This window comes from Falco cherrug, chromosome 3 (genome assembly GCF_023634085.1).
Source record: "Falco cherrug isolate bFalChe1 chromosome 3, bFalChe1.pri, whole genome shotgun sequence".
Taxonomy (NCBI): domain Eukaryota; kingdom Metazoa; phylum Chordata; class Aves; order Falconiformes; family Falconidae; genus Falco; species Falco cherrug.
Genome location: NC_073699.1, coordinates 58,052,588 through 58,196,766, shown reverse-complemented (window position 1 = coordinate 58,196,766; position 144,179 = coordinate 58,052,588). Strand labels below are relative to the sequence as shown.

The following is a 144,179-nucleotide window of genomic DNA, read 5'->3' as shown; positions in this document are numbered from 1 at the left end:
AAAGGCAAGAAAAACACTTTTTAGATGAATGAAAGACTAAACAGAGGTCTCGGTCTCACAAGGAGGTACCACCACACTGTGCATGTGACAGATAATTTCCTTGGATCACCAATAGATGTATTTATAATCTTCTGTCTTTCACCCATGTAAATTAATATTCTACAAGAGAAGACAAAAATTTTCCGTGATGCTTTCTGACAATGGTTCTTTGATCAATAATTTATATCTCAGAAGTAGAGAAATAAATTATGAAAGGCAAAAAACAACAACAACAAAATCACCTTTTGAAGATTCAATATTCCAAAGGCCTTTACTACACTAAAGCCAGCAACCTGCAAAATGCCACTAAAGGTCTTGCTAGTCCACAGGGCAGAATAAAAAGACTTTAGCACTGCCTGTGAGTCTAGGTTTATTTCTGGTGTTCAGAGGAGCAATCCTTAAGCAGATTGAATACACAATGTTTCACAGAATGCCGCCAAACTACAATAATTTATACTGGACAAATAATGGCTACAATATCTTCATGTTCCAGGTTGCTTTAGAGACAGCTGTAACCCAGTGTGAACAGCAAGAACTGGTTTTGTACCCAAATGTGACAGAATTGTGAGTACACCTTTAGAAACAGTGGGACTGCCACATGCCTGTGTCCAGAAACTAAAATCCATCTGTAGTTCTGAGGTATTGCTAATGGCATAGCTAAAGTTATTCATAGTTTAGATTTACCAGAAATAGTTGGAACAAATTAATAATGAATTAGAACATTTCTTATCATTGCAGGAGTGAGAGGGAATAAATAGAATCATCCATATTTTCTTATTACAAAACAGTGTGCAGCCTATTACCAAACACTAATTTGGTGTTGCTTGTGCTGGAAAACTGTTGAAGGGTCCCTGGCTCCTGACAGTGCAGCTTAATTCAGTCTGACGGGAGCAAGGCTGTGCAGAAGCAGGCCAGGGCGGGCAGGTGAGGACCATCCCAACAGGGGTGAATCCCAGCCTGCCAGGGCCGGGTGCCGCTCAATAATTCCAATTAACCATGCTAAAGGCAACAGAGACGGGTCACGCAGAGCCCAGTAAATATCAATCAGAACCGCATATTGTGATGAGAGAATAACGAAGTCTGCCTCATTAAGGAAAAGAGAAAAGACATTTGGTTGGGCAAAGGAGCCTGTTCTCAGTGGCTTATGCACCCTGCAGTGCAGTGTCTGCCTTGTGGGGCTGCAGTCCATGATGGCCACAGCCAAAATGGTCCTGAGTGTCAAGCCCTTCACATGGCTTAGCTCCCCGTTTTGTGCATAGTGAGCAATGGGGAGAGTCCCTGCATCCCTTTGCAGCGCAGCAGGGCCCCTGCTCGGCCAGATGCCTACTTCCAGAAAGAAAAAGGGTGTGGAGTGAGACCCGGGAGTTGGGTTTGCTGGCTTCTGTGCTGGGAGTTGACTGGATAGCAGACAGTAGGGCCATGAGCCAGACACCAGGGCCAGGAGCCAGCACATGCTTTTGGGCTGCTTTCGTAACTGGGTTCACAGAAAGCACTGGGACATTTGCACAGCAGTTGTCCCCAGAGAGGCCGTGGGCTGGATTTCTCCACCAGCAGCCCACACTGACAGCCACTTCTCTGGCTGTGTGAGGCCAGGGGCTATTTTAGCACACCATTGCCTTCAACTGCCAGCTTCTGGGCTTCCCGGGCTCTGAAACTGTAATCAAAAAGCATGAAATGAAGATCTAACTGCAGACATGAGCAACTGGGTGATGTTTAAGAGCCAAAGCCTGTAATTATAAGGCAGCATTACAGTTTTTAAACATTTTTTTAATTCATTTAACTTCAATAAAATACTTGGGACTACTTAGCCTAAAGGGAAATGGAGATTCTTAGTTTTTTATATTTAAAGATTGCACAAAGAATTTCTTGTGTGTGACCTTATGGTTTGATCCATCTCTATCCTCTAATAAAATGTATTTCTGTAACAGCTGAGGCAATTAATCTCTTAAACAGAATTGGATTACAATCTCCATTACGTGAAAATCTTTACAGTCAGGCTTCCTGTCTTTCTAAAACATCCCAGGCTATCGAGCCATTCTTTGCCCTGCTTTATGCAAAGGTCAGACTGGATGTTCGTAATGGCCTCTTGTAATGTCAAAAAATTGGTCTCTGACCCTTGTAATACCACAGGAAAGACTCTCACTGATTTCAGACAGAACTGCACTAGATTTATTGACCTTTCTCATTACGAATGATGATTGTCTGCAGAAACTCCTATGTGATTTCATAATTTCAGGTATGTGTCTGTTGAGCTCATTATGTAAATACTGCTGCCTTTGGTCCTTTTTGAATTTCATAGGAGTTTACAGAGCTCCACACAACCAGAAGTTTCTAGGGCATTGCAAGACTGAACCTTCTCTTTTGACCCCCAAATCTGTACTGAATCTGCAGAGGTAACTGGATTTGTCAACAGTAACAACAAAATAATACGCTATGATACCCTATAGATAGGTTTAAAATCCTGAAACTGTAATACGATATTTTCCACTGTAGTGAAATTCTTTTTCCTGGGGCTTTCTTGCTACCAAGTGCAAGTATATTGACTTTGCATGTGGGTTTTCAGAAAAAAGTAGTTAACTGCATATAATTTGGAGTGATTCTCTGGCATACTGTACTCTACAGCAAAAACAGTTTTCTTCTAAGTCTCAGCAACACTTGAGATTGTTCTAAAATATGTATTGGTTTTGTTTCAACTATCTGAAATTAATGTTTTAACATTGGATAAAGAACTTTAATTAGCTTCTCTGATTTAAAATCTGAGGGTGACCAGAATTTGCTCTGAAACAGAACAGACAAGAAGTATGAGCAAGAAATTACAGAAATAACATGATCTTATTATCTAATGTTAACAATTAAAGGTGGTTTGGGTTTTGGATTTTGGTTTTGTTTTGATTTTTTTTTTTTTTTTAATAAGGACTCTCCAGGGAAATACCTTTATCTGTTTCGCTTACCTCTCTGGGAAAAGAAAAATATTATAATCACATTCGAAAGAGAGCCATTGTCAAGAGCATTATTTATTCAAGAGTCTCTTCTATGGAAAGTAAATAACTCTGTTTTGAGTATATCTCCTGACCTTGTCTCCTCAGATCAGTTCTACCAGTTCTGTTCTGAGCCAGGGGTTGCTTCTGACATACTGTTCATTTCTATATCTGATCCTCTGTTTCTTTCCTCCTATTCTCAGTGTAGAATATTTTTATGTAATTACCCCAGAGCCTGAATTACAAGGTAAATAGTGGAATATGCGTATAAATTTCTACTTATGAAAGGGGCAAATATTTGTTTAGTACTAAGATGATTATGCTAAAAACTCCATTTCATAGTTTTAGGAAAAAAAATTACATTTTTTCCAGATAAAAGATGAGCTGCATGTGGTCTGATTATGATATGCCCATACTTATTATGGGTTCTTCATATTTATAAAACAAGATACAATTATGTAATAGCTTTCATGCAAACACATTACTATTAATCTCACAATGCTCTTATCACACATATATTTATTAATGTATTACATTTATTCTACCCAGTACAGTATGAAATACAGCAAATTAAGTGACTCTTGGGAGCACACACCTAAAAAACAGAATAGCTCTAAAATGGGGTCTAAAAACCTGACCTCATTGGTGTCAAAGTCAAAGATCCTAATGACTTTAGTGAGGTCAGACAATCACTTTTGGTAACGTGACTCCAATTTTTTGCCAGTGGTGGAGGCTTACTGCTCAGGAGTAAGACCTTCCATGCCTCCAAACACTCAGTACCTTTAATCTATGAAATATCTTCTGATGAATTCTGTCATGGATTCAGGGGAGTCTAGTATTTAGTCTCTATGAAAGAGTGATTTTAGTTGAAGAAAATTGTGTCCCACCCCCAAACTAGTAGTCATTGGGTGATGGTCTCTCCCAGTGCGTGTAGAAATCAGCATCACTTAAATGGCAAAGAAAACTACGCTCCCAAAAAAGAAAATGTACAGAGAATGACATGAAACACTAGTGAATTCCTGTAGTTGTTGTTAGTTTGAAGATGATTAATGACCTTGAACTAAACTAAAGATAATTAAAACCACATTACTCATCCTCAGAGAACAAGGTAATCAAAGGATACTTTGCAAATGAGCAAAAGCTGTCTTTCAAAAGATATCTTTCCCCATCTTCCAGTATTGATTAGTGAACAATACTGCTAGTGATTACACTCAATATAGAATCATAGAATCATGGAATTGTTCAAGCTGGAAAAGATCTTTAAGATTGTCAAGTTCAACCATTTATGTTGGTGTCCTTCCTTAATATTGCTGGGGGGAAGAAAAGGCAGTAGGGAGAGCTGAATCATGACTTTTCCTCTTATTTTTTCTTAATGAAAAATAGTGTGCACTGCCATTCTGAAACACAGCATCAGGTAATGCCAACACAAAAGATGACAGAAATATGGCAAACGTTTCCAAGCATTGATCCACAGACTAAAAGCATAAACGTGCTATTAGGATATGAAGAGAACTGTAATGTCCAGTGATTTCTCCTGTTTTCAAAGTCAGCATTTGGTTTAAGTAGTGAAACCTATAGTAAATACTTTCTCAGGATCATCCCTCCCCATTTCTGTAGATACCACAGGATGGCAGACAAACCACCCCAGAATGCATGATTCATGGTTATAAAATTTAGGAATGGTTAACTGGAAACAGTGCTGCAAAACATCAGATCCTTGTGGTATTCTGTGCTGTGCTACATTAGTCCTAAGCCTAAATGCGCCTGCCATGAAAGGCAGGCTCATCTTAAAGAAGGAAATACCTTCTCTGCTCCAGTTAGGTGATATAAAACTGAAAGGTCACAGAGATATTAAACTCAATTTTTTTTGAACTAGTAAGAAATGCAGAAAAGGTGGGGGGGGGTGTCGGTTTCTCTTTTCAGATGTTTTTGTGGAAGGAGAAAAGTTGGGAATGGCTCTTCAATTCCATGGAGATCTGTGAGAAAAGCACTTACAGTTGCTTTTACTCACAGCTACTGCCTTACTTTTGCCAAGCGCTGCATACCTGCAACTCCTAGTGAGCTACTACCTGTGAACTATGGCCTGGAGTCCTGTGTAGAAATGTAGTAAGTTTTAAATATGTAAACCCAAAGAATGGCAGTGTTGAACATTTGCCTTCCTCAGGACTGGACTGTTAATGGGCACCTGTGTAGTACCAGGTGTAGGAACTGTTTCTTTCACATTATCTTACACCTTCAGATTGTCTTCTAAGTGAAATGTTAAGGCAGAGGTAAAACCAAAATCTTCGGGGGGTAAAAGCTCTGCACTGCTCTCTCAAGGGGACCAGCAGAAGCTGTGCCTCTGGTGAAGCTCCTAAACATTTGTGCAAAGCACCTGAATGTATATTATAAGGAAATCCTTGGCTGTGAGTGATGCAGTATTACACAAAGGACAGCAAAGTTCATATACATGTATTCTGTGAGTGAAGCAGTATTGCACAGAGAACAGCAAAGTTCATATACATGTATTTTCAAAGAAGCCCTGTGACGCACTCTTTAATAACCCAGCCCCAGATTCCCTCTCTTTCTGTCACATTTTCATCGCTCAGTTTTGCTTTGGCAAAAACTACAGCAGCACAAGATGCATCCATCCATCCTGTCCTGTCCCAACCTGTCCTGTCCACCCCCAGCCAGCCATAACCTGCTAAATGTCACAGATGCATCATATACCACAGAGGTATCACAAAACACCAAGGAGGGGTTTATCTGTGAGAGAAAAACCCAGTTTCACTCCCACCATAGTGTCACCATGGTGTCGGTGTGGAAGATTGTTGCAGCCTCCTGTGTCAGTGATTTTCTCATTTCGCTGGCTGTTAGATCTGTTACAGATTAGGTTGACAGCAACGATATTAGAAGACCTGAACTGGGAATATCCACCACTCATTTGAGCTCTCACACCCCCCCTGCCTAAGACCTGTTGCCGCCACGTGAGTGCTGTGGGCACAGAGCATGCTCGCCCCAGCAGACACCAGGGCTCTGGCTGACTTAGCCAAGGGCTTGACATTTCACTGTGTTTGGGAGGCAGCGTCATACGCACTGCTGACCCTGTAAGACAGAAAGTGGTGGCCCTCCTGGAGGGCACCCAAGTGACAACAGGAAGGGAGGATTTGTGCAGGAGTAGGCGTATGCCCAGGCCAGTCTTTATTTAAGTAGACTGAGAAGAAGCAGCCCCAAGGACGTAGCAGCCCTGGCTTTTGCGAACAACAGTGCTTAGGAGTCCCCCCCATAACCAGCCCTGCACACGGGGAGGCCGACACACTGTGGGAGTAGTGGCCAGGCGCTCCCCTACGGCAGCCATTTCGCAGAGGAAGTGCAAAGCCACCGTGCCACCGCATTACAGCTGGCACAGGGGGATGCCACCCCGCGTCTGCTCCATAGACACGCTCTTAGAATAAAAGCATTTTGCCTCCTGCAAGCCGTGGGGAGGTCAATCCATCGCTTTTGGGCAGGTGTGAGCCCTCACCCTGAGTATCTCCTTTCAGGCACATTAAGGGGCCTGAGTCATGCTGAGGAGCGCTTGGAAGAAGCAGACAGGTCTCCAAGGTGAGTGGGGGCAGGCATGAGTGCTGGTCGTGCTGGCTCTGCCCACCAGCCGCACAGAAAATCGCCTTCTGGTTTGGGTACGCGATGTTCTAAGTAAGCTCCATGGCTGGCCATGGTGAGAAAAACATTTTCTTGTTTTCTCCCGGTGCATTATGAAAACCCACTAAAAGGAGCTTTTCACACCACAAAACCTTTTAAAAGGATTCTGTCAACACAAAAGAACCATTGACAGCAGTTTCCTTTAAAAGTACTTGAGTCTTCAAACTCTGGAAGACACTTCTTAATTTTTTAATTTTTATTTTTTTTTAAATTTTCCAGACTTGATCTACTCTCAGGCTTCAGACAAATGTTTTTTGTAATTGCATGAGTAAGAAATTGTATTGTGAAATTAATTCCAATAATAGTTTTTAAAACAATTTGTAAACATATTCTTCACAAAATGGATACTCAAATACATGGATCTTTGCCTCAGTAATAATATAAAACTGCTGTAGGGAAAGTTTAGCAGAGATACTGAGAGGAGTACGAGGCCCATTAGCATGTGGTGCCCATGGCCCAGGTCACATCACCAAGCAGTCAATACTCTCTGCTGTAATTTCTTCTTGTTCTTTACCCTTCATCCATGTGTATCAGCATCCTGGCACTTGATGATAGGATTCACAAAGCTGATTTTTCTAACACAAATTTTCCTCTGCTTTTGATGATATTAAGAGGCAAGTTGCCCCACAGAGAGCAACGTGCCCATCTTTCATACTTCAAGTACAGTGCTACCATTGCTATCTCTGGGAAGACATATGGATCGGCCACCACTTTCACCCCTTTCATCTCTCGGCAATTAGAGAAGTCATTTTTCTTAAAAAGGGGTGGACACTCAGAGTTCTGTCTCCTGAAACTTCTCCCTTGGCTCTCATTCTGATCATCTCATTACCATAAAACTTGTATAAATGCTTCCTATAAAGCAATTTCAGCATAGGAATTTGCAAGTCAAAACAGCCAATTAGTTTACATATTACCAGTCTTCTGTAATTTGGTGATTACTTACAGCTCTGGCCACTGCAGCATGCAGTTGAAGAAAAATCTAGAAGATCTTAGCACTGTTACTGCTGAGAAGGAATCATGTGCTACAGTCAGTTTTTGTACTGAGAGAAAGTAGTATTACAGTAGGAAGAGCCCACTGTTTTGGAATAATACCAACCAGCAGGTTATTTTGTGTTTAAAAAGGTTTTCATTTGATCATTCAATAGGAAGCATCAAAGATGTTAATGGCTAAAAATTAATCACCCTGCACCAAAATACCCTGCTTCCAGAAATAATCATGCAAGTGATAAAACCATGGGTCAGCTGTTGCTTTGCAAAGAGTTTTTAATCTCTAACAAGAGGGCACTCCACAGCTTGCATCAATTGTTTGGCAAGCAGAGAGTAGCCAACCTGGTTGGACAACTAGTAAAAATGAAATTTCAGATGTTCAGAACCAATTCAGCCTGTAAAGACTTCAGAGCTCAGGTTGACAGCCAAGCCTGACGCCTGTCAGTAACAGTTACTTGGCAATGTTACGCTGTAACGGATTCCAAAAGGGCTTTAATGTTTTGAGCTTATATCATGAACTCAGAGGCAATCGCTGGAGAATATCCTTTCATAAGACGTAGTTATAAAAAACGCCAAATGCATAACACAAAATTCAGCCCTGGTAGTTTTGAGGGTTTTGGGGGGATTAAAAAAATGTGTCCAAAGAATAAGCAAAACCACCTCATCTCCATGCAATACTGATAAACTACACATCATCTGCAACATACTAACCTTGGAAGACTGTAAAGGATCCATATGGAACATTCCGCATCTGAGGAACATTATCTCTGAATCATGTGGAAAAGTCTAAAATAAGGACAAGAATAAGCTGGCTTCTTTAATGACTAGAAAAAGAAACAAAAGGAAAACACCCACCTTCCAGGCCTCAACCTGTGCAGTGACCTGGAAAAGAAACCCTATTGGTACCAGCAATCACGCTTTCCTGTGTTATCTTCCTTGGGGGTTGATTACACTGTCCTAAATGTGGGTGAGTGCTTGAGGGCCACAATTCTTTACACTGTAGTTATTCCTCAGAAATCCAAACATAATTAGAAAAGCAGAAATATACAGTGGTAGCCAGCATACAATATTGCATACAGTAACAACAGTTCAGAATTGCCAGTCGGGGTGTGTGTGTGTGTGTGTGTGTGTGTGTGTAAAAAACCAAGGCTATCAGCAGGCCAGCTGTGGAGTTTATGATTTTCAAGGCACCTTTTAAAAAAAGTAGCAGGAAAGTAGTTCAGAAATCAGAAAAGCACTGCACTATCACATCTGTTTCTCCCAAATAGGCAATTTTGTAGTTGTTTCCAATGCAAAAAACGCACATATTCTTCAAGTGCCGTTCACCAGAATTCATTATTTTCTAAACTATTTCTAAGATAAAACTTTAGTTTTATCTTGCACACATGATTTAATTCATGGATGCTTGAAAAGTAAATTTTTGAAACCAGCAAAAGCCTTTAAGCATTCTAAATAGGTGTTGAGTTTGTTATATTCACTTTTCTAACTTACATTGCTCTAAAACAAATGAAGGACAGCAAGTGTTCTTCCAGTATAAGGTTATTACACTAACAAAGAGTTTCTCAGTGTTCCACTCACATTTTTATTCATATTATGATCAAATCACAATGTACTGGCTAGTACAGGCAGTGTGTTATGCCAGGCACTGTGTGCACCTGTTTGAAACAGATCTCATCCAAAGGTTTCACAATCTGAACAGAGAGGACACGCATGAAGGAGAAACTGTAGGCACAAGAGTGATTGCTTTCCCTGTGATTATACAGGAAAATTAATCTAAAAGTGGGAGATAAACTCCACATCTCCAAATCTGCTGTTCTTCCTCTTCCATCACCCTACTTTGCAGTACACAATTGTTTTTTTCTCTTCTACTTTTATGGTTTGGGAATTTAACAAGGCTTGGTCTCAATGAAAAATTCCATCTAGAGATCACAGGGAATGTTTTTGGTTAAATGCAAGTCCAATGGCTGTGGCCAAATTTCTGCCTGCCAGCTAACCTGCAATATTACTGTGGTGTTAACTACTTCGTTTGAGGTGTTCACACTTGAAACAGAGGTCAAATTGCATGGATTTTTTTTCCCCTTCAACTTTGATAAACAAGCATTCCTGCTGTTTGCATTCCCACAGAGATTTCACATTCAGCACTATAATTTCCAATTCCTCAGCCTGTTGAGCACTGTTGATGTTTTATTTCATAGCAGACAGATGAGCATGAAGTGATGTTTTTTACCTATGAGCTTGTAAATCCTCTCAGAGGCCTTCAGGAGGAAACGATATCAAGCTATTTAAGAAAAGAACAGTAAAATTCATGTGAAAATTGTGTCTATCCTTATTTTTATAACTGCAGTGGAGGACATGTACTTATCCGTATTTCACTTTATATGCTAATTGCACACACTTTTTTATTATGAGGTCTGGAAAAAAATACCTTTCTGTAACAATATGTTGAACCTTCATCTTAATCACATAACTTTAGTTGGAAGCTGTTCTCAGGAAAGATTGGTTAATATTTATAAAGTGCTTTAAAGATGAAAGAACTGCATACTTATACATTTTATTGCATTCACAGCACTATTATAAGCTTAAACCTGAAGTGAACATTTCTTCTGTTGATTTGGAATCCAAACTGAGAAACTTTTTAGCAGTAGAGGTTTTACTTCATCTGAAAACTTCAACCCTGAAGTGATGAAATCACCCTGAATGCCACATGGAGAGAATGCCATTCAGTAAGCAGTGATTTTCTAGTTGGAAAGACCAAGAAAGTAATTTGTGGCCTTTTACATCTTTAATGCAGGACAGAGTTTAGTCATTTTGGACAGAGATAGATTAGATGTGTCTGGGTAAGTAACCTGAGGGCAATTCATTAATTAGGGATAACATGCAGCTGCATATGGTTAAAATTAGGAAGGAAACACATTTGCAGATGCATGAATGACAGCATCAACAATTCCTTCTTAATACTTGTGTTTATGCTGTCATAAAAGCTTGATATTCTGCAAATTGATCATTTATTTTTGGAGATTCTAGAGTTACCTGTGTAAAGTACAGGTGGATGAAGTCCACACAACTGAAATCCTGTTCCAAATTGCTTTTATCTAGCTCCTCATGGTTCATGCAGTGTATGGTGTTTTGGTCAAGACAAAAAGTATGGTTAATTGACATATGAAAGTAGATTTGGGAGCTGAATGGCCTTTCTCATGGGTAGCTGTACCCAGAGCACAGGTGGTAGGCAATAAGCAAAATAAAAGATCAGACTCAGTAGGGAGAGTGATCAGGAAATGAAATAACTTTTATGAAGCTGTAAATATCTGGTGCTGTCTCTTAATTTGCAGATTTCTGATGAATAAGAATGCTTACAGAAATCCACCAAAATAATGAATGTCACTATACCAGTGACCGTTTCCCTGTTCTCCTGAGAAAATAATTGTTTAGAGACTATAGATTGAGGCAGTTTATAATCAGCTGTCCTTAAACATGATGGAAAAGGGGGAAGGGTTGACAGTACAGTACATTCTCATTTATTAGATTTTTCTCTATACACTGTCCTTCAAAGATCAGGCATATAATTCCCATTTGCACTTAATTTCATTACTGGCAGAAGATACTGAGAGAGGGGAAGAGAAAACAACTAAGCAAGCAGAACTGCAAAATTCTCCATTTAACACAAGAACTGAGCACATCAACATTTTCCTCCACATGCTTTACAAATGAAGAGATCCCAGTTCTCACATTTAGACCACCTGGAATCTGCTTTGAAGTTTTAAAATATTACAAAGAAAAAACTTTAGTATGCTAAATTTTCTACCCATATTTCACGCCTTGAAAGTTTAGCCAAGGTGTACAAACTAAAAAGAATATAGCAAAGTCCTTAGACATCAGATGCAGCAAGTGAAGTAGTTTCCTTTGTAGGCAGAGAAAATAATGTAGCTTTGTGTTATTGGACTATTCTTCCCTGAAGTGATGAGGAGTATCTCTGGTTGAGACGCTTCTTCAATTGTCCACCAGATCAGCTTTCAATTCCCATTTTTCCTCAACCAAAAATGTTTGCAGTGAAGACAGATGATGAAATTTGGAAAGGCAAATAGTGAGATTGATGGTAACACTGAGAAGGAGCCACAACTGAAAGGGTGGGTGTTTTAAAGGTCAGTCTTAGGTGTGTTGCCAGAGTTGGAGTTTACACAACAGACTAATTTGCTATGTCTAGTGAATGGTTAGCGCTATTAATTTGCGTATCAGAAATCAGTCAGATGTAATACAGGCTTAGACTGTCAGAGCTCCAGGTGATTCCTGTGTTTGGGAACAGGTTTCTTTAATGGAATCCAGGACTTATTTTGACTGTGTTTAATTTAACATTGTAAGTCAACTTTCATTCAGGACTATACATCATATTTTAGGAGCCTGATGTCAAAGAAAAGGCACATATGAATAGAGTCTCAGAAGTACCCATCTCCCACTCGGGTATCAGAAGTACCGAGATTTTCATGCACTTGGAATAGAGTGCTGGGTGTATTTGAAAATCTGGACTAAAGTACTGCAAGGGTGAGTTTTTAAGGTCTTGAAAATCATTATTGTTTTGCAGGTGCTGAATCCTTTTGGTAATCTGTCTTTTAGTAAATTGTTGAAAAATGGTATGTTCAATGGCATACAGAAGAAATGGTATGTCAGAAAAGAGAAATCATAACACATGATTAGAGAAATAATTTAACATGGGCATGCACTAAAAGCCTCTGTGACTCTCCTAAGCATTTCAATTGCCAGGTTAGCATTCCTTTTTTTTAGTGTTTTATCTTAATTGCACAATAAAAGCCTGTAAAACATCACAGCAATGTCAGTTAATATTGGAATGGAAGATACATGTAAAAAAGATGTAAAGAATCATAAAACAGAAATGCCTAAAAGGACATCAGACACTATTAACAAATGAATTCTGTATGTGTCTAATGAGAAAGGGCACAAGAGAATTACTTATCTAAGTTGTGCACATACTTATGAGAAAACAGATTCTTATGAACTTTAAGATAGAAACCCAAGAACAAAATCCTTCAGCTACCATAGTTACTTTGGCACAGTTTGGATGGACCTCAGGTTAACAATTTTGAACATGCCAGAGTGATAAATGGAATCCTTGGCAGAATGTAAAACTGTGATAGCTTAAAAGAGGAATTCCTTGAGGAAATCTGAGAGGCAGAACAGATGTTCTACTTTTCAGAGAAAATGTGTTCAGCAAACCTGTGTATCCACTGTTGTTTAATTGAAGAATCATCCATCCTCCATTTCCACAAGATGAAGGAGACACTTGCTTACTGATGGAAGAGTTAACAGTTACTCCTTATTTTTCAATAAATATTTCATTGTGCAACTACAAAGAGTGACAAATGAAACCTCCAAACACAAGCTAATAGGTCCAAAGCTTAATGTTTTTTTGCAGTGCAAAGGACACATGACAGTTCTTTCCCACATTTGGTTAAAATGATTAAGCATTACCATTCCCGGAAAAAAAAAATCTTATTCTGGTAAATTACTTTTGCGACATCTAGAAAAAAAATAACTTCTTTGCAGACATATAATAGTTTCTAAAGACAAGATGTTTATTTTCAAGTAAATGTAAACAACAAGCTTAGAGTTTAGACAATTCCTAGTTCATTTCAACTAACAAAGCCAGACATGAGAGCAAAACATAGTAATTGTCAGCTGATAGTATACCATGTCTCACCTTGATTTGCAACTCTGGAAATTTAAGAAGCAAGTTTGGAGAAAGGCTCTCTTGTCACCCAGGGGGCTGTATCCCCACAGTCACAAGCAGATTTCTCCAGCCCTCACTTTATATGGGTGCGAAGGACTGAGATTCATACCACCAGTGGGCAGGAGGAACTGGCTCCGCTCTTGGCAGTTCTGATCCACATTTTTAAATATTTTTTGTTTCACACCAAAGGGGAGAATGCATTTGTTTAGTTTCACTTCTTAGTCTCATTTAGCCAAATCTTGAAACCAAATAAGTTATGAGTTGACTAAACTTCACTTTGTTTGGCCAAGGAACAGATAAGACTCTGGGTTTGGTCTGAAGATGTTCAGGAACATAAAACTTGTCTCCATTATGGCTTGTCCCAGAGATCCTGGAAAAACCTTGAAAGAAATGTGACATAACCTAAAAATTATCCAGACAATAGAGAGAAATCAGATAGGTTTCATTCCTTACTGCCTGAAGAGGTCCTCATTTGACATTAGTTTCAACGGTTTTTCATACAAGAACAGGGAGGAGAGAACATCTGAGTAGCACACAGACAATTTTGAGACGAAGGTGAGTGTCATGCTGAGCCACTTGCAAGTGCTGCTCTGGTGTTTTGCATGCTACTGAAATGTCACTGATCTCAGACCTAATATGGATATAAAGATATTTTACCAGCATGTCATTTTTCAGCTTTCCATATGTTGTGACACATAGAAAGCTTTAGAACAAGTGTGCCTCATGTTTTTCAAAGTTGGATTGACTCATTGATAACTCTGCACTGAAGGGACCACATTTCCTCTCCATGGGAGTCCCTGCCTCAAAAAACACATGTAAAAAACCGGTACGAGTCATCGCATGCATGCCAAAGGATACTTTCAAACTGATTATTCTCAAGAGCCTTATGGTCAGTCCCCCATACCCACCAGATTTTAATGCCAGAAGTGTGACTAGCTGAGAAGGATGGAGAGGTGGGAAAACTTAAAAATTCAAGCAATGCTGTGGCCCTGAGGCACCGCCAGTCCTGCCTGTCCCTTTCCACCCCCCAGGTCTCCCCCACCCTGCCCACAGCCCAGGATCCATGCCAGTCCCCCAGGGCCATCAGCCCACAGTGCTATCGGCCCCTGCCTCAGCAATGCCACAGCAGGGCCTGTCGCCAGCTCCCAACAACCCTGCCCTGCCCTGCCCGGCTGTCGGCCCTGCCAAGCTGGGCCCCTCTGCAGGCCCATGTCTTGGCCTGCCCCCAGCCCCAGGGAGGTGCTCAGGCCCGGGGCTGGGGCTGCCCCTGTGCCCCCTGTGCCCCGCTCCTGGCTGGGGTGGTGGGATGGCCCCAGCTGCCAGGCCTTGCCTTGACAGACCCCTCAGCAAGCTCCCACGGTCCCTGGGAGCCCCTGGCCCCTGCAGCACCCTGACGGGAAAGGAGATAAACTGTACAGATCCAGGCAGAAGAGTTGGGATTTCCAACAGGCACAAATCCCATTGGATTTTCCAGCAGTTTTCCCTGAGGAAAGCTGCAATACACCCCCAAGGTGAATGCTCTGTAGTGGTCCCTGTGCTGCCACTTCAGCAGCGTGCGCCACAGCCTCAGCCAGAAACCCTCCAAGCCCAGTCCTGCTCCTCCCACCCTTCCAGTTCCTCCCAAGCAAGTTAATTTTGAGCTTTTTCTGCTATCTGCAATCCTTCTTGAAAATTCTGTTTGATTAAAACAAACACACAGGGACCCTGAGGCTACAGCAGGAATGAGAAAGCAGCTGTGGAGATCAGGGAGCTTCTCTGATTGCTATGGGTGCCGCTGCAAGGGCTGAAGCCTGCCCTGGCTGATGAGCCCTTCACAGTGCTGGTGCCCCTGGGGCTGGTGGCCCTGGGGCAGTATCTGTGTGTCCGTGAGGTGACTGCAGACCCTTGTTCTGGACTTTCTGACTTCACCGTGAAGGAAGGCTGCGTTCACAGGTGGAGCACAAGGCACGCTGTGAACTGCTGTTCGGGGAAACAAGAGTGCTGTTGGCCAGTTGAAAGAAGGTCAACGAGGCATCATGTTGATGATGTTAGCAAAGGTTAGCTATGTTGGATATGTGGAGGACTTTCTGACTGGAAAGACAATGAGTCTTATGACCAAGGGGCAGAGAAATGCTGAGGGACATCCTTCACTCAAGGCCTTTACAAATAATTTGACAAACATCTTTGCTGGTGGCCTTGATATACTTGGTGCCTTTCAGCAAAGAATTAGATTAGATGATTTATTGAGGTCCTTAACACATTAGATTTCTATGATCTCTATTTCTACCACTGCTCAGAGCAAGGTATTTTTGCACTATAGAGCTATCAACAGTATCTTACCCATATTTCTTACACAGTATCTAACCACAGGTATATTCTGCAGCGTGAGCCCCCAGTGTCATTCTGAAAAAAGAGAAATAAAACCTTATTTTTCTTCTGCCACTCCTAGAAGAAAGATGGTCTTTGATACTTTTGCATTAAAACAAAGTTGTGAAAAGCAGAAAATTTTGGCGGTGCTTACCTGCAGAAAAAGAAAAACAAAATAAAATCCAGCATGAGAGTTTGACTTATTCTTCCATTTAAAAGAAAAATAAAAGGAAGAAGAAATCATCTCTTCTGAAAGTGGTAATCCCAGTGGCATTGTAATAGATGAAAAATATCTTATTCACGTTCTCTATGCAAATAAACTTTATCCACTTTTAGATAATGACATTTGGGTAGAGAAGAATAGATTTCCTGTGGGAATGCTTTTATGTCACATGGTATTCAGTTCCTGAAAACAGCAATTGATCTGTCGGGTCAAATCTACTTAAACCTTGTTTAATATTACCAGAAATTAGTCCCTCAATAGTCTCTTTTTCAGACAAAATATCAATAATTAGCTGGCTTCTTTTCCATACACACGTAATACATACAATATTGCTGTTACTTTGCAGAATTTGTATTTATAATTTTTCCCATTTTTGGATTCACAGTTTTGTTAGTGTTAATAGACCTAAGCCCATAAAATTAATTTTCACCAAGATTGGTACGATCTATGTGGTTCCAGACCTTCAGTTTTACCAGCATTTATGCTCTGTTAGTTATGGGTCTTTTGTGGGAAAACTGCTGTGCAGAGGTTTCCCTGTGCTCATGTGATAGCTGTTCATTGTATGTTTGAAAGGAGCTATCAGGTGTGTTTGTAGTTGAAGTGTTTGAGGAATCATCAACAGAAAATGGCAGATGTTAAAATCTAAGCTCTCCCCTACTCTAAGGCAAAGTTTTGGTGAGAGGAATTCATTGCAGAAACACCAATAGCACTAACAGCACTCTGCTGAGATGGAAGTTTGATACCTTGCTCTGATTTTCTAGGAGCACTCTGTGTGGACATTGGAGGAGTTGCACAAGACCTTACAGAAGCTATAACTTTCTGTGTTTTCTTATGAAAACTGTTCTGCTTAGAATACTCGTATGAAAATGCATACAGCCCCACACTTGAGGTCTCTGCAATGCAGGACACTCAGACTGAAGTCCCTGGGAATACAGGACCTAAGAGTTGCAGTGAGCAGAGCTGGTGATGTAAGAGCCATAAAAACTGCTGTATTGTCTCAGACCAGTGGTCCGTCAAACATGCTTGCCTACCTCTAATAGCAGTTGCTTAGGAAAGAATACAAGAACAGGACATGCCTATATTGATACTTTCTCCTCATGCACTTACAGTTTCTGGGTGCCTGTGGCTTAAGAAAATATTGAGATATTAAGTGTATCCTCATTCCGAAGTTCTGTCCTTGTTTGACTTTTCCCTATGAATGTGTCTAATTGCATTTTGAACTGTTTTATACTTTTGACTTGCATTAGATATGTGAAACAAGTTTCACAGCTTAATTGGGAGTTGTCCCTAATCAAGTCTTTATTCTGGATTGGACTTTTAGATTCCCCCGAGCCCTCCATCTCATTTCAAAGGCATCTTTAGTGTGACTAGAATTTCAAAGTTCAACACCTTTCATACACCAGAACTTCTACCTACTCCATCCCTTTGCTGGAATGCTCTGGTATACAGGGCAATACAAAATTGCCCTCCGGTTGACAACTAAATTATTCATTTGCATATTATTAGCATTATTGACTTGTCCCTCAAATATGACCGGAGTCTATGGTGCAGCACAAGTTGGTGCCAAACTCCCTGCAGGGGCCTGAAGACAAACATGCTCAGAACTTAATGCCAAGCAGGTTTTTTTGATACTGAGGCAGATGGGAAATAACAGAGCAGATAATGTCCAAGCCTTCCACACTGATCTTGGCTAAACTCCCTTTACCAGGCAAGAGGAGGAGATAAGCTAATTGTTTGATCAGGCTTAGTATTCTCAGTTAATACTGTGCTAGCAATACCTGTTTATGAGCAAAATTCTGTCAATATTATAGCTTATAATAGTTACACATAAATATTTACAAAATATTAATTTACACAATTACTGCTGTGAAAAAAAGACAACTACTATTATTTCACTTAAATGCTATGCAATATTCACCTCTGATATTTATTTTACATGTATATAGCTGTGTAGCATAGAAACCAAGTGGCTTGATATAGATTAGTGGAGACTGTAGCCGTACAGAAAATTGAAGCAAAATATCCTTAATCCAAGAAACATGTCTATATTATGTATTTGTGACCTAATGTAGCAGCATAGCTGCAAACCCACTTTCTTGCCTAGAATGAAGCTGGGCTTGCACTGGGATGATCACCTGCAGTATGAATACCTTAACTGCATTGGTTACAATAGCATTTTTCATAAAGCACTGTGTTTCTCTGGTCACTTTGCTGATCTTATGACCAAAGTACAAAATCCGTCACCTTTGACAAGCAGGCATAGATTTTGTATTTAAGTCATAAGCAACATTTTCTAGTGGAGTCAAGACTAAACGCTTTTGATATTCAGTGACTTTTTTATTTAAACATCATTTTTGCAAATGCAATATGGGTTTAAGCATATTTTTTTTGTCTGTTCTTAGAGCTTATAGAGAAGGCTAAGCAAGGGACAATTTCACTGTTACAGAGACTATTTCACTTCACAAAGAAAACTGTATACTGAAAAATTATACCTATTCTACACAGACAGAGTCAGGAAGAAGAAGGAAAGAAAGTATTTTAGACTATCAGTGCTTGCCATTTTGATGTTCTTCCTCTGTTCAGTTCTGGACTAGCCAGCAATAGGTAGGAATGGTGAAGAGCTACATCTCAGTTTTCACATCAGAGCAATATATTGTGCCCACTCTATGCTGACAAGTCTGCCACCCTGGAGCACATACAGGCGTCTCTAAGACACAAGAATTCCCTTCTTGCAGTCTATAAGGGCCCTTTAGAAGGCCCAGAGCTGATATGGGTCTGTCCACTGTTGTATAGGTAAGGATGAAGGCTGAACTAACCTTTCAGATGTATTAGGCCATCCATTTCAATGTTAGTGCTGGCTAGGAAGAAGACCATGGCCAAGAGGCACGTGGAATGAAACTAAAGAAAAGCCCTCAGGCCATAGCTCTTCCTCTGCTGCAGCCCCTAGCACAAGGAACATTTTAGAAGATACAAGTTTTGATTTGTACAGGTCTTATGTCAGCCCTTCCCAGCTGTTTCAGCAACAAAGAGAGGCAAATGCAGCAGAGATTTAAAATAACTAAAGAGCCCAGTACAGGCTCAGATCTGCCTGTCTGGGAAGCAGCCTCACTGAAAGGGACCTGAGGGTCCTGGTGGACAGCAAGCTCAACATGAGTCAGCAGAGCACTGCTGCAGCACCAAAGGCAAATCAGACCCTAGGCTGCATCCACAGGAGTACTACTAGCAGAGACAGAGACATGACCATCCCACTCAGCACGGATCAGGCCACAACTGGGGTATTGTGTCCAATTCCAGTCCCCACAGTTCCAGGAAGACACGGACAGATTGGGGAGACTCCAAAGGAGGGCCAGAAAGATGATCAAAGGGTCCCATGAGGAAAGACTGAAGGAGTTAGTGAAGGAGTTAGGTCTTTTCTCCCTGGAAAAGGGAAGGCTCAGGGGTAACTTCATCACAGTATTCCAGTACTTAAAGGCAGCTACAAAGAGAACAGAGGCTCATTCTTCATGGAGCCACATGAAGAAGACAAGGGTTAATTGATACAAGTTGCACTGGGAGAGGTTTCATCTTAATGTAAGAAAGAATTTTTTTACAGTGAGAACAATCAATCACTGGAACAACCTCCTCAGGGATATGGTAGAGTCCCCATCACTGGAGGTTTTCAAGATGAGATTGGACAGGGTGCTGGATAATCTCATCGAGGCTCCCTTTCCCATGAAAGGTTGAGCCAGATGACCTTTCCAGGTCTCTTCCAACCTGGGCTCTTCTATGGTACTGTGATTCTATGATTTAAGTCAGGGCAGGCTTACCCTGCATGTACGGCCACAGCCAGCTCCAGTTAGAAGGACCAGCCCATGTTTGTGCTATTTCCCCAGTCTCGTTCCAAGAAGAGATCTTGCCAGAGATGCACAGGCTTCCACATGTGTAGTATCCATGCAGTTGCAGAAGAGCTGCTCTCTTTTGAGGCAGCATGTGCAGAGCTGTTACAGCTGTATACTGCTGTACTGAGTATTAATTGTTTCCGTTTCCAAGGAAGGGGGCAAAATTTAGCTCTGAAAGACAAATGAGATCTGGTTCATAAAGCTTGCTGGGAAAACAATGTTCGAATAGAGAAATCACTTTCACTTCATTGACACATTTGCAAAATAGCATAATTTTCTCAGTAATTTCATTCAACAAATGGGAAAGAAAAGGGAGAGAAGTTGTGAAAATTTTGCAAAATGCCCTTTTGTCACTTTTAGAAACGTTCTAAGGTTTGGGTTTTTTTCTTTTTCTTTTTTGATTCCCAAAAGCACTGTTAATTTAGTTTTACATTTTATTATAAAATATAAAATGTCCACATCTCAAAATGAAACCTCCAGGTCAGCCTGACACTAATCCTTTATGAAATACCCTTCTGTATAGAACTTGTAAAGTTACTGGTGCTGTAGCTAATGAGGATGAGTAGCCAGTCCTTTGCCAAATGGAATTTCAATCTTCTTCAAGGCTCTATTAATAAACTGTGGCTTCGTGGGGTCTGGAAGGTCATGTTTATTTTTTTTTTTCATTGCACACTTGCAAGAATCAGATTTGCTCATCATGGATAATAGCAGCTTGGGGACAAATTATTACTATATGGTCTCATTACCAGGCTGCCTGGCCTGACACAGCTTTCTACTGAAGGGTTTCTATAGTCAACTTTTGTTAAAAATCTTCTAGGAGTTACCTTTCGGTGCTGCTATTGTTCCCAACTCACCTAGCATGGTCAGTCATTATTTCTGTGCTCTCTCCTAGGGTTTTTAAGTATGGTATGGTGATAAGTTTAGAACTGCATCCATCCTTTTGTTACTATTACCACATCTTCCATTACCCTATCATGATCCATAAGTGATTTTTCCAAAAGATCCAAAAGAGATTTTTCTCATTCATCTGCTCAGTCTTGTCTCGTAGCTGATAGTCTCTTTGAGGCAAATACTGTCATTTTCTATGTGTATCTGAATGGTACCTAACACAGTGAAATGCCAGGCCAGCTGAGAAATGCTGTTACATGATTGTGTAATACTTGTCATTATCATCAGAGACAGATACCTATTACTAATCATAAAACCATCTAGAAAATCTTTGTCTTTCTGCTTCCCTCTGGTGTTCTTATTTTCCTTTTTCTTGCTTTTCTTTATGTTTTTTTAATCCTCTTTATTTTTTTTTCCCCTCTAAACAGGTACCTTTAAATAACAGGCTCCCTCAGTGTATTTATCTGGTACGAGTGCTGAGTAGCGCCCATTCCACAGACAGTTGTAAATGAGACTTAGGTGACTAGCTGAATGATGTCCATCTTCATGATGTCACAGAAAAAGTACTGTCATGAAGTTAAATATGAATGCACTCTCATTTGCTGTGCTTTGCCTTGTTTCCCATACTCTGTAGCATACTGCATCAATGCTCCATGCCAGAGAGAGGCAGCTGCAAGCAGGCAGACAGACAGTTAGCAAGGCCATCACCTCACCTAAGAAACGTTTGACTCCAAGCAAGCTGCAGCAGATTTTATAGGTCCTCCCTACCTGGAAGGCTGGCAATGTCCCATACCTACACTGCCTGCATAGCCACAAAGGTCCTTTCTGCACCAGTTCAGCCTGTCTGCCCTGGTTCAAAAAGCTCCTTTAGACAGATGGACAACTTCTACTTCCCTTATGCCCTGGCACTGGGAGGCAGTGGAAGTCTGGTAACTCTCCTTCCCAGCCTTCGCAGAAGAAAGACTGCTCTGCAGGCTCTGTGATTTTTGCTTTTTGACCACAAGATGTCTCCTGCAAACCACGGAAACAGCAAAAGGCTGTCAAGGAGCCTGGGGAGGTGGACACACACACAACATGCAGGCCCGGTACTTAGGCTCAACCTCCCTAGTATGAAAGTCAGCTGAGGTTCATCCCACTTGCTCCAGTAATTCGAAAAAGAAGTCTGGAGCACGGAGAGGATTTTTAAAATTTTATTTTAGCCCTCATACTAGTTGCCTGTAAAAGTTTACAAATGTTATGAAAATTTCAGTCCCCATGTGGTAGTGGTAAAAAGAGAGCTTATCACACCAAGCAGCCTCCAGAAAGCTGCCTGAGAGGAGCTTCCCAATGCATGTCCCATCTCCCACCTGAAAGAATAGTCTCCCAGCAAGCAACAGACAGCTTTGAAAAAAAGAAGGAAAATCTGCTTAAACTTCTCCTTGGAGGGACAGACTCTGAAACAACCTGTAACAATCTGTAAGCCTTCACAGAGATGAATGAAACAATCTGTGAACATTCAGAGACAGTTTATAAATACCCTACGTGCAGTAAGAGACAAAGACTGACAGACTGCTGAGAAACGGCTGTGAAATACAACAATGTGCACAGAAATAAGAAGTTCCTTGAACGGCAACATTTCCATGATACAAGCTTCAAAAATGGACTCAAGTTGGTTTGTGCAAACATAGCAAGCATTAGGCTTTGCTTTTCGCAGTTATTTTTAAGCTTTCCAACACGAGTTATTGTCTCGGTCCACAGAGGAGCGGCTGTGTGCGCAGCCTGCATTCATTGTTTCCTTTCATACCCAATGAGGCCCTCAGTATGCAGCCAATGTTTTAGTTAATGCATTTCTTCACCCATACTCTAATGCCACATTAAAAAGCAGACTTGCCTTTGGACTACTCTGTTTCTAGTATATGTTCTCCCTTTAGGAATGTAATTGGCCGTAACTTGTAATGTAACTGGATTGTCCACTTTGAAGTTAGAGCTAGTCAGGATGCTTGAGAAGATTTGTTTCTAAACCTTTCCATTAAAAATTAATGGGACACCTCCCACCCCCACCCCCACCCCCATCCCCTGCCAGTATTTAGAAATTCAGCACATTTATTTTAAAAAACCCAAACATTTTATCTATTGATTTTTTCAGCTTGAAGTTTAGCAGATTTTTAAAAGAAACTGAGCAAATCTTTAGGGATCTTCTGACAAAACATATATTTTTGTCCTTATCAATTATCTTTTGCTGAAAGAATCTCATATTGAAAAGAGTTCTTAAAATTGTATCGGTTATATTAAATGATACATTCTTTTAAGTGTGTCATTCAATTGATTTTTATAATTTGTAGTTGCAGCTTGTAAGGCACAGAGGCATTAAAAAAAAATTAAGTAACATTAATTGCATCATTCAGATTGACAGGAGAGCTCCTGTGACTTAAATTGCAGAGATGGAGGCATGGAGGAAACTCTCCTCTTGTGATTACCGATACTGTACCAGATTAACAGACCTGCACAGATTCCTGAGTCAGGCAGGCAGCAAGCTCTGTGGGGAAGGAGCCTTAAGGAATAAGCAAATGTTGGGAACAGTGGCCTGCAGCGTAATTCCCGAAGGCTGTGCCTAAAAATAGAGCCACTACAGACAGACAGAGGGTTATATTGTTCACCCTCCCTCACAAGTCCTGTAGTCTAGTATTAGAGCAGCTATCCCAGCAGTAGGCTTCGTCTTACTCCATGTTTAAAGGTGCCAAAGGGCTCCCTCTCTTTTATGTCTGATATTTAGCTCTACAGGACAAGCACATGTGATACATGTAATGCTGTATTCAAAGGCAGAAGTGCCTGTTGCAGTGCAGACGAAACTTCACCTTGGTGTTTCCCAAGTTACATTCCTTTTCATTAAAGGGTATGCTCTCCTCAACAGCCTTTTCTCTCATGAGCAGCTCCACTGAGGTCGGTGAGACTGCATTACAGGCTGTTGGATTCACCAATATAAGTCATTGCCCAAAAAAGGCAAGCGAAAAGTCCTACTGACTTTCCAATAAAGGTGTTTTATTTAAAGAAACGTAAATAATACCAGGGGCTGTTCTGAAGTATAATACGTAAACTGATTTGTGGTCTTCATGTGAAATTCAACAAATACCTCCAAAGTCTACTTTATTAGAGTGTGAAAGAATCGCTCTAAGTCATTTTCTAAATTTCTGTTATTGACATATTGATTCAACAATTTTGAAGGGCCACTAGCATTTTCTATAAATACAAAACCAAGTTAGCCATGAAATTTGTTACAGAAGTGCATAGGCTACTGCATTCCTCTATGCAATGTGCATTATGTGATTTTTTATTTATGTATGATACAAGTTATCCATCGGGAACCATTGTTACGAGGAGATTTAACTCAGAATACTTAGAAAGATGGGTGAGTGTGTTTTAATTTCATGTGGAAAATGTATAAATAAATTGGTAATTACTACTGTCTGAGTTCTATGACGGTAAATACAGGACTTAATGAGAACTTGAGTGGTAGTCACTGTCTTCGATAAAATTGGTAGCTAGGCCTTGAGCTGAAGTATTCCAATTTTCTGAAACCTCCCCACAGTGATGCCTCAATTCTTCAGTTTTCTTAGAGCCCATTCAATTAATCATATGTGTGTGTGTAAATACATATATATGTGTGTGCATTTCCTGTATGGGACCCTGAGAACACTGGTTAGATTTGCAGAAACACTTTTTATACAGGCGTGTTTGTTTTTCCTGCTGATCTTAGCCAGCGTATCTGACATCTGACTAAATTTTCTGAACACTTAATTTTTATTTAGTCACAAACTCTGTTCACTCAGAATCAGCTCTAGCTTTAAACCCATCAAAATTGGCTTTGTCCAACCTAATCTCTTCTCTCCTTCCCCAAAAATACAATAGCTGAACTCTTTATTGGGAGGTCCCTACCTCCCTTGTCAGAGCCAATATTGAAAGAAGCAAACACTAACCAAAATAATCTTAAACTAGTCTAACAGTTCTCCTTACCTTAGCATCTACACTTGCCAGGATCAGCAAGAAACCAAACTCTTTTGTACCTAAGTAGCAAGAAATTAAGCCCTGCTATACTTAACCTCAAATTAAGTATAGAACTAAACATAAATCATTCCTTTGCTTGAAATCAGCTGCTGCACTTAACCTGAAGTAACTTAAACTGTCTTCAGTGTCCTAAACCATACACTTAACCATCATCCAGAAACTCCTAATGGACTCTGGATGAGACACAAATTATTTGCCAGCATGGATCATATTTTTCATGTACAACTAGCAGAATTCAGCAGTAAACTGAACCCTTCCATTCCTGTTTTCCTGAACCCAAACCTAATCGGACACCCTTGATATCAAACTAATGGCATTGTATCTCAAAAACTAACTGCATTGTATCTCAAAAACTAACTGTATTGTATCTCAGACTAGAGCAAGCTACCTAGCTTTTGTTACCCTGCACTCAAATTCAGCCTACCCTTGCTTCATTCCTCACCAAAGTCCTACAGGTCTTAGAAGATCCTGAATTTTCCTGAATTCCTCAGATCCCTGTAAACCAAACTCTAACATTAACTCTAACGCAACCACAGTGTTTACGTATGTCCTACCAATCCCCTCCAACACTAGCCCAGACAGTGAGCTATATTCCTCTACCAGGGTCAGTCCACAGCTTAACCCCATGCATCTCTTGGATCCAGCAGTCATGTGACTCTTCAGCCCTCGCCAAACTCTAACCATAGCTTTAATCAGAGCTGAGAGTTTAATCTGCAGTTGTGGTTAGCATCTCCACCCCCTACTACCTTTTTGGATTAGCCCTTTCCACTTGAACCTCTCCTGTAGCTGCAACTCCAGTCTTCACTCTAAGGACCCACATCCTGTCCCGTCCTGTTACCCTGATGTGTCACTACCAGCTGTAGCCCCCATTCTAGCTTTAATGTTCTTGTAGGAATGCACAGTAAACACAGATTTTCATGCTTTCTTTTTCAAAACCCAGATCTTTACCCCAGTCACAACACTAGGCTCAGAACTGACCTTTCTCAGTTCACACACACACCCCACCCCCCCACCCCCCCACGCCCCCACCCCCAGCTATTTTCCCTTTTCTGTGACAGCAAGGGATGAAGAAATTCACCAGGATCCTGCAGCATATACGTGAAGGACTGGGGTTACTGTGGGAAAGGGCAGTGTTTAGATGTAAAGAGTGGGTGATATTGTGCTCATGATGCAGCCAGGATTATGATTAGAGCTAAAATTCACCAGCCATGACGAGACCAATGAGTCACATTTATTCCTAGTCCCTAGAAAGGTTCATGGCACTAAGAGCTTCTGCTAGGCCGGATGAGTGAGGCATGCAAGATTTGGGAAGGCTGCAGCTAGCAGAGAATGGTTAATATTCAAGTCAGGGTTTCCGAAGAAATGAACAGAGAAGGAGTTTTGCTGATTGTAGAGTTTTGCAAAGCCTAATGCCAGAGGCACCCAATTATCTTAACTGGATGTTGTGGTTTAACCCTCCCCAGCAGCTCAGCCCCACACAGCCACTCACTCACTCACCGCCCCCCTGTGGGATGGGGGAGAGAATCAGAGGGGTAAAAGTGAGAAAACTCGTGGGTTGAGATAAAGACAGCTTAATAGGCAAAGCAAAAGCTGTACATGCAAGCAAAGCAAAATGAGCTTTCTCTTCACCACTTCCCATCCGCAGGCAGGTGTTCGGCCATCTCCAGGAGAGCAGGGCTCCACCACATGTAATGGTTACTTGGGAAGACAAACGCCACAACTCTAAACGTCTCCCCATTCCTTCCTCTTCCCCCAGCTCTATATGCTGAGCATGATGTCATATGGTATGGAACATCCTTTTGGTCTGTTGGGGTCAGCTGTCCCGGCTGTGTCCCCTCCCAGCTCCTTGTGTCCCCCCAGGCTGCTCACTGGTGGGGTGGGGTGAGAGGCAGAAAAGGCCCTGGCGCTGTGTAAGCTGCTCAGCAGTAACTAAAACACCCCTGAATTACCAACACTGTTTTAAGCACAAATCCAAACCCCATACCAGCTACTATGAAGATTAACTCTATCCCAGCCAAAACCAATGCACTGAAGCACAAGTGGGGATCCATGGGTAATGTTCAAGCTGGAAGGAGAAATAAGATATTTGGTAGGATTCTGGTCACTTGTAAATGAAGATCTAGGTTTCTTTGTGGATTTTCCAAGGCCAGAAGACTTGTGAAGAAGAGTACCCATGGCCACAGTGAGTTTGTTTAAGATGAGTTGATGAGAAATGGAGGCCACTGCTTTGTAGCCATTCTAGGGCTGGAATTATGGGTTCTGGGTGGAAAGGACAGAAAATTTTTGCTTCCTGCATTTCACAAGGCCAGTACATCTTAAAGTCAACTTCTCTTTAAAGGTAGGGTTGGAAATTGGATTATATTTGGAGTATGGGATGAGGAGCTGTTGCCAGGGATGTGGAGTTGTATCTGGTAGAGGTGCTCAGGATTATAAAGCAAGGGATCAATACTAGGAGTTGAAAATGGCTTTTTATTATTTATTAGCCATGTGGGAACTGTGTTAGGTAGTTTGATCTGCTTGTAGATCCTTTGCTTTCAGCAATGGGTTTTTTAAATGAGACTGGACATGCTCCTTTCCCCAAGAGAGACTGGGAAATCAGCTGAAATCATGCAGAAACATGAGACATGGCTACAGTGGCAAATTCTGGGTACGTCAGCTTGAAAGAAATTCAGATTACAGAGGACTAGATAACATGCCAGGATTTCAGCAGGGAGGTAACCTCTGTGGCAGGCACCCAGGGAAATAGGCAGGCTGGTTCAAGAGCAAAGCACTGCAGTGTGGGATCATAGCTGAAGTGCTTGGAGTGATATAATTAACTTGAAAGAGGGATGCAGCTGCATAAACTTCACATCCATGCTAGCTCTAGAAAAGGAGCAAGCTCCCATGATTGAAGTGTGATAAAAGGAGCCCTTCAGAGTTTGGTGGCATGAAGCAATCAATGCATGTTGAGGTCCAAGTAGTAGCTTTTCTGTATATGAGGGTGCTTGTAATTCTTTTTTGTCCATCCACCTGTGCATACTTGCATGCCCTGTGGAAAGACACAACAAAATTATAATGTTGACAGTCATGAGAGTACTTGACCCGTTTCTTTCCCTTTATGACAGCCCACAGAGTCCAAAGCCGTCCGGGCCATGTAAGCCACGTCAGCTGGAGATCTGCAACCATAGCTGCTCCTCCTGGGTCAGCCAGCAGGGTGCCAGGCTTACCACTGTTCTGCCAGAAGTACATAAAGTCCAGCATACAGGATGAGTGCAAATATCCAACAGAGATATAAAAATGAGGCTTATATCCTCATCTGGGTTCAAGCACCATATTACTGACTGCAGAAACATATACTGTCTGAGAATGGCAAAGAGCCCTTTAAAGCACAGAGCAAAAGCACAACACACAAGCGAGTAGAAATACAAATGTGAAACACTGTTGATTGCTGTGGAATTTCAGAAAGCACAGAAGCCCTGTCCCAGGTAAGGCAATGTTAGTATCGGACCAGGACCCCTTAAACCTGACTTTCAGACCAGCATCTTGAATTCTGTTACCCCACCCAGAGGTGTTGATAGGTTGTATTTCACCTCTCAGTGAGACATGCTGGCAGTGCAAGAACATGTTCAGACATAAAAATGCAAATTAACTCACCTCATTACATTCTACATAGGGAATCAAATGCTGTATAACAATTTTTTTTCTTTTTTTTTAATTAACCATTTGCAGAGAGCAAGACAAATTCTTCCAGCTTTGTAATTGACATCAGAGCAGACTCTGCGTTAATTCTTTGCTCCAAGAAAAGAACAGCAGTGCTGTGGCCCACAAAAAAACTGCTGCTGCTCACATGGGAGTTTATTGCATTTGAATACTTAGTGTACTACAATTATGTAAAATCTTTTAGTATCATTTCATTAAAATTTACTAATGGAAAGTGATATTTTCCCAAATGTCTTGTTACTCTTGGGGCATTTTTATCCTTTTATCAGTGAGTGTGTCTGCTTATGGAAGACATGAGAAATTATTTTTTTTTAATCCATATTTCTTTCACTGTGTCTCAGTCAGAAAGTCCTTGTGTTCACACTAACAGTGAAAAAAAAAGTTTGAGGCTTTTTTGCAGAAAGAGTAATTTCCTGTAAACAATTTTTCTTTTTTTTTTAAGTAAGGGAAATACTGTATGAGACCCTCTGTGTGACCCCATGTACTGCAGAGTGGGAGTTGGACATGCCAATATACTTGTTTCACCAGGTGAAGTTCTTGCTTCCCCTGCCACCACTCCTCAGAAACCAGAGTATAAATGCATTCATGAATTTAAATGCACTTCCTTTAAATAAGGTGTCCACATGAGTCACAGAAAAAAACTGACATCTCGAGATATACAAGTGTTCAAAGCTAAATTTTTAACGTGAAGCCTAACATACTCCGTTCACAAGCATACTTGCCTGCAAGAACATGCCCTATTTCCATTAGTGCATACAGGGAGACCGACATCTGTGTTCATGGATTTGCACACACACCGAATGAATGTAAATTATTTTTCAGGTCCATGCTGGAAACTCAATGAATTACTGTCCTTAGACTTAGCTGTAAGTGTACCATTTCTATGCATACAGCCATACCAACTCTATTTCTCTTGAAAAATATATTATGATAGGGATCCCCACAAAAAACAAGGGCAGGAAGGTCTCCCAGGGTGCCTTTGAAAATCTTCCCCACAGAAGTTTGTCTTCAAAGGCTGTCCGAGTTCAGACATTCCAAAGTTGCAGTTTGTTTTTTTGAAGTTCTCCAGGAAGCTTTGTTGCTGTGTGGCCTCAGGACGCTTCTGCTATTTGTTTTCATTTGACTTGTTCAGAAAAAATAAACCAGGTGGTACCAGGAAACCGAAATAATCTACTTACCAGCCTCCACAAGAGGGTGCAGTTGCATTTTGTTAAATCCAGAGCCAACCACAACTAATAAACGTTTGCAACAGCTGCCTAGCTGCCTACAGAAATGACTAACAAAACAATTATAGAAAAAAAACAACCCTCATCAAGAGTGGTAAAAGACGAGAAAAATTATATTGAAACACACTGAATCTATTAATAAACAACACTGTTTGTCAGGTGATGTTGACTAAAAACCCTAATACCCTTAAAATATCTGTCAAACCTCAGCGGGATCCATTTGTAATTTGTTTTCTTTGACCTAGTGAAAAACCACAAGTGCTTCAAGGGGAAGCCCTCAGCTATGAAATCTACTCTTCCATTTTAATTTGACTTCCCAGACATTCCCAGAGATATCATGCAGCAAGTAGAGCATTTTCTGATTTTATCAGCATAAATCTACAATGGCCCTGGGCCCTTCAATAGCTCACCCTGCATTCCCTGCGGTGTGATGAAGCTCAGAGTTGTTAGTGGCTATTTTGCACATCAGATTGGCAAGGGTTGTCTATATTACTGTAGGTTTTATTACATAAACACCTACCAGGCCCACCACGGGGACTAGCATCCCATTATGAAAACTTTACACACAAAGAACAACAACAAAAAAAGATACGTGCCTGCAAGAACCAGGTGAAAGATCATAAAACTTAGCTGACCAAATGATCAATGTGCCAACAGGTGTGATGCCAACAGTAGTATTCAAACACCTGTCAAACAAACAGTCATATTCAAACAAACCTCATTTGATTTGTTGCTCTGCTCTTCTTGATTGTTGGTCCCTTAAACCTGTGCCACCCAATGCTGGGCAATCCCCATCTCTTGGTGCCTTCTGATCAATATGGGACACTTTGATCTGGCACAAGTGACTGGGCTGAAGCGTGGGTGAAATCTGAGAGGTGGTGATAGTCAGAGCAGTTGATACTGGCTGGTCTGTTGGTCACTTTTTCTCATAAACTTGGTGCATCACTCCTTTATTATACTCAGAAAAACATGTAATTAATTTGGGCAATGGGAAATAACAGGCTCTGTCTTCTACCCACTACTGTCAAGATGAAGCTTGCCCAGATACAAAAGAAGCCAGGACAAAGTTTGTCACATTTAGAGCAGAAGCTGTCCTGAAAAACAGACATTGAGATGACCATCAGTTCTAGAAAGTCAGTGACTCACAGCCACTTTTACAAGGCTATAAAATGGCCTGACAGGTTATCTTAACTACCCATAGCCTAAAAATTCAGTAAGAGTACCACATCCTGTATGTTTCTCAAAAAAACTTCGCTGTTGTTAAAAAGAGGTTTGTGCCCATTTTTTTTAGAAACCAAATTTAGCAGTAAATTTCTAAGTATTAAGTAACAAATTTTGCGGCCTGTTTCTAAAGCTGTAAGTATGCTTCTAAACACAAACTTTTTTGTGGTGGACGGAGATTTTTTTTTTTAAAAAAGCAGTGCTCAGTTTTTTAAAAATGCCCAATTCTAGCAAATCAGTTGTGAAACCTCAGATGTGATTTTTCACCTCAAAGACCCAAGCCTTCCAGCACAGCTCTTTCACATTTTTTAAACAGAGTTTTCAAGTGTCCCTGTGAAACAGCATTATTTCAAATATGTTGAAACACATTAAGTCATGCCACATGGATTTCATTACACTATGTTTGGTGTCTGTGAAATATACTTACCTTCATATAAAATTCTTATTGCTAGGTTGGAGTGGTCATAAGGTTCTCTAGGGAGGACATTTTCAAATGTGCTTGGTTTTGGCTTGACTGCTTCCCTCTATTGCTGCTCCAGAATTTTCTGTTCATAGTTTTTAATAGAAAAGTTGTTTCTGTAATATTGACTTCTTTCCACAGGAAAAAGCTGGTTATGCCAAAACAATGTAATCCCTTTTGGGAAAATAAAAAAGAATCCGAAATGTTTTGAACTGTCCAAGCGAATCTAAATGTTTTTCTTCAGGATGGTTTGTCATTACTCATCATGAGTTTGTCATGGTTTAGGTCCCTCATTTCCCCCATCATCTGGTGTTCCTGAATGGATTGCATTTTCCATCGAGAACAATAGAGTTCCTTCTAGTTGTGTTATGATGATGCATCAAAGATGTCCCAAGCCCACATTTTAAAACAAAAATATTTTTTAACTTTCCATGGTTTTTTTTCCCTCCCCAATTAGAAAACAAAAGCAAAAATATGGGACAGCGTAGAACACACAGTCTGACTTTCAATAGGCTCTATTTTGAAGGAACGAGGAGTAGGATAACTAAATTCTTGTGCTTTGGAAAATCCCACTTTAACCAAAAGTGAAAGGAAAAACAAGCAGAAGGAAGCACCATGTCACCATGTCAGCCATACTAATGCAATCGTTAACGCCATGTATTTTAGCTACATTTGTCTGCATATTATTAACTAGCATTGCCTCATTATTATGAGAATAATAAATTTATCTTTTTAACCCATCATTACAATTTATTAAATTAATCAATAATAATGAATATTTTTTCTGAAAATAGCTCACAATTTGGAGAAATGTGTATTGGTAAATACTCTCCTTTCTTAAAAATATTTTTTTTTACATCATCCTTTTTATAGCTTCTAGTTCTGAATTCATGGCATGTACTTAGTTCTCCTGAACCTTTATATCAGCCCTTTTTTCCCTTCTGAAGAAGATGAACGGAAAGCTTCTGAGCAGCCATGATGTTTCATCACCGACTTCAGCACTCATGGAGGGGGCTCCGATTGGTTTCTGTTATGCTCCTTTCCCCCAAGAGCCAGATTCTCAAGAAGCATGGTGATAAAACAACAGGACAAATCCGGAGCCTGCAGAAGAAAAAGAGGAACAACTTGGAAGTAGTCTTCCTTATTTATTCGTTCCTGTACTTTTTTTCTTTTTAAGCAAGTGTTGGAGAAGGGAAAAGCTGCTACCATTTTCCCACAATAGTTGTTGCATGGTGGGAGGTCCATTCCAGCTCTGTGTGCCTATCTAATCGCAAAGAAATGCTGGCTTAGCCTTTTAAGCCTTGGAACGAAACAACTCCATCTTCCTGGGTGAGTAGGACTTGTGGGAAGATATGCAGACAGGTTTTGGAGAATTCACCTTAGATCTGCTAAGCCCCTACATGCGAAGTGAGACTCTGCAGAGGCTCACTTAGCATCAGGTCAGATGTGGATGTATTATTAACACATGCTGCAAAATGCATATATCTCTGACACCTGCATGGGAGACTTGCTAAAATTCAAAGGACTGTGTCCAGTTTGGAAGTGGAGGTGCTTCTCTACAACTCAGCTGGCAAAGTTGCTTCCTCCTAGCATGAGAAAGCAGCAGATTTTCACATTCCAAGTGTCAGAGCACTGAGGCAGGCAATTGCCAAGAACAATCTTAGCCTAAGAAGTTGAAGTTGGGTGGTTATAGACAACTGCTTTTAATGGACCCACACTTATCCCATCTCTTAATGTGTTTTTCAGATTTTAAAAATCAGGTTTTCCACAAGTGCCCTTGAGTAGTTGTTACCTCGGCTACCTCATTCATGACTCTCATTCACCCAGACACAGATTGTCAGGGAAGAATGGAAGAGACTGCAGTTGCTTCAGGGCAGCAAAGCAGATAGCAATAAGGAAACCAAAGGGTGTTCATCGGGAGTGCGGTGGGAACTGAGAGAGATGCGCGAAGAGCCAGGTAACAGTTAAACACCAGGGAAACAGAGCAATCTAGTCTTTCCTATTCCCCATCACCACTGCTCTCTTCTCATCTATTAATGCAATTACACCGGGGTTTCCTACTTTCTGAAATTTCAGAAAATTTAGACTGTTCTGGCTGCAGCTGAGGTGGGATAAGAAGTCACTGGCCTCCTCCCTGTGGTGTTACCTCTTTACTCATGCCAGTGAGCATAACTGTATGTATGTCACTCCCTAGCAAAGCTGCATCAACATACTCTTGGTTTTTAGAAAACTATTAGGAGACTTGAATTGACTAAGATCACATTGGCAGAACTACAAAAAATAGGAAAAAAACTACAATTGTAGTTATGCCAGCAGACCTGAGGGGACTGTAAGCTCCAGCTGAAGGAATGGTCATGAGAAAATAGAAGATGGGAAAGAAACAACAGGGACACAGAGCATGCTGAGAAGAAAACCACACATTCGACAGCTGTCTAGTTTTCTGAGATCTCTAAATGGTGCACAACAGTTATGTCCACCTGTAACAGTGAACACCGTGACAGTGAACAGCCCCATCCTGACTGAAGCTCTCCTCTAAGGATTTGTCCGGCATCCCAGACTGAGGGGATGATTTTGTTCCCGGAATTATTCCCAAAGTAATAAACTTCATCACATTCACCTCTAAATGAAGAAAGCAGGCTTTCTGGTGCCCAGGGTTGTGACAGACAATTATCCTCAAAACATTAGGGCAAGAATAACAACAACCTGGCATGGAAAACTGAAGATCTGTTAAGCACTAAATGCATAATAAAGGGCATTGATACAGGCCTGAGGAATTTGTCCATCTTTAGTCAGAGTGGGAGCCCAGAGGAAAGGACCATACAGAGTCTCAAGAATGGCTGAGCATAAGAACAAACTACTGGCTGATGATGATGAAGAGAATAAGATAGGGGAATACAACAGGGACAACTACAATGGGGTGGACAGAGGCTGATTAGGAAAGGCTGGTCCCACAGGGCCACATTAAGACTCTGTATATAGTTGCTATGCCTTTGTAAAAAAGAAGTTGACTAACTCTGTTTCACTTGGCTTCATTTTATGAAGTCATGCATAAAAGCGCCACAACAGCATGTGTGTTCCATAGCTAAAATTCAGGGTGCCTTGGAAGAGAAGACTGATGCAGAATCACCTAGCAGCACTCCCTAAATGCTGTATTAACTTGGATTTTGCAGCTAATAACCTTATGAAGTGTTTCTTCCATAGTAATGTCTTAGGCAGTCAGCACAAGAATAACAGAATAAGTATAACCGATAACAAGTATGTGCAGGTCTCCCAAAGTCAGCAGAAACTGCTCCTTCATACTGTCTACCAAATGAGGTCAGAAGTCTCTTACAGGCTATTAACGACTAGCAGTGATGTCAAAACCAAAGTCAGTTCAGGTCAATGTTACCACACATACTTCTTTTTCTCCTACTGTTTGTCATTTTCCTTTCTGAATAAGAGTACATGACCCGCTTTGTGAGGAGGAAAGCAGATGTTCCAGATCTCTCAGAAGAGCACAGTGCCCAAGTAATTGCATTAAATTTTTCTGGACATGTATGATTTCATGAGTTTTGGATTTTTCAAACATGAAATTTAAATGACAAAAGAATGAATGTGTCTGTGCAGCTTCTAAATTAAATCATGCAAGAACCAAAGATACAGGATGTGTAGCTGCTGCCAAAGAAGGGTTGAGTGTTAAGTGTTCATCATAGGTGGCACTGCCCTTGAAACAAAAGCAGCAGTTATTTTAAGTAACCATAAGCAATACTCATGCGCAATTCAAAGGAGATCTGATAAAAAGAGATAAAGATTAGAGTACAGCAATACGGCTTTCATTATACAATGTAATCCAGCATGTCTGATATAACTAGATGTGACACGAATAGCAACAGGTTTGGAAGTATAAGGTTTTTCAAGTCTAGCATGCTTTCAAAAATAACTTTAAATAATCTCAAAACCAGTGTTTGAATCAATGTTTTTCAAAAAGAACCCTCCACATACTTGCTAAAAGTATAATATGCATAAGTAGGTAGTCATGTTACACAAGATCAAACAGAAATATTACTTGAGAAAGAATGGAATATTTAATCTTGCAAATAGATGTGCACACCGAACACAAAGATCCCGGGCATTTGGAGATGCAGAACTATTTTGAGGCAAAATGGGGCATCTGTGACAAAAAATTTTGAAGTTTAACATAAACCTTAAATGGAATACTTGCTTCAGAATAGGAAATGATGACAGATACATCACCCAGTGACTTAGCACTCCATTTCCTTACTGAACTACTATATTCATATGTAATTTGCATTATATTCAAGGAATATGCTTCACTTTAAAAAATCAATTATTTCATTAATAGCTTCACTTGAAGAAATTAACATGACAAAACAAAAACTACCCACTTATTCGACTAATACTTAGAATATTCAGATTCAGAAGAACTACCCATGCTTTGCTAAACCTATTCTTAAAAACAGTGATGCAAGTGCTTAAAAGAAAGGGTGTGACTAATACTAATCAATTCCAAGAAGAACTGCTTTTTGTAATAGGATCACACAGTACAACGAGCAATGGGAACTCGGTCCATGAATTTTAGGAGATGCTGCTATAAAATACCAGTTTTCCACACTTTCAAAGAGTAAGCGATAGCTATTTCTCAGAAGGAATGAATTTAGGTCCAGAAGAACTTTTTCTATCTTTTAAAAGAAAAAATTGTTTCAGGAGACCATGAACCACTACAATATTTTTCTATTTATTCCGATTTATTGGAAAACAATTCCACCAAGTGTTTTCATTAAGGTCTCAATGTTTCCAAATTACTATAAAATATGCCATAGATTAACCTTTGGCATGTATCTTCAGAACACCAATCTGCCCATCTCCCTCAAAATAGCAGGATACAAGTCCTGCATTCCCAATTGTGAATCACTGAACCCACATCAATACCTGAAATATTGCCTTCCTCCATCTCTATTCCTCTGTTCCTCCTTTTTTTCTTTCTGCTCTTACATCTGTATTCCCCCTTATAATCCTAAAAATACTTCCTCTGGCATAGTATGTACTTGATCCTACCAATCATTAATTCGAACAGAAAAAACAAATGTTAAGGATTGTTTAAACATAAATGGTCACCTTCTTTAGAAATTAACTCAACTATATGAGAATTCTGAAAGATACCCTACATTTAGGAAGGCATTTTTTGTGTACCATTTGCACAGATATTTAGGACTATGCTAATGCCAACTAAAAAAGGAGGAGTTGGTGAATGCTGAGCCTGTCTGAAGGGCTATTTGGGAAACTGTATCCAGCAAACAGCCGCAATGAACCCCTACAGCAGTAAGCATCTCGCACCATGTTCCAGCCATACTACAGTATGTGAGGGTAGCTCCTCTCTTTCCTGGACAAAATAAAAATATTAATTTAAACCAATAGAGCAGAAGGGGTGGGAAATTCCTAAAAGCAGGCACCGGCTTTGGCTGACTCACAGCTGAGCTGGTGTCAGTTCCAGCTGATGCCTCCTGAACAAATACCAAGCAGTGTCAGTCCACCTGCACGGCTCAGAGCGCTCACAGCACTGCAACAGATTTGCGCACCCACTCAGTGACAGCAGTGCAGCAGCATAAGGGAATTTTAACTAAGTAAAATGTGGCAACAGGTTGCAGGCTGGCTCGCAGGCAGAAGGTGGCAATGATGCCCCAGGTCCCCTCCATTAATTGCAGGATTAAATGGACTGAACCACCAGCAGTTTGATGGTTTTAAGTCACCTGCTCAACATTTCCTTATAAAAATGAGGAACACTCAGACTATCAGTGACAAGTGCAAGACAATTTAAGCAGCAGTCAATTTTTCCACTGCAATGAAAGCATGTCTAGCCTCCAAGACTCCCGACTCAAACCCTTAATCTATTCTTTCATGCCCATATGGCGTGGTTCTGAGCTTGATGTCAGTTATGGGACTGGTCATCTCATCTTCTCCCCAACTGTTCTGCTATTTTAATCACACTGTGCCTGAAATTATGTGCACTGGTCCCTCCACGATCAACCGAAGTTGATTACTGGTGTAGCCCCAGTACTCTGTGGCAGCTGATAACACATATACACACTTAAGACAGCAAGTGGAGGCCACAGTTAATGGCTCTGTCTTTCAGAAGCCCACAAAATTATTCCTTATATTCATCCTAAGGAGAAAAAGCAATGGGAGAGGTGTGATGAACTGAGAAACCCAACAAACCTTTCTGTGCCATGTGGGCACAGCCAGGTGCTGGGAGAAAGGACAGCTATGTAATCCCATCCATCAGTCCCTGGCCTAAAACTCTTTAAGTCAAATTGCAGTGACAGCTAGCAAGAGCCAATATGCCTTAAAAGCATATAGCTTTTCACCAAAAAAATAGCCAAAAGCTACAAAGTTTTAGCCCAATGCTGAAAAAATTCTTAAAAAAAACCTAGTAACTTTGAAGCATAATGAAGAAGATTACATACTTGGGGCTTATTCCATTTTCCAGTTACCATTGTGCTGTAACTACCCAACACTGTTTGCCTGTGTATAAAAACCCCGCAACTGATACAGGTCAAACCTTGGTCTCACTCAAGACTACTGTAAGCCCAGCCGGTGCCTTGAAGCCACAACAGACCCAGTGCTCCGACCAGCCTGCTAGACCTCCTCCTCAGTCGAATAATTCATGCTCCAGGTCAATTTGTAAAACTCACTGTTGGCTTCAATATTAAAAATCAGTTCTGTATAATGCTATTTAGGCTCCTGACTGAACAGGAACATGTTAAACTCCACTGCTCTAACAGGATTACACGTGTACAATTTATGGTAAGGAGTCTCCAAATCCAAAACACTTTTTAACTTTTTTGTACTTTGTTAACTGCTTCGTGTATTTACGGTCCCGTAAAAGCAAATGCTTTATCTTAAATTAAAAGATACAGATGGCTTTACTCCACAGCATTGCCTGGAAGATAAACTGGACATCCTGTTCAATTTTTTTTAAAGATTAAAAATATATTGTATTATTATCATTAGTGAACAATGGTTTCATATTCAGCCTTTGAACCAAATAAAGAGGCAAGAGATGTGAACACTATTCCAGTGTCAAATTTGACTATTAGAGAACTGAAAACAATAAAGTTAATGCTGAATGAGAACTGCCAGTTTGCCCATGTAAACCTTAGTAACATTGCTTCTTTAGGGCAATTTGCAGTCTGCAGTTCTGAAGGCTAGATGCATTTGAACGACCTTTCTCCGTAAAGCCCACCTTGACACAAATCCAACGCTCTCTTCCTTAAAATGTGGAACGCTGACTTCTGGAATTGCGACGAGTGGGAAAGCCTTAACACAGAATACCACGGACTTACTGGTGCGTTATTTTACAGGCTTGTCCTTTGTCTGCCGAGTGTTAGGGCGACAGGTCTGCGCGGTGGAGCAGGACGGGGCTGCCCCGAGCCGCCCGCCCGCCGCCGCGGCCCCTGCACTTCAGCAGGGTTTTGACCCAAAGGCATTAAGCTCACCCGGCCTAAGCCCTGGCCCACCTGGAGATGCCTGGTTGACGAGTTTTAAAGTTATTTCTGTCCGCCTTTCCCTCACCACGCCGCAGGGCTCCCGCTGCCGAAATCTCTCAGGTTCAGCTTTCCCCTGCCGAGAGGCTTACCGAGGCCTCCCGCCCGACACGGCGGGCGGCGGAGGGCAACCACGCGGCTCGGCCGCCCCCCCCATGTTTAGCCCGATAAGGGTCCCGCGACCCAGCCCCGCGTCCAGCCCGGGGAGACGGGGACGGGGGCAGGCCACGGCCCACGCCTCGCCCTCGGAGCCGCGGGGCATTGCAGCTCAAGCCCCGGCTCCCTCCCCGCCGCCCCCGCACCACGGGCCCGCCGGGGAAGCAGCTGCTCCGGGCGCATCCACCATGTTGACTCCGTGCGCGGTGGAGCGGAGGAGAGGGCCGCCTCTGGCTCGGCTCCGCAGGGGCCGCCCGGCTCCCCCCCCACGGCCTCCGACTTGGGCACGGAGTGGCTGCCCCGGCCGGCAGGCGCGGCGAGCCTGGCCCGGGGCGCATGGGGCGGCCGCGGGGGGAAGCGCGGGCGGAGGAGGGGCCGCGGTGCCCGCCGGAGAGCCCGGCCGTAGGGGCGGGGAGTCTCCTCCTCCTCCTCCTCCTCCTCCTCCTCCTCCCGCAGCGAGGCTCCGGCTCCCCGCACGCACCGGAGCGCCGGCTCCCTCCTCCTGCTCCTCGTCCCTCCTCCCTTCCCCTCCTCCCCCCCTTCCCTCCCCGGGTCGCCGCGGCTCCGGGAGGAGCGGGGGGGGGCCCGCTTCCTTCCACCCCCCCTCCTTCTCCCACCCGCCACGCCGAGGAGAGGCAGGTGAGGCCCCGGCCGCGTCCCCGCTCCCCCGCCCCGCGGGAGAGGCGGCCGCGATGGCGGCGGCGCCCGCCGAGGCGCTAGGCCCCGGCCGCCCGCCCCCGGCCTCTCCCCGCCGGGCGGCCCCGCCGCCGCGCCCCGGGTGGGGGGGGGCGTCCCTCATCCCCGGCCCCTTCCTCTGCAGAAAGTTGCTCAGCAACTTTTTTCCGGGCCCGCGCCCCCGCCCGCGGGGCCGAGAGGTCGGGCGGGCGGGAGCCGCGGCGTTCCGCGCTGCCCGGGGCCGGGCTGGCCGCGGGGGGCGGGCGGAGGGGAACGAAGTTTGGGGGGGGAGGGCAGCGCCGCGCGTCCCCGCCGCCGCGGCCCCTTCCCGACCGGCTGCCGTGGTCGCGGGGCGCTACGGGGCGGGTGCTCCCCGGCGGGGGCGTGCGGCACCCGGCGTAACCCGGTCCCGGCTCGGCTCCCGGGCGCGGGCGGCCGAGTATCCGCACGGCCGGCCGGGGCTCCAGGATGCAGAAGGGCAGAATCCAGGAAACAGATTTGCGAGTTTTCTGTAGCTTGGCCTGAGTGGAATTATTTTATTTTATATTATTTTTTTTCCCCTTCATTGTTCTGGTTTGTTTCCTTGCATTGAGCTGGAACGCAACTGCTTTAAATTTCCGAGTCAGTAATTTCAGTGTTCAGTCATATCACTTTTCTAAGCCTCCTTGACTTCCTCACGCTTGGGGAGCGTGCGGGACACATGCAGGCCCCTGTGCCAGCCGAGGCTGTCCCTGACTTTCCGCGCTGCGTGGACCCGCAGGCAGGCTTGCTGTGCGTAAAGCTGTGTGCACATCCCTCGGGCCGAGGGCTAGCGTGGCATCTTCCCCGTTGTACCACAGTGCAAACGCACGGGTTTGTTGCATTCATTTCGGAATGGTCCGTTACAGATGTCCATATGTGGGCACGGTCTGCTTTGTGCCAGGAAAACCGGGATAGAAATATTTCTCAACCTCATGTTGTTAAGAAGGTGTATTGAGACGTACCTGCTGGATTCAACACTAAGCAGAGGCTGGTCATTAATCAAAAAATAGATGTTTGGATTTATTTAAACTGGCAGAATGTTCCAAAACTGGTTTAAAACTCAGAGTGTGTTGCCAAGCAAAGTGTATTGTCTTTTTCTTAATAATTCTTAAACAGCTGAATGAAACTTCAGGCAAATTTTTCAAGCAAAATCGGCATTCGGTGAGGGAAGCAAGATACAAAAGTTTACATTAGAGCCTTTTCCTTTCAGTTTTGGAAAGTAAGCCCTTGAAGAGAGATTTCTAATAAAATTTGTCTATTATGCGTGCAGTATCTCTGTCCGTAGGTAGTACAGTTTTGCCATAACTCAATGTTTCTGCAGGCTTCATAGGTGTAAAGAGCTGTTCCTTTCCAAACAGCAAAACCTTGTACTTCCACTCGTGTTTCTCCTGTGTCAGTCAATTTAGCTATAGGAGGTTCTTGCTGAACATGGAGCAGAGACTATGGGTGTGTTTTGCACAGCTAGGGTGTCAGAATTAGTTTTGGAATGAGGTAGTGTCCATTATCGAGCGGAAGGAGAGCAGCACTGGTGCTATGCTGAATTTCAAAGAAAAAGATCCAACGACACCAGGCATGTGAAAAGGTGACAGTAGTTGGTAGCAGTGATTGATGGTAATTATTCCACAGGTTTCTTTAGCTTTATTTCCTCAGGAGGTACAGCTGAAATGCAACTGCAGTATCTGTGCCATCAGTCCCTCATTAGGCTCTTCTGGCTGTTAGATGCTTTCAAACAAATTTGGCAGCAGAGGTCTCCCAGGTAAGCAATTTCTACCAAATTTGTGAAAATAAGGAAGCCAGGTAGAAGAGAGCCCTTAACCAGTACACCAGAGAATTCACATCAACGCTTTTCTCAAGCTGGAAATGGATGCAGGAAATGAGGCCTCCCTGATATTGCTGCGTGCAGCACTACTGGTCTAGTTTTCAATAACTTTTTAATATTTGGACCCCTCTTTGAAATCTGAAGAACTTAATTTGGAATGAGAGTAGTGAGCCCAAGGTAGCTTTAATCTGTATTTTGTATTATAAAGAGAAAATTTCAAGGGGGATATTTATTGCCTAACAACAGTTCTTTGGCTGTGAAATGAATGAAATTGGAAGTACGTTTAAGTTGCAATGTTATTTGAAATTGCTAGAAAAAGACATCATAAATCTTTGCTGTGCTGCATACTGTGTAACAGAACTATTGAAAACCTGCAGTTCACGATTTAGGGGTTTTATCAGTATTCATGTAGCAGAGCAGAGAACTGTGGTTCTGCACTCGAGGAATACTCTTTGTTTTGAGCTTTGAATACTTTCTGCAGCTCCTGAAGAATGAAATCAGCACTCTCTTTGCTCCAATAAATGGTGACCGTCATGTGAGAGTGATGTGAAAGTCTGTGGTGTGGCACATGCCAGTTTATGTGGTCAAAGTTTACTTTATTAACTGCTTGGTTTTATGTTTCTATATGCACTATCTGTGGACAGAGCTGTCTATTTGCAATAGATAATTCCTTGTGTTCAAACCATTAGTTAAAAGAAATATGTTCTTTCATCTGTATTCCCTACTTGGATCCAACTGTTTTGCCTCGTATTTTGATCGCAGTTCGAGTAAGCTGCCTTGATGTTAATTTAAAAATTGGTGTCAGAATTAACACAAAGACTACTTGAGGAAAGCATCCTTATTCTGCTGCGTCACATCAAGCAGCCTTTTTCAGATAGGACGCCTTCTGTGCATACGTGCACAGTCTGTGGTTTCTGTGAAGCCCTTGTGAAAGATTTCAGGCTTTTAGTACTGGAAGTCCTCTGCTAGTTGGTGTAACAGATTGATTAGTGAGGGAGAAATGTAGTTTTCTCAAACTACTGTAACAGAATGGTTTAGGTTTTGTCCTGGAGGAACTACCTCCAAATACAAGTAAATAGCTTGTTCTTGGTACGTACTTTGTTTTTCTTCTCCTTAAGAATGCCAGTAGGATGCTGTTTTATAGTGATGGATTTTATGATGTGGCAACCACTGAACTTTAATATTTTTTTTTTTAATACAAACTGCTTTAGGGTTGCCATATGGTAACTTCTTTCAGTCACTACAGTCCCCAGCTGCATTCAAAACCCAGTGACTTAGAGCAGTAGGGTTCCAGATTGTGTTATTAATTGCCAGGTTTTGAAGGCAAACCTGGACAAATTCCCATACGTATGCTGAATTTAGTAGGGGAGAAGTCATGCTGAAAAGATGCTGTCAACTAACTGTAGGACAAGTTTAATTTTTAAGAGGTCATTCTTACTGCCTTTTCCCACCTATGGGCGTTTATCCTTAACAGTACCAATGCAACAAAGCAGAAACTGGCACCAAAGCAAGTTATTGAAATGAGCGGGACTGCACCCTTAGGTAGAGTTAACGTGCACAGCTGATGGCAGGATCAGAGATCTAGATGATAGCAACATTAATGCTAGAACTTAAGTAAGTAAACGTTATTACTTATGCGTGAGTTTTGTTCCCTTTAGATTTAAACACATATTCTTTAAAAATGTAAAGGATAACTGGAAATAGTTTGGGTAGGCACCTGCATAGGGCACCAGGTTTCACACTGTGTCCCAAGTCAGATCAAAGTTGTGCTCAGCTGAAATGAGCCCTGGAGCTGATGGTCTCCTGTGAGGATTACTAGCCCTGGTTTGTGTCCAAAGTCCACAGCCCAGCAGGATTCTGCTGTAGGGATCGTTGGTAAACGACTCCAAGGCTGCGTTGACTGTTGTGGCTGAGATTAGGGTTTTGTTTCGATTTTTCTTGACTGTAGTGTTAGGTAATGTTGCAGGGTATGGTTGGAGAGTGCCGAGGAAGTAATGACCACTGAAACCTCAGACTGGCATCATCTGTAGTTCAGCTTCTTGAGTACTCGAAGATGGAGCATAGGAAATTAGATAACTTTTTTTGCTAACCTGGTTGTATTTTACCTTTGTATTTTTGGAAGGCAAACACGATTACAAATGTTATATGAGACATTCTAGTAAGTATCTATATTGATTGCGTCCATATCTTCAACGTTTACGTAAATTCTGAATTCTGATAGCACTACTGAACTTCAAATAATTCGTCTTTCAAATTTGTACTTCAGGGGGATGGAAAACTTCTGTGGCTTATGATACATGTTTCTGTGGGTTTTTTCACACCAGAAGTCTGGGAAAAATAAATGATTCTTCAGAAGTGTTTAGCTGCCCCTTCAGTTCAGATTTTAGGATCAGGTAGACCAGGTTTACAAAAGTGAATAACTTCATTTACTTCCATTGACAGTGAAGCTGAGTCAACCCACCCACGTAAGTAAATCTTTGTACATCAGCGCCTTTAACTTTGTCTCGGGGAAACTTTCAGGAGTGTTGATCAGACATTTAAAGACATATTGGAAGACTTTGGTTCAGTGGGGTTAATTTCCTTTGCTTGCACATGGCCAAAGCACCTTCTGATCCTGCAAAACTGAGACAGTAGTAGTGTTTTATTGATTGTGTGAATGATGGAGCATAACTGCAGTCAGGTATGCTTAGCAGGACTGATGGCCCCGTTACAAAAGAGGGGTTGGAGTGGAGTACTGTGTTCATGTTCAGTCCTGTTCCAATGTTTATCCATAGTTCAAGTAAACTTCTTGATGGTGCGCATGAAGTTCAGCTTCAGGATGACAAAATACAGTATCTGGGCTAAAGGTTTTGAAATTTTCTACCATACTTAATGCCCTCACAATTGTAAGAAAAGGCAGTGCTTGTGTGAGGTATTTAAAGAGTAATTGGAGGGTACTATGACTCTCTTCTGTATTGCAATTGTATAGCATTGTAACTGTTTTGGCAGTCATCCAGGAAAAGATGACTTAAAACTAATAGTGAACAACCTGGTTTTAATAAGTTATTTTTAGCATGGTTAGATAAAAAAAAAATAATATTTATGCTTAAAATATGACAAAGGAAACCCAGGTGTGAGTTATGTGTATCTGCTTGCTTTTCAAGAACATTTTATGAGGGACCAAAATTGTGACTGACACTTGTAACCACATAAGAATCAAAAAAAAACCACAAACCACCTCCAAAGTCCTCCTATATACCTTGCTTTTCCTGTTTCTGGTTGGTTTTTAACAGCTTAGCTTATTCAATGTAAATACTCCTATTTTGCCAGCAACAGTACCCCAAAGTCCAGAAGCTAAAAGACACTGCACAGGATAGAATGGCCACAGGCTTTCCTGGTTCTTAGGCTCCCTTCCTGAGCATCCAGGACTGCCGAGCATGTCAGACGGTGGAGATCAGTGGTGAACCTCTGGTCTGACTCAGAGGTATTTGTGGTAGATGGGCTTCCTGACTGATGTGTAACGGGCTGGCCTGTCCATAGACTTAACTTAATGAACATGTGCCTCAAAGATGAGCAACACTGTTAAGGCTTTGGTCAAAGCATGCACCACTGAAAAATGAGTATATTATTAATGTCTAGAAAATATTCTCATTTTCAAAATATACATTTATCTGAAACCAGCATTCATTTGGCAAACTGTGGGAAAGAGAACATTAACAAAGAGCTGCAGTTGAGGAGGAAATTTGAACATAAATACGAAAGTTTTGTATTTCATTTTAATGTATTTATAGCAAATAAGTTAGTAGTACATCTTCCGAGTTAGTTTTTCAGTTCTCTTGTATCGCCTTTCTTTGCCTTGGTTCTGATGCTGTTTTTCTGAATGTCTGCAGTTTGACATGAAAATCTTACCTTACTGATTTCCAAACCAAGGTTTTCAGAAGCATATTAACAGACAAAATTTGTAATGTTTCAGTCAAAAGTTTAACAAGGTTAGTCAGTGAGAAACAGAATTAACATGCAGGCCTGAAATTTGTGTAAAATAGTGGTCTCCAAACATCTTAAAAATCTGCACCAAAACTAATACCCAACTTCACATTTTGAAAATCTGTAAAGACATAGCATTTATATTTATGTGAGGGCTAAGCAAGGGTGAGATGAAATAGGAGGAAAGCTTATGGTAATAAAAGTGAGTATTTTGTGCCCCCTTTCCGATAACTTCTTGAGCTGAAAACAGTATGTGCCAGCAGAATATTTTACTTCTGGTGTTTTTGTTGATACACGGTATTCGTGACTAGCTTCAATTCCAGTAGTTCAGCTGAAGTACTCCACACTTTCTTAAAGGTATGAACTTAATATTGGTGCTATGATGAAGCTGCAAATGTATGGAGTAGTGTATCTTATGCACTTGTACGTAATTTCTCTTAATAGAAAATCTTGCAATACTTAGTGACAGGTGAACCTGAAAATACAGGAATTTTTTTCTTTTTCCCAATACAAATTTATGCAATGTTTAGATAAGATCTGTATGGCAAAGACAATTCTCTACTTTGCATGATGACCAGCCCAAGTGAGTTGTGTATCATTCTTGTGAGAAGGCTGTCCTGTACTGCATGGAGATGGAAGACTTGTGGTTTTCAGGTTTGTTTGGTTTTTATCCTGAATTGTAACAGTGCTTCTCCTTGATGCACGTGTTCATTAAGTAAAGCCTACTGAAAGAACAGCTGTCATGAATCAGACCAGAAGCCCATCTAGGTAACTATCTCCCTTTTTTATTTCCTCCCCTGCCCCGTTCAGGAGAAATTCTTAACATCTCAGGTAAAAGTTTTTTGGAAGTTCCATTAAAGGGAAAATTTCAGAATGGATTCTTTCAACAACAGGTGGCAGTTCTGATTTTGCCTGTTCTAAATAAACAGCATGCAGGTTTCCTTCCAGCAGTAATATCTTAAAATGTAAGTGTGCTCTCTTTTTTCTGAGGTTTCTGAGGCATGTGATAATTGGGAATTTTGCCAAAGTATGTTCTTTGGTTTTGTTTTTTTGGGTACATCCTGCCCCCTGTCCTCCCCCCCCAAGTTCTAGGTAGAAGATACATTAATAGAATGGTGAAGTCCCGAAAGCAAAGAGAGGGAGGGATTTGTTTAACTGATACCAATGTTAATTATTTGTTTAAATGATTATTAAAGGTTGTAATAGCTCCTCCATACCTAACTGAAAAACATGCATCGGATAGAGAAAAAAAGAGTGTACAAATCTCACTGTGGACATCCATGTTTATTGCTGTTTTCATAGTAAAGTTAAATACTCCGTTCAGGAACACTTACATCATAGAGCAAAATACTGTTCCTTTTGAAAATGATTACCCATGAAGGAAAAATAAGGGAAAACCAGGATAATTCATGAGCTGTCAACTAGTCAGTTGGGGAAATTTTCCTGAGTCAAATTCCTTTTCCCAGCAGTCCTACTTTTCAAACCTGAAACGTATTTGATTAATATTCTGTAGGGGGTGAATAAAAAAAAAAGTTATGTTTTGGGACATCCTTGTGTTGTTTTTTTTAGTTCTGTGGTCTTCAAATGAGTGAGCAAAATGCAAGTACAAAATTCTCAACTTCAGAAGACAAAACACATTAAATGCTAACTTGTATGTGGCTTTAGAGGCTAAGATGCAATATATGGACACTTTTTTTTTTACTTTCAAGTACAGTTCTGTACTGTCTTTTAAGTACATTTATATACTTAATTCATAAGTCATAGTGGTTGAGGTTATTTAAAGTGATAAGCTTTCAAAATAGCTTGCTGAATAATTATATATATTATGTAATTGCTAAAGATACCAGTCTTTTGCATCCTAGGAAATATTTCTTAGCTTGTATGCTGTAGAAATCTGTAGGACTGATTGATTCAGGCTATTATGATGTATGTAAAATGAGACAAGTGATAGTTTATAGATTAAAAAAATATATCCCTGGAAATGTTTGATTTGTTTATACAAAGTAAGTGTATTTAAATATTCTGGAATTAATTTGCATTGGTTGTTAAATGTAGGGCTCCTTTGATTACTTCCCCCCGCTTCAGCTTAGGTCTACCATACCTTCAGAATACTATTTAAATTTGGTGTATACATGGTGAAATCATAGCTAAGTTAATACAAAGTGACTTACGTTAACAAACATGCCACCTTGATTTTATATGGTTATTTAAAATTCTTTTTACTTAGTTTTACACTTGTGCTTCTTCGTTCTTTTCCCAAAGAAAGGTTGAGTCGTACTGGTCAGTAAAATATATTGACTGTAGCTATAAATTAGGTTTACACTAATCTTAGCTTTTTGCCAGGGGCATATATTTTCTGCATGTGTATTTAATGTAAGGATAGAGTGTCTTAATAATTATTTTAACCTATATATGTAACTATTTAAGCAATGAAAGCCCAAGTTATATGCCAGACTTTTTTTTTTTTTTCTTTCTAATTTATGTTCGGTGGCATTCGAATTGAAATTCTGATCAAAATTCATATAAATATCCACCGTTACATTTTAAAGTACACGTTAATAATATGTTGCCTTTTAGATAAGGATACAGAAGGCAATAATTCTAAATGCAAAACACATTTTGTTTGAAATCTGTTGGATTTATTTAAGAAAGGGAATGTTAGCTTTAATTTGTTAATTAATTTTGGTCACCAAAACCTCTAAGGTGTTAGAATGGATAGATCTCATACTTGTAAATTTTTGTTTTCTTTGAAAATATGAACAAAAATCTCTCCTCTGTCTTTTAACCTTATCTTCTCTAAATGTTTCTTGGATTCTAGTGAATTAATATCTAAATGATATTAATTGGCGCAGGGGATCCTCTACACTTGTACAGCTTATGTTACCTCAGCTATGTAGGTGTTCAAATTCTGATTCCAGGTGGTTATGTATGAGCTATGCTGGTTTGGTGATTCGAATTTGTTTAAAAGTTTGGTGGCTAACAACATGATTTAAAAATTATTTAAACTTAATACAGGTTATCCTAACAGTAAATTTGGGTCTGAATATAAATTGATGTTACAATTTTAAAAAAATACTTCTTTATTTAAATATTAAAAACATGCCATCAGAAGGGTAACTTTCCATTATAAACATGGCATGTGGTCAGTCAGCATGTGACTTAATTTGGCTGTGCAGGTATATGCTATTTTATTTTTGCTGTTATATGAATACTTAGAAGTAAACATTGTTTACTACATTATATGTCCTATAGTGTAGCCAGGTAACTAGGTAACTTAAGTGATGGAATCAAACCATGTTCGGGCCAACAGAGTGACCTGCTTAAACTTTTGAGCAGGTGGACTGATCACAGTGTAAGACGCTCTTGAGGAAACCCTGGCAGCACTGATGGAGAATTGAGAAGTTCGTAAGCGTTATTGCTGCATGATTTCTACAGCTTGGAAACCGTGCCATTAAACTGTTGCTTCTCTTTAAAGTATTTCCTAGACCTGAAGGATTGTTACTTTTCCCACCTCAGTTACTCTGAAACTGAAAAGGTGAGGCACATGCATTAGATAGTAACAGTTTTACAGTCAGAATGTTTGAATGAGATTATAGTCTCTTTTTAAAAACATTGCCGTGTAAAACAACTTTTCCTGTGCTTTAAACTGAAATGGAGATTAATTTTTTTCCATTTTTAAAAATTGTTTATTTCATCAAATCAATTATATCTGTATATATTTATAAATTTTTCTAAGCTAATTAGGAAGTGGAAAATCTGAACCTATTTTTATTCACAAATATTTTAGCATTGCTGTTCTAGGACGTGATCCTTTTTCACACTGAAGCCAAGTGCAAAATTCCCCTTGACTTCAGGGAGAACTGGATTAGCTTTACACAAAAGGACCAAATTGTCCTCTGGAATAAGTGGAGGCAGCTCTATTCAAGTAGACTTCATTAGAGTATAAAATGAAGACAAAGAAGTGTTGCCTGCCTTTACAGGCAATGAAATTGGATCTGTTAGCTCAAAACAGCTAGGTTAATTTAACAGTTGAATCAAAGACTTTTTCTTTTTTCCAATTAGATAATACACTTAAACTAATTCACTGCATTGAGCAGTGAATAAGATGCTACTTATTTTTGACTACAGATCTTTTACAGAAGCTACAATCAGTTTATGAACTCTGTCTATATGACAAGAATTACCACGAGAAAACTCAAAACGCTTTATAAGCTGTTAACGAATGTTCAAGCAGTTTATCCTTAAATAGCTGAAAGAGGTGTGCGTACTGTTTAAATGTAATAGGCTTTATATGACAAGTTGTGTGGTGTTTGGGGGACTTTGTATTTTCAGCACAGTCTGGCAGTCTGAGTGGCTTTCTGTATTCTTGCTGAGATGGGAAGAGGGTAATTCATTTACACCAAAAGTCAGACTAGATGTTATCCCGTGTGTTTGCCGGTGGTATTTGGAGTAATCCTGCTAACTTCCACAGTAGACAGTAGTGCCTTTGGCATCTTTTTTCTTATGCTTTACACAACAGTATTTGTATTGTGTACACAAACAATGAAGAAATAGTATTTGAAAAATGAACTCAAATATAGTGATTACTTATATAATACTCTGATATATTTCTTGTAAAATTTATCATTTGTCACTCTTGCATATCAAGTTTTTCTTTCAGTGCTTCTGGTATCTGTGGGGATCATGAATCAGTTCAGCAGTCTGTGATGATTTTGACCTAAGCACTGTATGGCTTTCTTTTCTCTTTGAAGTTTCACAAAGGGAAGGGGGGCTAGAACATTGTAATCTCCTTAGAATAATTTGTGGACAAGTCCTTAAATGCTGCTTCGCATTTCTTTATTAACACTTCACATGAAATAAAATCTGCTCCCTGGGAAGAATGCAGATCCACTGAGCTCTCAGCCGTTTAGCATACATAGCTCTGCAGAAAAAACTTCCGCAAATAACTGCTGCTGCAATATTTAGCTGGTGTTAAGGGGTTAAGTAGTAAACTGAAATTCTCTGAAGCACTTGAGGCACTATAATTTACAAAATAAGACACGAGAACTGTTTTAAGATTAGTCATAGTTAGGAAGCTTATTGAACCACCGGCATCTTCCCGGAAACATCCTGTGTTTTTGTCGTCATCAGCTAGCTTCATCTATTCAGGATTTTAACTGCTCTTTGGTTTTTAGGAACTCTTGCTGCAACTTCTTTGTGACTAAGGCCATTGTCAATCAGTCCTGTCCTGCCCATGCCAGCCAACTGTCCCCTTAATGCAGCAATTCACTTGGATGAATAGTGCTCATACTTTAAGGAGACAATAGCCTACCAGAGAGAGTGCCAAGCTGATTTAACTTAGCACAAGTGTGAAAGAGTTTTTAAACGGATGCTGTCAACTAGCATTGACCCGGGGCTTCAGCTGCCTGAAAATTGTTATAACCTGATTGGGAGTACATCCAGATTTGTTTAAATTATTTTAGTTAATCAGTTGGCTGCAGAGAGCATTAGTACCCCAGAAACTTGTCAGGCAATCATCCTTGGTATGTCAGAACGGCAGCAGACGTGTCCTGGCCAAATGTACAACACTGCTTTTAAAATGGACTCTTTTTTTCTTTTTCTTTTCCTTTTTTTTTTTTTTTTTTTTTTGTCAGTATGCTGCTAAATTGACGAAAGGATACAGGATTCATGTTGTAATCTGCTCTTCCAGTTCAGTTTAATGCCACAGCATGTGTTTGAAATACTTAGTCGGATGTGTAATACAGTGTAAACCCACAACTGTAACGTGCCATTACCGTAAGACTTACAGAGCTGAGCTACCATTTAGCCAAACCAGCCACTAGATTATCCACTACCTGGAAATGTTTAGAACTGGACAGAGTTTGGGAAAACTGCATTGCTGCTTTGCTGGCCAGAAATTCTTTTTGCATTTTTAGTTTTAGTGGAGGTTGAAAAGACACTTACCTTACAGGTACTCCATCACTTGGATGCAGAGCATTTGGTGCTGTGCATTCTTTCTTCCCCGATAAGTGTAAGCGTGGGCCTTTTCTTAAGCATAGTTTGGGGTCTGATATGTCTTCACTGCACTTACAAAGGGAAGAGAGAAGGTGAAAAAAGTTAAGGAAAAAAACATGTGGAGAAGATGCTCCCTAAATTCCTGATGTCTCTGTTTCAGGGAGGCCAGGAAATGTGAGAAAAGGAGCTACTTCTGCCGAGAGCCTGACAAAATTTGGGAATTATACTAGATGTGTAGAAAGGATACTGTTAACAAAATTCTCATTTTAAAGGAGGGAAAAATTCTGGTGGTTGGATGCAATGCCTGGTGAACTGGTGTTTTCCCAACAGTAAGTAGTGAGTATATTTGGGGGCGGGGAGGAGGGTGTTTTCTTGCTTCTCTGAGATCATTAGGCCCTTACAGCTGCAACAACATCGCTACTAGTTTAGATACATTTGTGGAGAGAAAAAAGCAGCATTGTTACTTCAGTGCCTGGCTAGAATAAGTAGTTTGTTAAGCAGTGCCATGAGATTGTTAGTTGTTTTAAGGACACTCCAATTAGTAGATGTGCAGCTATTAATGAGTAAGTGTATTGTATAGATCAGAAAAAAACGCTCAGATTGGAAAGGATGAGGAGCAGGAGCTGGAATAACTTCCAAATATTAAAGACTAGAAATTGATTTGGAGCTGTCAGCATAGCATGGATTTATGAAGGGGAAGTCATGCTTAATCACCTTCTGTGACTGGCTGGGGGGTGAGAGCAGAGCAATGAATATTGTTTATTTTGACTTTAGTAAGGTTTTCTGCACGGTCTCCCATAGCATCCTCAGACAAACTGATGAAGTACATGCCAGGTGAGTGAACAGTGAGAGTGACTGGAAACTGGCTGAACTGCTGGGCTCAAAGGTCATCAGCAGTGGCACAAAGTCCAGCCAGAGGCCAGTTACTAGTGGTGTAGCGTGGGGCTCCGTACCAGGGCCAGTCCTGTATTACACCTCCATTGCTGACCGAGGTGGTCACACAGAGGTGCAGCCTCGGCGAGTTTGCAGAGGATACGAAACTGTGAGGAGTGGCTGACAAACTAGAGGGTTGTGCTGCCTTCCAGAGGGACCAGGGACCTTGGCAGACCAGAGGAATTTGTTGATGGGAACCTCATGAAGTTCAGTAAAGGGAAATATCAAGTCCTGCTCCTGGGGAGGAACTACCCCAGGCTGCAGTATATGGTAGGGTCCAACCAACTGGAAAGCAACTTTGCAGAAAAGGACCTGGGGTTCCTGATGGAAAAGGTGTACGTGAGCCAGCGATGTGCGCTTGCAGGAAAGGCAGCCAGAGGTGTCCTGGATGCATCAGGAAAACAGTTACTGGCAGCTTAAGGAGGTGATCCTTCCCCCCTGCTCAGCACTGGTGAGGCCACACCTGGCATGCTGCGTCTGCTTCTGGGTGCCCCAGTACAAGGGACACATGGACATACATGGTCCGACAAAGGGCCACTAAGGTGACTAGGGGTCTGGAGCAACTCTCCTGTGAGGAAAGCCTGAGAGAGCTGGGGCTGCTCAGGGAGATCTTAGGTATTTAAATACCTGCTGGGGTGGATGAAAAAGGACACAGCCAGGCTCCTCTCAGTAGTGTCCGCTGACAGGACAAGAGACAATGGGCACAAATTGTAGTACAGGAAATTCCATTTAAACTTAAGGATAAAATGTGAGATTTTTTATTGTAAGAGTGAACACTGGAACAGGTGGTCCAGAAATGTTGTGTAGCCTCTGTCCTTGGCGAACTGGACACAGCCCTGAGCAACATGCCATTGTTTAAATGGCTTTGAGCAGGGCGGGGTGGAGTAGGCATCCTTCAGAAGTCCCTTCCAACTTCAGCTATTCTGTGATTTTCATGAAAGAATTTAATAGGGCCACAACAGTAAGTGTAGTAGTTGAAACGAAACAGAACACAAGTGTTGAAAAGCAGAATATTTTTGTTTGTTTTGACAGCCAAATGTTTTTCTGTTTCTACAAGCTTTCTTATGACCACTTGGGGAGGGGGGAGATAACTCTGCAACTGCATTGTTCTCTTGGGTTTCTTAGCTTTCTGCTGTTATTATCAAGTCTGTTTATGGCTATATTGTCTTCTGTATCTTCTCCCCACTCCCATGGCAGCAGTGGTGAGGATACCGTTAACTTCTCTGCTGCATGGAAGACTAGCAGCAACAGAGGCTTTTAAGTCAAGGAAATGTTTTCATCTGGTATTTGGAAAGGTATTTTTTTCAGTGTCTATGATAGGGTAATTTTTTTTTCTTCTTAATGCTGTAAAAATTTAGGATATGAATGCTAGGCTTGCTCCAACGTCTCTTTACCAGTGGTGATAAGAGGTGGGCTTTTTGGTTTTGTCCCTGCATTTGACTAAACATACTGAATTGATGAATCCATGCTGCTGTTCTGTTGGTGTTAGAACTACAAACTTACGTTAGATTAATAAAAAATGTAGAGGTGAAAAAGGAGCTGAAACAGTTGTATATGGATTTAAACACACTATTATGAATAACTTTAACATTCTACCAATAGAAATATGGTCACCATGAAACCTAGCATTTGAGCTTGCCTCACAGAAAGGCACCTCATCAGTTAAGTAAGATGGGACTCATTTTCAATTCTTCGTCTTTGGACTTGCAAGTGAAAAATAAGATGAAAGCACTATGCTGAAGAAAACTTGGGTGAACTTGGACTTGAAATTTAGAGGGCACTTAGAAACCCTGTGAAACAAAAGTGCAACTTCACAAAACTGTTGAGAATTAAAATACTTGTGCATGTTGAAAGTTGGCTTGGTTTAGTCTTTGTCTCAAGTTGCCTGCTTGTTAGTTGTAATTTTGCAGAGGTTCTCAGTTCCAGTCTTATACCAATATGTTAGAAGTTATACTTCCCTTTGAACACTGCCTCATTTGCAAATGAATAACTATGTTTTCACAAGCTCATTTGTGTTTTGTGGTAATTAGGACAGCTATTAAATTATTGAATGGCTACTGCTGCACAGGAGCTTATCTTTCTGGAACTGTCATTTACAGACTGGAAAGGTAAGAGAGTTCTTCTGATACAACTAAATGTTTGTAGTATTTCTGTTATGGTAAATCTTTATCATGTACTGATCTTCCCAAAGATCCTGCTTAAACCTTCTAAGGAAAAAAACCAACCCGCTTGCATGTCTTTAGAGAGGCTTGCTTTTGCAAGTAGTCGAGCTTTCCAAATGGCAAGCAAGCAAGGTTCATTGTACCATAGACAGTTAGCAACAAATTCAAGATCTAGCTAAGGTGTAAGTTCATTTATGTATGACCTACATACATTTGTGACACTGATTTTATTTAAAAAAAAAAAAAAGGGCTCCAGGAAGAGATCTGGGGAACTGCAGATCACTAAGCCTGACATTTGTTCTAAGGAAATCAGTCAAAATAATAATGAAGATAACATGGATAAACATGATGTATTGAGGAAGAGTTAAGAGCCTGCTGTGAAGGGATGTCATGTTTTGCAAACTCACTGGAGGTTTCTTGAAGACAAGCACATGAATAAGCAAGATCTGACAGAAATAGTTTACTTGGATGTCTGACAGGCATTTGACAAGGGCCCCCACCAAAGAATTTTGAAGAATCTAAGCAGCCATAGGATAGGGGAGAGGATTTTCTGTGATTAACTTAATGACTAAAATAAAAGAAAGGGACAATTGGAGGAAACAGAGTGGAGAGGGGTTCCATTTAACAGTTCTCCAGGGTTATGGTAGTGGAGAACGTTCAAGTTCATAAAGGATAAAGAAGAAACTTGAGCTCACAGACTACTGACGGGTAGCAGATGCAAAGGCAGACCTTAGTGCTGCACAAGGATTTGACATTGCTCAGCAACCGGACTTCAAAATGGCAGATGAAATTTCGCATAAATTGCTTCATGTGGTGTATTTGGAGGTGGGGAGAAGCAAGCTTGCCTTATATAAAAAGATGAGCTCAAAGCTGATTATTGCCACTAGAAATGGTTAGGAGAGAAAGGGAGAATAATGATTATACTGTTTAAAAAAGTAATTTTTTAAAAAATTGAATTATCTTGTGTAGTTCTGCCCTGCTTACCCCTACCCCTGCCACCATCTCAAAAAGAACATAGTTCAAGTTTTTAGGAAGAGCAAATCTGAAATATGAAACAGTCTCTGTAAGAGGAGCAGTAAGAATTCAGTAGGAAAGGTGATCAAAATGTGGTGTGACAGAATTCTGTAAAGTGTTCAGCAGCCAATGGGACATAAATAGAGTGTTTATTCACTGTCTTTAGTGTGCACACACTAAGAGGTATCTAATGAAACTAGCAGCTGATGAATTGAAAACAGTCAAAAGGAGGTCGTTCTCGACAGAACGTGTAATTAAGCTATAGGATTTCTTGCCTCAGGAATTTAAAGAGGCTAAACATTATATTAGTGCAGAGAGAAACTGCCGTTTTGTGGAAGAATCATCAAATGCAAATACCTGTTCTTGTCCAGGAAATCCTGCTGCTGCAAACTGTTGGGGGCTCAGGGGGTATTCTGGGGAAGTATTACTATATATTTGTTTTCTTCTTACATGCGTCGCTCTGTATCTGTTACTGGCTGCTGTTACTGAGAGGGTATTTGAATGAACATGGACCTTTGGGTCTAGCTCAGTTCAGCCTTTCCCTTGTTGTAAAGCCTACCTCCCCTGGGTTTTTTGTGTTACTCTTTTTCTAGAATCCTTTCCAGCAGTAACATTCAAACTTTGGCCCAAAATGGGGTGTTAACCTATTTAGAAGGTGTCTTAGGGCTACTGATTACATACTTTTCTCTTTGTGTGACCTTGTATGTGCTACCAAAATATAAAAATCTCCATGAAACAAGGATCATATTCAGAGCAGGGGTAGGACTGCAGGTACATGTGAGTCGAGTCAATAGCTTAATTTCATACAACTTCATCTTCTTACTGCTGCATAGTACTTTTTTGGTCATGTAATGGATGCACTTCCAATTGCATCTCTCTCGTATGCTCTGCATGCAATAGAGGCCCTTTAGGGAAAGACATATTTTAAAAGGCGTTTGAGTGGGCATTGTTTGAACAAATGCATGGTCTGGGCTGTCTGTAGGCTGGTTGTTTCTGCTGTCCCTTCAGACTCCTTTGCGGTGATTTTTGTATTGCCCTTTCCTCCTCCAGATATGCTAAGCCCCTGTATCTCTGTTGTATGTGCCAAGCTTATCAATAAAAATATACTTCTTTGTGTCTGTAATGACTATTGAAATAATCAAGGGACCTCTCTACTCATAAATGGAGAAGTAATGCTAAGAGGACGTTGTGCTGAACAAAAATAATGCATTTGAGAAGATTCACACTATTTGAAACAAGAGGCTGCTATTTAATACAGCTGCCCTGTTCCTTTTGTTAAGGTGGCAGCTGCACAAATCACAGAAGGTTCAACCTTAATAGACTAGTTTGATTTAGTAGTATACTTGACTGTGTCACTAGTTTTTGAATCCTAAGTCCCTGCTTTCTGTAGAAACATTCTTAACATTTAGGCAATTAGTAGACTTAGTAATGTTTTCATCCAGTTATGCATCAGGTTATGAAGATACACGCTTCTGGATAGCTTTCTGTGGGTGGGTGCATTATTTTAAAATACTCCTTTCATATTCAGCTGGTGTTAAGATTTATACAAAGATGTCAGATGCGTTGGGTTTTATTTGAAAGGTGTGCTTATTTTTCCACTAGCAGACCCCTAACTGTTGCACAAGGGGAAAGTAGTGACTGCTAGTGTTTACTTACAACTTAAGCTAATTCCACATGCTAATTTAGGGCAATGCTGCTTCTCACCTTGTTGAAAGAAAACTTTTCTAGCCTGATTTTTTGATTCAGTGATACACGATGATTAGCATGCTGTGCAGCATACAGTTGAGCATTATCTATCAGGAGACAGGTTGGTGAATACCAGGGTTGGCTGCCTATATGTGAGCTAGTTTTGTAGGCTCGCTTTATAGTCAGTGGAGAGAAATAAACACTTTCACTGCATGATTCATCTCACCCCCATATGGATGTCTAAATTTGGAAGATGAATTCCACCTGAAGTCCATTACTGAATATAAATTTCATTAGTTTAAACTAGACAATTATTTGAAAGAGCACTAGCTTGACTGGCACAGCAATTGAGTAGAAGTCTTTTGTTTTCTTCCATAAATTAGGTTTCAGAGATTTAAAGTCAGCACTCTGTAGCCGATTTCACATGTTGTGGTGTTTAAAGCAGGTTTTTGTGGCAGAAACTTAACAAGTAGGGTATATTCACACTGCCTAATTTCTAAGCATCTAGCTCTGCAAAGCTATCTGATTAGTCTTGTTGCCAACTGGTTTGATTTTTGGGGTGGGGGAATGATGACAGGCACTAGCATAGTGGGAAGAGCAGGGCATATAACACAGTTATTTTTTTTCTGCTCTAAACTTTCTGTTAGATGTCAGGGATTGAAAGAAAAATAAATATTCCCGTGTCCTTAAAATCATTGTTCCTCTAGAGGAGTGTGTTGTCCCTCCATTGGTTGTACAGGAAGCCTGTGTAAGGTGAGCCAGCCTTCAAATTTTCAGGACCAAAAGATAGGCAGTGCAGATACCTTCCTTAATTTTTGTTTGTTTTTGTCTGGAGCAGATACTTGGAATGGCTGGTATCCTTTTTAGGTACTTTTCATGCTGTGCTATGCTTGGTCACTCTGCCATGCTTGAAAACTCCTAATCTTCCCCCCTTCTTTTTTTCTGTTTGTGTTGATTCCTGTCAGTGGCAGTCTCCTGCTGTTTTCTCTTTCTTTACTTTTGGGAACTCTTGCTTTTTATGTCATAATTTGAGGCAACTTTATCCTCTTGATCACAGTGATCAAGTCCTGCCATCAGACTCTATCCTTACCGCTGAATCAAAACTAAGAAATGACTACAATCCCATTGCTATTGGACTACTACTATTTTTCTATCCTATTGGTTATACTTATATTCAGTTATATATCAAAGGCTGATGGAGCTCTGTCAAATACGTTGGGTTTGTATGTTTTTACATGAAAGTGAGTATTATTTTATTTCCTACATCAGCCTGAATATTCTGGAAAAGTAGTTTGGGATTAGAACAAAACTTATAACAACATTTCAGGTTATGTATTTCATAGCAACGTGCATCCTTCAAACAGTTTCCTCCACCAGATACAAACATGGAGGGAGGAGGAGTTCCCCACTAGGAGCTTAGGGGAAATGACTGGTTAGAAACTGGGAACTGAAGTGGGGTTCCCAGCTGGGAGAACTGGGTGCTGTACAGATATTGTGTGGACTCCTTATTTGTACTGACAAGAATGTAGAACAGTTCTTAGCTCTCTAACAGAAATAGCAAAAGTCAGAAGTCACAGCCATGACATGCTTCAGGAAGATACAAGGACAGATGAAGCACATTGGCAGCCCTTAACAGTAGCAGAGTGTTTGTCAAATAGAAGTTGCTTGGTACTCCTAGAACGAAGCACCTTCCCTACAAGAGGAGACATAAAAACCCCAGCAGTCTACCAGCTGGGAATGGCTGCATAGTTCTCCCCATCCCTAATGTGGCAGTTTAAGGCTGGGTGTTGTATGAGCAGAAATGCAAACCTGTCCGTTTGTGTGATGAGGAGCAATTGCTGAGCTCGCCACTTGACTTTGCTTGGGGACAATATCCCTTCTTCAGGTTGAATTACATCCAGTGTTTGGTAGAAGTATGAAGTGCTACCTACTTCTTCCCTATAGACTGTTCCAGGGAAGTGACTCCCTTCTCGTTTTTCCTTTCTTCTTACTGTATATTTGGGGTTTTAGTGCTGTATTATGCAGATCTTACTTGTCCTTAGACCCGTTGCCAGTGAACTATGCCACTCCTCCAGTGGCTGAAGGTACAGGTGTTTACTTCTAATTCTGCTCAGCCTCAGGGTTATCACTCTTAGTATTATAGTTTTGAATAGCAGTGGGTTCTGGCAGGGAGCAGTGCACAAATTGCTGCAAACAGCAGAACCTGTTTTTCAGCAGATGCATTTTGTGTTTAGTCTAGAAGAGAGTGCTTAAAAATTTGCAAAACTGATTCTTAAAGCTGATTTGTGGGATGATAGTATTGCATTGCTTCCTGCTTGAAAGATGACATTTAGAAGCACAAAGTTTATAAAACTGGTGAGGATTTTAGGAATTTTTGGAGTACGGAAGATTTGAGGCTTATCAAAGAAATCCCATTTCTGCTGGATAGGGAGCACCTTTAACCTTCTCTTAGACACAGCTTCCTATTTAAGCTTGTGAGAAGTGAGGAATACAAGTTTTTTACGTATTGTAAACCATTAGTTTGGATCAGTAAAAGAAGAACCAGAACACTGAATTGAATAAGATGATAACATGAAAGTACATAAAATACCTCTTGTCTACCCTCCAGGAGAGACATGGAACAGGGCTTCCTTCCCTTTCTGTTGTTTTATGGGAACATGGTAAAATAAAATAATTGTAAATGTTTATTTTTTAATTTTTATTTAATAAATACTTGGTTTTGTTGAAATTTGCAGTTTGAGCTTGTTGAATCTGCAGCAAGGTACATATTTCGTTCTTTTAAGCATGCTGCTTATTTTTGAAGAGGAAAAGTTCTATCATTACAGTGTTTCTATCAGGCAGCATTAATTCTTTTTGAATATTGTTGTTTTGTTGGTTCCTTCATTATTACTTGTAACTTAAGTCCTTCTGACCAGTGACCAAAATTTAAATACCTCGTGGAAGTTACTGGGGAGTAAGTTGTTTGACATGCATGCTTCTGCTGAATCCCTAGTATCTTCCTCCCACCCTTCAATTTAACATTTAATTAAAATGGAAATTGTTCTTCCTTCTGGCAATAGTTTTGGAGTCAAAAGAGTATTGCTAAAAGCTCTGCTTACTGGTTAAGAACAAGAAAATTTGCTGCTAAACTAGTAGTTACTTAGCCTGAAGAGAATCTTTAAATATACATTGTATACTCCTGAAAACGAGGTACCAGAATGACTGGGAACACAAAATGGCCAATGCATTTTACTTACCTGTTTTGAAGAGTGTTATCTGAACGTGTCAGTAAAAACTGAAAGATGTCTTCGTGCTGTGGTATACCCTATTGTAGGTTAACAGTATTTACCTACATTAAATGTATCAAAACTATTTTCTATTGCTCTTTTCTTTTTCTTTGATTCCTAATACTGTTTCTTCTTTTAAACAGAGCTCATAGCACTCCAGTTGTTGCTCTAGCATCTCTTCACTCTCCTTTCCGCGCTCTTCTCTCTCTCATCTATTCCTGTTTTACTTTGTATCTTGTCCAGCAGCTAACTTACCAAGTTACCAGCTGTGTTCATGTCGTGGTTTAACCCTGTTAACTTTGCACATCTTTGAAGAGTGGTGAGCGATAATGCGTTTTCCATGCTGCTGACTAGTTCATCTGTGTTCACGCTTGGATTGTGTTGCCTGCTTGGTAGAGAGTAATCTGAGCTGTAAAATGCTAAATTAGAGGGAAGGCCCATTGCCTAATATGGAAGTACTTAAAAGACAAACAGAAAGTGGTGTTCTTTAACACGTCCTTAGAAGATGTCTGAAGACTTCAACATTTTATTGAGCTGTATTTTGATAAACCTCCCCATCACAAGAAATGCTGAGACGGTTCATTCCCCTTTGTTTCAAATAAAAAACCCTCAGGAAGAGTTTGTCTTTGATATCTTTTTCAGAGATGCTTTTATGAACTGTGTTTAAACCCCTTTCAACAGTTTTAATTAGTAGAGGAAAAATCGGAAGATGAGTCTAAAGGAAAGCCAGCAAAGAATGGGAAGTGAATGCTATGTGGTTTTCCGTTACGTGCCATCATTGCAGGCTTGGTACACCTCATACGTGTCACTCGAATTGTAAGTCTAGAGCTGGAAAGAGTTAAGTATTTTGATTCCTTAGGCAAATGAAACAACATGAACATGAGGGAAAGTAACACTTTGGTTTGGAAAGCAAAGAATTAAGATTATTTTTTTTTGAGGGAGAGGGGGAGCAGGAGCCAGTTTTCCCTCCCAAGACAAGAAGAATATGAGTGCTTTCCTTCTGCAGTGTGCTTGCTGAGGTGCAGCAGAAATGTCTTTCTCCTGCAGAAGCGGGTGAGCTCGGAAGGTAGAGCTGCTGCATGGCTGAGCTCCATGCACGCTGCAAAACAGTGCCAGGTGCTCACAGGGTAGATGGTGAACAGGGCAGTGGAGTATTGGAGATAATTGTAAGAAGCCCTGGATAGGGTAATGGTGAGACTTCTACTGTGTCATGTTGTCCCCATTTTCAGATGAGTGGTAATTACTTTTTTTTTCCCCAAATTTGGTCTCACGGCTCCATGATTAATCTGGACTAGCTGAGAGTCATGCCTGTTTAGTACAGCAAGATTATTATTGTACTTCTAGAAAGATAGATGTGGGACGTATTTTCAGTATGTGGAAATGTCTGTTCTAGAGCAGTACTAAAAAAGACCTGAGAATCATAAGGAACAGTGGCTGCTGCCAAAATAAACTAATATTAGAGTCTCAAATGGGCCCATGTGAATATCATGAAATACAGCAAGGCTAAGTGCAAGGTCCTGCACCTGGGTCAGGGCAATTCCCAGTATCAATTACAGACTGGAGGAGGAACAAATTGAGGGCAGCCCTGTGGAGATGGACATGGGAGCACTTGTGGGTGAAAGGCTGGACATGAGCCGGCGGCGTGTGCTGGCAGCCCAGGCAGCCAAACGTACCCTGGGCTGCACCAGAAGAAGCGTGGCCAGCGGGTCGAGGGAGGCGGTTCGGCCCCTCTGCCCCGCTCTGGTGAGACCCCACCGCAGCGCTGTTCCAGCTCTGGGGCCTCGGCACTGGAAGGGACAGGGACCTGCTGGGGCGGGTCCGGAGGAGGGACACAAACATGGTCAGAGGGCTGGAACACCTCTCCTGTGAAGACAGGCTGAGAGAGTTGGGGTTGTTCAGCCTTGAAGACGAGAAGGCTCTGGGGAGACCTTACAGCAGCCTTCTGTACCCAAAGGGGGCCTGCAGAAAGCTGGAAAAGGACTTTTTACGAGGGCCTGTAATGATAGGACAAGGGGTAATGGCTTTAAACTGAAAGAGGGTAGGTTTAGATTAGATGTAAGGAAGAAATTCTTTACTTATGAGGGTGCTGAAACACTGGAAGATGTTTCCCAGAGAGGGGTGGTAGATCCCCCATATCTGGAAACATTCAAGGCCGGGCTGGATGGGGCTTTGAGCAACCTCGTCTGGTTGAAGAAGCCCGTGTCCATGGAGGCTGGAACTAGATGACCTTTGAAGATCCCTTCTAACCCAGACTGTTCTATAATTCTGTGAACAAAGGATTAAGTAATAGCCCTTACCTGGAATACCACGTGTCCCTGGTGATCACTGTTAATGGGGAGGCACTGAAAAAGCTGAGGGACCTTGGGGAAAATGAGATAGCTGAGTGACTGGAAACCCAGTTGCTAGACTGGAGTGTTGTGGGACTGCATCAGCCTTGCCAAGGGCAAGGTTGAAGAGAGCCATGATCTACTTGCCTACGCAAGGAACAGAAACGGTGTGGTGGTAGGGCTCCAAGGCAAAGATGTAACAAGACTGTTGGCTGGATGCTGGCATTAAATTCAGATGGGACCCAAGCCATGTACTTTAATGGTTACTGTGTGTAAATTTAGAACTCATCCAGTGTGGCTGAGCTTTCCATAACAGGTCACTTTGAATGAATTGGAGCATCTGTGTACATTAAAAGCCATAACAAGAGAAATTAATTTAGGGCAGCCCTATGGTCTCTATTGTGCAAGATGCCTGAGAAGCTAGTTAAGGTAATTTCTCCTGGTCTTCTTGACTATGAATGCCATTATATCTGTCAATATAGAAAGCAGTAGAACAGCAGTAATGATAGCTAATAGGGTAATAATTCTTGTTTCATTAACATGTCATCCAGCTCTTCCCTTTTAATAAGGGTGTTATTTAGCAGGTGTTATCTTACATTTTTTTGTTTAATTTCTAATTTCTTTACAATTAATGGTACTTATCACTTGTTTTTTATGTATAAAGGAAAACATAAGTTGTTGAATCATGAAGAACTATGTACATGTGTGGTTGTAATTATTTATGCATTCTTTTACTTTTTGTTTTAGTCAAAAGATTGATACTTTCCAGCTGGCTTCTTGAAATTCCTGTTGTTCAGCAAAGAGCTAATTGCTGAAGGAGATCTGGGTATATGGCCCTTGAATAAATGAGAAGCAACATTTTGCTAGTAATTGGATTTAAATACTTCAATTACCGATTTTTCTTAACATGCTAATTATGACAATTATATTTGCATAAAATAACATTGAGAATAAAGGGGAACTTACTTTTAACTTAGGGTGACATTTGGCAAACGGTAGATGGGAAAATTAATCTCTACAAAGCAGGTTATGTGCACATGTAAAGTAACAGTGTGTCAAACACACAAATTATATCTAAGTTCCATGAGATTCCTTAGCAAAAAGTGTTTCTGTGCTGTAATTTGGGTGGTTCTAACAATCATTTGTTGAACCTTTTTTGATTAATCTTTTGAGTTCCTGTGACTGTTCCTTTCCTTTGTATTTCATAGCTGACTAAATTAGTTGCAAATGGATTCTTGCTAATACTGAATTTCTCTGTCATTTTAAAATATAATTTTAAATTGTATGCCCAGCTGAGAAGAAAAATCACAGAATTGGATAGAATCATAGTATAGTTCGGGTTGGAAGGGACCTTAAAGATCATCTAGTTCCAACCCCCCTGCCATGGGCAGGGACACCTTCCACTAGACCAGGTTGCTCAAAGCCCCATCCAGCCTGGCCTTGAACACTTCCAGGGATGGGGCATCCACAGCTTCTTTGGGCAACCTGTCCCAGGGTCTCGCCACCCTCATAGTAAAGAATTTCTTCCTTACATCTAATCTAAACCTACCCTCTTTCAGTTTAAAGCCATTACCCCTTGTCCTATTGCTACAGGCCCTTTAAAAATCCTTTTCCAGCTTTCTGCAGGCCCGCTTTGGGTACAGAAGGCTGCCGTAAGGTCTCCCCAGAGCCTTCTCGTCTTCAAGGCTGAACAACCCCAACTCTCTCAGCCTGTCTTCACGTTTGGCTTTCTGGGCTGCAAGTGCACATTGCCAGCTCACGTTGAGTTTCTTGTCCACCAACATACTGTAGATTCATACAAATTTCAGAATCTGAATTTCTAGGAGCTTGAAAATGTTGTAGTCCATTTTTCATGTGTAAGAAAGTGCTTAAATTTTTATAGAATTTTTCAGAACAAAAATGCTGCAAATTGTTTTTCTACCATGTAAGTTTTAATTCACTTTTTCTGTAACACAGATTTCCCTTGGGAAGGGAGTTTGCCTACTTCCTGCTGCAAGACCCAGAAGCCAGAATGTTAATTTACTTTAGTAAACATAATTATAAGTTGTTTTTAAATAACTTTTGGAGGCATCTCTTTTGTAAATAATACTTAAATAGAATGGTTGAAAATGGCATGTATAATAATGTTCTATGGTACCAGGCATACTTTTTGCTGTTTTCCAAATAGGATTCAATGAAAACAAAATCTTTCTATTTTTAAATTTGTTCCTGAATTATGTCTGAAACAGGCTAGATAGCTTTGACAAGGTATGACATGCATCTTATTGTATTCTGGAACAACCTTTTGTCCAGACCTTGCATATATCAGATTTGTAATTTTTAAGATAATTGTAATTATTTACAGATTAATCAAAATAGCTGTTGCACTGAAGAAAACCAGAATTGTCCTTTTCTGCTTGCATTTATTTGTTAACTCTTTTTTAATTAATAAATTATTAATTTCGATGTTCAAGACAATGGAGCAGCAGTAATGCTGTCTAGAAAATATATTAGTTGTTTGTGGTATCATCTGTTGTCAGAGAAAATGTCTGTTAAAGGCTTGAAATTGTATAGCTAGACATAACTGAATTTTAAAAATGGTCTCATGTATATGTGTTATATATTTCAGTAGATAAAATTGCTTTTGCAATTCTGATATTTTATTTAATCTTCCTTTTGTAATCTTGACTACTGGAATAAAGAAAATGAATCCATCAGGGTTGTGTATCCATCAGGGTTGTGTATCCATCAGGGTTGTGTATCCATCAGGGTTGTGTATCCATCAGGGTTGTGTATCCATCAGGGTTGTGTTTTTTGCATCATCTGCCTTCGCTTTGTCGGCAGCTTTGTTGTTGGATGTACAAAAACATGGATTATTTTTCAGTTTTTCTGGATGTGAACAATATGCTGACTTCACTGCAAATTCAGAATAGATCCTGAAAACAAACTTTCTTAGGCTAGAATTTCTATGGTTTGGTAATGGTATTTTCTATGGTATGGTAAAAAAACTGGTAGGTTTTTTTACAATTAAGTTTAAACATATAAATTTGACATATTTCTTGCACTCTGCTCTGAAGTGAGAAGCAGCTCCCTTCGGCTGTCAGTCAGGTACACACACCCCCCACCCCACCCTACCCCTGCTAGGCTCTGTGCCTACTGCAGGTGGGTTTGGGGTGTTGGGTGTTTTTTTGTTTGTTTGTTTGTTTTTTCCACCCAGCATCTTTCTTTTGTGCTTTCTTTTGCTTTGCACACAGGGTAGGCAGCTTACAGCTGAAGTAGAGATTGCTCATGTGAGCAACTGGAAGACAAGGAGGTTGTTGATGGGAGTATGCTTTTTCAGGTGTTTGAGCAGCTTTGATGAGGAAGCCTTTCTCGGGTGCATCAGAGTGAAAGTCAGGCCACTACATTCACACTTGGAAGATCTCAGTCCAGGTTTTGGCTGTAACACTTGCCTCCTGTGGGTTTTCAAAAGCCTTGTCTAGAACAGAAAGCTATGATGTATCATTATAGCAGTCTATTTTTATTTCCTTGGCTATGATTATTCTGACTTAAACCAGGCAGCATAAAACGATTCAAGTAAAAGTGTACTTACATTAAAAGGCAAATCCTCTGCAGATGTTGCATCAACATAACTACATTTGTTTTAATTCATAAACTAGGTCACACCTGTAGGACTTTTATCATGTAGCTGAGTCCTTAGTCGCCGTCTGACTGTGGACTTTCTGAGCTACAGACTGGTGGAGGTTGTAGCAGTTTATGCTTATCCTGCTCCTCTCAGCTTCTAAGGCATCCCCTGCTGGTTACTCATTCTACAGAGAGACAACAGTCTTCGTTGTCAAGAGTCCATGCCCAGGCTCATGGTGAAGGAAGAGCTCCTGGTTAGAGGCAGAGGCCACTACTGAAGACAGAATACTGAACTAGATCATCTTTGATTAGGGGAGTCTTTAAAATTACAGCAGGCTTGCTTTCTTCCACCTCTAGTTTCTTTCCTGACTGTTTACTAATCTGATTGGAAAAGCCACCTTCTCTTGCTATGCTTGTGTACAACATCTGGTCAAAGGAAATCTATCTCAGATAGTGTAGGTGAAACTGGTTATAAATAAACACAATTTTACGAGTGTGTATTTTGCAGAGCCAGCCACGTGTCATCCATGATGTGATCATTGTCTCCAAAATGCTCCGCAGCCTTTGCCTGCCTTAAAAATGAAGGACTGTCCATATAGATTCAGCTGTCCAAATACAGAGAGGGAGGAGATCCTACATGTTTGGTCCAGATAAAAGGAAGATGGGAACATGAGCAAAAAACTGAGAGTGCCCACATCTCTCCTGACTTTGCCTGACTGATAGTCTTTAATTCTACTTCTTTTGTTAGAACTTGTTGCAGTAGTTAATTTTTCCTTCAATTTGGTAAGCTGGCATCTAATGGGACCTTGCAGTTGGATGGTAGGGCTTGGTGTGGATTGATGTGAGGGTTGTACTGTCTGCTGTGGCAGCTCCATCTGTGCTTCTTCAGGAGAGAAGCCTTTGTATGGGACAAGTCAAACTGGAGGACTGGAAATGCTCAGTCTCCTTCATAGATATGGTGTCCAAAGTCTGATACATCTGAGTAAGTCTCCCACATCTAAGCCATTTAAATCTCAAAGAATCATACTTCTATGCTTCCATTAAAAAAAAAGTCAAGAAAATAATGTAAAGACGTGAAGGATTGAAGGACCCTATTCTTTTTTATGCCATTCCTGCTTATCCTAATTTTCCAGGTGGTGTTTCGAGATCTGGTATTCCTTCAGAGCACAGTTGTAGTGGTCTTGTCAGCCAGATAGAAGGATCAGTCTGTCAATCTAATGCAGATTTAAAATTGTGATTCCTGTAAAAACCATGAACTAGAGCAGAAATGTGTAATATTTGTCCATCTAGAAAAGCAATTTTGTACTCATTGTTTTTTCTGTCTTTGTGTAGAGTCCTCTGTTTGCTGTGCTGGGTTTCCTAGCTGTAGATTTATTAGCAAACAATATGGGGTTTGTTCTGCTTCTATGAAATCAAAAGCATTACCACAGCAGCCCCCGAAGTTTTTCTTAGATATGTTTTTATAGTCATGATAAAAGCAGGATTTGATCTGTAGAAACATTAGGATCAAAATTTTCAGATTGCATTAGTCGGTGATAAAAAGGATGTTTCTTACTTTTAAATACATTTTTAGTGTGTGGGCAACCTAAAGTCTAATAATACTGTTTTATAGTTACTTTTCTGGGTAGAACTGCACAAAGATGCATGGTAAACACTGAAATTCTAGTAACCTAAATCCTTGCTTCAGTGTCTGTTCTTCTTACGCTTATTCCTTTATCTTCACTTTTTGCTCTTTATTAGATTGTTAATTACAGGGTCATGTTAGTTGCACTTTAAATGCATAATGACACAGACTCTCTAAGGTGTTGTTACATTGATGTTATTGCTAATTATAAAACAGAATACAGTAGTACATCGTTCTTTGAAATACCATGGGTTGTTTGTGGTATTGCAGTTTATGACAGCTCATAAGAGATAAGCTATCACATGGTAAAAACTGCATAATTTTTGAAAATTGTGTATACTCTGCAAAGAACACGGGACAATTCTTTATTTTCCTTTACAAACATGGCAGGTTGCTTTGTAGACAAGAAAGCCCACCCACGTTTTCATGCCAAAGCAGTGACCTGTTAAAGATGGACTGAATTAGTTGGATGTTTCAGTATTGGCCAAACTGTACAAGTATTGTCCAAGCTAACAGCCAAAGAGGTTGTTAGCCTCTTTTCCGGTTATCTTATTTTCTTTCAGTCCATGTCACTTAAGAAAAGAGTTTTTGACACCACCAGCTGAAAACAGCTGTTTGGTGGATGCTCTTCGTTGTTTGCCTTGTGTACAAAAACCCAGTATAGGTTACATGTCTCCAGTGACATGCAGAGTCAGCTCTGCACTTGTGTGAGCCATGGTCAGCTGTCAGCTAATGGGTCCATTAGCAAACTTCCCACAGAATGTTCTGTCTTCGTCATTGCATGACATTTTAATAACTTTAAATCTTGACTTTAGTTGAAAGTTAAGATGACCTTTCTGTTAGATATTTCTTTCACATTTGAGAAGTGAAGGTTTCTTTTTTTGACAGAAACAATTATTTATATTTTTTTTGCTAACTCAGAAGTGAAGCTAGAGTAGCAGTGGAAATCTTTCAAATTTGTTAAAAAGCTTTTTATTAGCAATTTGGGAACCTCAAATGAAATTCTTTTTTATGTTATGTAGCATGGAGAGTTGTTTATTAGTTGGGGGGTTTTGTTTGTTTTATTGGTTTTGGGCAGGAGGATATTTGCAGTCTTGTTTTATCCTTCTGGAAAGAGATTTGACTTGCTTGTTTTTCTAACTTGACTCTTTCTTCATAGTGAAAAATTATTTATGTGCTCTTTTGGCTGTATGAACAGTTCCAGGAATGGAAAAAAGAAATGTTGCAACCTGCCCTTCCCCTTAGTGATTTTTCTTTTGCCCTACCTCTTACATTTAGTTCTTGTATGGTTCTAGTACCTGTTTTAGTCTAGAGGTTAAAAAGAGAACAGCTCCCTAGAGGTCTTTCCCTTTGCAGCACATCAGAATGGCTACAGGTGGCTGTTGTTCCTGGCCTTACATCATGATGAAGTCTCCAAAAGGCATCTGGGGAAGTGCTGCATCCTAACAGAAGTGCAGGATTAGAACAGTACCTCAAGTTGGCCCCAAGAGGAAACTCCTGAATTATCTTGGGTTTTTTTCTAATGAACAGGTTTTGTTACCAAATCCATTATGGCAAATCAAACGAATATGAGGCTCTTGCAGCTTTTGGTCTTCAGGGTTTCAGAGGCTAACATCTAGCCCTTAAAATATTGATGCCAATGGGTAGAGTATGTTGAGAAAATTAATACAGTGTTTGGAGGCATTTGCAGACTGCTTTGCTCTGAGGCAGCCAGCTGTAACCAATTGTCTGTATCCACCTGAGTTAAAATCACCTCTTTTCAAAGAAAGCTCTAGCATCTTCCTTCGCACCCATAGGAGACCTTTCTTCAAGCACTCCCCGGAGCCTGTGTCCCAAGGAACCAGTGAGTAGGTAACTTCTGTAACTATCAACTGGAAAGAACAAAGACACATTGGATGAACAAGTGGTTCCCTTGTGATACCCATGTGTCTGGGCTGGATGGACAAGGCTGCAGACACCCCGAGGGAAACATTTATCCTAGAATGTCATGGCTTTTGAGGAGAAACTCATTTTTCTTGGGCTGGTAGGTCATCCTTCTGAAAGGAAAGCAGAAAAAAAACGCACCACAAAGACTTTACTGGCCACACTTCTTAAAAAACTTCCGTTGAACAAAGCTTTCCTTGTGATCTAGCGCTCTGCTATAAAATGGAGTTGGGAAGATAAGAGGGCAGCATTGACTTTCTTGGAGCTCTCTTATTTGGCAGAGGAGTTATTAAGGGTCCTCTGTCACTGGGGCATTTGTAGAGCATTGAATGACAATGAACTTTTTGCCCTTTGTATGACTTCTCCAAAAAACCCAAGTCAAATTAGATGTCACTAAAATCTCATTTGATGACTGCTTCCTGGAGTACTCTCATTCTTGTATTGATTTTTTGGGGCATTTTGCTAACCTTCAGCTGTCCTTACAGTAATCGTTTTAGCTTCTGCTGCTTCTTGAAAACATTCTAACATGGGATTATTTTCATCTATCTTGCTTTTAGACCATACCTTGCTGAACGTGGTTTCCTGATAAACCTGCAGCAAGGCTGACTCCCCCACCAACCCCCTCCAACAAACGTGTGGGCATGCTAATCAAAACCAACAGGAGATTACTTGTTTCAAAGAGAGAACAAGCTGCTGGAGTTACTTAAATTGTTTTCTTCAGACACCAGTCTGGTCTAAAATAATGATTTAACTAATGGGAAATCAGTGGCTTGTGAATAACATACTTTGGGCCAGCATTTCTTTAAATAGATGGACTTCTACAGAGCAAACAGGAGCTTCTCATCTGTATCTATTTCTACAAAGAGTTCAGTGCTTCCGAAAGAGAGCCATGAATTTTATGACAGAAGTGTATTCCGTAATCTTTTGTTGCTGGTCAGACAAAGGGTGATAAAAAATAGTTGTAAATTTGTTTCAGTTACATAGATTTTTGATAACAAATGCAGTACTAGAATAAGCAAATCCAACATTGCATACCAGGGATGTTTAAGGACTTTTTTTCTTTCTCCACTAATTTATTACAAGACTAAACAATAAGTTGTTGGTTTTTCCACTATAGGGTAGGCAGTCATTTTTCCTTTCCTTACTACTCCCTCTTGGTTTATGTCATCTTCCCTCCTCTAGTTCCTCCTCATAAATACATTACACAGTATTTTATAGTAATTTCCACCTACGCTTTTTATTTTAGAAGCTAAGGAGTTTGCTTCCTTAATTTTGTTTTGTGGGTAGGCAGTTATAAAAGTAGAGCTTTTGAATTTTTGTCTGCTTATTTCTAAATGTCTTTCTTTTTGAAGTGCTGATTGACTCTCTCTTAATCTCTTAATCTCTGAAAGAAGATTACTTTAACAGTGAAGTGGCTAGGGAGGGGAGAAGCAAGGGAGAGGAGATGCTGACTATTTCTGTAGAATGAATTCAGGTCTTCAATAAGGGCTTTTCTTTGCCACACTCAAGGTCCCAAAGGTACCTTCTTGCTGTACCCACAGCTTAAGTGGGTGAGCATGTATGGGTGATAACTGTTATAATTGCAGTACAGGGTAGCCTTGTCACTGTCCAGGATGAAGAATATTTGTGATTAATGCTTAATTGTACAAGTGTCCATACATTTCCCTTCTAATCTACTTTATTAACATAAGTAATGTGCTGGACTTTTGAATCGTGTGTGATGCTTAACTTTCAGCCAAAGGCAAGGAGTCAGTGCTGTTAGCAAAGATACTTTTGCAGAGATGATGATGGACTTTTATTCAATGCTAGCAGAAAACTTTGATTGCATTTCTTTAAAGACGATCAAAGAAATAGGCCTCAGAGCCAGGCAAGAATTCACAGTAGGCAGCCACATGGCCAAAACAAAGTGGTTCAAATTACAGTGTCTATTTGCAGTGATAGAGAAATGAAAATTATGTGGTTGGGTATTTGATTGACTTGTATCATGAATTAATAACTGGCTTTCTACTGTAGAATGTAAGGTGCTTTTTGTAAGGTATTTAGACACATTACATTCTGCATGTATTTGAGTCTTGCTCTGTTAATATTTGTACACAATTCATAAATTGGCAATAGTAGTATCAGAAGTAAAAAAAAAGGATGTGCTTTTATGATGATTCATTATTCTGTGTAAAACTCGGGTGACATTTGTAAAAATGCAGTTATTTGATTTTGTTGCTACTTGTTTCTGCACCAGTAGTTGTGTTACATTATAGCATTAGAGCCTGAACTGACAGGATGAGTATTCTTAATCTTTATGAGCATTAAATTTCATATGGTGTTTCACCAGATATGGACCTTCTTCTATCCAAGAACTCTGATTAATGGTTCTTGAGGAAATTGCGGTATCTTTAGTATTGTAATGGTTAGTTATACAGAGGGTATCGGTTTCTCTCAGTGTTAAGGCAATATTTGTTTAGTAAGAGTTACTTTGTTCCATATTTCTGCGTCTAATAGTTAACAAGAAAAGAGAGAATTGAAAAGGGAGAAAATGGTTAGACAAACAATGGGAAACGCTGTGTTTCCCTAATTGCTAGTTAGAGTCCATGAAACTGTTGTGGGAGTTACCAAGAGACTTTTATTTATTCCTCCGGGCTGCTGCTGAGTTGTTTTTTTAAAAAAATGATTTGTTAAGAGAATGCAGAGCAGTTGATTTCCTGCTTTTGTGGAGGTTTATACTTTTGAAGTTAAAGTAGATTTTTAGCTCCCGCCCCCATAATACAGGAGTTTTTATGCCAGGCTGGTGCTGCTTCTAATAGAGACTCCTCTTTTCTTCCTGATTTGTTTCCCAGCTGGGGTAAGCCAGAGGATGCCTCTTATCAGTTGTCACTACCTAATAAAAGGCAGGTGGGGACTTCTTAAGACATAGTCATTTTAATTGTTGGTGACATGGCTCCTCTGGTTGCCTCTGTCAGCAGGTAATTGGTGTCGCCCTCGATGAACAGCTCTGGCACAGGCTGCCTGTAGTGGTGGCAATCGTGGGCCATCAGACCTATAAATTGTCACCTGTCTGGGTGCAGTTCAGTTTCTAAACCATTACAGTTGTTGTAATTACTTTTCTAAATTCTTTTCGAATTCTAGCTAGAGTCTAGAGCTTAACCCTATCCTCTGGCTTTGAATATCCCAGGTTTGTTTGTGAGTCGTATTTGGGGGGCGGGCAATGGATGAAAACTCTACATCTTTAAAGATACTAGTTATAATACCACCAGACAGGCAGGACCTTATTGCACAGGTGCATAAAAAAGAAAGCAGGAATGCCTCACTCATTTCCTTCATATAATTGCTTTACATTTGCTTTATATAATTTACTCTGATTTGTCACATCTGTTTCCCCTTCCACCCTGCTATAGAAGTCTTCAGTGTCTTTCTCATCTGTTGCCTGATTCTCTCTCTCTCTTTTTTTTTTTTTTTTTTACTATTTACAGTCCACCAAGGAACTGGGCTGAAGAATAATCAAATATGCTGTTAATATGTGATGTTGCACGGGGAAGTAACTAGGTCTTCTCTGGTCTGGGAATGGCTTAGATTCTTTTTCATCAGAGTTTATAGTCTGCATGTGGTAGCAATTTCTGGGGGTTGTTTTGGTTTTTTTAAACAGTAGTAAATCAGCATTTTGGGGAACTTTTTGGGAATATTCTCTGTTAACTTTCAAAAGACACAACATGGAGGTGAATCTCTTTTTTTTTTTCCTTTCATTCTCACAGAAGCAACTATGGGGTGCATTAAAAGCAAAGAAGATAAAGGTCCATCCATGAAATACAGAACTGATAATACTCCAGAACCTGTTATTTCCCATGTCAGCCATTATGGATCAGACTCCAGCCAAGCAACACAGTCACCGTCAATAAAGGGATCAGCAGTTAATTTTAATAGTCATTCCATGACTCCTTTTGGAGGGCCCTCAGGAATGACACCCTTTGGAGGAGCATCATCTTCATTTTCAGCTGTGCCAAGTCCATATCCTAGTACTTTAACAGGTGAGTGTTACATAAACTGATGCTGCTATTATTATTAATAAAAATATTATTATTAACTATTAAAGGCTGGCAGTCATATTAAAAAATACTATGACCTCTTGCCACACAGAAATAAATTGCAAATCTAAAATTAATTGTCTTTTAGGGATTTCTGATTTTCAGTATCTTTACAGCCCATATTCACCAGTGACTGAGGCTTGGCTGTTTTGGCTTTTGTTTTTTGGGAGGCACAGTTAGGATCATAGCACAGAGAACTTTAAGACATTAAAGGCAGTAATGGGAATAGTTGAAAAACTTGTGTTAGAGGTTCTAAACTGTTGGAGGTGTGAGACAACAAATGGATGCACATGGGATAATAGCTTTAAACTTTTGGAGAGGTGCAAAATGAAAAACACTTCAAATTCAGGAAGTATTTTAAACTGATTTTTAAACTCACTTCATTAGCTTTAACTTACTTACATTAATGCAATATCAAATGTGTTCATTTATAAAGCTAAGCCGGATATGCAGTATATTCTGTGCACTTTACTGTATGAACAATATGTGCGAAACAAAAGAGAAGAATTCTCATTGTTGATAGTCATATTAAAACCAAAGTTGAAAATGTAATAATAGAATTTACAAGGCACGGAGACCTTCTTGGCTGAGATACGAAGTCTCTGATGATACAGCATTTTAAAGCAATATACACATTTGATGTTACAAACACACCTTTATACGAAAATCTTAAAAACTTTACAAAAATACTGATTTTGTGCACGTGGCTAATTTCAGTAGTTTTACTGGATATTTTTGAGAGGAAGCTGTGATTCTTTTTTTTTTTTTTGAGAGAGAGAGGAAGGAATTTATTCTAGAAGCTTTCCACAGACACTGCACAAAACACAGTAAATATTTCTTCATTAGTCTATTCCTAGTTTTCCCACAAACTTCTAATGTTAGCAAAATCACAGTGATTAAATGTTTGCTTGGTTACAGTGGCATTTAAAATCCTTTAAACACAAGAAATTTGAGATCCATGAAAACCCACTGTGACCTTGACATCAAGCAATTCAGGAGACCAAATATGAATTATCAGGTAATGTAGTCCCTTTTTGGGAATTAATTAAAAAACAAATAATTAAAATGAGCATCTCTCCAGTCTCAAAATCTTTGAGTCAGCTCAGAATCCCTGTTTTGGATGAGCATATGCAGAAATGAAGTAAGGGCAGCATTTCTTTTTATTCTTTAGCTCCACTGAGGACAGTTTTTATAATGTTTCATCTTCTCCAAGAACTCTGTGTATTTCTTCTTACTAGATCTGGTTCTTTGTTCACGTGGGAATCTCCAGCAGTTGCGTGCAGGCACTCCTGGACATTACCAGACATCAGGGATGTAGCCCCCTGCCAGGTACCACAGATCCTTTGCTGCAGAGACCAGAAGGGATGTTCCTTTGCCTGTCCCTGCTCCTGCTGGTAGTTAATGATGTTATATCTTGGACCAGAGTTAGCAGAAGAGATTTCTCATGACAAGATAGGCTAATACCTCATCAGTGTGAGTTCAGTTATCAGCAGGCAGGCTGAATTTGGGTGAATGTTCCTATCATTTTGCAATCAGGTAAAATGATGCTGCATATATAATTATTCCTCCTCATTTTTGTGCAGTCAGCCCATCCACAAACAAACACACTTTATAAATAAATAAATAGAATTGCACTAGCAATTGTCTGGTATATTCAGTACCGATTTTCAGATCCATCATAATTGGGTGGTTTTGTGAATGAGTAAGATGACAAACTTCATCTGGCTGTAAGCTCTTTGTATTTGTGATGAATAAAACACTGGATTGCATTCTGTGGCCCTTTGTTTAGCAAGAGAGGAGAGTAGATGAGTTTGTCAAACAGGACGTAAGTGTCAGTAGTACTTATCCAGTCCATCAGTGATGTCTGACAAGAGGATGATATGGTTGTCATCATGGCCCGTAGTGAGGTGGCTGAAAAGAGTCGAGCCATGTTTTATTCCTCTAGAGCAGAAAAGGAGAAGAAATCTGAGTTAGTCACGCTGCTCCTGTATTACACATTCCCAGTCATCAGATACTTTGAATTCATAGAATTCATATTACTGAAAATCCAAACAGAAAAATGGACCACTGTTCTTGCCTTCCATGAAGCTGTGTAAGCAATAATTCTCTATAATCCTCATGCTGAACAAGAAAGTATTCTCTCCAAAACCAGTCTTAGAGGATGGGAATACTGACCTAACAAAAGGATAAACTTCAAGGGAAATGTTTTGACCACAAATAGCTTGAACAGCTAAACTAAATCACCTTGCAGTGACTCACAAAGAAAACAGCTGGAAGAGACTTCAAAAACTATTTGAGCAGTGTCTGTTTAGAATATTCTGTGCTGATGCTGTTCTCCATATTTTATTATTCTTTGCTGTGAAGTAAGTAACACTTGGGAGTCAGAAGAGTTGAAGTGTTGGAATCAAAACTTTCCAAGAATTATATGTTAGCTTTTTCAATTCTTTCTTTAAAAATATTTAAGAGTACACAAATACTGATGATTACCGATAATTCTTTCATTGCATGGTTTACATTTGAATCCATTACTTTGACTAGTGCTACATTGTCTAGAGGTGTTCTCTCTCTCTGGTTCCCACGTTAGTATCTTCCTAGATGTATATCTTGGTGCAAAGTTCTTGGAGTCTCCCAGTTTCTTTATATGCAGTTAAAAACTTTTGTGATATTGTGACTTGAAAGTATTGATTTTCTTCATGTGCCGAAGAACTCTCTGGGGATGGTTTATTTCCGTAACATGTGTTTCCTGTTTGTGCAAATATGGTATGTATACCCACAGTTTTCTTGCTCCATGTAGTAGATAGTAATGCAGGCAAAAATTGGTAGAACTATCTTGATTTTTAACTTTGGTTAGGAACTGTTAACTTCTAGGGAGTATTCTAAGTCATTTACAGTTCATAAATCACACTTCAAAAAACCCTCTCAATTATTCTAACCTCCTGTGGGGATTTTGTGTTCTGTTTTTCCTAGAGGAACTGTAAATTCATTTCCAGCTGTGGCCTGCTGAGAGTCTGTAATCACAGGAAGACTCTAAATCAAATGAAAATATTTAAGTGATTGGAAACTCTTACATCAGAAAGTGTACACTGCAAAATAATATTAGATGTCGACAATACCTGTTGCATTATGTATTCTTCCTTGGATTACTGTACTGTGAAGTGTGAGGTCTTCAAATTGGATGCATGTGTTTCCTGGTACATATATGTGCATGTTAGAGATGTGATATTACACATTTTAAAATAAATTATTGCTTGGACTATCACTAGGTTTTCTGAATTTCCTTTAGACTGTGAAATAGCATTTCTAGAGCTTAAAAAGTTTCTCTGTTGCCCATCTGCAGTTTTCTAAGTTAACTTTCACTTGTACATCTTATATAGCCTGTTCTCCTTTCCCTCTTTCTCTTTTAGCCCAGTTTTATAGCTTAATTCTTTCAAGAATAGAAAAAGTTTTCCTACCATAAGTATAGGAGCCTCCCTACCATCCACCTCTCACACTTGTATCCTATTTGTGGGACATGAATATGGGTTGGGTGAACTGCAGCTGCTTTCCTGAGATGTATCTCAGTCCCTGTTCTCTGGAGTACTGCACTGATGGATCATCCTGAGCGAGGGTCTGCTTCACTGATGGGGAGACTTGATTGAATTAAAAAAATTATTGGTCCTAAAGCAGAGAAATGTCTTTGTCCCCAACAGAAAACTTTTAGTTCTGGTTCAATTCCTTGATGTATAACCTCAGAAGGTTTGGAACACATCAGTTATTTATAGCTTATTTATAGGAAACTACTTCTGTAAAAATTAGTGGCTGATGGTTTACGGTTGTGGTGGTGTAGGATCTTCTAGAATTGCATTTAACAAGAAGCTAGCTTCATAAAGAAGCGAGCTTTTTCTACTGCTGATGTGTTGTGCAGGTTTCTGTATACAAGTGCTCTAATTATTAATGTACTTCCAGTGATGTATCTAGCTGCCTTTTGTGGTGTGGAAGCATATTTTTAGGGTGTCTGTTTGTAGGCTTTCCACTGTCTTAAGAAGTTAGCTGATTATTGATCCAGCTTCCAAAATGAGATGCAACCCAGAGTGTTTAGTTGCTTCCAGATCAAAATTGATGAGTTGTTCGCAAGCAAGTCCTTAAATCAAGTGTTACATTATTGCTGTATCATATGAGGGTTGTTTTTTTCTTTTTCTTAAGGTGGTGTTACTGTATTTGTGGCCTTATATGATTATGAAGCTAGAACTACAGATGACCTTTCATTTAAGAAAGGTGAACGGTTCCAGATAATAAATAACACGTAAGTGTTCTCCTTCACAAACTTCACTTGGTTGTTGTTGGGAATAAATAGATTCTCAACTCTTCTTGCAATCTGTGTATCCTGTTTCAGTGAAGAGATATTTTTTCCTTGAATGCATGCAATGTTCAGCAAGCATGGAGTTAAAATATTGATAGTGGTAAGACAGTAACCTTCAGGCTGAGGTCAGGATTTGGGTGCAGATGTAGCACTGTAGTGACTAGGGCAGCCCCAAGCCTCTCCTCCTCAGGTGCTTGGGTGGCATCCTTCCACTCCCTGCTCCAGTGAGCCACAGCTACCCCCTTTGGGGCAGCAGAGGTGGAGACATGTACTGTCCCATCCCAGGCTCTGCACCTTGCAGATTCTCTCTGACAGGTTTCCATATCTCTTGGGGAGGTGGGCGCAGCTGGCAGCACTGCACTGTGAAATACCAGAGGTGAGTGCGCTGCCTGGAGGCAGAGACATCTCGCCATGGAAGTCTAGCTGGCCTCCACAGTAAATCCATGCTCAGGTAGCTTATGAGTGGTTTGATGTTCTAGTTCAGTTGCATCAGCATTACAGTATTATAGCAAGTCTAGTGAAAAGGAAATAATTTGTTCACCTTGGAGATTTCTTTACATGCAGCTTTTGGCTGCCATAATAGTTCTAATTCATACATGTAGCAGTTTTCATTTGTCCAGTTCTCTAATTTTATTAGCTGACTTCCTGCTTCCTTCATTGCTTTCTGTCATCGTACAGGCAGAATGATCTGGGAGGGGCAGGTGAAGACTAGAGAACTGGGAATTTTCTTTACACAGCTCTGCCATAAAATGTTTTATTGTAGGTTTACACTTTGCATATATAGATAAAATCCTTTTACATTCAAAATCAAAACCAACAAAACAAAACTAAACCCAAATCTTTAAAATGCAGAATTCTATTAAGGGGCATTCATGTTGCTTACAATGAAAAGAAAAATGTATTGAGGTGCAGCACAAACTAGTTTAGATGTCTTGATAATTAAAATAACACATTACCTACATTTAACCTGCCTTTCATATGTGGGGACATTATAGGGGCTAGAGAATGATGTATTGTTTATATGTGGAGGAGATAACTGGTGTTTCATTGCAGGGAAGGAGACTGGTGGGAAGCAAGGTCCATTGCTACAGGAAAAACAGGCTACATCCCAAGCAATTACGTAGCTCCTGCAGACTCCATTCAAGCAGAAGAGTAAGACATTGTATCCTGTCAATCTGTTCTTATTATCCATTCTACACTTTGTGCCCTGTGGTGGTACTATTCCTTTAATTTATTATATGTAACATTTAAAGGTGAAGTAGGGTAATACTAGTAATTAAAGGATAGCAATGCTACTTGGATAATGTCAAAGGTATAATTATTAGTAAGTGTGAGGTGGGCACTCATGCAAATATTTTGTGCCTGCTTGCTATATGTAGGGCTAAAGGAAAAAAGATGGGAGAATGCAATAATGAAGATAAGAATTGGGGAACATGCATTGTGTTTTCATATAAAGCAAAAATGAATGTTTTTTACTTAAAGAATTCACACACCGTCAGCTCTAGGGTTTTATCCTTATTTTTGCTTGGTCAGCTCTATCCTTGGTAGCACCTCTTCTTACATTCTAAAAAAAATATTTGTGTGGACAGTTATTGCTAATCTATTAATCTGTAATAACTTTTTGGTGACAAAATTGTTAGGCACACTAAGGACTACTATGGTTTGGGAGATTGTATTGCTTTGGGTGCCAGTACTTCCTACATTTATTTACAAACAAAGATCCCAGAACCCTTACAGAATCACATAAAATTACTGTTGGAACTGTGAGCTGGGGTACAGTTTCAGGTTATGCTTGTTCCATAGAATTAATCGTATTTGTTGTACTAGAAATATAAAGCTCCGCAGCTCTTGCTTCAGTATACAGGCATAGTACCACCAGTAAGCAATTCCCAGATACATGAGCTGCATATTTCTGTGTTGCTAATGCACTTCTGGGAAAAGTGCCTGATTTCCAAGATGTTTCCTGAATCTCAAGCTGAGACTTTAGCATGTTGCTACTGCTGTCACCTGGCTCTTTGCTATTAAAAAGTAATTGGATCAAAGATGCACTGTTAATTTATGCCCTTGAGTTTCAGCTGCTTTTAAAACTATTGACTTCAGATTTTTTGAAGAAAAATTGAGGGTGTTTTTTTTAAAAAAACTGTGCAGTAAAACCATATTGTCATTACAGATGCAGTAGTGCTGAAATGGGGATGATAGCCCCTCGCAAACTAGAATTCAGTGTTTCTGCAAAGAAAGTATGGCCCCTAAGAGCTGGCTAGTTTATGTGATGACTGGAGGTGAGACTGAGAGGTGATGAGTGAGGAAGCTTTTCCAAACTGACTATTTTAAAAGAATTAGTGCTGATTTTATTAAATATTACCACAGCATTTGGAACAGAGTTCATTTGCGTTAGAGTTCATTTGTTAACCCTGGGGTTTGATGGCATTTATAGGGGGGTTTTTGTGATTGCACTTAGTTGCAAGTGCGAAAGCAATACACAGACCCAAGTTGCTAGGATTTTCTTGAAGTGGTCTTTTCTAAAACCTGAAGTCATTTATATAACAAACTGCTTGTGATGGGATCCATATTATCTGTGTGCCTTTTGAATGAGATGGGATCTGTATTATGCATGTGCCTTTTGAATGATACCATAATATAAATATTTAGTGCTTATAAAAAGAACAAGTAAATCCCACTATTATTTTATAGGCAATGAAACAAAATAACACTTTACGGTTTGTAAATTGTTGTGGTAGTCTGGGGAAGAGGCATTTTCATGTGGAGTAGTTAACTAGGGTTCAGGTTTGCTTCAATAAGATTATAGGTTACATCCAAATTGTCTCACGTGTATGTACTCTCATATCCAATTCTAATTTTGCACATCTACTTAAACAGTCAACCTATAAATAAAATAAAAAAGTAAGAATAAGTTTCAAATTCCCAAGTAAATGTACAGGCCATTCTGTTTATAGGCCAACAAAATGATCCCTCTTTACCTACGTATTTCCCCACCAAATGTTTCACCCACAAAACCATTGTTTTGCAGCACTTTCCAATATTAATTTTCTTCTCACAACACTCACGAAGCCAGATTTGCTTGATGCTGTGGCAGCATCAAATGGAAATGTTTGAAATTTATGTTTTGCATCACTTTGACTTCTGAGGCACATATTCAAAATAAAATGTAGTTAGGAATAATGTTATTCCGAAGTCTGGGGGTTCACTGGGATACGGACCTTAAAATTTATCACTGGCTCAGGACAGAGCTGTGTGCAGGCTATTCATCAGGACGAGCACACTGTGGGAGCATAAAAGAAGAAATTCCTTTTGTGAAAGAACTTAAGGCAAGAAAAAACAAAGGTGTTTTAAAACATCTGTGTACTTTTCGATGTCAGAATGAACGCCACAAAGGTGTGTTGTTACTTATAGAGAAGTAAATGATATCTACCACAGGGTTCTTTCTAAATGATCAGTAGAAAAAATTGCTCCCTCTACTGAGGTAGGGAAGGATGAGAGGCAATAGAATTTGAAACAGGAGAGATTCCAGCTGGATATAAGAAGAAACCTTTTTATCCTGACGACAGGCAGGCAGGGGCACAGGTTGCCCAGTTGGCTGTGTGGGCTCCATCATTCAAGGTTTTCAAGACTGGAGTGGACAACGCCCTGAGCAGCCAGGTCACAGCTGACCCTGCTTGCAGCAGGAGGCTGGACCAGAGATCTCTGGAGGGCCCCTTCCAACCTAAATGAACCTGTCATCCAGTGACATTTATGCACACCCACTTTGCATTAAATACTGTTTTCTACCATAGAATCATAAAATCATTTAGGTTGGAAAAGACCTTTAAGATCATCAAGTCCATCACTAAACCATGGCCCTAATCACATCTATGCGTTTTTAAACACCTCCAGGGATGGTGATTTTACCACCTCCCTGGGCAGCCTGTTCCAATGGTTCGCCACCCTTTTGGTGAAGAAATTTTTCCTAATATCCAATTTAAACCTTCACCAGTGTAACTTGAGGCCATTTCCTCTTGTCCTATTGGTTGTTATATGGGAGAAGACACCTTACCCCACCTGTCCATAACCTCCTTTCAGGTAGTTGTAGAGAGCAATAAGGGCCCCCCGAACCTCCTCCTCTCCAAACTAAACAACCCTGTAAGACTTGTTCTCTAGACCCTTCACCAGTTTCGTTGCCCTTCCCTGGACACGCTCCAGTGCATCAATGTCACTTGTAGTGAGGGGCCCAAAACCGAACCCAGCATTCGAGGTGCGGCCTCACCAGTGCTGAGCACAGGGGGACAATCACCTCCCTTGTCCTGCTGGCCACACTGTCTCTGATACAAGCCAGGACGCTGATGGCCACCTTGGCCCCCTGGGCACACTGCTGGCTCATGTCCAGCTGGCCGTTGACCAGCACCCCCAGGCCCTTTCCCACCAGGCGCTTCCCAGCCGCTCTGCCCCAGCCTGTAGCGCTGCGTGGGGCTGGTGTGACCCAGGGGCAGGGCCCGGCACTGGGCCTGGCTGCACCTCAAACAGTTGGCCTTGTCCCATCGGTCCAGCCCGTCCAGATCCCTCTGCAGAGCCTGCCTGCCCTCCGGCAGGTCAACCCTCCCCCACAACTTGGTGTCACCTGCAAACTTACTGAGGGGGCACTCGATCCCCTTGTCCGGATCATCGATAAAGATACTAAACAGCACTGGCCCCAGCACTGAGCCCTGGGGAACACCACTTGTGACCAGTTCCCAGCTGGATGTGACTCCATTCACCACCAGCTGGGCTCGGCCAGCCAGCCAGCTTTTAACCCAGCACAGAGTACACCTGCCCAAGCCATGGGCACCCAGTTTCCCCAGGAGGATGCTGTGGGAGACGGTGTCAAGGGCTTTACTAAGGTCCAGGGAGACACATCCACAGCCTTTCCCTCATCCACTAGGTGGGTCATCTTGTCATAGAAGGAGATCAGGTTCATCAAGCAGGACCTGCCTTTCATAACCCCACGCTGGCTGGGCCTGATCCCCCAGTTGTCCTGTATGTGCAGCATGATGGTGCTCAAGATGACCTGCTCCATAACCTTCCTCGGCACCTAGGTCAGGCTGACAGGCCTGTGGTTTCCAGTAGCCAAAACTTCTTATAGAAGGGAGTTTCAGCTGCTGCAGTGTTTAAGTGTGCTACCAATGTGTCATCTGATCCAGCTTAACCAGAATGAGGGTGTTACTTTCAATATTGAGTACTGTCAATGTCCATTGTTAAACAATCAGAAGAAAGTAGTATTTGTGGATAGAAGCCTCTTTACATGTATTTTGCAAACAGTAGAAATGAGAGTCATATAAAAATAGGTCATCTTAATCTTTTGATTATATGGATGTCATTATTTTGTTGATCTTTACCTGCTTTGGGACAATAGCATTCCAGTCAACGCTTGAGATTTCACAATTTGTATTTATATGATTACCAGAGCACTGAAAGCTTTTACTTACACATGTCTTATTTAACATTTTTTCTAGGTGGTATTTTGGTAAGATGGGCAGGAAGGATGCAGAAAGGCTACTTTTAAATCCTGGGAACCAGCGCGGTATTTTCTTAGTAAGAGAGAGTGAAACCACTAAAGGTATGTATATTTATTATATCTGTTGTGGTTTAACTCCAGCCAGCAACTAAGTGTCACGCAGCCGCTCACTCACTAACACACACCCACACCCTGCTGGGATGGAGAGGAGAATCAGGGAAAAAAGATAAAACCTATGGGTTGAGATAAGAACAGTTTAATAATTGAAATAAAATAAAATATAATACAATACCAATTCTAATAAAAATTGCAATGAAAAGGGAGATAAATTGAGAGAGAGGAATACAACTCAAGAAAAACAAATGATGCGTAATACAGTTGCTCACCATGCACTGACCAATGCCCAGCTGGTCCGCAGCAAGCGCCTCCCAGCCAACTCCCCCCAGTTTATACACTGAGCGTGAGGTTCTGTGGTATGGAACATCCCTTTGGCTAGCTCAGGTCAGCTGTCCTGGTTATGCTGCCTCCTGGCTTCTTGTGCAATTCACTTACAGAGCATGAGAAACTGAAAAGTGCTTGACTTAGAGTAAGCACTGTTTAGTAACAACTAAAACAGTGTGTTATCAACATTATTCTCATACTAAATCCAAAACACAGCATTGTAACAGCTACTAGGAAGAAAATTAACTCTACCACAGCTGAAAACAGGACAGTACCTCTTCTCTCTCCCGTTTTGCCACTCCCACCACCACCAAGATGGATATAATGACCATTTTTGTCTATCACATGATACATATGCATGTGCACACATGTATATGTTTAATGACAGCTGGGGAGACACATTAAATATGTTTTTAAATTTTTGGTGAAGAACCAAGTATGACTTTTTTCCTAGGTGCTTACTCCCTTTCCATACGTGACTGGGATGAGGTCAGAGGTGATAATGTGAAACACTACAAAATCAGAAAACTTGACAATGGTGGATACTATATCACAACCAGAGCACAATTTGAATCTCTACAGAAGTTGGTGAAACACTACAGAGGTAAGCCCAAGTGCTAATGTCCCAATGCTGCCTTGTGCCTATTGTGAGGAAGAAAAATTGCATATGTAGCTTATTCTTAAAATTTACAACCATAACATTTCTTCTTGTTTTGACAAACAGTAAATGGGCTCGTTCTTTTTATCAATATTAGGATGTTGTGTTACCCCTGTTTAACTATGAAGCTTATTCTTTCTGTTTTCCAGAACATGCCGATGGGCTGTGTCATAAGCTAACAACTGTGTGTCCCACTGTGAAACCGCAAACACAGGGGCTAGCAAAAGATGCCTGGGAAATTCCTAGAGAATCTTTGAGGCTAGAAGTTAAGTTGGGCCAAGGATGTTTTGGTGAAGTATGGATGGGTAAGAACTTAAATGTGACATCTTTCATTTGTTTCTGTGAATGTTTTAATAGTATTTTAAGTAAATCAGTATTGGGATCTGAAAGATAATCTGACAAATAAGTGAAGGGAAAAAATACCAATGATCATCAGGCATGTAAAAGTAAAATACTCAATATCATTCTAGTTTATAATTATTCTTTTAGCTAAGAAAACAGAAGAAAATGCAGTTTCAGCAGAAAATCTCTTCAGTATTATAGTGGAGAATAAAATCTGATTTGTTTCTCTAGGAACATGGAATGGAACCACAAAAGTAGCAATCAAGACACTAAAACCTGGTACAATGATGCCAGAAGCTTTCCTGCAGGAGGCTCAGATCATGAAGAAATTGCGACACGACAAGCTTGTTCCGCTATATGCAGTTGTTTCTGAGGAACCAATCTACATCGTCACTGAATTCATGACAAAAGGTGTGTGTGGCAGAATAATCTGAAGATACTACATTTAAAAGATTATTTAAGATCCCAGCAACAAATTAAATGTTTAATTATTGTTAGGTTTAAGCTGACTGGAGTATAAGTAGAAATTTTGATTAAATTAAAATGATCAACGCTTGACCTACTTGAAGCAGTTCTGATTTAGATTGTGAGCAGGGGCATGGCTGTTTTTGCGCATCTGTGTCACCCTTGCTAAACTTCCGTACAAGACTGGGGGGTTTTCTCCTCATTTTTTAGTGTGTACTGTCTGTTACATTAAAGTTGGATGGCGTAGCTGGGAATATCATCATGATAATATACCTGCCTGTAGACAGATCGTGCTTGCAATGACAGAATCAGTTGAATTTTGCTTTTTTTTTTTTTAGTTTTTCTTTTCCAGCAGTGTAATAGTAAATGTTAAAAAAGTTGAGGTTTTCTTTCCAGACTCTCTCCTTTGTTATCAGTCTTTCATCCCTCTTCCCTTGCTCTGTATTGTTTCCCCTGCTGCTGAAACAGAGATTTAGAGGTTTAGGCTGAATGTAGAAATAAACACATTAGTATTAAGAAGCAGCAGATTTTCAAGTCATTTATTCCGCTTTTTAAAAAACGCAGACTTCTGTTCATCTCACAGAGATTATTTGCTATCCTGATAAGAAATAGAAGCAATTTTAAAGTCCAGGAGAGTGGCTACTTGTGTTCACTACTCTGCCACAAATATATGGGAGTCTTCTTCCTGTTTGGATGGTCTTTTTAAAGTGTTGTGTAAGTAGAAGGGTAGAAAGGAGTAGAAAATCTAAAAAGTTCCTTCTGTGCTGTTGTTTCCTTCTGTGCTGTTGTTTCTAAGTAACACTAGATAGTCTGTCAGGTCTTAAATCTGCCATGCAAAATCACTTTTCAGTGTTCAGAAGTCAGGTTTCAGGAAGGCAATCAGGAAAAAAAAAATGCTTTATAGCTTTCTGTCTAAGAAAAAGGAAAGTTTAAACCCAGAACTGGGATGTTACATTACAAAAACCAGAAGAATTGGAAAAACAGTAGCATGTTTGATTAAATTATAGGTTAAAAATGCCATTGGAAGCCTCTGTTTTCATTTGAAAAACATCTCACATTTTGCCAAAAAACATAAAACCTCTTTGGTGGTTCATACTTGAAAGCTAGTGGCAATTTTTTAAATTTTTTTTCTTTCTCTTTTTACAAGGAAAAGAGGTAGGTGAGAACTGCACAGTACCCAAAATTTTTTCTAATGCGGACAGGTTACTAAGGATCAATGTGAAATCTTTGTTCGTCTTTGGTCCTTTGAGCTCATGAGCCAAGGTGGGAAAAAGTCTGTGCAAACACACACAACAAACAGCAGCAGCAGTGTGGGTCTGGCCTGCCACACTTTTACTTTCAATGCAGAAATACAGCAAGTGACTAAAACCACATCAGAATTACCTAATTTGTGGCTACAGCGATGAATCCATTGCAAGATATGTGGTTCAGTGTTTTTTTCTCTACCATCACCACACTTGTAATTTTGTCATAATTTTGACTATGATGAGACTGATTAATCATTAGTCTTCTCCAGTTTCTTAGGAAAGAGATTAGGTTCCTGTATACTTATGGCATAATTACACCGTAGGGAAAGCTGTTACGTCAGAGACCAAGTTTTACCATGTGTGTAAAGATCACTGTCTTTAAGTGCAGATCCTTGGAACTGATTTCAAATACTGCTTATGTTGTAATGTTCTGAATGCAATTGCATTATATAAATGGGATAAGATAATATATTACAAAGAATGCAAGATACTTTTGTTTTCCCCTGTAAGGAAGAAAAAGCAACAAAATGAACCCAATTTCAGAATCATTTTTCTAGTATATAATTGGAGCTGTTAGAAAGTAATGGATAGGAGGTTTTTTGTTCTTTAATTATAAATCTCACTGGGGAAAAAAGCCCAGCTAGGAAAGACATTGATACCAGGAATATTGGAAAAAATCCTTATGTATTGCCATATAATCATCAAGCAGCAATCTGTTTTATTGAATTATTGAAATGGATTCCAAAATACTTGGAGAAAACTTGCACTAGCTGGTTATCAGGCACAGTCATTGAGTCGTGTATTCTGGTAAATGATGGATTTTCAAATACAGATTTGGGGAGATGAATAAATCGTAATGTCTAGGGAAAAAGTTCTCATTTCTGTTTTCAGATCAAATTAATGTGTTGGGTTTTCCCTTTCTTTCCCCAAAATGCGTTATCTTTTACAGGCAGCTTGCTAGACTTCCTTAAGGAAGGAGAAGGGAAATACTTAAAACTCCCACAGCTGGTCGACATGGCTGCTCAGGTACATTGTATAAACCAAGACAACTGTGATTTTGTGCTTTAGAGAAGAGATTTAAAACTATATCAGATATCAACTAAATATAAATATTGAATGCTGTGGATATTTTACACTGTTCTGTCTTACATATTCTGTTGTAGGTTTGTAATTTGGCAAAAACAAACAGTCTAGTACCCAGTTAGCAGATACCGTATAGCCAGACACCCTGTGCCATCACAAGCTCTTGCTGTGCTATACTTCCTAGACTTATACAATGAGAATGGAGCTAAACTAAAGGGATGCAGCTTAATGCTTGGGAGAAATGTATATAGTCATGAAGAATAATCTTTAATAAAACTTTATTTTTAAGATTGCTGATGGCATGGCTTACATTGAAAGAATGAACTACATCCACAGGGATCTCCGGGCAGCTAACATTCTTGTAGGAGACAATCTTGTGTGTAAAATAGCAGACTTTGGTTTAGCAAGGTTAATAGAGGACAATGAGTACACTGCAAGACAAGGTAAGACTGATTCATTTACTGAATAAGACCAGTTACCTTCAAATTACTTAGAACTATTACATTTGGCAGAATGTGTCTGTGTATTCTGTCTGCATGAATAAAGATTATTCATGTGACGTGAAAGTGTGCTTTCACGGTTATGTTTAGTTGTCCTCCTCTCCTAAGCACAATTTTAGTAAACTTTTTAATTTTCAAAATTATCTGGTAGTTTGCTTGTGTTTTCAAAAAAGTTTTTAGGTTTTTTTGGGGGGGTAAAACTTGCTACAGTTTGAAGAGAGCTGACATTCCAGAGATGATGCTTATCAGATTCTGAAGATCATTTCACTTTTTTGAAACATATTTAATTAAGAGTCCCAGATGTCTTAAGTGCTTCCAGAAATTGTGGCCAGTAGTTTCTGCCTTAGTTTGAAACTGCTTTCCAGTTTGAAATATTAAAATACTAAACCACCTTAAATTTTGTCAACAAAGCAAAATGTAAAATTGTTTTGAGTGCAGTACTTTTTTTAATATAGTTTGAAATGTAAGCAAATTATGTATAAGCAAGGGGAACTGAATGTCTTTCTGATGTTTGTAGGAGCTAAATTTCCAATTAAATGGACCGCTCCGGAAGCAGCATTGTATGGTCGGTTTACAATCAAGTCAGATGTGTGGTCATTTGGAATTTTACTGACAGAGCTGGTAACAAAGGGGAGAGTGCCATATCCAGGTAAGAGGGAAATTTAATAGATTTTTCTTTACTGTATTCTGCACTTCTGAAGTTACCTTTTGTACTTTTTGCCTTCATTCAGAGCCCACAGTTGACAAGCAGAGTCAAAAAATTAGTAACACTTCACTGGTTCCTTTTTTCACAAAGCTACTTGGTTTTATTTAGAGATTAACTCTTATATATTTTTTTAAAATGCTCTAATAGCATTTGTAAATGTGACTGATAGTTCATTTCAGATTAGTGGGTATCCTTATGTTATCCTATCTGTCCCTGAAATTTCTACTTCTGATATTTTCCCAAGCCACAGTAAGCATCAGTAGAGTGAAGCTACTAGATCGGTTTTTGAACCTAAACATATGTAATGTATTTTGTTAGCTGTTTTCCTGGGACTGGAATTTGTAAGGCATTTCTGTTAGGTGTGTATAATGCCTTTTTGTTGATCTGATTTCAAATCAGGTGGTCATTGAATGGAACTTAAAGGTGGGCAGAAGGTATTTGTGCTTGAGTCTCCATTTTGAAAGGGTAGGCCCAAGGCAGTGGGAAAGTATACAAATGGAAGAAGAACCAGATACTGAGGAATTCCCAGAATAATGAAACAATTTTCAGAAAGTGTCTTTAATGCAAAATGTAAAGGTTTCTTTCATTATAAAGTGCATTCATTACAGGTCCTGTTCTGGTAGATTCACATGCATCGCAGCTGGAGACACACTTGAAAACCTTCAGGAAACTGTTCTTTGCATAATGTCATTCAGACCTAAAATGCTTTTCTTTCAGGGATGGTGAATCGGGAAGTTCTGGAACAAGTGGAACGTGGATATAGGATGCCTTGCCCGCAAGGCTGCCCAGAGTCTCTCCACGAGTTAATGAAACTGTGTTGGAAGAAGGACCCTGATGAAAGACCAACATTTGAATATATACAGTCTTTCTTGGAGGACTACTTTACTGCTACAGAACCACAGTACCAGCCTGGAGACAATTTATAAGCCAACAGTCTATATAACATGCACAAATCTGCCAAATGTTAAAAGACTTGCAAAGAGTTCCTGACGTCTGTAAGGAATCAAAGGAAAGAAAATCTTTGCTACTTTGCATGCTCTTTATGGCAAACTGGAATTTCATGATGCAGTTGCACAAAACCACTTTTAAAGTGTTATAATCTAATTTACCAATGATATGTTTTTATTTTTTTCCTCTTTCCCAACTTATTTTCAGGGTCCAAAGGAAGCTTACTGAAAATACAGGGTAGAAAAATGAGTGTTGGTGTGAACAATAGCAGAAAAACCAATGTTTCAAATCCTTTATTTTCCCAACATTTGATAATCATTCTACTAAAGAGGGAATTGTCTGGAATTAGTGATCTTGGGGTAAGACATTTTTAATGCAGAAGAACTTTGTGGGACCAAGCAATTCTATTCCAGTTCTGTAAAACTCCCTGTGTTCAAATTTACATGTGTGTCCCCCACCCCCACAAAAGATGGTATAACTGTATTTGATACATAGTCTTGATCTTTAAGCTTCCTCTTGCATGGACATAATTAGGGTAGGCAGGTTAAAAGAGAAATTGGAGCAGTGAATGACAAAACTTGATCTAAATGGTAGACCTCAATAGTGAAATTAGAGAGCATAATGCACTGTGTTAATACTTGTATTAATATAACTGGAAAATAGCATGAGAGATTTTTCTTTTTTTCTTTCTGCATAGCTAATTAAGAATAATGAAGGTAACTAGAAAATGAGGTAATATTTTATAAAACTGTGTTGATAAAGTTTGATGATATTTGAACTTGAAGCTATGTAATACAATCAGGGGGGGAAAACCTTTAATCTTTTAAGCTCCAATCCAACTGCAAGCTTTTGTATGGGAAGGCTACCTGAACAAAGCTCACCAGGAAAGCAAGACTGAAGCTGGTAACTGGCCGCTTTTTAGTCCTTTCTCAGAGACAGGTCTGGTACTGTTGTATGTGGCTTATACGTGTTAACAAGGGTGGGTGCCACAAGCACTAGCTGTCACTAGTTCAGGGATTTGATTGCACTTTTGCTTTTCTTGACTATTAAGACACACTTACACGCAGTTGCTCTTCCCACTTCTGCCCTTCCTACAGAATTATTTAACTGAAAATAAACAAAAGAAAATGTGAAAGTTTAAAAACTAAAGGGATAAAGTATATTTAATATTGTCCGAATATAGTGACATTGAAATTTGCTGGCATTCAGCTCAGTTGACACTACATCTAGATTTATTTTCTTTGGCTAATGACATATCAAGCAATAACATCATGTCTTTTACTCAACAATTTGCATGAGGTTCTTGAATTTCTGATTGAGCTTACGTACTTTAATTTTGGAACACTAAACTTAGCTACCAGGTTGGAATTCATATTATCATTGTAAAGCTATCCACAAATGAATTTCAGAAAAACTGGTAATATAGTTCTGGTACTAAACTTAACTTTCTTCATGGGTTTACACTACATTGAATCCAACTACCAAACAGATCTTTGTAAGAACAGTGCCATCGTTTTTCATTATCCCTCATCATTGCTTATCCCCTATACATCTGTGGTTATCAAATTTTAAAAGGGCTTTATGTAAGAAAAACAAAACAACAAAAAAACACACACACAAAATAATCAAAAAACCCCAAAAAAATAAATGGAATTTTAATTTTTCTAAATATTTTAAAATCAATAACACAATCATACGAGTTTATGTATTAATACAGTTATAACAAAAAATGCCAAAAATGACGCCGGCATTGTTTGGATTTTTAATTACTGAATGGAACGGTTCATTGTAATAACACTTGTATAGTAAAGGAATAAAACACTAACTTAATGAACGTGTTCATTGTAAATGGTTGTGTATTATAAAACTTCTCCAAAAGAGTTTGTATGTTTATGAAAATTTATTTGTTTCACCTGAAGACCTTGATGTGGTTCTTACCCTAACAGAGTTTAAAATTCACATTCACACTTTTTATATAAATAGTAATAAGTTTAATTATGTAACTAAGTATTTTTATAAAGTATGGCATTGTTGAACTGTTTTGCAGAATTGGTTCAAAATAAATTTCTCCTTGATTGCATCTGCTTATTTGAAATGGGGGGGGAAAGGTGGGAGGGGGACAAAACCAGAGTAGTTTTCATATTGAGGGGAAAAGGAGGGGAATTAATCCTTCATGAGTTTTGGGTGTATTTTTGTGCTCTGTAAACTATTTTAATGTACTTTCATACAAGATGCTGAGTTCAGGGTGCATTATTGCTGTGAAAAGGGAGACATTTTCTAGAGCAGTTCAGAAGCTCTTGGCAGGACTAGAACAGTACTGTCTGGACATAAAACTAACCCTCACGACAGACAGATGGACAGACTTGGGATTCTTGTGAGAGCAAGCCCAGTATAGAATCTCAGCTGGCGGTCACTGCCACTGCAGGGCAAACACATCTCCTCTCTCTTGCTTTAATGGTATTAGCAGCCACTGTTGACTTCTGTGCAATTTTTCAGGGAGCTTTATACATTTGTTCTTGTGATAGCTGGTGGTTTATCTCAGCTTCATTCAATGTTACCTGTCTCAATGACCAGTAAACTCAAACCACAAATCCTGACGTGTATGTACAGTGCCACTGTAGATTAAGGAGCGAGAGTACTGTTTGAGTTTCAATAACTAATACAGCACTAAAACCATTCTTAACAGAACCTAAAAATGGCAAAGTTTATTGTATTTTTAGTATTTCCTGTAATGTAATTAATGTTTTACTATTTTTAATGACAACAGTAATGTAATTCTGGTAATCTGTGCTCTTCCCATTGTCCACCAGAACCTTGTGATACCCATTCTGCATGCCAGGCCTGCAGATTGTTTCTGTCATGCGTTGTTTCAAGCTGTAGTATTTTAAGAATATTTTCATACTGTCTTTGAGTAAACTTCCAAACATAAAAATGTGCATTATCCTACTATTTAGATAAAATACATCCCTATTTTAGCATAAAGCATTATGAAAAAAACTTTGTCTTTTTATCCTTGCAGCCACTGGACTGTCATTTCACTAGGCTTGTGCGTAGCTCTTACCCCTGAAAAGTAGTCTTGGAAAGGTCTTACCTTTTTTTTTTTTTTTTACAAAAAGAAGTCTCCTAGAGTTTGCTGATGGGTAGCAACAAGTTGGAATTCTATCATACCTGTAGTCATCTACAATACTGTTTATTCTAAAACACATTATCCACAGCTGGAACGCATATAAATGAATTTAAACAACGAAACTTAATGAGCCCTCAGTTTTGTTATTTATTTTGATCTGTTCAATCCAATAAACTTCTGAATTTTTAAGTTTTCTGTGAAGATGCTGTAGATATTTGTATTTGTGCCAGCTTTTCCCCAACACACAAGACTTCACTTAGAGCTACGCAGTTATGTTGGGTTTAAACCACAGGAGCACTCACTTAAGCTAAGCAGTACATTGCAAACAGGAGACTCAGATTCTTAAAACTTGCTAAAGAATTTAGGACTAAATTTGAATATCTGATTTGGGCACCATAAGCAGGTGGTGGATAACTGCTGACGCCTGGAACTGTGGTTCATCCAACAGCCATTGTGTTGTGCAGTAGGTACTCCGAGTCTATTTGTGCAAATGCCCAGAAGCGTGGGTGCTTTGGTAGCCGCGCATCTTGTTCCTACTTCAGCCTGATCCTAATGCAGGAACAAGATTGCCATTGACCTTGGAAACGCTGCAGGAGGCTGCCAGGCAGTGCAGGGCTGGTAACCCCCATGACGCACATCTGGCAGACACCTTTTCAAGTCAAGGTGGGAAGAGTCAGCTGATGGGAATGGGATGGTTGCATCTATTTCTGATACAGTGACCTCGAGTGTAAAACCTGGGCTCTGATCGAGAATCCTGGATAGCTGGTGGGTCTTACACAGGTGGTTGGCAGCTGTGAGAGACCTTTAGGAGGTCGCAGAACCTGCTGCAGGACTTCACCTGCAGCCACAGGCTTAAGGATTTGCTCAAGGACCAGGTTTGGGTTTTTTTTCTCTGCACTTTGCTCTACTGCCACTTAGAGGGAGAGTGTTTGCTGGGCAAACAACAGCTTCCCTGCTTCTCCCTTACCATAGGGGTGAGACGGAAGGATGGAGGCGAGCAGCTGAGGTACCACACTTCAGTGGGCAGAGGGGAGCAGGCTGAGGGGTGTGGCATAGCAGATGTCTCTCCGTCCGATTTTGAAAAGGAGGTAGAAATGCAGGGGAACTGAGGAGCATCTGTTCCCTTGCGCGCAGTGGAAATGGAGCAAGGCTAATGCCAAGTGCTGCTTCTGCTCTCCGCGATGGTTGTGGTCAGCTCAGCCTGGTTCCGAGCAGGGCACATTCCGTATCAGCTGGGGAGTTCCAAGCATCATTCTGCCATCATTTGTAATGCTGAACCTTGATGGGGTCTTGGGGTAAAAAAACAATACAGAGAGCCTAACCAGAGAGATTCTGATCCCTGGATCCCAAATTTACAGGGATGCTTGCCTCTGGAGCTCTGCTCCAGACTGATAGCATTTCAGACGCTGGCAAGTACCTTAGCATTTCTTTCCTAGTGGATGTAGGATTTTATGTTGGGTTTCCCTTCTTTCCATGTGGGTACAGCATGCCTTGGAACTTCACAGAGTTCAGGCATTACCCATGGGACTCATGTTCTTTACTAGTCCTACTCTTTGAGCTTATTTTCCTTCTTAGTTCTGCATGCAAACATGTGCTTCATGTAGGTAGCACATTGTTGTCTGGTTGGGTTTTTTTAACATTCTCTTTTAATTTAAAGGTGTATTTTTTGTCAAATTGTAATAACCACTCATATTAATCTTGGTGGGGGATCAAAGTATTCATAGCACTGTACACTTTTAGGGAACATTGTCCACCTTCTCAGTATTTCATTTACTTAGTGAGTAGAAACACATGTTGGCCATTGTGTTGCTTTTGATTTGTTCTTAAAGGAGAAAGAATAGTTACATAGTTAAACCCAGCAGGGTCTAAGGAACAGACTGGAAATTTAAAAGGGAAACCTGAATGCAAGCACTCTTGGTGAATCAGTCATGTACCAACACTGAAGCTGACTGCTGTGAAAACATTCCTTTTTTTATCAAAAAGCTACTCCCAGCAGAGGCACTTCACCCCTCTCCTTTGTGCCCTGCTACTAGTTTATTGAGTTTCTAGTTGAGGCTACCGATAAGGACATACTGGGAAATTAATAATCTGTGCATCCTACATTTGGCCCTGAAAATCCATTCCATACATGCTAACAACTCACTTTTTTCCTGGACCTCAGCAGGTGCCAGCTGCTGCATTCACCATTCATTCAATACCCCCACATTTATTTACATTTGGGGAGCCTTCCAGGCGCTCCATGGCTGATGATTTTTCACTCGGCTTCAGTGTTTGGAAGCACCAGAGTTGTATTTGCTGGGTAAAGAAGCATTTCTGCTCTTTCAAAAATAAGAAAGGATAAACCTCAGTTCAGCATGACTCCTATGATGAAAGTGCCACAGATACGGAAAACATTTGACAGCTTCATTATGAAAACAGTGAGGATGGCTCCCTGCTCCTCCAGCAACCGTGGAATACACCACTCACAGAGGTGCCGAAGATGTGTTGAACAGTGAATGACCGTGCTAGATTGTAGCCCCTGTTCAGTCCTGGCAAGGAGGCCAAGTCTGTGGTTCTGTCCTTCTGAAGAGTTCCCAAGAAAAGGCAAGAGTGTTGGCTCACATTTCTAAGAGTGGAAGTTGATGACTAGATGACTTACATCCCTTACATCCCTCTACCCACCTTCAGCTCCTCTCAGTTCTAGCCTAGGTGCTCACTCTTCACCATCATGTGGTGTTGCAGTAGTAGAATGAACACAGACGAGAACTGACAGAATTAAAGATTAGAAGCCTATAGCAGCCTTGTACCGTCTTCTTTTTTCTTTCATAAATGGGCAGTGCCTAGCAAATTGAGCAGCCTTATTAGAGCAAGGTCAGATCCATATCGCTTTCACTGGAGTTTTGATTTTGTTCTATTGTTACCCTCTTCTCTTCTGGAATTTCTCCCTCTTTCAAACTGGCTTATGACTGGCATACATGTATATTCTTTCCATTGTGCCAGAAGACTACCAGCACAATAGAAATAGTTTCTGTATTTACATTTTAATTTAGCATTATTTGTTAAAGGTGACTGCATCAAAATCTGTGCATTTAACCTTCTTGCTACCTTTATCAAAGGAATACCATTTGCAAGGGGATATTTTTTTCTGTATGAAACTGAAGTTCAATCAATAGCTTCAGTGGGTTTAAGGTTATAATAAGTAGATTGCTAATAGGCTAAATATAATCTCTGGTGCCATTGTTTAGAATGGCCCCAGCCTTTTCAGACTGCTGCTAAGTGTTTAAAGAGCAAGTGTGTGTATACATAGCAATAGATATGTCCCCTGAGTTCAACTGATCATTAAGGTAAGAAGGAGTGACCCTCTCTGCTACCTGGGGATGACAAACGGCATTCAGGAAGATAGTGGGATACACGTCTGCTTTAGCAGGCCAGCCTGCCTTATGCAAATACTCTTGATTTATCAACAAAATAGCACAACCCTCATTTGTTTTTTGTCCCAAGACAGACATTGTCATGCCAGGTAATATGCAGAAATTACTGATCTGCAGCACGTCTCTTTGGGGTTTCTAAGGCACCTGTCATCTTACCCAACAATGCTTATTACCTAATATATAGCTTTTCTCACTCTCAAACTCTTCACAGATGAGAGACAAGAGAAGAGACATTTTGACTCATCCAGGATCAAGTTCAACATTGACCATGCAGCAGCCAGAATCTAGCATTTGGTCTGCTGGGAATTTCCTTTCAGATAGAAAGACTTTAGCATTACCTACCAATCTCAGCTCCGGGTCTTGAGCTTGGAGAGGTGATTTCCTAAGACAAGCCTGCAGCAATTTCCCATTATGCCCCACAATGGACACTTGAGGTACTCCCAAAAAAAGGACAAAATCTGGGTAAAGCCTGTGAGCCCTGCACAGCAATTTGGCTGCAACAAAGCTGATGTATCAATAATACGTGTGGACAGCATGGAGCTTGAGCTGGAAAACCCTGTCAGCCCCTAGCATGCTCAGCCTGAGGCTAGCCCAGGTGGCCCCAGGGTACAGCCAGCCACCACACAGGCAGCCTACGTGTGGGAAGGTGCTTACCTCAGCCTCTGAGCATGACAGTGGCTGTCAGCAGCATCCACCTTCCCAGCCTGATGGGCTGCCACATCTGGGACACCATGGTATGCGGAGTCAGGTGGTCAGGAAGCTTTTGTTAGGCAAAGCAGTTTGTTATGACAGGATGGGGCTTCAGTGGTCTTCTACAAGCACTGCCCAGTAAGCACATGGAGTTCCTCTGCAGTTCTTGCTCCCTTTTTGTACCAGAAGTAACTTCCATAACTGGTTTGCAGGAGTGCTTTAGAAGGACTTTCTAGTGCCCTTTCAGCCAGTCAGTGTTCTAGACCATGGAATGAGAAATTCCTTCTTTGCCACTCTTCTGTTTCACTGACATGCTGAATATGTTAAATCCTTCTAAGCAATCAGATGAACACCCACAAAACATGTGATTTGATGATATCATGCCTTTTCCTCCTTCAGTCTACCTTTGCAATGGTTTCTTACAGAAATGTTTTTTTTAAAAAATAAAATCACTTAGCAATCTGGCAAGTGCACAGTTATTTTAAGCTTCTTTAATGATAAATTACTATCTTTAGTCAACCTAAGATTGGTGTCTGTGTATCACCTGGTCTTTTATAAGATGCTGAACACCCTTCTGTCATCATGACTGAAATGTGCTTGGTACAACCTGCCTAGATACATAAATGGCCTCAGCCACCATAGTACAGGATTTATCACACCCAGGGAACATGGGATGGGGTGTTCCTCCCGTGGTGCAGGTAGGAACAGCATAGAAACTGAGACACAGGCAAGTAAACTGTCTTAGCTCAGATCACAGGAAAAGGTTCTTACAAAACTGAGGTTTAGACACTGGTTTCTCAGATCTCAAGCAAATACCCTGAACAGGGGAGACCTCGCAGAATTGGACTTGTGGTTTCATATTTCTTAAGACCCTTTTTATTGCATGCTGCTAAAGAAAATGATGCTTAGCACGAGGCTTCATACTGTGTCTGTCCTTTCTCTGACACTCCGCAGTTTGCTAGACGTGATTTGCGTGCGGTTTACCCTAATAAAAACCCTTGCTGGGAATATATGTTGACATTGACTAGTGGTATGTGGGGCTAGAAAAAATAGAGAACTCAGTCTCAGCCATGAGTCTGGTGGACTTGAAACAGCTGGACCACAACTGCCACTATGTCATTGCCAGAAACAGAATGTCTTATGAGGAAATGAGAACTAGAACGTGACTATAAGTACCAAAACAGCTCTGGGAGATGCAGCAGTTGCTTGAGTAGGATGGTATTTAAAGGTTCCCTCATTTATGGATATGCTGTTATCCTCAGAGATGTGATCTGATGGCCTCTTTCTCCTTAACAGTGTTTGGGGCTGTCAGTCTGGGACGGCTGTTTTCTTCCTCTGTGAAGTTGGAGGAGATACAGGAGCAACTCTATCTTGAAACCCCTTTGTAATTAGCAGTTGTTTTGAGGAAGGGATCAGCATCTGGAAACAGGCAAGTGTTAAGATAAAATATGTCCATGCAACTAAATTGGCAGTGGCCACTCAGATGTGGGTGCAAGGTGAATGGTTCCATGCTGATATTTCAAATTCATAGACTGTCAGAAAAGTTACTTCTCCAAGTATCACCTGAGGAAAGGGCCCACAGTCATTCTGTTACAAGCAATTGGCTGTAATGAGGCAGTAAATTCTGCTGTGCTTTACAGTCATATGTGCTATGAAGGCTCTCTTTACTCATGTGGTCAATAGACATGGGAGAAATTGGCAACAACTTTGGAGGCTTCGACAGAGAGCTCACCAGCAGCAGGTAACTGCTGGCTAAGACACGTTAGGGGTGCTGTTATGAAAAGGATAGTAACAAATGTATAAGTTGTACATTTTCACAAAATATTTCCATTTTTATTCTCAGAAATCAGGAACATGCCTGGTGCTAAGGCAAGCCAGTGTGAAACCGCTGACCACTCAGTTCCAGGTGGGTATTTAATGCAACTCGCACATTTCAGCATCTACTTCTTTTGTGATTTTTAACAATACAGAGTTCTCCTTTTTTTCCAGTATCAGTGACTTTTCCCCTTGCTGCGTTATTAATAGTGCTGTCTTTTAATGTCTGGTGAACAAAATATCATTTAAAAGAAACTGAGACATGGAAGAGTATCAAACCATTGTGGATGGCACTGGTGGATGTACAGTTGTTTGCCCAACAGCTTGGACCAGAGAAGGGGTAATTTATACATATGTTAAATACATATGTATATGTTAAATATGTATAAATATATATGTAGATGTTAAATACATATATTAAAGTAATTTATACATATGTTTAGCTTTAAAATATCAAATAAAGTACAGACATCACCAAGTTTTCGGAGACTCTGCACATGCTTAATTTTTGCAGGGTGGAAAACTAGCAACTGCAGAGTGCTTAGTCGTGGAATTGGGCAGAACATTTCAGAAGTAATTTTGCTGGAGCTCTGGCATTTCTGAAAAAAAAAAAGGCTTTTGCCTAGTCCTACTTATCAGATGTTTATCTGTATGCCTGTCTCTTAAATCTTGGAGATTTTAATTTGAGATGTTAATCTTTTAGCCACTTCTCTACTGAATATTCTGTTGATCTGAGAGCCAAATCTTGTATACCTAGCCTGTACTGGATATTAAAAATAACCTATTTAGTCAGTGAAGTGAACAGCTGTAAAGGTGGCCTGGTTAGAAGGGGAAATTACCGAGCAAAAGATATTGTCTGTTAAAAAATACTGACAGAGAAAGGGCTGTCAGCCTGGAACTACGAGCCTGGAAACCATACAATAACATCCTGTGAACCATACAAAAACATCCTTGAAAAGTCCAGCTGGCCTCTCTGAAGTCCAGCCAGGGTACCTAGAAACCAGGGATAGAAACCACAGATACCACCAATAAGCACAAAGCAAGTGACTGCAATGGCAATGTATCATCTGAGAAGGTGGAAAACAGTCTGAAAAAATAAAATGTATCTGAAGGAACTGAAACCAGCATCATCTATTGGCTGTTACAGGTGAAAATCGTTTGCTGCTCAATGTCCTTCTCCCTGTTATGTCTCTGTAATATAAAAAGGACTTAATTTTTATCCAAAATGGAGCCTCTCTCTTTCTGAGAACTTCCCAGGTGAATTCCATATGACCTTTCTATGAGCTCCTGGGCTCTCCCCAGGGACACCTGGCTGAAACCAGAGTCTGTGATGTGGATCATTTTGGCAGTGAGACTCTGCATACTGTCTTATCAGCTGTCTGTCCTCCCCTCTTTTGGGGATGGTTGGTCCCTCTCTGAGATCTGTTTGTTCAGCCCTTTTGGGATGGTTTGGCTCCTTCTGAAAACTAATTCACTTCATATCAATATTATATTTATTCATATAAGTAATCTATCATAACTTTATCTGCTGTTATATTGTTGATAAGTTTGCTTCACTAATGATAAACTGTAGTAATCTGTCATAGTAAATAGCTACTGGCTGCTGCTGTTATTGGTTGTACTACAATACTGATGGATGCTATTACTGATTGATAACACACTATTGTTTGATATGGTATTATTAATTGCCGATTGCAGTTTGTAACAGCTTGATATATATTCATACATATTCATTTTATTAATCATAGCTGTTTGCTAGTGGCGATTTTTGTCGTAGTGTACTAGCTTGTGATGATTTTTGTGATATTTGTGGTAATTCGTAATGAAGTAGAGAAATTTAGAGGGTTAAGCTTCCATGTTCTTGTGTATTACAGAATCCTACAAACAGTCAGTTGTGATCTCTCCATACATGTAGACCAGGTAATCCTTTAGGTCATGACAGGCAGAAACTGACCTTTTGCTGTGAGCTTAAAATGCTTGGTATGGTGGAGTCCTACTCCAGAACTAGCACTTCAGACCCCTGCAGGAGGACAAATAATGCCTGGTACAGTGTTGCTGCGGCCATATCCTGACAGGCACGGTTGGACATGCTTGCTGTTTGCAGACCTTCTGATTTAAGAGGACAGAAACAGTAAAAAGCTGCAGCTACTACTGGACTGGAGTTGCCACTGTGCATGCTCATGTACCATGTGGCTTGGGACATGCCACCACACTACCCTGACTGTAGAGTTTGCGGAGGAGAGTGGGCTTGAGTCTCATGGGCTCAGGCCTGTCAGCATTCACTCTTTTCTTCACTCTGCTCTGTGGATTGAGCCTTCACATATCCTTGCTTGTGAAAGCAATCAGCAACTTTCAGCTTGCCGAAGTCCAAGAGAATAATACAGCCCAAAAAAGAGGCTCATCAAAAAATTCAAAAGAAGCCATCTTATGTGTTGAAAGAGTAGTTTCTGTGATGATGATTTCCAGCAAGGGAGGGGGCCAGAGGGAAAGTCACCATTTCAGATAGCTGGTATGAAGTGGGCTTTTTTTTCTTTTTTGATAATCACCCCACCAATATTGCTTCCATAAAGAAACCAGGTTAAGAAGGGTGCTCAGTCTTTACTGATTTTCAGGGGGAAATGTCAAATGTTCTTGCTTGGGATTGAGAGCCACATTGCTTTGGTGTCAGTAATTAATTTTGTGTGCCAAATGCAAACATACTTGCATTTGGTGACACTTTCTCATAAAGAAAAAAACATCTCTGTGTTGTATCTTTCATGGCATCCATGTGGTTCCAGTTATTTGTTTTGTTTCCTAGTTTATGTGGAAGTTACTAGTCAACATGGTAAGGAAATATTGTTGTATTTCCAGTCAAAAGGCAACACGGCCCTATTGTTTTTAACTGTATTAGAAGAGTACATGTTTTAGTTGGTGTCAAAACTAAAATGATCTTAGAGCTTATTTCAGACAGAAGCTATTTCCCTGGCAGTGCGTGTAACTTTCTACTCAGAGATGTCCTTCCCTCCCAGTATACCCTTTTCATGTCTCTACCCTCACACAGAGATGCAAACTAGCCCCTCTTCTGGGGAAGCTGTACAGCTTGTCTTGTCTGGCATCATAGCTGGCAGGTGGAACTGATGTCTACTGCTAATAGGAAGCTGTGTACGTAAAGGATTGTGCTTTTATCTGTAAGTCTTTGTTTATGATTTGGCCTAGGAGATGCTTTTCTTTAAATCTGCGCAACAGAGGGCGTGCTTTACTTTTTTTAATTGCTGGGGGCTTGTTCCCAAATATAATTCTTTAAAAACTAAAAACTCAGTAGTTGAATTGCATATGCTACCATTGTCTGCTAGCAAATGCTTGGGCCCCAAGTGTTGGTCTGTTTGCTGAAGCGATTGGTCATTTTAGGGGAATTCTGTTCAGTATTAAGATCTAAAAGAGCCTACTCTAAAATAACCTGGGTTTCCTTTCCTGAGAGCAGGAGGTGTGACAACAGGGGTGCTTCTCTGTCTTAATTTGATATCTGAAAAGTGTGACTTGGCTTTCCTGTTTAATTTTTTGCTCCTGCTTCGATGGAGTTTAAAAGGAAGGTGAAAAGGGTTTATTATCAGCTACCCACACCACAGAAGTAGGCACACACACATTTGGTAGTGCAACACAGGCTGATGAGGTGGTTGGGGGGGAAGGTTTAAAATATCTGCTGTCTCAACTCCCTGCTTGCTTCAGAGAAATAGGGAAAAGATTGATAGCCATTCCTCAAGCGACTAGCATTACTTAATCTTTTTCATCATACAGTTTTATTATGCTATGCTTTTATATGTCATCCTTGAATCAGGATGCCAAACAATTGCTATTCTGCGTGAATTTCAGATATATCACTGATGTGCTAACAGATGAAGAATCTTATAGTAAGTCATCTTCCTTCAAAGCTGGACTTTGGTACCATCATCTTCCTAATCCTTGAATTTTTGGTCAGAGTAGCTCACCCAGGAATATTCCAGCAGCCTGTGAAACTAAGACAGGTTGGAGGGACAACTGTAATGATGAAATCTGGAGGGTGAGGAGAAGTTGTTGTTCAGTATAATTTGGTATTTATACTTGTTGTCCTCCAGAAATACTCCAAAATGGCCTGTTTGGGAAAAAGGAAAGGGGTGAGCCTAAACAGATCTGTGCCTGATGAAAACCATTACTCTGCATGTCTTAGAGAATGGGAAGACAACTGTGTGAGAGGAAGCTTGTTGTTTGCTAGCATCTCATGTGTTTCAGGACTGCAAAGTCAGACATCTGGTTTGTGCTACATTGATGACTTTTTGCCATATAACTCTTTGTGTTGGATTAGCAAGAAGATTATGCTGTTCTCCACTTTTTCCAAGGATTTATCTGGTTTGCAGTTCTCTTGCAATGAAGTATCTAGGGAGAAGAGGGAAGGAGTTATTCAGCAAAATCAACCTATTTGATTAAAATGATGGAAAAAAAGAAGTCAAAACCTCCAATCCTTCAGATTCCTCACAGAACATTCTTTGATGCACTATTTAACAAAATAATCCTCTGTTGGCTAAAGCACAGCCTGAGTTCAAACCATCCTCATCTGCAGTTTTCCCAATAAGGCAAAGTGTTAGTGTTACAATCCTGTCTATGATCAAGAACATGCCCAAGGAATTAAGGTAGAAATGGAAGTCTCTTTATGTTGGTATGTAACAGCAGGTTTGCATGGGTGCAGCTGTGTTGGCTTAAGCAAGGAGTTTATGCACTCAGAAAAGTGGTATCAGTAAACCAGAAGCGTGATCATTAAGAGTGTTAATGAAAGCACCTAAAATCTGTGATTGCATAGCTGTGTTTACAAACACAGTGCCCTTAACTTGCAATAACTTCACAGATGAGAAATGGGGGTGTCTCCTTCAAAGACAACATGAACCTGAAAAGTTTGATAATTGCTGGTTTCTTCTAGAGCTTCTGGTTGCTGGCTTTGAGGGATACTCTGGAACTGTCAGCAGCAGAGGGCCCTTAGCATCCTTCATAAGGCAGCATCCTTATTGCCAGAGAGAGTTGCATGTGCTTGGCTTTCTGTGAAATATTGTGAAAGGTTTGGGCAGTTTATTGGTGTCAGATTTAGTTAATACAGCTGGGATTTATCTTCTGGGAAATACACACCTTGGTATATCTAGAAATAGTGTTGCTGAGTCATGGGATGTTCATACCTGGATTAAAAAAAATTATTGTATGCTACAGTTAGCTGGGTTGGGGGGTTTGGTTCAGCTGGATGTTATTGAATATATCTGATCTTATTTTCTGATGTTTTTCTGCTACCTCCTAGAAAGAAAGACAAGTCTTATTCTAAAAATGTGTAAACTAATATTATTCTAGATGCAGTGTGGTAGAGTTATTTGGAGATGTACAGCTGATGTAACTTTGCTTGCAGTTACGCACATAGGCCTTGAGACAAGGCTGGACAATGTATGGTAAACAATAGTATTGAGCATTATTCTTCTGTGGTTTATGATTTGAACAGATGGACTAGACCTAGTCTAACTCTTCCAGGTCTATGATATGGGCAGCAATGACTTTGCTTCTGTATCTGTCTCAGGCACTTCTTTCTACCAGTGCATAATGCTGCATTGCAGGAAAACAGTAATGGTGTGGTGAAGCTAAGGGCTGATGACAAATGAAGATAAAGGTGTTTCCACTGATTTATAGGAACAAAACATTGCTCTTTTTATTTTCAGAGTAGGATGAAGCTCACTCACAAGGGAAGAGAAGTAATAAGAAAGTTCTTTCTGTAAGACAGTGATGCTGAAATTGTAAATTCTGGTTTACGGATTGTAGTTTACTGCTGCATTAATCGTTCAGAGTGTTCTATATCTTGTTCCAAATATGCATCTAGGTTCAAAGTAAAGGTGGGTGTAGATCTGCAGGATGTTATTTGCAGATGCAGATTTATACAAGAAATGATTGGCCCAGACAAAATAATGGTGAATATCACTTTTTGCTACTATACTACATTATTTTCTATTTAAAACCACTAGACAAAATATCTGTCATTACATGCATTTCTTGACAAATATTTTTTTCTTCCTTCTTCCAATCCTGAATAATGATGGCAAAAAATGTTGATATATATCAACTAAAAGCAGTACTGGACATGACCGAAGTAGATGTATTACTAAGAATTTTATCCTGTATTTCAGTACCAGAACTTCCACTCAAGTCTGCAGGGGAACCCACACTTCCAGGATTGTCTTTTAGAAGATTTAAAGTGCCTTTAGTACCCAGGGAGGCTTCCAGAGTAAAGCCTGTTAATAATTATTTCATCAAGATATGGCCAAAAATAAACTGGAAAAGAGGTTTTCCAAACTAGAATATTTAAATTAAAATAAATAATTAGATGGAAGTCACACATTTATTCTGTTGACTGCTATGGGCTGGATTCTTTGACCCATGTGTTCCCTGACACACCACAGCTGCCAATCTACTCTGGGTGCTGCAGTGCAGCACGGAGCTTTCATGGGATGCTATATATCATGAAATGCTGAACCAGAAACTCTGTGAATACAGGATGGCAAGGACCTGAAGAGCCTGCAGAGGAACTGTGGCATCATTTTCAGATTCAAAAAAATCTCCCTTGTGTGGGAGAGAAGTGCTACTTGAGATACTCATCTTATTTAAACTACTACATTTTTTTTCCAATAAGCTTTTCTGCTGAAAATTTCAGGCAGCCATGTCCTTGTTTTAGGGTGCTTTACTCAAGGAAAGATGCCAAGATATACTCGTTCCCACAGAAGACTCTGCCCTACTTCCTACAGCTCCTGATCTGCTTGATTCAAACCTAGTCTGAATATTGCTATAGTCATTGCAACTCAGTGTAAGTGTGGCCAAAAGTACAAAACAGACAGAATGGCAATTCCAGCTTTTTATTTCCTTTCTATTTCCTGAATTTCTACCACTTCATATCAATTTTTTAGCTCTTTTTATGAGATTTTGACAGAAAAAAATCAATAGAATCTTTCAGTGTATTCGATTCTTATTTTTCTTACCCCCAGTGGATGCAAACCAATGATGGGGAATAAAGGGAGCAATAGATTAGGTCACTAAATCAGCTGAGTTCAAACCCTTGTGGATTAAGAAGCCAGCTTTTCCAGATGAGGATATGTGTGTTCAGATGGGACATGCAACCATTTCAGTGGTTGGAGAGTTGATTTTTTTATTTCAGTGGTAATATAGTGACTCCAGTCAGTGCTGTAATGTAATGTTGATACTGTTCCTTCACATATTCAGAGTTCAGGTTTAACTAGTTATTCAGAGCACCATTAAACATATTTGCTACAGTATTTGGACACACATTTTGCACCTATATTCCCTTAAGCTTAAAGAAAAAGCTTGTTTCTAAAAAAAAATACGTAAATGGACTGTAACGCTTGCATGAGGAAAGCAGCCAACATTTAGTAAAAAATATGAATGGGCTTTTTTTTTTAAAATGTGTGGCTTCCAGTGACATTGGGAGTTCAGTTCAGAATCTGTGCTCCCAAACCACTATATTTAGTAACATTGTTAAAACCCCAGATGTACAGTATGTGCATGTCTTCACTGCTCTGCATACCCTGCTATATAATTCTTTACATTGCTTGTGGAGCAGAGAAAGCTGAGGGGGGTGGGGGGTGGGGGGAATCAATAAATGGTTTTAGAACGTGTTGTATTTTCTATAAAATGCATAGAAAGCAGTATGCTGAATCAACTGTTATTCCATCCTTTATGCTACTGAGTAACTGTTGGGAATTAAAAACAAGAACCAAGACTTGAATGTTTGTTCCTTCCTTGCAGGTCTTAGCACTGTTAGGAATTGGTGTGACAACCAGAGAACACGTGAGTATATGTATAAGTGTTTTGGGCTTTTTCCTAATTACTGCTCATTTAATGCAACTACTGCATAACCTTTGGAGCTGGTGCCAAAACTCCTTTGCATTTCTCACTACAGTTAAATACTAAGCTGAAAATTACTTGGTATCTTTGCCTTCACATTATCTCCCTGGTTCATTCTTCCCACACACCATTTCTGTGAACAACCTGGAAATATCTGATTTTTTAAGTATTATTATTATTACAAGAGTAACTGCTAAAACATATTCTCACATCAATGAGAAATATGAAATAATACATCCATGCTCATGATTGCCCATATGAAGGGTAGAGAAGCAAGGTACAAGAGGGTAAGTCCATGCTGCTCGGTGGAGCACACTGCAGTTCCATGAGGCAACTTGAGTAACATCTGTGCAGAAAAAGGTAGGCTAGACACTGTGGTCTGCAGAGAGCTGCAGGGCTGCTGAAGCTGATATCCCCTGCAGCCCAGGGATAATTGTCACAGCTCCCATTTTGCTCTGCGGGTTTGGTGCTTGAGTGTTTTGCTCAGCACAGCAGCATAGATGGTCACACCTGGTGGTAGCTCAGGCAGGGGCTGGGGGCCATGACTTGAGCTGAAATGGGTCCAAGGGTCGGCGTGAGGGGGGAAGGCCTCCGGTGAGGCTGGACAGGGCCAGCAAGGCCAATCCTGCCCTCAGTGCCCCGGTGGCAGCTCTCCCCGCCAGAGGGATATGTCCGCCCACCCAACAGAGATCTGGACTCAGATGGGACATTCCAGGGGACACAGAGACAGAGCAGGAACATGGGAAAGGGACATGGCAAGGAGGACTGGAGCCAGGTGTGGGGCTCAGGCAGACCCTGAGTAGCCCCAGAGCCTTGGTAGTCTTATTGGGCGGGGCGGGGGGGGCAAGGGAGGGATTCTCAAATGGCCCTCAAAAAGCCCCAAAGACCTCTGTGAGGAGTTTGCTCAGAAGCTTGGTTTCAGGCAGGGGCCAGTGCTGTGGGATGGTCAGAGGCCAGAGCCAGGCCAGGTTTGTGGGGCAAGGCTGTGCACAGCCATGGGCCTGGCTCTGTGGTGCCGGTTCAAGGCTTGAGACAGCCTGAGGGAACTGGCAGGGTGTCACAGCGGCCAGCTGCTCCCGGGGGACCCGGACTTGCACGGGGTCCCCACGGGGGCAGCAGGGCAGGGGCCGCCCAGCCCACCTGTGTCAGGAGCAAGGTTGGTGGGGGGCAGTGGGTGGCCCCAGTCCCATGCAGTGGCCACCTCCTTGGGGACAAGGACGCGGATGGGCTGAGGCCAGGCCAGGCCAGCAGTGTGTGCGTGGGGTTTGGGATCAGGCCTGATGAGGGGAACCGCAGTCAGACACAGCCCAGGTGTGACTGGGCAGGGCCATGGCAGAGCAGGGCCGTGATCACCAGGCCAGGCTGGGGTGTGGGCCCAGGGCCAGACACGTCCACAGCTGTACCACAGCTGGGAGCAGGTGCACCTGCAACGCAGCCCAGGCAGAAACTAAGGCCCATGGGCAGAGGGTGTGGGCCCCGCATCAGGGTGCTGCCTGTCAGTGCATTCAGTGCCCTATCTGGCCTTGGGTGGAATTTGGCCGGTATATGCAGCTATTTTATAAGGTTGAAACCTTTCTTTTCCCCCAAGGAAACTCGTTGCTAGCATTAGTAGTAAGTCACTGCCATCAGCTATATTTAAATACTTTTTGCATTAAATATTTTTAATGAGTCCAAAGACCAGAACTAATTCGCAGATACATCATAAATAGCAAGCTGTCAATAGACAGGCTTGTACCTTTTAGAATACCAGTCTCCAAGATAAAGTAAATTGTTTGTTATCGCACTCATCATTTTGCCAAGTCTTGACACCATATCTACAGAGCCAAAAAATGTGAATTAACAAATTCTTGGTTTTCTGCAGCAACTGGAGCCAACAGTGACAGCATTAGCATAGTTTCTCTGCTGCCAGTTTCTCATGGCAAGCCCTGCTATCAACGTATTTCATTGTGCTTCTTGCTTTCAGCTCTTGTCTGCCAGTAGATAGAAGACTTAATTTGGGAAGGGGGATGTTTTATAGTGAACTTCTATTAGGATGGGTTTGATACCCATTAGCGTAGCCTTGCTTTACAAAGTAAAGGCCAGTCCTGAACACTAGCTTTGCCTGATGGTTTGTATAACCTTTTTCTTCTTTTCACCATAACATCTGAAAACCACATCAACTTTTAATGTATTTATCCACAGAATTCCTCTGTGAATGAGGGGAGTACTATTATCCATATTACAAACCTGGGAAATTAATGTAAGGCCTGAACTAACTGAACAACTTAGCCAAGCTCCAGATGGGAAATCTGTAGTACAGCTAGAAGTGGAATCCTGACTCTTATCCAAGCCTATCTTGTCTACAAGGCCATCTCTCATCTGGCTGGACTGGTCTCCAGAGGAAGGAATGATTTCCTACAGCAGAATCACTGCTATATTCACTTTAGCTGTCTCAAAATGGGAGTAGCGGTTCATTCACATAGGCAAGCACATACCAAAGCTGTGCAGCCCTGAGCGTAGTGAAGTGGGGATAAGACAGTCCAGTCCCCAGTGTACCCCAAGTCCCTGCCTGTGGACACAGTTGGGTGACCAGAGGGGGGTGAGTTGGCTCCTTAAGGAGCCTATATCCTAAAAAGATCTTGAGGCAGTCTGTGAGGCAATTGTCTGGCAGAGCTGCCCGATCAGGTCATGCAAGCATTCCTTCATTGTTTCACTACAAACTTAGCTGTCTTTGTGTAAGTTAAGGCCCTGTCCTTGTTCTGAAACAGAAGAGCCATTTTCACTTGCGTTTTCACTTCACTTTTATTTATGTGGTTCAACATCCAGTTAAAGGGCAGTAATTTCCCCACTCATTCCAGTATGATTATGCCCTTTCGCACTCTGTGATTTTTTTTCAGAGTAGCTCAGTTCACTGTGTCAGGTGTAGTGCTCTTAACATTGCAAGTATAAGCTGGCTATTTTTGGTATTGGCAGCATCACTGAACTCCACTTCATTCAAATTCTCATGTGATCTCCAATTAAATGGAGTAATTAAAATAATTTGGATTTATTGAGACACAAAGGAGGGACACTGTACAAATGTTTTTATATGAGTTGCCAGCAGCTCTTGTAATATGTTAATTTGGGAGACTTCAGGTCTTAACTTTTTATTTTTTCCTTTACACTGCCACAACAGAGTGGTATTTAAACAGCTTCTACAAGCTAAGGCCTTGAGTTATCTCCAAATCGACAGCTGCAGGTTGGGAAGTGTGAATGAAAACTTGTCTGTGCTGCTGATGGCCAGAAAGTTCCAGGGTAAGGCTCTGCAAAATGCAGCAGCAATGAGTAAATCTTTCTCTCCCCAACCTCCAAGTTAGTCTGATTAGTTTCTTCAGCTGTCATGCTTGTGATTTCTGAGCATAAGCTTCCATGCAATGCTGTAATTTTTTTTTCGTTTCATGTCATGCTGTAGGAATACACCAAAGGGCTTTGGATGTCTTTGTATTGGGCACTGTCTTTCTCTAGTTTGGAACTGTGTGTCTCTGTGAATTAGTCCAGCACTTGCTAATATGAGATTATATGCCAGTATGTGAAAGCCTTGAAAGCAGATTAGTTATACAAAAAACCCCAGTAGCAATTGACTGTGGTGATCGTTCTTAAAATGTTTCTTAAAATGGTGGTCACAGCATGCATTTGCGGGCTGCAAAGCGAAGTTAGAAGTGTGGATTGCAATTCAAGCAGGTGAAAGCGAACAGTTTGTGGCTTTGATAAAAGTACTTGAAACCTCGGCTGTATTCCATATTCAGACACTTCATAGGTGTCAGTCACTATGGTGGCAAATTCACCAAAAGTCAGACTAACTAACAGACTGTTGATTTCCATGGCTGATCAGGTAGGTGTTTGTCTCAAAATTCAGAAACAGTTAGTTCCTGCTTTTCTGACCCCTCATCTATCATGACCAGATAACTAATATTCTTTCTGGTATTGCAGCAAGGCCAATTTTGCAACGTATCATAACACGTCAGAAATAATGTGAGTTCTAAAAGCTTGTCTAAGAAGGGAGAGCATAAACGAAGTTGGCATTTAAGTAAAGTGGTAAGAAATTTATTGGCCCTCTCCGAGTTCATTGAATAGCTCTTGGCAAGTGGGGAAATGATGTATTTGGAGGAGGAGTGACAGAAGACAGCAAACTCTTCCAAGGCCAAATTGTGAGGCAGAATGAGTGTAGCAGTCAGCAGGGCAAATGGCAAGGACTCAGAAATGCTATGGATATGCAGAGCTGGTAAGGAACTGACTTCTAACGCCACCTGTACAGCTCTTTAAGTCATCAGCTGGGGAGTGTGAGGGACAATGAGCTGCTGGGACAGCTTACTCACTGGGAAGCATGTCCAAGAACACCCCTTCTTTTAGTAGGTCTATAGGTTCCTTTCGTAGCTTCCCAAAAGGATCTAACAATGTACTGTGCTTCATCTAAAATACCGCTCTGAATATAGCCTGCAGTTATAGTAGTCATCTTCGCAGCAGTGAAGTCTTCGTATTCTGCAAATCAAAATTCCTTGAGTACCTCCTGTTTAAGTGTGTATGTTCAAATTCTTTGAATATTCCCTTTTTTTTTTGCTTGAAATCATAGAAGTCTTATACCTAGTAATTTAAAATAGTGTATTTTCACTTTTATTCACCTTAAAGTCTGCTGTGTAGTCTGCTTTTTCAATCTTTCTGGTCTTTTGAGCAGCATAAACCTTGGACTTTCAAGGTACAAGCTTCATTTCAACAACTGCTATTGGTAGTAAACTGTACTGATAAAGGGAAACAGTGAAGTTGTAGTTAATTCCTGTACTGAAAAGCAGTAATTCTTCCAGAGCTATATATACTGGTCTGTTTAAGCATGCTATGTATGTCCACACACCGAGGTAAGAATAGACCATTTGCTGTGTTTCGTAAAGGTAATATTTAAGAGTTTTAAAAAAAAATACCTTCCGATTGGACTAACTCCTCTTTAATTTATGAAAGGAATTAAATTATTCCAATTCTAAGTTCTCTTGGCTAGGTACTCCTGCCCTGGTTAACTTCACTAAGACTGCTAATTCCCACTACTCAAGCCCTGCAGCCAACATTTTGTTTCACATCCTCTCTGTCTACACTTGCTAAAATGCCCTGCAGATTCCACCTTATCTGACGTGTTGCATAAAGTGGTTTCCAGCAAAACAAACTTAACTTGCTAAGTGTAGGCATATCTGTTCAGTGAATTTGCAACCTAAACTGTTTTCTTGTACTTTAAAGGACTGTAAGTACACTTAAGAACCTTTAATTTATAAAAGTATGCACATGGTAAAAGTTGCTGACAACCTAGAGTTGGCAGGTATCATTAATGCAGAATGACACCTGGAGTATCTGAACTAGGTGACTTTAAAATCTAACGCTAGTAGAGCCGAGATGAAAATTTATAAGCATGTGACATGGCTTTCAGGTCTATTAACAAGAATACTGCTACTATCTCTGAGTTCAGTAACGTGAAAGAAGGCAAGACCCAACTGTGTTTAACCGTAAGTTGGCTACTGAGTGTCCGTTTAATGCAGCCTCAGAAAAAGATAGGTTTAATCTTTCCATCTATCAAGCTTCTTAGATGATCTCAGCTGTAACAGCACATCATCTGATCATTGCTGTTCAAGAAAGACAGAGTACAGTAGACACTGAGAACGTTTTTCATAAGCAGTGGCCTATTTACATTTGATGTACTTAGAAAAGGTGATGACATCCTTTTTCTGCAATCTTGTGTTGGGCTAAATGTCAGGAAAAAGAGAGTAACATATTTTTTTGAGCACATGGCACTACAAAAATTTTAGTCTGAAGACCAGTGATCAGTATAATGAGATTTGCAAATAACTTTGGTGCAAAATATGGTTCTGAAAGTTATGATCAGTTTGGTTTAAGATGCAAGAGTCCTCTTATGCAGGCCCTTGAATGAATGAAATCAAAGCACAGTGTATTAAATTCTTAGAATTATCTCATATTGTACAATTTTACAGTATTTACCAGTTTATAAACTTTAAAAATTAATCAAAAAATACTATGCATTCCTCCACGTGTTCAAATATGTATTGAATATGCTATATCTGAATATTAACCATAGACATATTCACAATTGAATTCCTGAAGAGGAATTTTAAGAGGACTGAAGTTACTGCAGAAGTTGCAAGGATAAGGAAACATGAAAGCTGAATTCTAATATTTAACTAATAAGCTCCAGTCCTACAGACACTACTATTCCTAACCTTCACTGCTCCAGGCTACAAAATTAGTCCATGTGTTCGTGAGATCTGGTTTTAAATGATGACAGATTGTTACTATCTAGTAACCTCTGTTTAACTACGGCTCTGTTTGATTTATACCAAATTCTTCATTCATGTAGGGTTGGGGAATAAATAAAAAAATAAAATGCTGATACAGAGGTATTATGCAGAGATTGCATTTCAGATCAAGCTCCATTAAGATCTTTTGTCTTCCTGCTGGTTCATTTATGAAGATGACAGGAAGTTAAGAGTTTGTTTTTCATCGCTAGATTTTACCCTGCAACATCCTAAAATAAAATGGAATTTACCTTTACTTTCCAACTCTTATTTACCACTAGCTATAAACAAACATACTAAAATTAAATATGCAGCATCCCTTCCAGAATTTTTTTAAAAAACTTTATTAAACTCTTTAGAACACATTTAAACACTTCTACAACCTTGAAGGAATCCTCAATCACACAAAAGTTCTTGTTTTCAGCACTAAACAAAGGATGTAAGCAAGTGCTACTCACACGTAATAACTACATGGTAACAGAACTGGCCACTGGTAACTGAAACAATGTGTAGAAAACTATCTCAGTAACAAAACTGGGTTAGCACCTGCATAGTACAGCTGGAATAAATAATCATCTGTTCTGTATGACCACAGTTTAGTACTGAAAGCAGTACTGGTCAATTAGCATCTGTTTCTTTTCCGGTATCGTATGCATCTTTTGAAGTATATAGAAAAAACTAATAACTAAGTACAGTGAAAGCTAAGTAGCTTAGGTACATTTCCACATTAACAGAAGCCGGTTTATAGCATTAAACAGCCATCTCCATTTTAATAGGTGGATGAGGATTATAACCTTCAATCTGAAAGTCTTCTGCCTTGAAGTCACTGATGTCTTCAACCTTACGAAGAATTCTGAGTTTGGGGAAAGGTCTTGGCTCCCTCTGAAGCTGAAATAAAAGCAAGTTGACTGTATAAAACTAATACTTGAAGACATAGATTTTGTTATAAAACAGATCTCATTAATCTCAATTCAGAATACACGATGTAAATTTTCCCTCCTCCTCAAAAAGACTCACTTAAAAAATAGTTAGGTGGAATCTACTTTACTATTTTGATAGGGACCAGTAGCATAATTTTGAAGTGGATCCCCTGGTCATCCAAATGCACCGCAAGCATTTTCCATTTGCAGAGCAATTCCAGTGGGTACAGATTAGATTCCTTCCAAAGGAAACTAAACTGGAAATTCTGACCCAAATATGCACCAAATGTGCTGCAGTTTCTCACAGGAACATTCAGGTCCGAACCAAAAACTAGTTCTCCGGATGGTTTGGAACCATATGAATGGTGAGGACATTCAGTGTGAGCTAAATCTCATGAAATAAAATTCTGATTTGTTCATACTGCAACAAATTACTTCCTGAAAATATAGTCTTATTCAGTCAAATAGTAATAGTGACTAACTCTGTGAATTTATAAATTATCCTTTTCTGATATAATACAAAGACATTTTATTTTGTGCTCACCTGTATTAGGCAGAATGGTTGGTTTTCTAAGGTTTTGGAACAATGAAGTCAAAAGTAGGGGTACAGATTTTGGATCTCTAACTTCATTCTAAAACACTGATGCATGTTTCAATCATGTTTGTATTGTATTTCTGTTTGTGACCTAAGCTGAGCAGAGGTTAAGGTACTACAATTATTAGGGTAAAAATGAGGAAGAAAAGCCACATATTTGCAAAATGATATTTATAATACCAATTTTGTATTGGATAAGCATTATGGAAGATAAAAGGATACAAGAATACAGAGTGAGTACTTACTTGAACTTTCAGAGGTTCCACATGATTCAGATATATGTGAGCATCTCCTAATGTGTGTATGAACTCTCCAGGCTGAAGAGAAAGGAGAATATATGTGGTTTTCAGTCAGGAAAGCAAAACATTACAATGCTTACAGTATTGATTCTAGTGTGGAACTGCAGCTTCTGTACTGGATTGGATTACCAAGACATCCTTGCAAGCTTTGAAGGACACTATCTTCTTAGACTAATGCATAATTAATGGAAAATATAATGACATTTCCACTAGTTTACCAAAAAGATTATCTTTGAAATCCTGCTAGGATAATAGCTTTGGTAAATGAATGGAGCACTACTGATCTGCTCACCAAGATGGAAACAGACAGGGCAGTGACACCCAGCTTTTACACTCCACTTCTAGCAAGTAGGACTTGCCAAAGCTGGTTTCCAACTATTTGCCTTAATCACCACTAAACAATGTAGCTTGTGGCAGTGGAGGTGTCGGTCACAAGCTAAACCACAAAGCACTTATCAAGCATCCAGATGGGTCTTGTAAGCCTGCAAGTTCTGTGACTTAGCAGCCCCTAAGCAATCTAATTTAACTTAGGGAAGTTTTATCAATTATTTTCCTGCCCTCTGACCAGTGCAGATCAGCCCTCAGATATATTATGCTAAAACCCACCACTGCTGTGAGACGAAGTGGCAGAGAGGCAACAGCTGCTTTATGGACATAATGTTAAACTTCACTTTTTCTGGCACCTTGGCCTAATTTCTCAAGTATGTCTGCAACTGCCGTTAAGTCCAATCCTTCCCTATTTCAAGATCCTCTTCATGTTGCTGTTAACAGGAGGATCAGGCCCAAATGGCCTTGCTAGTATAATTTTTTACATGCTCTAAAGAAAAGGGGGTTTCACTTGTGCCAAGACCGTAGTGCATTTAAATTACTGTGCCAAATCACAAAATACAGCTCTGGAGTCAGGAGTCACCACTCTACGTAGTCATCTACAGTAGGAAATTAAAAAAATACCCAGCTGAAATTATAGCTAGAAGTTAGGTGGACAGAATATCCAAACTGGAACCTTGACAGTAACCGCTGAGCTACTGTTCATTTCCAATAAAAAGCACATGCTACAAAATTTATTCACTTGTATGTTACTACCCCATAAGGACAAGCGTTCAGTTATGATTTCTAAGAAGCAGACTAGTGGAACAGGTCAGTTTTAACATGTTCAGTTAAAAAGACCTGGAGGATCTTCTGTTTGACGTGAATTCAAAAATTCTTACATTGCTGATCCTAACTGCCCATACAAACCAGAGACAATTCACAGTAAATTCATAGGGCCCTTTCTTACACATTGTTCAGCAAAATTTTGAACACTATGTTCATGCCAGTTTTTCTTGGACATGACATGAAGAGTCTAATCTTTTAGTGCCTCAGTTCTCAGAGAAGATTAAGTAAAATGATTAAATAGCCTACCTTTAGTCCTGTGACATGGGCAATCATGTATGTGAGCAGTGAATAGCTGGCAATATTGAAAGGCACTCCTAGTCCCATATCTCCGGACCTCTGATAGAGTTGGCAAGACAATTCACCATTTAGAACATAGAACTGGCAAAGGGCATGGCATGGAGGCAAAGCCATCAGAGAAATATCTAGAAATTGCAGTACAGAAAGGAGCAGGGGGGAAGAAATCGTAACAGCATTAGTGTGTTAAAAATGTAGCAGATGCAAAACCTGAACAAGCATTTAATGAGATACAGTAGAGAGCAAAAATTCAATGGCACTATCATTCTGTTGCTTTTACTCTTGTATAAAGGCACCTGCTGCCTAAGCAATTAAGTCTGGGTCATGACAAGCTGTCTCCTGGGCTGTATGACCAGAAGTCATAAACAGATATTCCACAGAACAGATTTATGCCATAATGCTGCACAGCAGTTTAGTTTTACTCACCTCAGTAAGACAGTTGATTTCTCTAAAGACATTAAGAGTAAAATTAAGCATGTAACCTAAAGAAACTTCCAAGTGCTTCATATTACTCTCTTCCCACTGCAATACTTGTTGAGATATAAAAGTAATGTTCAATAAAAAAATAATAATCAGAAAAACAATAGTTCTTTTGAGTGTTTATCTACACTTAGAAGTGCAATAGTGCAATTACAGCTTGGTAAGGAAAACTTGCAATGAGGTATCTCCTCATATCTGAGAATATTTAAGATTAAAAATAACAGCAACAGCATGTGGCATCCCCTTAGAGAAACACGAGTGGAAATTGCTGGGTAATTATTTTTTTATGCACAGATCAACTGCTGTTTAAGTTAAACATTCTCTGGCACTAGCTTTTGTTTAGAAGTAGCCCTACAGAGTGAATAGATATCTAGACAACCTATGTTTAAGGAGATGATAACAACACAAATATTTTTGTTCTCTAGTTTCAAGGGTTTTGTCAAGTTTACAATTTATTGTATGGCTAAAAACCAGACACACTGCTTTGGGATACTCTTTTTCAGTTTTGTTTTTTTAAGCTTTTTAAAATAAGAACTGCTGTCTTTGAACATAGACTGTATGTCAGACACCAGTAGCCAGGTATATCCCCCACTTTAAACTGGGGAGAAAAACTTTAAAGTAATGGTTCAAAATTTTTGAAGTCTGAACATGGCAATTAAGTAGAAAGAGAATCAAGCTTATAACCCCTGGCCATTTTCACTGCATTCCTGGTAGTTTTTTAAAGAATAAACAAGGAGACCAAATGGAACTGATTGTTGACACAGGATTAGAACATAGTTTAGCACACAGCAAGGTAACATGCAACTGCATTCACTTTAAGTTTGCTGTTCAATACCTTTGGGATTCCAAGCACACATAATGATTCTTCTGTCATCTGGATTAGTTTTGATTGTTTCAATCACTTTTTGCAACTGATCAACTCCTTGGTTGGTATAATCTGAAGAAAGATAACAAATAAAACCTAAGCCAGATAGATTCAAGTCATGGTATTTTTTTAAAACCCGGCCCACATCCCACTAAAAAGTGATACCCAAATAACAAGCTCTGAAGATTTTATTGTAACCTTGAATGTGATCAAATTTATCAGTTGGCACTCTCCAAATGTAAGCTTCTTGGTCTTCCTTAGGGGGTGCTTTAAGGCTTGTGAAATTCCTATGATGGTATTTTCGTATGTCCTCCCATGTGCTTTGAGTACCTTTAGCACCCACTGAAATAGGACCATTCCTATTTAGAGCACTTTATTCCAGCCTCAACAACCTGAAGTTTTTAAAGACCAAATAAGAAGTCTGCATAAATACTACATCCCAGGAAATAAAAGCTGCAATACCAAAAAATGAGTTGGACAAAGCATGTTTATCATTCATTATGACTTGTTACCTACATAGGACAAAAGCTGTACAGGAATGGGCAAGATATTACCACCTAGTCATTCATGGTATTTAAACTAATTTGCTCATTGCATTTCTGGATTAAGATGCCTTTCTACACGTTAAACTTGCATGCTACAGTGCTCCTTCTTAAAAAATAAATAAAAAAAAGAACAGTAACATAGGGATACCAGCATCCTTTGCGTGCTCAAGAGGTGAAAGTTTTTCTCAGAATCCCAGAATGGTTAGGGTTCAAAGGAACCCCTGGAGATCATCCAGTGAAAGCCCCTGCTAAAGCAGGTTCTCCTAGAGCAGGGTGCGCAGTTATGTCCAGGCAGGTTTTGAATGTCTCCACAGAAGGAGACTCCACAGCCTCTCTGGGCAGCCTGTGCCACTGCTCTGCCACCCTCCGGGTAAAGAAGTTCTTCCTCATATTCAGATGGAATACAATAGATGAATAAAGGCATCCATCTAGCACTCACAAGGTCATGTATGAAAACAAAATTTCCATAATACTTAGTGCCAGAAGGAAACCTGAATCACGTATAGCACAGGATATTACATTTCACCCAATGACGCTCCCAGGCTGACTTTTAGGTTCAATACCTGCTATATAAGAAATTCACTGGAATTAACTGAACATTAGAATGGATTCCAGAATAAAAGAGTCATTAGTTGTTACTCATTGTTCTGACTCATGCCAGTGAATCAGCACAGCTGGTAACTAATTTTTTTCTAATAACTCTTACTGCAAAGCAACAGCAAATTATGGTTACAGGGAGACCCAAGCTGGCAAACAAGGTAGGAATATGTAATTAGCATCTCAGGGAATTCTCCTGCCAGAAGCACTGTGCCAGAAGCCTTGTCAAATGGTTGTGTTAGTTCCTGAAGCTAATTACCTATCCATTAGTAATGCAACTTAAGGAAACCTATTCGTAATGAAACCTATGGGAATTTATCTTGTTCATTTTTTTCCAAACCATTTTATGCCTCAAACCTTCTAAGTTTAGGAATGCTGAAACATTTTAGTTAAGTTTTTAGACTTGTCAGTTCACAATCTGCATGACTTGCATTAGCATAAAACTGTATTCTGCCAGCAGTCAACACGCCACTAAGTCTAATATCTGTAACTAATGTGAACTTTGAGACTGTTAACAAAAAGCAAGGGGAAAAAATATAACCAACCATGTTGTTAATCTGAGTTAAAAATCTCACCAACCCAATAGGGTCATTTTTTTTTCTCTCCTTTTGAAACGGTAGTCCTCTAAATCTTTTGTACACCCTTGGCTTCAGTGACTTAGAAAAGAGACATCAAGACACTTCAGAATAAGTTAACGAATCAGTTCCACTGAAAATAATACTAACAGGTACTGCATCACATTATAGCTTATTACAGCTATTCTGTCCACAGCATCATCAGCTATGGATACATCCTACTTTCTTCCAGCTGTAGAATGGAAAAATTTATCTTCCAGTCTCCAATGAATGCAGTGCACTAACAACAACTCTTGCCTGCACCACTGTATCATGGAAATTAGGACCCTGCATTAGTATTCAGAAATGGCAGCCTGTGTTCCACTGCTATCAAACATAGCTAGCTCGTGTTTCTGGACTACAACAGACACACACCCTTCCATCTATCAGTGACCATACCTGCTCTAGATAAAAGTACAACATATGCCTTATGATTCATCTGTTCCACAAATATCAAACTACAATAAACACAGCTACATCTTTCAGGATAATTGAGTTTTCAAAAAGTTAAATTAACCCTCTCAAACACTATTCCGGCTATCAGTTCACACTGTGAATGGTCCCTTTAACAACAACCCATTCCCCAGGCTTCTAAAATCAAGGTGTCACAGTTGTCTCACTAAGCAATCAAAACTGTATTTGCACGTGATTACCTGTGTGCATATCTTTGTATTCTGCTCCAAAGTGCCTCCACTGGAACCCATAAACTGGTCCCAAATCCCCCTCCTCTCTGGTGCTAAAACCTTGCTTATCCAGGAACTCACGTGATCCATTAGCATCCCAAATCTTCACACCTTTTGCAGAGAGCTCTTTGGCATTTGTAGAACCCTAAAAAACACAGACAATAAGAACTCTACCTACTAATCCCAACACAGAAGACATGATTTGAAACAGCTGTATTAAGCTTTGCTCATCTATAAGTATTTCTCCACTTCTAACGGATGAACAGTCTAATTAATGCACTGGATGAGGTTATTGCACACGGACAGAATAAAACTTATGAGCAACATACTAGGATAAAGTTTGAAGTGCCATGCTGCTGTTACTTAACTCAGGATTCCTCTAACTTTGTGAATGCACAAAGCATACAGCCTCAAGGTCAACTGTGGTATACTATTTCATAAACACATTTGCAGAGAACAATTTTACTTTATAGACTGATGAAAACAGACAAACAAAAATTTTATGGCTGAGGCATTGTCCTTCCCCAGCCACCTATAATAAGCTTAAGGTCTTAAAAATCCTTTTGTTAAAATGACGAATATGATAAAATGACCCAGAGAAATTTCAGCAAGTTCTGCCACATATCCAAATCAGGGCATTCAAAACTACAACTTAGAAAGTGTTCTGCTTTGGGCAGTGTCTGTAGTCTTTTATATTTGAAAAAAGATACTCTAAAAAAAACACACGTGTATTTGAGTCCTGCTATCTAGCAAATGGTTAGGTAGACTTTCCCATATGTGCACAATGTCACAAAATATAAAGGAACACTTACATTGTAACGTATTATCTACAGTTGAATTTTAATACTCTGACTACAGCTGTTAGCTCTATTAGATATCAGGTTTTTGCTACTAAAAAGCCTACTGTTTATATCAGTCTTACTTCATCCATGGTATTGCATTGCTTGTTTCTGTTGAAATCACTACAAGCTATCTAAATTTAAAAAGCAGATCATTAAATTGCTTACAATCTACTTCATCCTATAGTTCTTATTCGAACACCAATAAAAAACACTGTACTAGGCTCTGTAACTGTGGGGTATACTCACATCAGGGAAAACCCTCACTATTTCAGACTATTTCCCTTAAAAAGAAACATAAAAAAAACCCTCTTCCAATTGGTAACAATGCAAGTCTCCACTAAAATGCACAGAATGTCTTTAAGATAATGGCCTTCACTGTGGTCAAAATATCAGGTGGTGGCACATATTCTGTTGCCATATGAACAGAAGCATCTGCAGTCACCCTAAATTCCTTAATCCACTCCACACTGGTTCATTCTGTTGATATCACTCTCAGAGGCACACTACCCAGAGACACCCAAATACTCAACCTTGATGAACCACAGCAGCTCCTCCAGCACTCCTTTCCAGAATACCCTCTTCGTTGTTAGCAGTGGAAACTGATCTGAAAAAAAAGTTTCAGTGTCAGAGGAGACCAGCGATTTGTCAGAACGAACTGACTTAGCTTTTTCCTCCAGAAACGGTAATGCCACCATCTGACATTCAGAAGTTTGGGTATGAAGTAAGGAGCTGGGAAAGGATGTGCAATTCTTATATTCAGATCAAGCAAGACAAAAAGCTGACTTTTATTTTCCTGGACAGTGGGGGAAGATGAATTATCTGCGGGGACCTGGATGAACCCCACTGCGAGGGCGCCACAGTGCTGCACACGGATGTGTGTGTAGGCATTTGCTGCAGAAAGCAGAGGCTTAAGATAAAATTGTTGACAAATATATTTCACAGCCACCCTGTCTACTATGCTTGAATGGTAGGAAGGCCCAGCACAGGCTATTTACAGATCTAATCCGGTTTTTCACCAGGCCTGGCTGCGGGGCCGCGGAGAGGAGAGGCCCGGGCTGCCGCAGGCCGGCGGGCTGGGAGAGGGCGGAGGAGCCGACGGAACGGACCGAAACGCCTCCACAGGCCGCTGCAGCGGGTGGGAGCCCCGGCGCTGAGCGGCAGGAGGCCTCCCGCTCGGCGGGCGGGAAGCGGGGCAGCCCGGGGGAGAAGCTGGCGCCCTCCCGCCCACGGCGCAGGGCGGCGCCGGCCGGTGCCGCGGCAGGCTGGGGTAGGGGGCCGGGGCCGCGGCGGTGCCGACCTCTCAGGCTGTACCGCGCCTGCATGCCGAAGACGGAGATGGTGCCGGTGCCGGTGCGATCCTCCTTCCGGTGGCCGTGCTGCAGGATGTGCCGGACCTGCCGCAGGTACTGCGGCTCGCCGGGCTCCGGGCCAGCGGCACCCTCCTCTTGCTGCTCCCCCTCGGCAGGCATGTCGCCGCGGGTGGCTCCCTGCACGCCGGGGTGGCCTCCGGCTGTCCCTCTCCCGCCGGCGGCTTCTCCTCCGAGCCCGCCAAAGCCGGACCTTTCCCGCCAAGCGCGCCGAGGGGCGGGCGCAACGGGACGCCACCGCCTCCTCCTTCCCTCCCCGCCCGGCCGTCTTTCTGCCGAGCGTCCCTCGGCGCCGCCGGGCTCTGCCTGCCTCCCGCTGGGGAGCGCCGCTGCGTCCCCGTCGGCCCCGCCGGGCCGGGCTTAGCGCAGCCCCGCAGGGGAGGCGTGTGGGGGTTGTAAGAGCCTTACGGCAATGGCTGTCGTGTGACCGCCGCGACGCCGAGGCGCGGGGTTGCTGAGGGGACCTGGAGAGGTCGGCGGGGCGTAAGAAAGCCCCAAGGCCGCGGCGGGGTGGGCGGCCTGTGCCTCTCGCCTTACGCTGGAAATCCTGCACAGCCGCCCTTTCTGGCCCCGCACGGGGCTTGTCGCGCTGAGGGAGGGCAGTGCCGCGCACCTAACCCCGGTCTGTGCGCCAGGCCGTGCTGATTCTGCCTTGTTCTGCTCCAAGGGCAAGGTAACGCTCTTCGCGGGCTGGAAAGTGCTGCTGGCATTTGTCATCTTCCGCTCTCTCCAGTCTCCGGCATCACGTTTTGAAGCTGGACGAGGCCAGAGCCTTCGGCTGGGCCTGGCAGGCCTCACACCTCCGGTGAGGGACCCCTCCAGCTGGGATATCCCAGACCGCCAAAGCCCGAGTGCAGCCCGGTGCCAGCCTCCCTTGGCTTTGGTGTGGTGCTCCTGCAGTGCCATGCCCTGCACGCAGGCGTGCCATCTCTGTTGCAGCAATATTACACTGCCCTGTACAGTTAAAGCCAAGATCCTTTTATGCCATTACCTTGTCAATTGCTTCCTGCCTCCTATTTTATTTACAGGTTTGCTTTCTCACTAAGGGTAGTACCCCTCACTTGCTTGTTTCATCTTGTTGATCTCATCTCTCCCATTTCTCAGTGTCATTTTGCATCCTGATCTGTGTCTTCCACACCGATTGCAACTGCTCCCGATGTAGTGTCTGAAAATTTTCTAGGTATACTCTGTTAGTCAGAACAAATTGACTCTTCTCTGAATATTTCTTTGTTAGTAGATCTTAGAAGTCAAGCATTTTGTAAGAGTCGCTTAGGTCTCAGATAAAGCCCAGTTTTCTGACAGCTGGTGTGATTACAGGAGTTGAGACTGCTAATCTCACATGATTAGGAGCCTGTAATACAGGCATATATAATAGAGGTTGAATGGAACAGAGGACTGTGGATCAGAAAATGCTACCTTTCCTTACACCAGGCAGGAAAATGTATCTTTCCCACTAAAACAATGAAATGGCCTTTTTCTTTTATAAATGTGTGTACTTACTTGCATGTATAGAAGTAAAGGAAAAGGTATGGTTTAATTAAAGTATGGTTGTTTTTCTATAGTCTAATATAAATGGTTTTGTACACTTTGAAATTAGTACAGTTTATTTACCAGAGATACAGTTGGAAACGGTGAATATAACTGTGTGCAAAAAATGCTTAGAAATGCTAGGCATGGCAAATGAAACCAAATCACCTAGAGCCCTGCTTTTAACGGAGAAATATATCAGTTCTTAACCCTTACTATAATTTGCAAATGCCATTGAAATCTAATGTGTATAATCTAGGGGAAAAAACCCAAACATCTTTTCTGATAAAGGCTTCCCTCTTAATTAATTAAAAAATTAAATCCAGGGGTGAACTAGAAATAGGAAATGCCAAATGCAGAAGACCTGCTCATTACTGCATATTCAGAAAAGTCATTTAATGTATATGATAATCATCAAAAGCAACGGGAAGAATAAATGGAACATTTTCATTGGAAAATAATATGCTACATGCATATGGAAATCTGGTTGATTCAGACTAAGCTGAATGTGTAACATCTGTAGCGACCAATCTTGAAAAGGCTTAAGAATGTGCTTGAATTTAAGTATGCAAATAGGAATTATTTGTAAGCTTAGAGCTGATTATTTCCTTAAATCTTTGCATAACCAGGGCCATAACTGGTTATCAAAGATAACCTGATTTGCAACATAAATAACACTTTATTTAAATAAATGAATATTAAGATGGATTTGAATTTGGTTTTGAGTTAAAAGATTTCTACAGTCTTCAGTTGCTAGTTCATATGTCACAGTATTTACTAAGCAAATTTTTATTTATATGCAACTATTTTAACCATAGTCATTTAACAATTAGCTGAACATTGAGGTTAGGGGTATTTCACTTAAAGGAGTATATGCTGGACTTCACGAAGAAAGATTTCACACATCTTCTTTCTAGGAGAAAAAAAAATGGATTTAATGTTTTGATTGTGGACTGAGAAAAAGATGTTAGAAAAGTAAGCGTATGTGGAATGTATCAGTGCCCTGCTATAGAAATATGCAACATAAAAAACAGAATTTTTTTTTCTCCTTTTGCCTTCTTATAGATGTTTCTCTTTTCTTGTAGAATTTTAAATCTTTGCTTCTGTCACACTTTCATGTACCCTAAATCTGTTGTGCAAACTGAATGGAAAACAGTATTGTGATTTGGAAATTAGTGCCACTTATTTCTCTCAGGTATGAAATGGCTACACAAGATATGTTGCACAGGAAAATCAGACTAAGATTCAGGCTAAAAATCCTAATCAGACTAAGGAAATGAATATTGTCATCATTAGGCCTTGAAGATTAGTCTTGCATGATCTGAAAGAGTATACAACATCAATAACTGCATATAAATTACAGAGAATTTTGAAGAAAAACTGTAGAGAAACTGTGCTGAGCATTTTATTTGATAGGTTCATAAATATTAAAATATTTTTGTATTTTAAATATAATATACACAGGATTTCACCAATATTTACGTAAGCAAAGTTTGTGGTGAGGCTTATTATATTCTAAGTTCTGCAGCTCACCTCAGCTTTTCTGGTGGAAGTGATTTCTTTCATCTGCTTAAAAATTATGAGTCTGACCTCAAAAGAATAACCAGAATTAATATAGAATACTGAAATTTTCTTTTCTTCATCTACTTTGTTAATGCTGAATTCTTTTCACGTGTCTCTCGAGACTTCTGTGTGCATTCAGGTCATGCTTTATTTGCTGAGATGAGGATATCACACACCCAAGACCTAAAGAGGAGCCACGTCGAAATCTAGTGCCTCCTTGGAAGACTGGGGGACACTACAGTGATTTGCCTTTAGGTCTCAGGTGTTGTGGCTCCGGTCCCTGAGAGAGCCAACTGTGAGAGTCAGAGGCCACCAGAGCTGTGCATCCTGGAGCCCCCTGGGTTTCCCTGGACAGCTGGCTAGCCCCACAGTGGCATGACGCCACCTGAAACCGCCCTTCTTTCATGGAGGTTCCCCATGGAGTTAGGGAGTATGAAGCATTGTCTTCCCCTGCCTCTCTGCCTGGTTCTTCCCTCCCTGTCTAGAAATCTCTTAAGCACAGAGAGAGGCCTTTGTGAGCCTTTTCTACAAAAATGGTTAGAAGCCCATGTGAAGGATCTTTCTGTGCACATTCCTATGAGGCAAACTGCAGACTGTTAACAATCTGAGCAGAGTGCTGCTAATAGGAAAATGTTATGGTAAGAGAGCTCTTTCATGTCCTGGTGCTGATTCCAACTTTGCACTCCTTTATCATCAAAAATGATACAGAGCATGCTCTGAAAAACTGCCAAAAATAAAACCCATAATGAACATGGTAATTCCAGTTCATTTGTGATGAATGAACACAAAGACGTGGTTTCCAATGCCAAAGCTCTGGACTGTGGTTGTGAGGCAGTTCTCTTCTGAAGTAATATTTATCATCACATTACCTCATCCCAGATGCTGCTTAAAGATCCAGGGTTTCACAGTTAATAAGGCAAAATTTTTAATATCATCATGTCTGTGTTTTGCAGGCTAGAACATTGAGTACTTGTTTTTGTTTTCCATAATGCTTGTTTGTCTCAATCAATGTGTGTTTCTGAGGAGACTGTCTTGTATATACCAGGACTGAATCCTGTTCCAACTAAAATTAATTCCAATGTAAGCACCTCTTATGAAGAATTGTGTTCTCTATGAAAGGAGAAAGAATGAACTTACCACTTAAAAATTCTGCTTATATAGTTGCAGTGCTTTCCCAGCTATGTATTCAATGAATTCACCACTCTTTGGATCTAAGTTGGAGGGAACTTTGATGGTGAAAGTAGGTGAAGTCAGAATATTCACCTCTACCACAGTTTCATTTTTACCAGAGGGATCCCCAGGTACCACCTAGAAGAGAACAAATCAGTACTTTAGACACTACAAACTAGTGCATATTTTCAGTTTTGTTTCTACCTACTGTGCCTACTGTCTTTAATGGGAAATTAAACAGAGCAATATTTTACATTTGTATGCTTTCTTGAAATTACTTTCTTCTTGAAAAGACAGTGGGTGTCTGAATTTTATTGTAGGTGGTGGGAAGAGCTGACACGGCACTGCAGGACCATATTAAAGAACTGCATCTTAATATTTGTACCAGGAACTACATCTATAAAGAGCTTCTGTTCTGCTAATGAAAACTTGCATGTGAGTCGTCCCACTAATTTCAAGACAAAGTTTGTGTGATTGAAATTACTCATTCCTGTGTGTTTTTCAAAACCAGACTGACTTCTGTAGGGTTTTTTTTCTAGAGCAGATAGCTTGGACTCAGTTGGGAAAGTGTCCTTAAATATTACCTGTCCCCTTGTTCCTGATTTTGTGCTTTTTTTGGTGGACTGCACAATTGTTTCATATAAAGTTCATGTAGTAATAGTAGTACATTGGATTTCTGAGTTGGAAGGGAGAATAAGGACTTGTCCTTCACCCAGCAAAATGGATTGTATTTACCTTGGATATATTCTTGTGTGTTAGATACAGTTAGTCATGATGTATTTATTGGAATATTGACAGATGCTGTTACAGATATGCAGCGTCCACTGCAATAATCTGCATAACATTTGCCACCTTTGAGCTTTGGGATATATAGGTACAGATATAGACATATAACTGGATATTCAGGGATCCAATAAGGATGTGTTACTGACCGGTACAGTGAAATTTATCTGTGAAGGTAATCTGAGGCCAGTCAAAGCTGCTAGTGTCAATTTATTCTTATAAGACAGTGATTCAGGTTAGCCTGTCAGCCATCCGTCAGACTAAAAGGATTTAAAGGAAAATAGTTTCTAATCTCTGGAGTTTGAGCTCATCAAGGGATTATCAAGCATACATCAATTCAAGATGAGTAGGAACTTTGTGTTGTAAAAACCAAACATTACACATGTACAAACATCCACAATCCCCAAGAGCATAACTATGAGCAATGCATAGGTCAAAGACAGCACTGTGCAGTAGCTCCCTTCAGCAGACAACCCTTACCTTAACTATATTGAAAATGTTTTCTGGTCCGATGGTCATATTGGATAACTCAGACACCCACCCAAATCTTTCTTTCATTTTGTTCAACAAGTAGGAAGTGTCTTCTGTATGACGCTGAACCACCTGGAGAATCTGCTCATACTGCTTCTCTGAGAGATTAACCAGTTTAAAGGCTTCATCAAACTTTATGTGCAGTTCGGGAACATTTGGGCAATCTGTTAGAAAAGACAGCCACCATGAAGCTTATAGGAATGTAATGTCTTGTACTTTTTCTTTTCTATCTGAAGTACAGAAAACTGTTAAATAGTCTAGCAAGGGGGTATGTTTTGGGTCGGTGTTTAAATAATACTTAAAAAGAGTAATTCTTGCTAACCTATTTTGGTAGATTTTGTTTAGGTTCATAATGACTAAATGGATTAGTTATCCCATTTGCTGTATTACAATGATTTACCAAGTACTTTAAGGTTTATATCATATGTCATGGCAATAGATTTTCTGTTATACTAAATAGGAATTGTAGATTTTACATATGGCACCTTCGTAATCTCCTTATACATTGTTGTGTTTTTTTTTTTTAATTGTTCGTATTCCATTGTCAATCCATCCCAAGTAGTGGGATGCAAGGCAGGGACTGGGGGAGCAAAGTCTTTCGCACTGTAAGAGAAGATCAGGTTTGAGAGCACTTGAGGAACATGAATATACATAGGTCCTGATGATGATGCATCCCAGAGTCCTGAGAGAATTGGTTGATGTAGTTGCCAAGCCACTCTCCATGATATTTGAGAAGTCATGGCAGTCAGGCAAAGTCCCTAGTGACTGGAAAAAGCAAAACGTTGTACCCCTTTTTAAAAAGCGTAGAAAGGAGGGCCCTAGGAACTACCGACTTGTCAGTCTCACCTCTGTGCCTGGGAAGATCATGGAACAGATCCTCCTAGAAGCTATGCTAAGGCACATGGAGGACAGGGAGGCGATTTGAGACAGCCAATGTGGCTTCCCCAAGGGCAAGTCCCACCTGACCAACCTAGTGGCCTTCTGCAATGGAGTGACTACCTCGGTGTATAAGGGAAGAGCTACAGATGTCGTCTGTCTGGACTTCTGTAAGGCCTTTGACATGGTCCCTCACAACATCCTTCTCTCTAAATTAGGGAGATATGGATTTGTAGATGTGGCACTTAGGGACATGGTTTAGTGGTGGACTTGGCAGTGTTGGGTTAACAGTTGGACTTGGTGATCTCTAAAGGTCTTTTCCAGCCTAAATGATTCTATGATTCCATGATCAGTGGACTGTTCATTGGATGATGAATTGGTTTGATGGTTGCATCCAGAGGGTAGTGGTCAACAGCTCGATGTCCAGATGGAGACTGGTGACAAGTGGTATCCCTCAGGGGTTTGTGTGGGGACCAGTACTGTTTAGTGGGATTGAGTGCACCCTCAGCAAGTTCGCAGATGACACCAAGCTGAGTGGTGTGGCTGACATGCCTGAGGGACAGGACACCATCCAGAGGAACCTGGACAAACTTGAGAAGTGAGCCTGTGTGAACGTTGTGAGGTTCATCAAGGCCAAGTGCAAGGTTCTGCACACAGGTCAGGGCAATCCCCAGTTTCAATACAGGCTGGGGGATGAAAGGCTTGAAGGCAGGCCTGCAGAGAAAGACTTGGGAGCACTGGTGGATAAAAAGCTGGACATGAGCCAGCAACACGCGCTTGCAGCTCAGGAGGCCAACCTCTGCTGGGCTGCATTGAAACAAGTGTGGCCAGTGGGTCGAGGGAGGTGATTCTGCTCTGCCCTGCTCTGGTGGGACCCCACTGCAGCGCTGCGTCTGGCTCTGGGGCCTCAGCACAAGAAAGACAGGGACCTGTTGGAGGGGGTCCAGAGGAGGGCCACAAAGATGATCAGTGGATTGGAACACTTCTCCTATGAAGACAGGCTTCTGTCTTCTGACAGAGCTGGCATTGTTCAGCCTGGGGAAGAGAAGGCTCCAGGGAGACCTTATTGTGGCCTTTCAGTACTTTAAGGGGGCTAATAAGAAGGAGGGGGACAGGCACTTCAGTAGGGCCTGTTGCAATAGGACAAGGGGTAATGGTTTTAAACTAAAACAGGGTAGATTTAGACAATATAAGGAAGACATTTTTTGCATTATGGTGGTGAAACACTGGAAGAGGTTTCCCAGAGAGGTGGTAGATGCCCCATATCTGGAAACGTTCAAGGTCAGGCTGGATGAGGCTCTGAGCAACTTGATCAAGTTGAAGATGGCCCTGCTTATTGCAGGTGGGGTTGCATTAGATCAGGGGTCCTCCAACTACGGCCTGCGGGCCGGATACGGCCCCCCAGGGTCCTCAATCCGGCCCCCGGTATTTACAGAACCCCCCCGCCGGGGGTTGGGGGGGAAACCAAGCAGCCGCAGATGGCTGCCTGCCACTGCATCCGTGTGCCGGCCCCCTGGTTAAAAAGTTTGAGGACCCCTGCACTAGATGATCTTTAAAGATGCCTTCCAACCTGAACCAGTCTATGATTCTATCGTACAGCTTATTATAAGAAAGCTTGTATATTACTATTCCTGTTGAGTGTTAAGGCCTAATATTTACCTAACAATAGCTAGATATTAGTATGTGACTAGTATCATCTGCCATGAATTCAGAACTGAAGTGTGCTGTGGTTTTTTCTTTACTAAAATACAGATTTTTAAAAAGGACCTATTTAACCGATACAAAAATTATTGTGGAAAAGTAAAATTTATTTCCTGTCAAATAAGAATGTCAAAGGACACCCTCAGGCTGATAGTACAGTAACCACAGATACTAACTGGTGTCCGTGATACAGATTTGTAGACACATACTTTTACTGAGATGGAAGTGGTCTAGTGTTCTTTTCAAAATGTGTCATTGGATCATTAGTATTTGCTACACTGGAGATATTCTGAAGACACAGGTTTAAGCATATTCTGTGGCTTTTAAGACTTAAATAATTCTGGAAATACAGATGTGCTATGCTGCAGTGGGAGTCGTGAGAGCAGTTCTAGGTCATGCAGTACAAATGTTTTTTTCCAGGTGTCCATGGAAGGTGCATGCCAAAGCTTTTCCATCTCCTTATATACTGACTAGCAGTCCCCTTTTTTGTCTTTAATATCAGCCTTGTTTGCTGACACGGTTCAGCAAAGAGTAATTATAGGATCTTCAGTGCTTGCTTCCTTGCGAGGAGCTGAATGCTATTTGATGTTACATCTGGTTGACTGCAGGAGAAGCAAGAGTCAGGAGTTTGAGCTTCTCCTCATTTTCTGTTCAGCACTTCTGCACCCAGGCAAGATCGATTACTGCCTGACCTCTTGCTTCTCTGCAGGATGGCAACTCTAACAAAATATATAGTTATTTTGTTAGAGAGTGTACAACTTTTTGCACCACCAGTGGTATGTTAACAACTGAGTTATACTGACACTCTGTGGAGACAGTGGGGAAAGGTAATTGAAATCATCTGGAATGAGGAAGAGTGTATCCGTAGTTACAGTAAAACCTCTGTGACTCAATGTTAATTCCAAAAATATGGAAACAGCGCAGTAGAAAATGACAACCTAAAAATCTACAAACTGCTGATCAATTCATTAAAGAGAAAAATAATTGGAAAATGTCTATTTACCATGCAAAAGATTGTCTTGACATTTCTGACATCTCTCATGAAACTGTGGGCATCCAGAGGAGTTCTCTCGAAGCTCCCTGCACTGAGGTCTCTGGCGCCCTGACACAATTTTTGAGAACATGCCTCTTCTGTCAGGATCTAGAATGAAGTCACAGTATTTTTAGACTGTCATTAAGCTTAGGGTCTTGATAAATGTACATTTGTTACCTACTGTGTGTGCTAGAATATAATTTCTTGCCCTTAATCTGAAATGACTGACATAATTTCCGTGCTCACCCTCCTCCCACCCCCCCAAAAAAACCCCAACAACAAACCAAACAACTAAAAAAAAGAAAAAAGGAATAAAATATTACAAAGTAGAAGTCAGGAGAAGATACAAAGAAGATACAAAGAAGATGTTTTCTTCCAAGGAATTCATGCCACTATAGTATATTCCCTTATAAAGGCATAGTAGCGTATTCCCCACTAACAGCCAAACAATTTTTAATATTATTACATGTTACTTCTACAACATGCAAGTTCTGGTAAGATCTCTTTGACCCTTAGTAGTCAAAATGTTTCATAATCACATACAGCTAGATAAGAGCCCATTACCAAAGCTTTTTTCTGAGGTCACATGGGTCATGATACAGGAAAAATTTAAAAATGCTACTGAAGAATCACTTAACTTTACCTGCCACTCAGAGTTATGGCATGTGCTTACTGTGATCTCCTTATAGACAGGCACCAGCATGTATTTGGATGATGCTTCTTTTTCTGTTTGTGCTAGTAAAATATGAAGGATAAGGCTTTTCTGTACTCTAAAAATTGATTATGATTTTTTTCCTCCATTGAGAGTTATCACCTGAAACCAATCTTATGCCCAGATTTTTTCTGGTCATTGGAAAACATGATGGCTGGTTTGTATTTGATTGGCACACCACATTGCTGCGGTAGCCTGGAATAGGGCTTGCAGCTGTCTGACTGAGTTTAGTGTGATTTGGAAAGGGCAGGGATATGACTTGACATGTCACAGAACTACCCTAATTTTTTAGAATTGGTGACATGTCAATAGGATATGATATAAATCATATCGTGACAAATGCTGAGATCAGACCTGTCAGTCAGCCTTTTAAAAACCTGCATCCATCATGAATTCAAGCACTTCTGAGGAACTGCAAATTCTTCGAGAATTGCTGTGGAAATCAGGCTATGTAGAACCCGTAAGTCCCCCTGTGACATTTCTTTGAGATTTCTAGGTGATCTGTACCTTTATATTTAACTGATGAAGTTATCCTCTGCCCATGCCTGTTTAACCAAGAAAGCCTCCAGAGCTTCAACACAGTATCTCACACTAACATACTGCGAACTGAATCATTACCCATAGTTTAGCAATCCCAAGGGATCTGATGTCATTGACAGTGCAGTTGATTTTCATTTTCTAACACTTGCCTTTGGCTTGTTCTGGCACATCTCTTCTACTATCTCTGTATTCATCAAATGCTTCAGTAATCACCTCACTGACACCTTCAAACACCGTCTTACTGAAATCAAAAACTGTCTGTAAGAAACCAGGTATATTCCAGCCTTTCTGTGAGCCATTATTTCTGGTGATGTCCTCAGGTAAAGCTGTCATGCTGGGGGACTCATTCAAGTCCAGATCAGACATGAAATACATTTGAAAAGACTGGTCAAATTCTCTTTGCATCTGCTTGAAAAATATGATACTTCTGTTAAATACTGAGCCCATATCTGATAATAATTGTCTAAATAAATCTTCCATTTTTTCTAGCTGGGTATCCTCTTTCTCAGGCTTTTCATTAAATTGGATGTCTTTTTCTTGATCCTCATGAAAAGTAAAAATGAGCGGAGGTATTTTCCTCAAAAAATCTTCAACCTGTGTATAAGAAGGAGATAGATCAGCTGCCTGACAAGTTAACAGTTTTTCATCGCTCAAGGAAGTGGTTCCAATTTTTATCTTTCAAATACCCATAGAAACAGTGCCCTCTTAATAACTGCAAACTCACCATATTCTCCAAAGTAATTTAAGACACTAGACTCTAAAGAATGAAAGTATGTTCAGTCTAAATCATTAGCTCTAAATCAGATCTGGAGTAAAAGTGTTGCCAGTTGGCCTTTAATCTGTGGAGGCTTGAAGTTAGTATTGGCGTTTGGGTTTCTTCCAACAAACAATTTGGACTTTATCTTGGAAACATTTCCGTGGTACTTATGCACAGTGTAGGGAACAGAAGGCAATTGTTCTCTCTGTGATCTGTAAACACCCTGTCCTCTCTCACCAACAGCCAAGTCCTTACATCCTTGTGCAAATGGAAACCCATTAAAATCAATGCAACAGTGGTTCCGGGTCCATGGCTTGATGATGGAAGAGGTCAAGTGTTGACTCTGCTTTAGAGAGTTCCCACTCCCTGGGTCTCAGCCACTGGTTCCCTGCTTTGTGCTTTAACGCACCACCTTTGCCTGAGCAGATGCAGTGGCGTGTGGAGCCACGCTTCATGGCATTAGCAAAATGGTAAAGGTTTTGAAGCACCCTGCCAAACTCACAGAAGATAGAGACAGAGATAGAGATGGAGATGGAGATGGAGAGAGAGAGGGAGAGATACACATATACATGCGCATATAAATATACATATGCATATACATATAGTTTTTTTTCTTTTGATTCGATCAGCTGCTTGAGCTGACCACTAGTGCAGTTCAGAGGGAAGGTGAATTGTGAAACAGCCCTGCAGGAACAGCCTAAGCCCCTATTGCCCCTACTGCCTGTGTATCATCAGCCACAGCTATCACCCTTGTCCTCTTTTTTTAAAATGATTCAGGTCACAACACATTTCTTACTTTGATTGCTTCAAAAACCCCATATAGCTCAGTGAGGAAGTAACCAAGAGGGTCAAAGACAGTGACAGTGCAGTATATAACTTCTACTGCAAGAATTTCAACCTGATATCCACAGACTCTTGAAAGGCCAAGAGATACACTTGAGGTATCCATGAAAGTTATCTAAAAAGCCAAAAGTATCACCAATAGTCTTAAATTTAATATCTTCCACATTTTTACCTGAATAATTTTAAGAATATGCACAAATGTTTAAACACCTTTGCTCTAAAGCTTGTCACTTCTGAAACACACAAGTTACTGTGTTTTTGCAGTGCCTGGGGATGTGAAAGCTAGGTAATCTGACTGAAATTTCAGTAGCAGTAATTGTGCGGTTTTGGTTGTTAAGCTGCACTTAAAGCATACGGCCAAATAAAAAATGTTATTACAATTTTAAAAATCTTGTAATAATAATAATGTCCCAGCCAGGGAAGCACATTTTCTTTCTTGTAGAATTAAAGGGGTCTCCTTTGCTGACAGTTTCCTTTATTAAAAATCAGTTGAACATTTTAAAGCTATTTTGTTACTCGAGAGTAGATTTAAAATAAAATAAACATTGGAAAGAATGATGTTGTACAAGGAGGTGATTTTTTTCCCATGGAATTTTGCTAACTATATCTACACTTTTAATTCTGCTGATTTTCAGATAGACCATATTCTGTGTGATATTCTTCACACACAGTTATTGAGCATCTTAATGCAAATCCTGCTGTGAGAGACAACACTGTGTATGTTGAGTAACTCTGTTGGAGTCAGGGGAATAATCAGTGTCCATGTAGTCACACCAGGTGCAACTGAACACATTTTGGCTCAGTGTTCAATGAATATAATTGTATATAATCTCTGTCATAAAACTTCACAGTTATTTGCAGACCCTCCAAATCAAATTAATTTTAATAACCTGATATAATTGGCAGATCTGGTATTGAGAAAATAAAATGTGCTCTCTCTAAAACTATTAGGTGAATTCAAGAGTATTTCCAAGACACAAAATCTTTTCCTACCTTTCTTCTAAATGTTGAAAACCCGTGTTTGCAAGTTGTATAATATCTCATGCAGGTACTTTCTAAACAAGATTCACATTCATCCCATAAATTTTTCAAGGATATGTGACATTGTCTTTCTTCTTCTTCTAGTCTTGCTTTTACTTCATCCATAAGTTGCAAGGCTTGCTAAGTAAGAAAAAAGATTCAGTTGAGGGCAATTTTCAGATTAATATTCTAAATACTTATCCTGGCATTGATCACTCATTTGGACTATTATGGTTTCTTTTTGTTGCTAGTCCCTAACCATTAAGTTGTCTTCTCAGCTGCAGTCACATATGGAGGGAACTGAAAATTGAAAAACTTTTCTTACAGGGTTTTTCTGATGTTGTTCTCTCAAAGGGCACAGTCTACAAAACCAGATGTGTCTCTACAGTCTACCTGGATCTTTTAGGTTTTGAAAATAAAACACACACCTGTCTGTGAAAGATGCATTCATCCTCTCACAAGGTCATGTGCTCAACTGGTATCATTTTTTCTCCATACAACATTTGCAGTATTCATCTGTTCCACAAACAGCCCTTTTTTGTAGCTTTGCTCTGTTCTTCAAGGGTGTGATATTTCAAGAGGCTAGGTCCTTACCATACATAAATTCTTCCTTTAATGCAGAAATAAGTAAAAGTATAGCAATTTCTCTGGAATTATACTAATCAAAAGACTCAAGTAAGGGGCTTTCTTCCTGCTTCTGTGGAAGTGTGAGGCACTCCTTCCACACTGAAGGGAATCAAGACACATTTTACAATGTTGCTTCTATTTACTGTATCATTGTTTATCAGGTAGAGCACAAAGCTGAGCAGATCAGAAGCAGCTTTTTAGAGCAGATTTGGCAATGGAAAGGCAGAAAGACTTCCTATTGAAGTAGGTTGCACATCATTAATTTTTTTTTTTTCAGGCACAACGTATTTTAATAGTTTATGTTTCCAAACAATGTTCCAAGTTGTTGCTGTGTATGACAGAAACCTTTTATTTGGTCAGTCTTACTCCTTTCTGGCAGCATTTCAATAGGGAAGCAGCTCACAGTAAAGAAAACTTCTGTCAGAATGTGCTGGGTAGAGACAGTAACTGTGGTCTTCATAGCCTATGTTTAATTATTTTCTGATCTAATACATTTATTCAGTGTTTTATGAACTCTAGCTGTGGGTGTAAGTTCTGCGTAAATGAAATCATCCAGTAAAAGCTAAAAACAGCACAGATCATGGCAGTGTACTGGTGTTCCTAAAGATGTTAGAAAGCTATCAGGTACTTTTGGGCTTGCTGATACAAATAGTTTAAACTACCTACCAGATGCTGGGGCAAGAGGGAAATTTTCTTCAACTTAATTTAAAGCAATAGTTAGAATCTTTGTACTTTTTAAAATATACAGTAATGTCTAGTTCTCAGGATCATCTGAGCAGATGGCTCTGAGCTAGGCATTGCACTAGGACACTTGAAATTCCCATGATCCCCTGTATTTTCTCTACAGCACATTATCATTTGTGGCTTTGATATTTTCCTGAAGGCCTGATGTTTGCAAAGCAAGCTGGGAACCATCTTGTAGCCTGAGGTGTGTGAAGACATGCAGGGCAGGACTGCTGGACATTCTGCACAGAACACCTTTATACAGTTGCCTTTGTGTGAATTCAGCGAAGCAGGAGATTTCTAGACATAAGCAGTAAGTGTGATGCTTTATTCAACACACTGCTGTTGCAGCAGCTCTGGCTTCTGGATGTTAGAAAACTCGGGTTCTCTCACCAAAGTAGTGTTTGAGTCCACACACAGCATGCTGTCTCTTTTTACTGCAGAACTTCTGTATCTGCACATGATGGTCACCATCAGCTTGACTATGCCTAGGCTGCTGCTGGTTACCTCCCAATTGCAGAATAAAATGAGAGCTTAGGTCTCAAGATAACATGTTTTATCTTGCAACCAGGGCGGCCTAGGAGAAGGTGACTTGCTAACTAGTGGTTACTCAGCTGTATTTTGTCTAGTGCTCACACTTCCAGTTTCATTGTAGAAATAGCTTAGACATTCAGCCACAGGGGAAAATTAACAGTATGCCACTCAGTTAGAAAGCTGTATTTCTGAGGAAGGATGGAAAGTCTTCACCTCTAGCTTTCAAAAGAACCGTGCAATTTGGAAGAGGCACCAGTGAGGCAGGTGGTGCTCTTGGTCAGTGCTTTATTCCAGCGCAGTCTGAAAGCTTCCCTCAGGGTTGAAACCTCAGTCTGCCAGAGTCCTGCCAGCGGGCAAGCTCTTTCCTAAGAAATTGGTAAATATGAACTGATGTTTTAACTTCTGAAATATGGACATCCAGGTTCCTGATAGGCTAGTAAAGGATGCCTGTTGGCCCAGCTCCTGCTTCCAGGAGACAGGCAGTGAGAACCTCTTTAGAGATGCCAGGAGAGTTTTCTTCTGCTAGGAAAGAAAGGGACAGAAGCAGATTTCCTATCAGTCCTGTGACTACATAAAGAGATGCATGCTGCTTAGTGTACATACAGTGTGGTTTTCACCTTTCCCAGAAAAAGGGAGACACCAAGGGATCCCTTCTGGGTTGCTTATTGGCCTAAGCACAATGGCATGCTGTACTACTTTCAGGAGACTATGCTAAATCTGTGCACAACCTGCCTCATCTGTAATTAAAAATACCCACAACTTAACAAAAATACAAACAAAAACCCCAAAACCCCAGATGCACTTGTTACCTGTTTTTCTTCACTGCTCTTCTTCAAGGTTTTCATCAGATTTATGTGCTTATCTTCATTTCTTTCCATCATAATTTTCATCTGCTTAATACCAATCAAAGCTTTCTTTACTTCTTCATCTACATACTTCTCTCCAACATCAGATAATACTAAAAAAAAAGCCAAATTATACAGTGACTTAATCAGATTTTAACACTATCACAAATTGTCATGCATTGATGATGAAGGAGAATGAAACAGCTCTATGTTTCCCTACAGTTGCGGAGCCAAATCTTGAGATAATGAATGCTGAATAACAGAGCCAAGACAATTTCATCAGATAAGAATCCGTCCCAGAGCCTTTGCCAGTGATCATCTGTGTGCAACTCAGGCTATACATTCAGCTGTCCCCCAGAACAGTTGAGGCTGGAAAGCATCTCTGGAGATCATTGAGTTCAACGCCTCTGCTCAAAGCAGGGTCAACTAGAGCAGGTTGCTCAGCAGGTTGCTACAACTGAGCAGGTATGCTCAGTATTCATAAAAATACTATCTCTAGGCTTTCTGTGAAGTAATGACCATAGAGTTTTGTTGAAAGCCCAGGTTGGCCCACACATTGCACCTTGAAGCTCTGCATGCTTGCCTTTCCTTTGTCTGTATTTATTCCCTTTGCAGAAATACCTTGAAATATCACTGGAGCTATACAAAACAAGTAAAGAATATATCACTCTGACACTGCCAAAAGCACATGTCAGTCATTTCTTCCTTTATGCCTTTCTTCCCCTCCCCTAACTGTGTTTGTTACAGTAATATTATTAATGTAGACTGAAACAAAGGAATATTTCATGGCTGATCCTCTTGGGATTCCTATTCACAAAATTTGAAAGTGAGTATAAGCAGAATGGCTGGGTTTTTTTCTAAATTAAGTAATTTTACTTCAATTATTTGTAATAACCATCTTTTCCAACAAAGTATATAATTGTAGAATAAACATTTTCAAAGATTATATAAACAAAATTATTCAAAACCTGTTGAATTGAATTTTGGGTTCAGTTTATATTCCAATGATTTATGAGGAACAAAATCACCTATAAAAATGCTGTAAATACTTTTTTGTAAGGGGATGCTTAACTGTTAATCCCTTTACTTTCTCATCCTGTTTTTTTTTTAATCTCCCCATTGTATGTGTGTGTATGCATGTAGTCATATGATGGTTTTTGAGCTCCACACATGAAAGTGGATCCTCTTGATGCCAGTGAGTGTGGAAGTCAAAATGCACCAGGAGACTGGAGACCTGTACCCAGGGGCTTCGCACACTTTTGGTAAGAAAATGCTACTTACCTTTCAGGTTTTCCTGGAGATTCATTTCTTCCTGCCTTGTTGGTGCACACTGATGACCATTCAGCCATAGCACGTATATTATAAATAACCAAGAGGACTTCATGTTCTTTCTGTTAAAGAAGCAGGTCAGTGCAGTTAAAGTAAGCATCTTCATGATGCTCAAATGCCTAGGTGTAATGTTTACTAAGTATTACAAAAGTTTCCATTAATTTTTACTTAAACTATGGTTTCGGAGATCAGTAACATGCACCTAAATGCTACTGTTAGTGAAAACATAAGTAAGAAGCTTGATCTCATTTTTCATCATCTATTCAGACCAACTAGATTAATTCCACTGAGTTTGCACAGTGTTGTAACAGAATCAGGACATAGATATATATATAAAACCAAAAGCTTATGCAGCTCAGTTGTCCCTTTTCTACCTTGTGAAACACACTAATTACTGGTCTCACACTATGTTCTTAGTTCATTCTATAAATGCATCCATGCTAAACGTTATTGCAAAACTTAAAAAGGGGAATTTCTAGAATGTTGTTCCCTTCTTCATCTCCAAACATGCAATTCCTTTCATTGTCCTTCAGGATAATAGTTAATGTAGCAGACACAATAATAGGCGTGCCAAGCAATTGGCAATTAGATCAGTTTTGTAAGCAAACACATCAGCAGTTGAAAGAAAGTCCTACAAAATAAGGGGAGGAAATGCCATTTGCTTTATTTCCATCTCAAGAGCAGTTAGAGGAGAAAAGTGTATTTTTAAAAAAACATGCAACTACACTTTATAGTTATCATTTGATTAAGTGAACACAGTATTTAAATGCCGCCTTCTTAGGCAGTATAGCCTTCTTGGAGATGCAGCCATCAGCTGCAAGTGCGAATGTAAATTAAGAGCCTAGATGTATTTATAGCCTGGATTTACTTGTTATAGTTACTTGCATATTGTACCTTTACATTTATAGCGAAAGACCAATTAAATTTGCAAAGAAATACAAATACATTACCAAAGAAAAGTAAAAAAACCCAACATATTTACCATTAATACCGAAACACCTCCTCTGCAAAATTGCTCCCTGCGTCAGGAAGGGGTCGGGCTGTGTTCTGATCTAATTGCTGGGAGTGTCAGGGATTTTTCCATGTTCTACTTATCTGATGAGAAGGTACTTAATCCTATTAACGGGACATGTTGTCATTAGGCTGGAGAATTTTGCGTGGATAGGACTTCATGCTCATCTCTGTGGTCAAAACCACTAGGGGGAGTGTTGGGCAGAATTGCATAATTTAATGTAATTTGGATCCGTTATTTTTCTGTAGTTGGTAGCTTTTTATCTTACTAGCTCTTCCATTGTCTTGCTTTTTACCTTAGGAGACATCTGCAGCTTATGTTCTTAGTGAAATTGTTACAATTAGTTTGGCTAAAAATAGCTTCATTTAATCTCTTCAGCATAGTTTTAGTTTGCTATAAAAAACACTGGATTACATAATGGCCTTCATATACCTTCTGAAGATACAGAAATCAGAAAAAAAAAAAAGGAATCCAGCTACAGGCTAGCATATGAGTAGAATCTGAAATGAGATAAGCATTTTGTACATCATTATACTTGCTCATGTTTTAGGGATTTACCCTCTTAATGATTTTCTTCAGTTAATCCATGTGTCTGAAATATGTCTGGGACTTGACCTGCATTAAGTTTTGCATTCTTTGAAGTAAGATACTGAAATACTAACAGATGCTTGATATAAAATATGGACAAGTATTGTTAGCAAATCATATCCCACCTTGTGATGTTCAGCAAAAATACCGCCTTGAATTCAAAGAGGAGACAGGGAAAACAGGTGCCTGTAGCTCACGGTCTGTAAAAGCAGTTTTAAAACATCCTTCTTTTTTTTTTTTTTTTGTTTACCTCATTGTTCATAAAAGCCAATTGATGATTGATGGTTAAAATCTAGTAGATTAATGCTGCTTAGGCAAGAGATTTGAGGTTTTATTTTTAAACATGTTATCAGGAAGAGTGGAGAACACGTTAGCTCTAATGTGAACAGCAAGTCCTCAACTTGCATTAAAAATTAAGATAGCTCCACTCATTTTCTGAAAATGATGGATGGGAGGGGAATATATATTTTGGTTTAGTATATACATATTGCTGGCTCACTTAAATGCTGGCTCATTTGACCAAGACTCATCACTATTCAAAACCTTTCAAGTTCTCTTTTGTGGCAATAGCAAGCAGGCACCCACCCCTGCAGACTTTGCAGTCCCCTGGCCAGACTGTTTGTTAAGCACCCCTGGGGCTTGGGCTGAAGTAAAAGGGGCAGTCTCCCTGGGCCCCGTGCTTGGCTCAGGATAGAGAGTAAATGGAAAATACAATTGCACAAAGAAAGACGATCTATTACAGACACTTGTGAAATGTGTGTTACTAGCCTACACATGTAACGAATCCTAACACACTTTAATCTTTCACTACCAGAGTTTGCCCCCTCATTTTTGGCATTTTTCTTTGCTAATACTCATTTACTAGCAGTAGTTACTGCTGGCCTTTCTGGACCTGACTCAATATAGAGCAAGCTTTACTCAATCCAGAGCAAAAAGGGCAATTTCAACACATCACCCACAGTTCACAAGAATTTGCAAGAAAGCAAGCGGCCCCAGCCACGCAGGGAGGGAGAGCAGCACTCCTGCCCCAGAGTGGAGACACTGGAGGCTGCCTCTGGCACAGATACCACTGCTTGTTTTCAGAACTGCCTGTCTTCTGAAGGTCTCTGGGCAGCGACCTCTGGTCAAATATGCTCTTGCACCTTGCAAAGCCAGTCTTTAAGGAAAATCTGTACTGAAGCGAATGCTGAGACATGGAGTCTGGGGGGTGTGAGGCTCCTTTTCTCAATTCAGTTGATTTTGAAAATTGCAAAGTGTATGGCATTGTCTTAGATGTCGATCCTCACACTCTATTGTAACCACTATGCAACCACATGGAAATACACATTACTATATATAACTATTTCTTATTACAAAACCACCAAATCCTAGTTCTTTGCTCTCATGTTATTTCATATATATCTAATGGCTGAAAGAGTAGGTCTAAGGAACCTAAGGACAAAATTGTCTAGAGCTAGTATGCCTATTAAAGTTAATCTTGAGCTTAAACTTAACCTTGAAATGCACTTAAGAACCCAACACTCTGTTCCTGAAAGGCAGTTACTAGTCGTGCTGTCTATGGAAATAATTTCCTCTCTCATCTTTTTTTTAATTTAATTAAAAATCTTACCAATTATACCTTCAGGTTTCATATGAGATATCCACTCTCTTTTCTTTTAACATTCCAAATCTGATTTGCAGTGACGCATTATGGAGATCTCCAATTATTCTCTCAGCTGCCATGCTCAACAGTTCCCTCTTAATATTTTATTTTCCTCTGAATTTGATTGCTTCAATCAGCAATAGTATGCCGAGTCATGACATTGTGCTGACACATTCATCTTTTCACAGATTCAGTGCTCAATGAGGCTGTTGAAAATTATAAGGCACTCTTCTATTATTGAATCATTTTGGAGACAATCTGAAGAAACTAATGTGAGCAAATTGTAGAAAGTGTCTTTTTCCCTACCCCAACTGTTATTCCAGTACTGCTATATCTTAATTGAAATTAATATGTATATATTGGAACAAATTAAGGAAATATCTTGAAAATTAATTTCAGTAAAAAGAGGCTTTTTGGAAGATACTGATAAATTGAAACTTAAATAATCGTAATTATACAGATAGACACTGGGCTTGAACCAGGCTGAACTTAAGCAATGAGAGTTGTAGCCGCTTTGTGGAGTTTCCCTCTGTCTTGTTGGATGACCTCCACAAATGTATAACATTTTTTCACAATGTACTGTAACTTCTCCCTTTTTGTTGATCCATTCCACCTGGCAGGATTAAGCATCAAGAAATATGCTGAAATGGAATTTCCTGTGTTATACATCAGCTGTAGGATTTTGTTCCAGTTATATATTTACACAATTATTTTGCTGTTTGGAAGAGTTGTTTCCAACTATGTATTTTCACATTTCTTTCTGAGCTAGGCCAGTCATGTAATGATCAGGCTAAAAATACCTGTACATACTAGAGGCTCTATGAGTCATGCAAAGTGCTACATATTGACATTAAATCTCTTGATACTTGTATGAAATAGTCCTCAGTTCTACAAAATCTTAATTAGCTTTATTTGTAAACACACCA

General features: G+C 40.3%; 4 protein-coding genes across 6 annotated transcripts; 2 read left to right on the top strand and 2 right to left on the bottom strand.

Annotated features, from left to right (window-relative positions):
* Positions 1-39,544: 39,544 nt before the first annotated feature.
* Positions 39,545-92,481, top strand: YES1 (YES proto-oncogene 1, Src family tyrosine kinase). The gene is made up of 12 exons (XM_055704802.1): positions 39,545-39,743; positions 73,858-74,130; positions 78,370-78,469; positions 79,580-79,678; positions 84,010-84,113; positions 84,907-85,056; positions 85,260-85,415; positions 85,684-85,863; positions 88,114-88,190; positions 88,537-88,690; positions 89,265-89,396; positions 90,171-92,481. The coding sequence occupies exons 2-12, from the start codon at positions 73,866-73,868 to the stop codon at positions 90,377-90,379; spliced, it is 1,626 nt and encodes a 541-aa protein (XP_055560777.1). The 5' UTR covers positions 39,545-39,743; positions 73,858-73,865; the 3' UTR covers positions 90,380-92,481.
* Positions 92,482-99,313: 6,832 nt separating this feature from the next.
* Positions 99,314-110,954, top strand: ENOSF1 (enolase superfamily member 1). The gene is given in 12 exon segments (XM_027815219.1): positions 99,314-99,369; positions 101,318-101,363; positions 103,258-103,330; positions 103,535-103,573; positions 104,371-104,408; positions 104,854-104,876; positions 105,304-105,407; positions 106,460-106,602; positions 107,238-107,275; positions 110,476-110,666; positions 110,767-110,789; positions 110,820-110,954. Coding segments are annotated over 12 exon segments (909 nt in total).
* A 3,012-nt stretch (positions 110,955-113,966) lies between these two features.
* Positions 113,967-123,116, bottom strand: TYMS (thymidylate synthetase). 3 transcript variants are annotated; one of them, XM_055705673.1, is made up of 7 exons: positions 122,828-123,116; positions 122,061-122,134; positions 120,659-120,833; positions 118,220-118,321; positions 116,857-116,946; positions 115,402-115,473; positions 113,967-114,529 (listed from the first exon to the last, which is right to left on the bottom strand). In XM_055705673.1, the coding sequence occupies exons 1-7, from the start codon at positions 122,997-122,999 to the stop codon at positions 114,483-114,485; spliced, it is 732 nt and encodes a 243-aa protein (XP_055561648.1). In that variant the 5' UTR covers positions 123,000-123,116; the 3' UTR covers positions 113,967-114,482. The 3 variants fall into 3 exon arrangements, with proteins under 3 accessions (XP_055561648.1, XP_055561647.1, XP_055561646.1); XM_055705672.1 differs by having other exon boundaries at positions 116,857-117,032; positions 120,770-120,833; XM_055705671.1 differs by having other exon boundaries at positions 116,857-117,032; positions 122,828-123,114.
* Positions 123,117-127,124: 4,008 nt separating this feature from the next.
* Positions 127,125-141,093, bottom strand: CLUL1 (clusterin like 1). The gene is made up of 8 exons (XM_014285768.3): positions 140,994-141,093; positions 139,964-140,073; positions 138,647-138,795; positions 135,927-136,094; positions 133,483-133,927; positions 132,052-132,189; positions 128,421-128,635; positions 127,125-127,295 (listed from the first exon to the last, which is right to left on the bottom strand). The coding sequence occupies exons 2-8, from the start codon at positions 140,064-140,066 to the stop codon at positions 127,128-127,130; spliced, it is 1,386 nt and encodes a 461-aa protein (XP_014141243.1). The 5' UTR covers positions 140,067-140,073; positions 140,994-141,093; the 3' UTR covers positions 127,125-127,127.
* Between the last annotated feature and the right edge of the window lie 3,086 nt (positions 141,094-144,179).

What these genes read in the sequence shown, in the direction of transcription:
- YES1 (XM_055704802.1), top strand. Translation starts at nt 73,866, where the DNA reads ATGGGGTGCATTAAAAGCAAAGAAGATAAAGGTCCATCCATGAAATAC. An exon ending in CACTGAATTCATGACAAAAG is followed by an intron (nt 85,864 to 88,113) that starts GTGTGTGTGGCA and finishes TATCTTTTACAG; the next exon opens with GCAGCTTGCTAGACTTCCTT. An exon ending in TGGTCGACATGGCTGCTCAG is followed by an intron (nt 88,191 to 88,536) that starts GTACATTGTATA and finishes TTTATTTTTAAG; the next exon opens with ATTGCTGATGGCATGGCTTA.
- TYMS (XM_055705671.1), bottom strand. Translation starts at nt 122,999, where the DNA reads ATGCCTGCCGAGGGGGAGCAGCAAGAGGAGGGTGCCGCTGGCCCGGAG. An exon ending in GGCGCGGTACAGCCTGAGAG is followed by an intron (nt 122,135 to 122,827) that starts GTCGGCACCGCC and finishes CTTTTTTTTCAG; the next exon opens with ATCAGTTTCCACTGCTAACA. An exon ending in GTGTGCTTGGAATCCCAAAG is followed by an intron (nt 117,033 to 118,219) that starts GTATTGAACAGC and finishes TGCAATTTCTAG; the next exon opens with ATATTTCTCTGATGGCTTTG.
- CLUL1 (XM_014285768.3), bottom strand. Translation starts at nt 140,066, where the DNA reads ATGAAGTCCTCTTGGTTATTTATAATATACGTGCTATGGCTGAATGGT. An exon ending in TCAAGACAATCTTTTGCATG is followed by an intron (nt 128,636 to 132,051) that starts GTAAATAGACAT and finishes CTTTTCTAACAG; the next exon opens with ATTGCCCAAATGTTCCCGAA. An exon ending in ACATTTTCAATATAGTTAAG is followed by an intron (nt 127,296 to 128,420) that starts GTAAGGGTTGTC and finishes GTTCTCTTCTAG; the next exon opens with GTGGTACCTGGGGATCCCTC.